This window comes from Apium graveolens, chromosome 6, assembly GCF_009905375.1.
Source record: "Apium graveolens cultivar Ventura chromosome 6, ASM990537v1, whole genome shotgun sequence".
NCBI classification, from domain to species: Eukaryota; Viridiplantae; Streptophyta; class Magnoliopsida; order Apiales; family Apiaceae; genus Apium; species Apium graveolens.
Window position 1 is genome coordinate 270,418,936 of NC_133652.1, and position 144,179 is coordinate 270,563,114.

At 36.4% G+C, this 144,179-nt stretch overlaps 7 protein-coding genes and 2 non-coding genes across 12 annotated transcripts; 4 read left to right on the forward strand and 5 right to left on the reverse strand.

Moving 5' to 3' along the window:
* Window positions 1-2,266: 2,266 nt before the first annotated feature.
* Window positions 2,267-2,995, forward strand: LOC141666032 (protein FAR1-RELATED SEQUENCE 5-like). The gene has a single exon (XM_074472017.1). The coding sequence runs from the start codon at window positions 2,267-2,269 to the stop codon at window positions 2,993-2,995; it is 729 nt and encodes a 242-aa protein (XP_074328118.1).
* Window positions 2,996-13,785: 10,790 nt separating this feature from the next.
* LOC141666033 (uncharacterized) lies at window positions 13,786-16,716 on the reverse strand. The gene is made up of 5 exons (XM_074472018.1): window positions 15,685-16,716; window positions 15,387-15,580; window positions 14,762-14,957; window positions 14,528-14,712; window positions 13,786-14,134 (listed from the first exon to the last, which is right to left on the reverse strand). The coding sequence occupies exons 1-5, from the start codon at window positions 16,714-16,716 to the stop codon at window positions 13,786-13,788; spliced, it is 1,956 nt and encodes a 651-aa protein (XP_074328119.1).
* Window positions 16,717-33,065: 16,349 nt separating this feature from the next.
* On the forward strand, window positions 33,066-44,045 carry LOC141667500 (phosphatidylinositol 3,4,5-trisphosphate 3-phosphatase and protein-tyrosine-phosphatase PTEN2A-like). Of its 2 annotated transcripts, none has more exons than XM_074474021.1 (13): window positions 33,066-33,236; window positions 33,962-34,390; window positions 34,842-34,943; window positions 35,014-35,082; window positions 35,759-35,824; window positions 36,411-36,587; window positions 37,130-37,216; window positions 37,306-37,370; window positions 37,535-37,611; window positions 41,899-41,945; window positions 42,569-42,699; window positions 42,804-42,873; window positions 43,243-44,045. In XM_074474021.1, the coding sequence occupies exons 2-13, from the start codon at window positions 33,965-33,967 to the stop codon at window positions 43,798-43,800; spliced, it is 1,875 nt and encodes a 624-aa protein (XP_074330122.1). In that variant the 5' UTR covers window positions 33,066-33,236; window positions 33,962-33,964; the 3' UTR covers window positions 43,801-44,045. The 2 variants fall into 2 exon arrangements, with proteins under 2 accessions (XP_074330122.1, XP_074330123.1); XM_074474022.1 differs by having other exon boundaries at window positions 35,026-35,082.
* Window positions 44,046-44,444: 399 nt separating this feature from the next.
* LOC141667502 (uncharacterized) lies at window positions 44,445-47,545 on the forward strand. Its single transcript, XM_074474024.1, has 7 exons — window positions 44,445-44,643; window positions 44,959-45,063; window positions 45,226-45,352; window positions 45,478-45,549; window positions 46,557-46,602; window positions 46,718-47,132; window positions 47,222-47,545. Exons 1-7 carry the CDS (start codon window positions 44,592-44,594, stop codon window positions 47,257-47,259), a joined length of 855 nt encoding a protein of 284 aa, XP_074330125.1. The 5' UTR covers window positions 44,445-44,591; the 3' UTR covers window positions 47,260-47,545.
* A 348-nt stretch (window positions 47,546-47,893) lies between these two features.
* Window positions 47,894-49,656, reverse strand: LOC141667501 (cyclin-D3-2-like). Its single transcript, XM_074474023.1, has 4 exons — window positions 48,993-49,656; window positions 48,675-48,876; window positions 48,446-48,576; window positions 47,894-48,359 (listed from the first exon to the last, which is right to left on the reverse strand). Exons 1-4 carry the CDS (start codon window positions 49,512-49,514, stop codon window positions 48,063-48,065), a joined length of 1,152 nt encoding a protein of 383 aa, XP_074330124.1. The 5' UTR covers window positions 49,515-49,656; the 3' UTR covers window positions 47,894-48,062.
* Window positions 49,657-65,756: 16,100 nt separating this feature from the next.
* LOC141667174 (peptidyl-tRNA hydrolase, mitochondrial) lies at window positions 65,757-67,136 on the reverse strand. The gene has a single exon (XM_074473567.1). It carries the CDS (start codon window positions 66,851-66,853, stop codon window positions 66,200-66,202), a length of 654 nt encoding a protein of 217 aa, XP_074329668.1. The 5' UTR covers window positions 66,854-67,136; the 3' UTR covers window positions 65,757-66,199.
* A 6,982-nt stretch (window positions 67,137-74,118) lies between these two features.
* LOC141670137 (small nucleolar RNA R71) lies at window positions 74,119-74,225 on the reverse strand. The gene has a single exon (XR_012554381.1). It is a non-coding gene; the product is annotated as a small nucleolar RNA R71 (small nucleolar RNA).
* Window positions 74,226-81,267: 7,042 nt separating this feature from the next.
* LOC141670273 (small nucleolar RNA R71) lies at window positions 81,268-81,374 on the reverse strand. Its single transcript, XR_012554511.1, has one exon. It is a non-coding gene; the product is annotated as a small nucleolar RNA R71 (small nucleolar RNA).
* A 51,661-nt stretch (window positions 81,375-133,035) lies between these two features.
* Window positions 133,036-139,247, forward strand: LOC141667632 (uncharacterized). 3 transcript variants are annotated; one of them, XM_074474190.1, is made up of 15 exons: window positions 133,036-133,191; window positions 135,681-135,734; window positions 135,841-135,952; window positions 136,028-136,138; window positions 136,516-136,620; window positions 136,914-136,997; window positions 137,076-137,191; window positions 137,317-137,418; window positions 137,502-137,615; window positions 137,721-137,777; window positions 137,924-137,990; window positions 138,131-138,184; window positions 138,374-138,448; window positions 138,670-138,708; window positions 138,834-139,247. In XM_074474190.1, the coding sequence occupies exons 2-15, from the start codon at window positions 135,700-135,702 to the stop codon at window positions 138,924-138,926; spliced, it is 1,164 nt and encodes a 387-aa protein (XP_074330291.1). In that variant the 5' UTR covers window positions 133,036-133,191; window positions 135,681-135,699; the 3' UTR covers window positions 138,927-139,247. The 3 variants fall into 3 exon arrangements, with proteins under 3 accessions (XP_074330291.1, XP_074330293.1, XP_074330292.1); XM_074474192.1 differs by lacking the exon at window positions 133,036-133,191 and adding an exon at window positions 133,548-133,692; XM_074474191.1 differs by lacking the exon at window positions 133,036-133,191 and adding an exon at window positions 133,882-133,987.
* The last annotated feature ends 4,932 nt before the right edge of the window (window positions 139,248-144,179 follow it).

Consider the following 144,179-nt stretch of genomic DNA (forward strand, 5'->3'; position numbering starts at 1 on the left):
AACGGACGTGGCCAAAACATATAAAGATCGGATCGGTGTAGTCGCTCATAGGGACATATCTATCCGGATAGAGGATAGTCTAGATCGATTCATAGATAGATCTCTCTCCACATATCCATATAGATAGGTATCTCCGTGGATAGAGATAGCCCTCAGTGCTAGAAGGTGGTGGAAACGCTTTCCGTTCCCCAAGATTTAAAAACAATCGCCCTTCCTACTTCGATTCCAGCGAAAGTGGTTGGTCAATAGCTTCAAAGTGAGTTAGCAGAAGAGATTGATCCCAACATGTCAAGGAAGGGCAACACTAAAGCATGGGTGTTTTGTATCTGTATCCATTGAGCAAAGACAGGTTGTAATTGGATAGCGGTATCCGAAAACATATCTTGAGGACGCCCCCAAGCGCTCATGGCATATAAGGCTTTCTTCAATCGGCAAACAAGGGGAAGCCTGATAGGGCTTTAAGAGACAGGGACAGGGGCATGCCTGACTCTTTAGAAAGTATACAAGTGTTGAAAGAGTGAAGTCTGGGGACAACGGTAAACGTGAGGAATGGGGCCTCCAAACCGCCTTACTAAAGAAGTTTGCAAGCAAGGGACATGCCCTACCTTTCCAACTAAGTCCAAGTAGGGGTTGTGTTTGTTCGCGAGAATGGGTTCCTCGTTAAGTAAGTTTGGGGAGCGAAGAAAAAGGGGATGTTTTGTTAATAGGAACTTCCTCCAGCCGAGCCACTACTTGCGTGTGTGTAATTAATGGCAGTTTTTTTATTACGGAGCTGTTAGCTCCTTTAAGTAAGGTAAAATCCGGACAGATCTCTCAATCGTCGAGGGCTTAGTCCCATCCACCTATCGAATCAGGCCGCCCCTTGCCTTGAAAGAATTCACACGCGGCCACCAGCTTTCCAAAAAGAGGGGGAGATCTGCTGCTTACTGCTCACGCGGCTTGACCGAGAACGGGGCGTTCAGGGCCTCCTCTCCAAGCTCTGCTCCGATCCGATCTACCACGGCTCCTTTTATACTAGGGCTTAACGGCGATGTAGGTGCATCTTCACCTTTCAGTGGTGATAATTGTCTTTGTCCAGAAATGGAATCTTCACTGCAACATCCTTCTTATTCATCTTGCTATTTTGTTGTGATCTTTAAACTCTTTGTACTTCAAGAGCTTGCTCTGATTCCAATTGTTCTTCCCTAACAATATAACAAGAATTACAGAAGGGGGGTTGAATGTAATTTTGGCTCCTTTTTGAGATTTATGAAAAATGGTTTTAACTCAATTTATATCTAACTGTTTGATTTGCAAAGTGCGGAATAAAGAGTTAAGTAAATCAAACACAAAGTAATAAAACTCAGGTCTTTAAAACTTTCTGGTGGATTTGAATATATCCACCAGATATATATATATATATGTATATATATATATATCGAGTGAGAACCCTGTAAAGCTTGAATAGCTCATAGCTGCTTACAAATATGAACAACTAAACTTACAGATAAATGCTACAGGATTCAGCTTACAAATGTGTCTCTGAGAATGTATTTTCTTAGTCTAGTTAGTTGTTGTTCTACTTGCTACACTTGGTTTATATATATCACCAAGTTTACATGGTAATAAGACAAGATAATAAAACAAAACCTATCAAGTCTAACTCAATGCTGCTTCACTACTCTATTCCAGCATCTTTGAATATCTTCAAAATAGCATGGAAATGGTAATGTTTCTTTGTTCTCAAAACCGTGCTAAACAGGCTGCCACATTCCTTTTACAAACACTTGACGCATGTGACTGTGTTATCACTGTCAACAGATATTTGAATTGATCATCCGTCGGGTATATGCTTGTTATCCATCGGGTAGCCTTGTTGATCATCCGTCGGGTAGCTTTGTTGATCATCCGTCGGGTACCCATTTATCACTTGATTCCATTTCATTTGTGCAGAATTATAAGACATCTTATATTTACATTTAATCAACCTATTCTGCACATCTACTAGCAGTCTACATGATTCATAAGCTACTACAGAATTTATACAAAGTTGTTTGCAGAAATGTGCTACAGTACTTATTGTTACATAAGCTACTCACCTGGTGGATATCAATTAGTCATCCATCGGGACTATATTGAATCATCCGTCGGGACTATAATTGATCATCCATCGGGTGCTACGAAATTCACTAAGTTAAAACTACTAAGGTGTTTTGTTTAGCTTATCATCAAGTACACAACATATTCCTAACAGGTACACAACCACGGTCTTGTTTCCCCTAGTAAGATGAATTTGGTACAACGCGAAAGTCATGTCAACACCACGCCCCGTAGTTTGATTAAAACGCTTTATGGTTCGGGGGTTCGTAATTGTCAAGTGATGAATATGATTGGTAACATTTATGGAGGTAATGATAAAGTTGGTTTCAATGTTCAACATGTTAGGAATGTGTTAAGATACGAGAGGAAGAAAAGGTTTGAGATTAGTGACGCCCAAGCGGGGTTGGACTTGTTGCATAGGTTGAATGAAGAAAATGCTTCTAAATATTTTATTAGGACCGAAGTTGATGAAGAGAATCGTTTGAAGTGTCTAGTATGGATTGATCCGAGATGTATAATGGCCTACCAAAATTTTGGCGATGTTGTGGCTTTTAATACCACTTATCGGACAAAGAGATATGCAATGCCATTTGTCCCATTTACCGGAGTCAATCATCATTATCAATCGGTTATTTTCGAGTTTGCATTGATGCGGGATGAACACGCGTCGACTTTTGAGTGGATTCTTCGTACTTGGCTTGAAAGTGAGGGGAATAAGTCTCCATTGACTATAATCACGGATCAAGATCAAGCCATGGCAAGCGCTATTGTGGTTGTACTCCCGAATACTACCCATTTATTGTGTTCTTGGTATATTAGTCAAAAATTCCCCGAGAAATTAGCTCATTATTATTCGGCTTTTCCGGAATTCAAGACGGACTTCAACCATTGTATTTACAAATCTCTCACCGAATGATTTTTTGAGGCTAGATGGGCGTCGTTTGTGGAAAAGTATCACTTGTAAGAGCATAAATGGTTAAATGGGTTATATGAGTTGAAGCGCAAGTGGATTCTTGCATATACTAGAAACACATTTTCGGCGTTTCAAAATAGTACATCGAGGAGTGAGGGGATGAATTCTTTCTTTGATAAGTATATGAGTTCGGCAACGGGTTTGAGGAATTCATTGAAAATACTCAAAAAGCATTGGCACTGCAATTCATGAGGGAGAAGGAAGAAGATTATTCACCATTAATCTAAAATGTCCCATGAAATTGCATACCACATTGGAGTATCATGCTTCTTGTATCTACACTAAAAAAATGTTTAGAAGATTTCAAGATGAATTGGTTGAGTCTTCAAAATACTTTGTTGAAAAAGACTAACGAGCTAGTGAAGAAGGGGAGAGAATGGGGGATGTTTATACGTATTATAGTTGTTATAGGCCCATGTCCGAGCCTATGAGAAGAAATGTTTATTTTGTGGCATTCGAGAAAGCAAGCTTTTTGGGAATGTGTACGTGTAGAATGCTTGAACATTCGGGGCTACCTTGTAGACACCTATTGGCGGTCTTCACTAAGAAACGGGTTTCGGAAATTCCCCCGTATTACATAAACCCGAGGTAGACAATGCATGCCAATAGAGTTGATGGTGTGTTGCCTTACGATTTGGATGTTGGACAAAGTCATGAGATGACCTCAACCGATCGATTTAATAGCATGACAATGTTAACCATGAGTTTTTGTCAAAGTAGCATTGCATCCAAGGAACGGTATGATTATGTCGTTAGAGTGATGAATCGAGAAATACCAATTCTTGAAAGAATGAGCGTTGATGGAATTAAATCTTACGAAAGCAATTATCATGCTCCAAATGCAAGTGCTCATGAAGAACCAATTCTTGACCCTCTTATATCCCAAACTAAAGGGAGAAAAAAGGGCGTTCATTTAAAAAGTCCTATAGAATCGATTGGTAAAAAGGAGAAGCCGCCAATAAAGTGCACCTATTGTCAAATGGAAGGCCATGATAAAAGAAAGTGTGTTAGTAGACTAGAAGATCTTAAAAATGCTCAAGAATTGCAATATAATTAGTAGTGTAGCATTTGTAACCGAATGTTGTAATCTTTTAATGGATTTGAATTTTTAGTGTTTAACATTGCTTTCTTTTTTGTTATGTTTTATTGTCATATAATTTCCAATTATTGTCATATAATTGTGTTTTATTGTGATTGGTAACATGACTAGCGAGTATAGTGGTGACAACAACTCCGATCATAGTTGTGATTCGGTTTCCCACGTTAGCAACACATTCTTGGACTCCCTACCAAGCGACTCGTGGTATGAGGACAATGACAAGGAAAATGTGGTCTCACCAACCTTTAGTGAGCTGGAAGATGCATATGCCGAGTTGAAGCCCCTTGTGGACAATGACGAGCCGCCCCATGTGGAGGAAGAGGAAACAGACTTGTACCCACCCGATGAGGAGGCTTATAGGGCCAAAAATTGGATCGAGGCATGCAATTGGATGGAGGGTACTGAACTGTGGAGATTGGTGAACTCTCATCCGGATCTGTACTTCCTTCTGATCTTGAATTTGGGCAACAACACGCCCGATGGAAAATGAAAAAAATTCGGATGGAATGGCGGTAAGCTTGTTAAATGTGATCGGATTGCCGATATTGTAAACTTGAGGCCTCGTAAGGGTTGTAATATGGACCAAATGCGCATTGAATATGTGAAGGGTTGGGTTTCACACCTAACGGGAGGGACAGAGAGGGAACGTGACACATGTTTTGCAAGATTTCGTTTCTACGATGGCTCGAGTACCATTCCCGTTACCATTTGGAACGACTCCAACCCTTACCCGTGGAAATTTACGGAAGGGCATATCCGTGATGGTTGTGTACTTGTTCTCTACCATATTGCATGCTTCGTGGATACTACGCAAGGTTGCTCAACACCAGTTATCCGGTGGTCTTTCTAATATACTAGGTATTTTTTGTTAGGATCAATATATTTCATAAAATTTAGTGGATTGTGATCGTGTAATTTTCATTCGAACCTATGTATTTTAAAATTTAATGGATTGTGATCGTGTAATTTTCATTCTTCTTTCTCATGCTGAGACTCTTAGTGATACTCCACTTCTTTTCTTTCATCCCGTGGGATGCAAGCTTCACGGGCCTACTAGATGAGGCAATAGTCTGGGATGGCTGAGACACATGCTGGGATGGTTGTGTCATGTCAACGACATCCTGGGCAGGAATGGCTGGAATGTCAAAGTCGTTAGCCGAAGGTGCAATGAAATCTGGTTTTATGTTCTGAAATGTGGGAGGTCTATAGGCGGGTCCTTTGATCTTCTTCATCAACCAAGAGAATGGTGTGAGGAAGGTACCAGAAATCCTCCCAAACTCCTCCACAAACTCAGGAGCAACCCTAGCATCCAGCTGCTTCAATATATTAAGCCCGACAACCATCTACAAACAAAAACAAACAAACATTTTTTCATTAAATCCTCAAGGATATCATAGGTGCAAGATGAAATGCGTGTGAATGCAAATTTGGTAGTGTGTGGTGTAATGTGAAATATGCATATTTGTAAAACACTTACAACTTTATATCCCTCGAGGCTATCATACAACTCCCTCATCTTGTACTGCTGCTAAGGATGTGGATCTGGCTTCCCTATTCGTATACGAGATATATCAACATACCACGCCATGTAATCAGCCTCTGAAGCAATGTCAACCGAGTCATCAACAAGTCCATCCAAATCTAAACAAAACCTGGCCCATTTTCCAATATCAATGAACCACCATACAAGCCAATCCTCCCCTGCAAATGTGGCCTCCTTAGCCCCTATAACCAACCATGTTCACTGGCGCCCGTGGAATCTGGAGACTAGTACCAAACTGTCTGCTCACCCTATCTGGATGCTGCCACTCGACCACATCATAACATACAAGGGGAACTCAACCGCACCCAGCTAACTGTGCCTGTATCATCTCATTTTCCATAATATCGTCGAATCTAGCATACGGTCTCCAAACCACCTCATCACCACCAACACCATTAAACTCACCCCTATAGAATGGTAAGCTGTGGTGAGGACCTATCTTCCTGTGCTTCTTTGAAACCCCCACATGAGTATCACTAGAATAGGCCCATCCCTCAGCAACCGGATAATCCTCCTGACCAAGACACCATAAAGCCACGCCAATACGAGGAAATCTCTCGTAAGACCAAACCTGTAACACCCAGACACAACAAGCAATACTCTTACTGCCCTTCTTTACAGCAATCTCCAAACCCCGGTATATATGAGCTAACACAGCTACACCCCAAGCATAATAAGGAATCTCCCGCATATTAATCAATGGGTGCATATACCGAACATGAACAAAAGACCGGTTGATGCTAGGGAAAAGGATACAACCCATCAAGAATGGCAGATACGCCTTAGTATGTACAACCGTAGCCCTCATATTATTCTTCTCAGACTTCTGTGCACCATATCTCTCAAACAACCGCCCTAGCTTGATGTTATTCCGATACAAAGCCTCCTTCACCTCCTCCTCGGTCAAAGGCTCAAACCAGTTATTAACAAAATACGCAGCCTTGTTCTCTATCACCCCACAAGTCAGCGCATCCCCCTGAACTGGCAACCCTAGAATAAACCCTACATCTAGTGTAACAGTCATCTCCCCCTGCCTCGTGAAGAAAGTGTTGGTCTCCGGTCTCCAACGCTCTACCAAAGCAGATATCAACCGAGTGTTAGTAGCCAAGACAACAACATGGTCTGTAAAAATCACAAACCCAAGCATGTATAACAATTCCCGATGTGGTCTCCTTAACTTCCGATCATGCAATGACTTGTTCCCAGAATAGCTCTACAACTCCTCTCTCCCTGCACCATCCGAAACATCCTCACTAACGTGATACTGATTATCCCAAATAACATTATGCGCGTTCGGACCCGGCAACATATTCCCGAAATCACCAAAATTATCCATTCCTGAAAATATTGTCAACATAATTCATCAATCACCACAATAAAAACACCAACACGTACACAATAAAAAAAATTACCACATATATAATCACCAAGTACACAATACATTAACCCTTATATTCGTAATTCGTAATTATACACCCATTTGTTCGAATTATTGTAAAATTCATCCCAAAATTCATATGTTAATTACATCCCAAAAATTAAGCAGCGAAATTTAACCCCTAAATTAACCCTAAATTCATAATTATAAATTCTTAATTTAATTTGAATTTCACACTAATTTTTTCATTAATTTCGATTTATACACTAAATTAATTCAAAATTAACACTAATTTAATTCGAATTTCAAACTAATTTAATTCAAATTTCACACTAATTTTTTCATTAAATTCAATTTATACACTAAATTAATTCGCAATTAACACTAATTTAATTCGCATTTAACACTAATATTATCATTAAATTCAATTTTACACTAAATTAATTCGAAATTAACACTAGCACTAATATAATTCGAATTTAACACTAATATTATCATTAAATTCGATTTTACACTAAATTAATTCGAAATTAACACTAATACTAATTTAATTCAAATTTAACATTAATATTATCATTAAATTTGATTTTACACTAAATTAATTCGAAATTATACTAACACTAATTTAATTCGAATTTAACACTAATATTATCATTAAATTCGATTTTACACTAAATTAATTCTAAATTAACACTAACACTAATTTAGTTCGAATTTAACACTAATATTATCATTAAATTCGATTTTACACTAAATTAATTCTAAATTAACACTAATTTATCCTAAAAATCGAATTAAATCAATTCTAAATTATGAACCTTAGAAATTTTAAAAATTCGAATTTAATCATACTACGATTCATATGTTAATTCATTACAAGGATTCATACATTAATTAACCCTAAAAATTTAAATTACATACACAAAATCAGATCTACACCAAGAAAAAAGCATATATTTATATCAATAAAACTGTAAATAATAAAAAAGAATCGAATATATACCTTAATGACGAAAAAAGAGAATGATTTAAGCTTTCAGGGATCTTGGATTGCTGGTTTTTGCTTCTGCTGGGATTTTCTGCGGCTGCTGCTGTTTATATGCGGCTGTGTTTATGTTTGTATATAGTTGAGAGTTTGTGTTTGCTAGGGATTAGGAAAACAAAAAACGACACCAACCGCGGAAATTTTCTGTGGCCCGTGGGTTAGGGGTATTTTAGTAATTTCTCCGGATCGCTGAAATTTTCCGCAGTCCGTCTGTGATCTCAGCCTTTCATCCCCCAACCAACGGCTAGAAATGTGTTTATTGTGAAACGGTTTATAATTATACAATTCTTTGTTGCACATACACTTATCAATTATTTAGACCTTGACATAGAAACACACAACTTTTGATTGAATCCAGCCTTTATTTTGACATTAGATTTCCAATTTATTCAATGACACATGAAATTATTAAGGACTGATAAATCTTTTTAGTTTATCAGGTTTCCCATATGTTATCAGGTACGTTCATTTTTTATAAACCAAAAAAATCTTATAAATTTTATGTTTACGTAAGAATCTACTTTTTAGAAATATTATATAAGCACTTTTGGTATATTTTTACAAAACTCAACTATTTCTTTCAATTTCTTGATGTTGCATTGAAGCTTCGTAAGTGGCTCGATCTCAGGTACAAGTCTCGGTCCTAATGAATATATACACTGGTTTTCTAATGCTCTAGACGTGCTTAGCATATTAGTAGAGACTACATTTTATCATGCAAATTTGAATATATTCAGTTGAGATCATTTGTGTAAAACTAAAATTCCCATTGACAAATAAATAAAATCTACCTCGTGCAGTGGAATTTAAATTCGGTCGCTTTTAATCGGTGGAATTTATAGTCGGTCGCTTTTAATCGGTGGAATTTAAACTTAGTTGTCCTTTTATTTTTATTAAATTCAATAATAATAGGCGGGAAATTTCCCTCCAAAAATTATAAATATTGGAAACAACAAAACAACTGAATTCAGTGGCTTTTATGTTAACAATAAATTTAAAATATTTAATTTACCCATATTTAAATATTTTAAAAAATTAAAAAGTTAAATATGAGAGTAACAAGAATTACATGTTTAAAATTATAAAGAAATGTCTCATACTAATTTTTTTAACAATATTTCTTTAACAATATTTGAAAAAACAAAAAAAATATTTTTTTTACTTTGAAACCTCCCACCTCGTCCCACCCTCCCCTCCCCTCCCCTCATCTCACTGATCCCTCCCCCCTTCTCTCTCTTCTCTCTCCCCCTCCGTATTAGTTTAATTTGATACAATTGATCACGAATCTAGCTTGGTATGATTTATATATAAGTGTTTCAATCTATCTCTATTATTGTTTGAAGTGATCAGTCAACTTGTTTACACAAATCAAAACTTACTGATGCTTAATTTTGTTGAGTTATCTATCATGTATCTGTTTACTTCCTTGTATATTCATCCGTACCTTCGAGTCTAATTTGATCAAGAGCAAGGAAGGGAGTTAACAGAAGAATATTTAAGTTAGGTCGAAATATTTAAATTAGCTCTTTAATATTTGATTAACTGTGAGGTCTGAATATTTAAGTTTCTTTGACGACCAAATATTTTTAAGTCCTTTATGCTATGCTTATGATTGTGCTCCATTACACTTGCCCTTCATACCGAAGTCGAAGAAGCAGGACTCGAAGTCTCAGAGTAAGCCCAATCCGCTACCACAACCGATGTCGTAGTTACAGCTGATCTCCCATCAAGACAACAAGGTACCGTACATCACCTCAGAACGGAGGATGAAATGGCGAGAGATGGTGTCGTCAGAATTTTTTCCGGGAGGTGGCTGGCGGTTGCACAGTTGATGGGTGGGGTGGTTCTTTTTTTTTGAAACATTTTATATTAAAATCGACCGATTTTGATGTAATTTATTCAGGTTCGGGAGTGTCACACCCCCTTCTTAAAAATAGAAGGAAATATTACCTATAATCCATAAACCTGCAAACAGAGCACTAATATATTTCTAAACAAAATTAAACAATCTAAAATCTTTAAAATAATATTAAATCTCCCAAACTGTCTAAACCAATAATATAAATTTAGAATTCTCTAAATAAATATTTAAGTTTAATTAATGATATATTTCTGAAATCCTAATCAACGAATTGGGGTAGCTCTCCATCACACAATCCCGAATTCCCCTAAGCATCTGCCAGAAAAAGAATACGGCATGAGCCAAACGCCAGTACGAATTTGGAATACAGTTTATAAAATAAGAGATCAGAAATATAAAATCAGCAATTTATAATAAATAACAATTTTAAAAATAAGTAAGGCTGAAGCAACGAGGGGTTATGATATTTCATACCGAGATCTGAACAAATACAAATACACACATCATAGGGTACCTAATGCGTGCAACAGAATGGATAATGTGTACGGCATATACGACGTCACCATAAATCAAATCACAAATCAAACTATGGGTGCACCCACATATCCTGAACAAATATCAAATGGCCAAAAGCTCCTCCCAAGAGCTAACAAAAGGATACGCCGTGACCAATCACACTGTCACGGAAGTGTCATGTCACTGGTGCCGCAATGACATGGCTGTAGTACCCCTACAGCTGGTGAACTCGATATATCCTATATCTCTAAGGGTCCAAATAAAATAGTTTCACAAAATTTAAAATCACCTGATGCAGATATATCAAATGTTCTAAACAGTTTGTAACAGAAATAATTTCTAAAATCACAGAAACAGTATGCAAATATTTTGAAATGGAAATTAGACAAGTATTTGAACATTTCAGAACAAAACTAAACAAATACTTTAATATTTGAAATAAATCTGAGACATAAAATTTTGAAAAAGAATGGAAAGATATATTCAAATATTTTAAAAAGATTATTTGAGATTTGTAATTTTGAAAACGATAGATGAAGTAGATTTTTAGATATTTCAAAACAGATTTTAAAATAATTTTAAGAAGTGAAAATATTTGAGACGAATAATAACGCAACGAATAGAGGGACGAACATATTTATCATAATAAGAGTAACACTAAATAAAAAGAGATAGAATCTGTACCTCAAATATCGCAACTAAAATACTAATTAAATCTGTAAATGAGTCGCTAAATTCCCGGCCCGCGATCTAAATATAAAATTATAATTTATAATTAATAGAATTGATTCTTAAATTTATTAGCAGTTAACCGAACAATAAAGCTTATAATAATAGAACTGCGCGGCTCCTGGCTATATACACATATTCCAATTTAACACTGACACCCAAGACCAAACTATATTATAATATACTCATTCGATTAAAAACAACAAATATGTGTACTAGTGTTGCACTACGCTAGCTACACGATTGTATACCCTGGCTTCTAATCAACTAGCATGGCTCACTTTAAATTAAAAACAAATATACATGTAAATAATAATAATAAAACTAGTACAATTATAATTATCACTAAATCAATAACTTATTCCTACTATTATTTAACAAATGTTATCGTTATGCTACAACACAACGTACTAACTTTAATTATTATAATCTTAACAATCCAAATAAATTATTGCTCTGTATTAAGAAGAACCATAGATTTCATCAATTATTAATATATATTTAAAAACACCCTGATAAAATTACATGACCGTGTACACATGCTATACATAATAATAAATAAATATTATTATAATACTAATACAAATGCTATTAATTTAATAATTCAATATTTGAATATTAGTAATTACCAACACATATCATGTCCAAAAACATGTATATGAACAAAGTAAGTAGACAAATTATAAATACTATTAAAACTCAACGTGTAAGTTAATTATATTTTGATTATTACAAATATACGTAATAACAAATTAAAATTTAGTATAAATTTAAAATTATTACTCGGACTCAATGGTACAACATGAATACATAGCTTAACTTGAACATGAAAATACTATATCAAAATAAGTAAAACACACCATGTCCTGTACATATGAATCATGATAATAAGCTAAAAGAAACTTGAATTATTTATTCAGAGGACAAAAGCATGTTAAGAAAAATACTCAACCAACTCATGCTCCCACATGCCATAAATCCAAATATATATGCATTAAATTGAATAACTATACTCAAGATGCAAGACACAAGATACCTAATATTTTAGTTTAAGAAAGATATAATCTCTTTATCCTGTAACTCTCCCACATGCACACCTCTTCTTTCTTTCCTCTGTTTTGCTCTGCTCTCTCCCAAGTCTCACCAATTGACTTTTAATATTAGGGTTATGTGTTATGTGAATGTAAAGTAGAACGTAAAAGAAGTTTATGTACTGCAAGTCCAAATCTCCCATTACGAATAGAATTCTCGGCCCGGTTTTATTTTTCTAATTCTTCTTTTTTTGTATTAGATATTTTAAATATTAAATTCTTATTCTATTATTATTATTATTATTATTATTACTTTTATCTAATATATATAAAAGTCACGTATATTACATATATACCCCCTTAAAAAGGATTCCGTCCCCGGAATCAAACAAAACTGAAAACTCGTATCTGAATCAAATAAATATGGATATTTCTCACGAATAGATTCTTCTAATTCCCAAGTAGCCTCTTTCTCCGAATGATTTTTCCACAAAACTTTCACAAACGGAATGGTATTCTTCCTCAAAACTTGCTCCTCTCGAGCTATGATAGTCTCAGCTTCCTCCTCACACGAAAGATCCTCTCTAATCTTATGCAATGGATACTGAACTACGTGCAATGGATGATATTTGTAGCCCCTCAAAACAGACACGTAAAACACATTATGCACATGAGATAGTTGTGGTGGCAACGCAACTCTATAAGATACTTCCCCTACTTTCTTCAAAATATCAAAAGGTCCAACATATCTCGGACTAAGCTTCCCCTTCATACCAAAATGCTTCACAACCTTACAAGGTGACACCTTTAAGAACACATGATCACCTGGCTCAAATCCACCAAACTTCCGGTGTTGATCCGCATAACTCTTTTGACGCGATCGAGCTTCCTTCAAACTATCTTTAACTTTCTCTAACTTCTCATTAGTGATTCTAACCAGCTCTGGTCCTTAAATGACTCTCTCGCCAACCTCATCCCAACAAGATGGTGCCCTACACCTTCTACCATACAAAGCCTCAAATGGTGGGATACCAATACTCGCGTGCCAACTGTTATTATACGCAAACTCTACCAGATACAAATATTTATCCCAATCACATGTCCACTCCAAAGCACATGCCCTTAACATATCCTCTAACATCTGAATTGTCCTTTCTGATTGTACATCGGTCTGTGGATGATAAGCTGTACTAAAATTAAGCCTCATACCTCAAGCTTGTTGGAAACCCTTCCGAAAATGCGATGTAAATCTCGTATCCCTGTCAGAAACTATCAACACAGGCACACCATGAAGTCTAACAATATTTCGCTAAAAAATCTCTGCCAACTCATTAACAGGAGTAGTCTCTCTAATAGGCAAGAAGTGAGCGGACTTAGTGAGTCTATCAACCACCACCCATATAACATCATTCTTCTTGAAAGTCCTCGGCAAATGAGTAACAAAATCCATAGTAATGTTTTCCCACTTCCAAACTGAAATACCTAGCTGCTGCAATAGTCCACTAGGTCTTTGATGATCTATCTTCACATGTTAACATGTAAGACAGTTCCCCACAAATTCTGCTATATCTTCTTTCATTCCACTCCACCAAAAGTGCTTCTTCAAATCCCTATACATCTTAGTGGAACCTGGGTGAATAGAGAATGAAGAACAATGAGCCTCCTTCAAAATTTTCTCACGAATCGTCGGGTCTGAGGGAACACACAATTTACTACCCAACCATATCACACCCTCATCATCAACACGAAAATGTTTTTCCTTGCCCCTTGCCACCTCAGATCTAATAGCTTTCAAACCTGTATCACTCTTTTGAGCTTCCTTAACCATTGAAACAAGATTTGGTTCCACTTTGAAACTTGCAATACTACCATTTGATCCTCTAACATACAACTCAACACCCAAGCACTCCAAATCTGAAATAAGGTGCGGCTGAGTAATGAGAGATGCAACACTCCCCAAGTTCTTCCTACTAAGAGCGTCTGCCACTACATTCGCCTTCACTGGATGGTATTGAATATTTGTATCATAATCCTTAAGAAGTTCAAGCCACCTCCGCTGCCTCATATTAAGCTCTTTCTGAGTAAAGATGTATTTGAGACTCTTGTGATCAGTAAAGATGTCAGAAGTCTCTCCATAAAGATAGTGTCTCCAGATCTTCAAAGCAAATACCACAACCGCTAACTCCAAGTCATGGGTAGGATAATTCACCTCATAAGGTTTAAGTTTCCTGGAGGCGTAAGAAATTACTTTTCCATGCTGCATAAGGACACACCCCAATCCTCTCTTTGAAGCGTCACTATAAACCTGAAAACCTCCACTCCCTGATGGCAACACAAGTATTGGAGCTGACACCAATCTCTTCTTTAACTTTTGAAAGCTCCTCTCACGATCACCATTCCACTTGAACTTAATTCCCTTCCTCATTAGCTGAGTCAATGGCAAAGCTATGGAAGAGACCTTCCACAAAATACCTGTAATAACCTGTCAAACCCAAGAAACTCCTCACCTCCGTCTCATTGCTAGGTCTGGGCCAATTAGTAATAGCCTCGACTTTCGCAGGATCCAATTCAATGCCCCTACTAGACACAATATGCCCCAAAAATGCCACTTCCTCCAACCAGAATTCACACTTGGAAAATTTCGCAAACAACTTCTTCTCCCTTAAAATTTCAAGTACAGTATATAAATGATCCTCTCTGCTCCTAGAGTATATCAAGATATCATCGATGAAGACCACCATGAATTTATCCAGATAATCATGAAAGACCCGATTCATCAAATCCATAAATACTGCTAGTGCATTCGTCAACCCAAAAGACATCACGAGAAACTCATAATGACCATAACGAGTGCGAAATGCAGTCTTTAGAATGTCTTCCTCCCTAACTCGTAACTGATGGTAACCAGATCTCAAATCTATCTTCGAAAAGTACTTCGCCCCTTGCAACTGATCAAACAGGTCATCAATGCGTGGCAGATGATACCTGTTTCTGACAGTCACCTTATTCAACTCCCTATAGTCAATACACAATCTCATGGAACCATCATTCTTCTTCATAAACAATACAGGAGCGCCCCACGGAGACACACTTGACCGGATAAATCCCCTATCCAACAACTCTTGCAACTACTCCTTCACTTCCTGCAACTCAAGGGGTGCCATCCGGTAAGGCGCCTTAGAAATAGGCTCAGCACCTGGAACTAATTCAATAGTAAACTTCACATCTCTATGTGGTGGCAAACCTGGTAGCTCATCGGGGAACACATCTTCATACTCCCTCACAACTGGATAATCCTCAATGTGAGGTTCATCCTTCGATGTATCCTTCACGAAAGCAAGATAGCCATCATAACCCTTAGACAATAATTTACTCGCCTTTAGAGCAGAAATTAACTTAACATCCCCTTCGGCTGAGACCCTTGGTATACAAATTCTGGTTTATCTGTATCCCCAAAGATCACCCTTTTTCCTTGATAATCAATTATGGCACGATGTTCACTTAACCAATCCATGCCCAAGATAATATCAAAGTCATGCATCTCCATCGGAAGCAAGTTAACCTTATAATTTATATCTTCAACAACTATCGGACACTCTGGATATATATCAGATATAATAACAGAATTCCCCATTGGGGTAGCAATAGGCATATTAGGATATAATAATGAAGGTGCAACGCCAAAATGACGAACAAATGAATAAGACACAACAGAATGGGTCAAACCAGTATCAAATAACACATAAGCATCATGTCTACCAACAAGAAGTGTTCCTGAAACAGTACCTGAATTAGCTACTGCCTGATTTGCAGTCAATGCAAACACTCTGGCTGTAGGATTCTGCTGACTGCCACTACCACCGCCAGCTCCTCCTCCACCAGTGTTGCGCGACACTATACAATCCTTTGCCCTATGGGACATGCTACCACATAAGAAACAAGACCCAGTCTGTCTGTAACAAGCTCTATCTGGATGATGTCCACCACATGTAGCACAAGGAGCCACTGGAATCATATTGGGGTTTCCCCCGTACACTGAGTAACGGCTCTGCTCCTGCAGACGATTCCGCCACTGCCTAGGCTTCTTCTGTCGCTGAAACTGCTGATTCTGACCAACATACTGATTCCGACCGTGGAATGACTGACCACACCTATTCTGATTTTGTCCACGCCACTGTCCCTGCTGACCACTCTGACCTCCATACCACTGTCTACCCTGTGCAAAACCCTGATCATCCCTAGTCCTCTTACTACCACTGTTAGACCTGGAAGTCCTGAAATCTATGCGCTCCTTCTCAACATCCTTTGTTGCATCAGCCACCTCTGCCATATTATCAAATTTAAAAGAAATTATGGAACCTTTCAGATAAGACTTCAACCCCCATTTAAATTTATCAGCCTGCTGTGCAGCAGTCCCTGCAACTGTCCCCGCAAATCCAGCCAACCTTATAAACCTCGCCATATAATCAGTAATACTCTCATCATGGTGTTATACAATAGAATAAAACTCCCTCAAATAAGCCTCCATATCAGCATTAGAGAAGTACTGCTCATAGAATACTTCCTTGAATCCCTGCCATTCCAAAGCCTCTACATACTGCTGTTAGTGTATACTGAAAATATTTATTTGAACTATATACATTTATTTCTGGCCAGTTTAATTGAGAATAATTTGAATGTTTACATGTTGTCTAATATTATATATTATGAACAATCTAGTATCAAATGGGATACAAAATATTAGATTGTTAAATACGGTTATATAATATAATAAGGTTCACAGCACAGGTGGTGTTGGACAACCCACTGGTATGGCCGTAGTATTATTTAGATTAGTTTATATTGACTAATAAATAATACTAGTATACTTTGTGTATATTGAACAAGATCAAATTTAGAATTGTTCCCTTAATACTGATTAAGAAGGAGAACTAAGATTCTATGTTATTATTAATGCTTAGGTTCTTAATCCGGAAATAATAATTGACACGTGTATATTATTTGCATGCTTTGATTTATAAAGAAGTAATTCTTTTGAATTATATCATTATAATTTGGGTGATGGAATTATATATATGGTGGATATTATTTATTGAAAGAATCCATGTCATGATAATATTCGGGTTAATGATGTCCCCTTGAAAGCTCAAAAAGATTTAATTATATGAAACCCTGCAGGTGGAATTTATTCTGGCATAATTAAATAAAGGTTGAGTGGATGATCAAGGATAAAAGATATTAATTAAATAAATTATCAGTAATTTATTTAATTAATGGACATGTGATATTTTAAACATGGGGAATTTAATAAGCAAATAATATTGGAACCGAATTAATTAAATTGCGGTATTAGGAAAGGTAGTGCAAATATTAATTCTTTAGTGGATTGAATTAATATTTAATTATATTGGGCTAGGCTCAAGATGTAATTAAAAGACCCAACCTAATTATCCATGGTCCCTATTGTAGCCTATATATATTCTTATTCTCTTCTTGCTTGGTAGGGTGTGAAAATATATTGTAGCCACCAAGGAGCAAGAAGAGAGGATAACTTGAGAAGACGGAGGCCACACTTCACTCAAGGGAATTTGGGAATACAATAGAAGAGCGTGGAATCAACCATTAACAAGGTGATTTTCTTTTCGTAATCTTTATCGTAAAACGTAGTAACACCCCAAGTCCGTGGTTCCCAATAATTGGTATTAAGAGCCTGGTAATGGGTTCTACATTTTATGATATAATGTCCATGTCGTAATTATATATGCGTGTATATAGTGTTTTGCTTGTATTGGTTTTGATGCAGGTTATTAATCCACTATTATGGCCATGTATATTTTAATTATGTGTTTAGATCCCACGTGGTTTAATCGTGGTTAATTTTTTGTTTTGGTTTCCACGTGGTTTAATCGTGGTTGTAATTTACACGAGGGTTGATCGTGTTAGAATAGATTTTACAAAATTAGTTTTGTATTAGATCTATTTTTTTGTAATTGTTCCGGGTATTTTGTAATAATTATGTGCGATCGGAAATCAATTCCGGTGGTTTTTTGTTCCGCTGTGCAATTACAAGGGGCTGCTGTTGGTGTTCAGATCGAACAAACCAAAACAAAACTCAACAGAAAGGGAACTGGCGGCTGGCGCGTGCAAAATCTGGAGAAACAGGGGTAACGCAGGCCGGACCTGAGCAACAGGTGAAGTTATGGTGGTAACGCAGGCCGAACCTGCGCAACATGCCTATTTTGGCTGTAACACAGGTCGTACCTGCGCAACACACCCAGATTGGCTGTAACGCAGGTCTGGCAGGCGCAACAGGTGCTGGCGGCAGAAATCTTTTTCTCGAGAGCTGGATTTTTTTCAAAGGGCTATAATAGTGGAAAATTTATTTTAATTTTTTCCATTAATTTTTTATTTATTGCTTTAAATTTATTGATTATGTGTGTCATTAATTATGTGTGTAATTCCTTTAAAATTGCATGTTTAACATAATTAAGATGACATGGACATAAATTTTATTTATTGCTTTAATTAAATGTTATATGTTGCTAAAATTATGTGTGTATTTTGAATGCATGTTAGACATAATTGTAACGACATAGGGCCCCATTTAATTTTAAAATTCCTCAATTTTAATAAAAATTCTAAGTGGGAGAGGGAATTAATATGAAATTACATCTCATGGTCTCCATTATTGTTTGTATGTAATTTAACATAAAGACGAATATAAATTATATATACGTCACCCATCGTGGCATGTAATTTATGGTGTCTAGAATGTTATAGAAATTACTAGAACAAACTTCTTAAATTAATAAATTTTAAAAAGGAATAAATACGAATTTTCTTTATTTCTGATATGGGGCGATTTTGTCAAAAACGGGTTCATCGAACTTGTAAGGCTGTGGGTATTAAGCGAGACCGATGTGACTCCTCCACTACCTGGAAATCAAACCATTGATAAATATTGAATTGAAGCATTCTATTCAAGGTAAAATTACGAATATTGGAAGGTATACACGCCGCCCATCGTGGCGTACCAAGTTCCATAGATTTCGAATAATTTAAGATTTGATGATGGTATACACTTAGCTATGAAAAATAATATAGTCCACCCAAACGTGGCATATTGTTTAGTAATAGGACCGAAGTAACATTTAAACAAAATTAGGTGGTATACATGTCACACATCGTGGCGTACCAGAAACTTATGGTGTTTAGATGTTAGTGCATTTAATTTTAATAATTGTTAGAGGAATCAATAGCTCTTAATAATTAATGCACCCTTATGTTATGTTTTTATGCATGATTCTCAGGATAAAATGGGCTTTAATCCACTATTCACCATACTTAAGGATAACAAACTTACCGGACCTAACTATATTGAATGGAAACGAAATTTGGACATTGTGTTGACTGCTGAGGAGTACAAGTTTTGCACTTCTGAACCCAAGCCCGATCAGCCTGCTGTTGATGCTCCTGAAGATGAGAAAGAGTATTATAAACGGTGGATTAAGGCTGATGAGATGTCACGATGTTACATTCTGGCAGCAATGTCGGGTGTTTTGCAGCATCAGCATCAGTCTATGGCCACTGCTTCGGATATGCTCTTTAATCTCAAGGAACTTTTTGGAGATTAGAATAGGGCTGCTAGGCAAGTAGCCATGAAGGCTTTAATGAACACTCAGATGGCTGAAGGCACACCTGTAAGGGATCATGTTCTCAAGATGATGTCACATCTGAATAAGATAGAGATCCTTGGTGCTGAACTTGACGGGGAAACCCAGATTGACATTATCCTTATGAGCTTGTCCAAGAATTTTGAGCAGTTCCGCTTGAATTACAACATGAACAAGAGGCAGTATAGTCTCGCGGAACTACTGACAGAACTTCAGGCAGCTGAAGGATTATTTCGGCAGAGTGTTCAAGTGAATGTGGCTGAGAAAGGTTCTTCCTCCAAACCGAAAGGTATTAAGAAGAAGAAAAAGGCTCAGACACAGAAAGCTGTGAAGGCAGTGGGAGTTCAGGGTGGTGTGAAAAAACCTAAGGGAAAGTGCTTCAGATGCAAACAGTCAGGTCACTGGAAACAGGATTGTCCTCTTCCTAAGAAGACAAACAATACTGGTATATCTCTTTCTCTAGTTACAGAAACATTTATAGCGGCTATATCTACGAACACTTGGTGTGTAGATACAGGAGCCACTGATCATGTTTGTAATTCTATGCAGGGGTTCCGGCTATCCAGAATGCTTAGAGATGGTGAGATATACGTGTTCATGGGAGATGCTACGAAAGTAGCAGTAGTTGCAGTAGGAGTTATTCATTTATCTTTTGGTTCTGATAGGATTTTGGTTTTGAACAATTGTCTTTATGTACCTTCTTTTAGAAGGAATTTAATTTCGGTTTCTAAACTTGCTTTGGATGGTTATAATGTTTGTTTGGATCGTAATGTTTCTATTATGATGAATAAACGAATTATATGTTCTGGTACATTGCAAGACAATTTGTATATAATTAATCCTAGTCAACCTGCACTGCAACTGCAATCTAGGGAATTGAACAACACATCTACTAACTCTAATAAAAGAAATGAACCTTCTAGTATGAACCAAACCTATCTTTGGCACTTGAGATTAGGTCATATTAACTTGAGGAGGATTCAAAGACTGGTAGTAGACGGGCCTTTAAGCTCATTGGCAGTGGAGCCATTTCCAGTTTGTGAATCCTGCTTAGAAGGTAAAATGACTAATAGGCCTTTCAAGGCAAAGGGGAATAGAGCCAAACAACTGTTAGAATTGGTTCACTCTGATTTATGTGGACCTATGAATATCCAAACAAGAGGTGGTTATGAATATTTCATCACTTTTATTGATGATTATTCTAGATATGGGTACGTTTATTTATTGCGCCGTAAGTCTGAGTGCTTTGATAAGTTCAAAGAGTACAAAGCTAAAACGGAGAAGCGACTTAATAAAAGTATCAAGTCACTACGATCAGATCGTGGTGGCGAATACTTGCTTGGAGGATTTAGGGAATATTTATCAGAAAATGGGATAGAATCCCAGTTAACTGCACCAGGCACACCCCAGCAGAACGGTGTAGCAGAGAGAAGGAACCGGACTCTTTTAGAGAGTGTTAGATCGATGATGAGTTATTCGGATTTACCCAAGTCATTTTGGGGACATGCCTTAGAGACAGCAGCTTATCTTCTGAACTTAGTACCTTCTACGTCAGTTCCTAAAACCCCCCCTTAGAATTGTGGACCGGGGATAAACCGAGTCTAAGACATATTCGAATATGGGGTTGTCCAGCACATGTGCTGAACAAGAACGCGACTAAGTTAGAATCTCGTACAGAAGTAAAGTTGTTTGTAGGCTACCCCATGGGAACGAAAGGATATTTATTTTATAGTCTGAAGAATCGGGATGTCATTGTTAGCACCAATGCAAGATTCTTAGAGGAGGAATATATAATGAATCACAAACCCATGAGTAGTGTCATTTTAGAGGAACTAGTGGGAGGGACAGGTAATACCCATGAAGCTGTAGTACAAGTAGAACAACCACAACAAAATGTACAACCTGTCACTAATACCGCACCAGTGCCTCGTCGTAGTAGGAGGGTTGTTCAACAGCCTGATAGAATTAATGTTTTTGGGAGAGTCTTCAGACTTGGTCTCTGGTGAACATGATGATGATCCCCGTACATACGAAGAGGCAGTACAAGACAAAGATGCAGATCTTTGGCAAAAGGCGATGGAATCTGAGATAGAATCAATGTATTCTAATCAGGTCTGGGAGCTCGTGGAACCACCCAAAGGTATAAAACCTATTGGATGTAAGTGGATCTACAAGAAAAAGAGGGGATTAGATAAAAAGGTGAAAGCTTGGAAAGCAAGACTTGTTGCGAAAGGGTATACTCAGAAAGAAGGTATCGATTATGAGGAAACCTTTTCACCGGTAGTCATGCTTAAGTCAATCCGTATTCTTTTATCTATAGCAGCTCATCTCGATTATGAGATTTGGCAAATGGATGTCAAGACAGCTTTTCTTAATGGAAGTCTTGAAGAAACCATCTATATGCAGCAACCAAAAGGATTCATTAAGGAAGGCCAAGAGCATCTGGTATGTAAGCTTAAGAGGTCTATTTATGGACTTAAACAAGCTTCTAGAGACTGGAATATTCGTTTTGATGAGGCAGTCCAGTCATATGGATTTGATCAAAGTCCAAGCGAATCGTGCGTGTATAAGAGAAGTGAAGGTAATGCAGTGGTTTTTCTAGTACTATATGTAGATGACATTTTACTCATTGGAAACAATGTTGAGATGTTGTCATCAGTAAATGCATGGTTGTTCAAACAATTTGACATGAAGGACTTAGGTGAAGCGACATACATCCTTGGGATCAAAGTTATATGGGATCGCAAGAAAAGGATGTTGGCTTTATCTCAAGAGCCCTACATTGATGAAGTATTAGCTCGTTTTAACATGCAGAACTCCAAGAAAGGTTTTCTACCTTTTAAGCATGGTGTTACTCTGTCTAAGAAGCAGTGTCCTTCGACACCTAAGGATATAGAGAGCATGAAAGCAGTTCCTTATGCTTCAGCATGTGGAAGCTTAATGTATGCTATGTTATGTACGAGGCCTGACATCTGCTTTGCTGTAGGCATGGTTAGTAGATATCAGTCGAACCCAGGTCAGGAACATTGGAGTGCAGTAAAAACTATACTCAAGTACCTGAGAAGGACTAAGGAGTATATGTTAATTTACAAGGCCTCAGATCTATTTCCTTTGGGATATACTGATTCAGATTTCCAATCAGATAGGGATAAGAGGAAATCAACCTCGGGATATGTTTTTACTTTGGGAGGTGGAGCCGTTATATGGAGGAGTGTAAAGCAGAAATGCATTGCAGACTCCACCATGAAGGCCGAGTACGTGGCAGCCTCTGAGGCTGCCAAGGAGGCTGTATGGTTCAGGAACTTCCTTTTGGACTTAGATGTGGTACCTAATTTTCCTAGGAGCTTGACAGTGTATTGTGATAACACTGGTGCTGTGGAAAATTCAAAGGAACCGCGAGACCACAAAGCAGCTAAACATATTAAACATAAGTATCATCTCATACGAGGAATCGTAAAGCGAGGGGATATAGTTGTGGCTCACATATCATCAGAAGACAACCGGGCAGATCCTTTCACAAAGAGCTTGTCAGCCAAGATTTTTGACAAGCATGTGGAAGCGATAGGAGTCAGATGGATGGACACATAGATTTTTATGTAATAGTGGATTAAATAAACACTGATGTACACATAGAATATTTTGAGTATAAGTGGGAGATTGTTAGTGTATACTGAAAATATTTATTTGAAGTATATACATTTATTTCTGGCCAGTTTAATTGAGAATCATTTGAATGTTTACATGTTGTCTAATATTATATATTGTGAACAATCTAGTATCAAATGGGATACATAATATTAGATTGTTAAATACGGTTATATAATATAATAAGGTTCACAACACAGGTGGTGTTGGACAATCCACTGGTATGGCTGTAGTATTATTTAGATTAGTTTATATTGACTAATAAATAATACTAGTATACTTTGTGTATATTGAACAAGATCCAATTTAGAATTGTTCCCTTAATACTGATTAAGAAGGAGAACTAAGATTCTATGTTATTATTAATGCTTAGGTTCTTAATCCAGAAATAATAATTGACACGTGTATATTATTTGCATGCTTTGATTTATAAATGAAGTAATTCTTTTGAATTATATCATTATAATTTGGGTGATGGAATTATATATATGGTGGATATTATTTATTGAAGGAATCCATGTCCTGATAATATTCGGGTTAATGATGTCCCCTTGAAAGCTCAAAAAGATTTAATTATGTTTAGAATTGTTCCCTTAATACTGATTAAGAAGGAGAACTAAGATTCTATGTTATTATTAATGCTTAGGTTCTTAATCCAGAAATAATAATTGACACGTGTATATTATTTGCATGCTTTGATTTATAAATGAAGTAATTCTTTTGAATTATATCATTATAATTTGGGTGATGGAATTATATATATGGTGGATATTATTTATTGAAGGAATCCATGTCCTGATAATATTCGGGTTAATGATGTCCCCTTGAAAGCTCAAAAAGATTTAATTATGTGAAACCCTGCAGGTGGAATTTATTCTGGCATAATTAAATAAAGGTTGAGTGGATGATCAAGGATAAAAGATATTAATTAAATAAATTATCAGTAATTTATTTAATTAATGGTCATCAATGCGTGGCAGATGATACCTGTTTCTGACAGTCACCTTATTCAACTCCCTATAGTCAATACACAACAACTCTTGCAAGAACTCTTGCAACTGCTCCTTCACTTCCTGCAACTCAAGGGGTGCCATCCGGTAAGGCGCCTTAGAAATAGGCTCAGCACCTGGAACTAATTCAATAGTAAACTTCACATCTCTATGTGGTGGCAAACCCGGTAGCTCATCGGGGAACACATCTTCATACTCCCTCACAACTGGATAATCCTCAATGCGAGGTTCATCCTTCGATGTATCCTTCACGAAAGCAAGGTAGCCATCATAACCCTTAGACAATAATTTACTCGCCTTTAGAGCAAAAATTAACTTAAAATCCCCTTCGGCTGAGACCCTTGGTATACAAATTCTGGTTTATCTGTATCCCCAAAGATCACCCTTTTTCCTTGATAATCAATTATGGCACGATGTTCACTTAACCAATCCATGCCCAAGATAATATCAAAGTCATGCATCTCCATCGGAAGCAAGTTAACCTTATAATTTATATCTTCAACAACTATCGGACACTCTGGATATATATCAGATATAATAACAGAATTCCCCATTGGGGTAGCAATAGGCATATGAGGATATAATAATGAAGGTGCAACGCCAAGATGACGAACAAACGAATAAGACACAACAGAATGGGTCGAACCAGTATCAAATAACACATAAGCATCATGTCTACCAACAAGAAGTGTTCCTGAAACAGTACATGAATTAGCTATTGCCTGATTTGCAGTCAATGCAAACACTCTGGCTGTAGGATTCTGCTGACTGCCACTACCACCGCCAGCTCCTCCTCCACCAGTGTTGCGCGATACTATACAATCATTTGCCCTATGGGACATGCTACCACATAAGAAACAAGACCCAGTCTGTCTGTAACAAGCTCTATCTGGATGATGTCCACCACATGTAGCACAAGGAGCCACTGGAATCATATTGGGGTTTCCCCCGTACACTGAGTAACGGCTCTGCTCCTGCTGACGATTCTGCCACTGCCTAGGCTTCTTCTGTCGCTGAAACTGCTGATTCTGACCAACATACTGATTCCGACCGTGGAATGACTGACCACACCTATTCTGATTTTGTCCACGCCACTGTCCCTGCTGACCACTCTGACCTCCATACCACTGTCTACCCTGTGCAAAACCCTGATCATCCCTAGTCCTCTTACTACCACTGTTAGACCTGGAAGTCCTGAAATCTATGCGCTCCTTCTCAACATCCTTTGTTGCATCAGCCACCTCTGCCACATTATCAAATTTAAAAGAAATTATGGAACCTCTCAGATAAGACTTCAACCCCCATTTAAATTTATCAGCCTGCTGTGCAGCAGTCCCTGCAACTGTCCCCGCAAATCCATCCAACCTTATAAACCTCGCCATATAATCAGTAATACTCTCATCATGGTGTTATACAATAGAATAAAACTCCCTCAAATAAGCCTCTATATCAGCATTAGAGAAGTACTGCTCATAGAATACTTCCTTGAATCCCTACCATTCCAAAGCCTCTACATACTGCTGTTAGTGTATACTGAAAATATTTATTTGAAGTATATACATTTATTTCTGGCCAGTTTAATTGAGAATCATTTGAATGTTTACATGTTGTCTAATATTATATATTGTGAACAATCTAGTATCAAATGGGACACAAAATATTAGATTGTTAAATACGGTTATATAATATAATAAGGTTCACAGCACAGGTGGTGTTGGACAATCCACTGGTATGGCTGTAGTATTATTTAGATTAGTTTATATTGACTAATAAATAATACTAGTATACTTTGTGTATATTGAACAAGATCAAATTTAGAATTGTTCCCTTAATACTGATTAAGAAGGAGAACTAAGATTCTATGTTATTATTAATGCTTAGGTTCTTAATCCGGAAATAATAATTGACACGTGTATATTATTTGCATGCTTTGATTTATAAATGAAGTAATTCTTTTGAATTATATCATTATAATTTGGGTGATGGAATTATATATATGGTGGATATTATTTATTGAAGGAATCCATGTCCTGATAATATTCGGGTTAATGATGTCCCCTTGAAAGCTCAAAAAGATTTAATTATGTGAAACCCTGCAGGTGGAATTTATTCTGGCATAATTAAATAAAGGTTGAGTGGATGATCAAGGATAAAAGATATTAATTAAATAAATTATCAGTAATTTATTTAATTAATGGACATGTGATATTTTAAACATGGGGAATTTAATAAGCAAATAATATTGGAACCGAATTAATTAAATTGCGGTATTAGGAAAGGTAGTGCAAATATTAATTCTTTAGTGGATTGAATTAATATTTAATTACATTGGGCTAGGCTCAAGATGTAATTAGAAGACCCAACCTAATTATCCATGGTCCCTATTGTAGCCTATATATATTCTTATTCTCTTCTTGCTTGGTAGGGTGTGAAAACATATTGTAGCCACCAAGGAGCAAGAAGAGAGGATAACTTGAGAAGACGGAGGCCACACTTCGCTCAAGGGAATTTGGGAATACAATAGAAGAGCGTGGAATCAACCATTAACAAGGTGATTTTCTTTTTGTAATCTTTATCGTAAAACGTAGTGTCACCTCAAGTCCGTGGTTCCCAACAACTGCACCCCTCTAGTAGCTTTCACTCCTCTCCACCACCTCTGAGCATCCCCCTCCAACTTATACACAGCTAACCTGACCTTCTGAATCTCATCACAACCCAGTGCATAAAAAATCTTCTCGAGATGAACAATACAATTTTCAGCATCAATGGGAGTCGGTGCTGCACTAGAAGAGTCTGGTTTCTACTTCACAAACCTCTCCAACCATACAAATGGCTCCAACTGATGGCCCTGACCGTTCTGATTCTGATTCCCATTGCCATTCTGATTTCCATGTCCATTCTGATTACCCTTGCCATTCTGATTTCCTTCTCCATTATGATTTCCCTCGCCATTCTGATTTCCTTGGTTTGCCAAAGCCTGCTGTACATCCTGAGCCACTGCTTGCCCTATCATCTTAGTAAGCTGAGCGGGGTCAATATGAAAAGGATCACGTCTAGGAGGCATCTACAATATAAGATAGGGAATAAAAGAAGATTACGAGAATAAATATGACGAAGTAGTTACAAACTTATTTCAAAATGATGAATCAGAATGAAATGATAAAGAGCAGAATCAAACGAAATTAAATAGAACACCCATCCTATCGTCTACCCAAACTCACAGGTCAACCTAAGTAGGTTTTCTACAAGAAAGAACCTAAGTTTTGATGTCATCTATGTCACACCCCCTTTCTTAAAAATAGAAGGAGATATTACCTATAATCCATAAACCTGCAAACAGAGCACTGATATTTCTAAACAAAATTAAACAGTGTAAAATCTTCAAAATAATATTAAATCTCCCAAACTATCTGAACCAATAATATAAATTCCGAATTCTCTAAATAAATAATTAAGTTTAATTAATGATAAAATTTTGATATCCTAATCAACGAATTGGGGTAGCTCTCCATCACACAATCCCAAATTCCCCTAAGCACCTGCCAGAAAAAGAATACGGCATGAGCCAAACGCCCAGTACGGATTTAGAATACAGTTTATAAAACAAGAGATCATAAATATATAATTAGCAATTTATAATAAATAAAAATTTTAAAAATAAGTAAGGCTGAAGCAACGAGGGGTTATGATATTTCATACCGAGATCAGAACAAATACAATTACACACATCATAGGGTACCTAATGCGTGCAACATAATGGATAACGTGTACGGCATATACGACGTCACCATAAATCAAATCACAAATCAAACTCTGGGTGCACCCACGTATCCTGAACAAATATCAAATGGCGAAAAGCTCCTCCCCAGAGCTAACAGAAGGATACGCCGTGACCAATCACACTATCACGGAAGCGTCATGTCACTGGTGCCGCAATGACATGGCTGTAGTACCCCTACAGCTGGTGAACTCGGTATATTCTATATCTCTAAGGGTCCAAATAAAATAGTTCCACAAAATTTAAAATCGCCTGATGCAGATATATCAAATGTTCTAAACAGTTTGTAACAGAAATAATTTCTAAAATCACAGAAACAGTATGAAAATATTTTGAAATGGAAATTAGACAAGTATTTAAACATTTCAGAACAAAACTAAACAGATACTTTAATATTTGAAACAAATCTGAGACATATAATTTTGAAAAAGAACGGAAAGATATATTCAAATATTTTAAAAAGATTATTTGAGATTTGTAATTTTGAAAACCATAGATGAAGTAGATTTTTAGATATTTCAAAACAGATTTTAAAATAATTTTAAGAAGTGAAAATATTTGAGACGAATAATAACGGAGCGAGTAGAGGGACGAACATATTTATCATAATAAGAGTAACACTAAATAAAAAGAGATAGAATCCGTACCTCAAATATCGCAACTAAAATACTAACTAAATCTGCAAATGAGTCGCTAAATTCCCGGCACGCGATCTAAATACAAAATTATAATTTATAATTAATATAATTGATTCTTAAATTTATTAGCAGTTAACCGAACAATAAAGCTTATAATAATAGAACTGCGCGGCTCCTGGCTATATACACATATTCCAATTTAACACTGACACCCGAGACCAAACTATATTATAATATACTCATTCGATTAAAAACAACAAATATGTGTACTAGTATTGCACTACGCAAGCTGCACGATTGCATACCCTGGCTTCTAATCAACTAGCATGGCTCGCTTTAAGTTAAAAACAAATATACATGTAAATAATAATAATAAAACTAATACAATTATAATTATCACTAAATCAATAACTTATTCCTACTATTATTTAACAAATGTTATCGCCATGCTGCAACACAACGTACTAACTTTAATTATTATAATCTTAACAATCCAAATAAATTATTGCTCTGTATTAACAAGAACCATAGATTTCATCAATTATTAATATATATTTAAAAACACCCTGACAAAATTACATGACCGTGTACACATGCTATACATAATAATAAATAAATATTATTATAATACGAATACAAATGCTATTAATTTAATAATTCAATATTTGAATATTATTAATTACCAACACAGATCATGTCCAAAAACATGTATATGAACAAAGTAAGTAGCCAAATTATAAATACTATTAAAACTCAACGTGTAAGTTAATTATATTTTGATTATTACAAATATACGTAATTACAAATTAAAATTTAGTATAAATTTAAAATTATTACTCGGACTCAATGGGACAACATGAATACATAGCTTAACTTGAACATGAAAACACTATATCAAAATAAGTAAAACCCACCATGTCCTGTACATATGAATCATGATAATAAGTTAAAAGAAACTTGAATTATTTATTCAGAGGACAGAAGCATGTTAAGAAAAATACTCAACCAACTCATGCTCCCACATGCCACAAATCCAAATATATATGCATTACATTGAATAACTATACTTAAGATGCAAGACAAAAGATACCTAATATTTTAGTATAAGAAAGATACAATCTTTTTATCCTGTAACTCTCCCACATGCACACCTCTTCTTTCTTTCCTCTGTTTTGCTCTGCTCTCTCTCAAGTCTCACCAATTGACTTTTAATATTAGGGTTATGTGTTATGTGAATGTAAAGTAGAACGTAAAAGAAGTTTATGTATTGCAAGTAGAGGTGGCCAGACAATCGTGCCGGCCGGGCCGTGTCGAATTTCCGGCGAGCCAATTCAATTACCAAGTAACCCGTGAACGGCACGTATAAGAGAACGAGCCGAGCCGTGCCGGTTTGATTAAACGATAACCCGTGATCGGCTCGCGAGTTAGGCGAGTTACCCGAATTAGGCGAATTCAGCGAATACGAGCCGATTAACCGTTTGTTTGGCGAATTGAGACGAGTTAGCCGGTTAATTATGAATGCTTTCTAGTTACTATTACTACAGGCTGGACATGACAGATGATATGAATGCAATTATAATTTATAACCAAATTTTGACTTTGCAAGTGGCAACTGGCAAGCAACTCCCACTCGGTTTTTTTTATTATTATGAATGTACCAACTGTAAATTGTCAAGTCTGTTGTGATTCAGAACTTGTGAATTGTGATTCAATTTCTATATTTATGTAAACTTGTACAGCTAGAATCAAAATTAAATATTTAGATTATATTTAAATGGCTATGAATTATGATGAATATTTTTTTAGTTATAATAAAATTCTGATTCATAATAAAATAACATTTTTATTATGTTCGATTAATAACATTTTCAACTTTTAACATATTTTAACATTTCAACATTTTTATTTGATCAAAGTTTGTTATTTTTTCGAATTTGATCAAAATTTGATCAAAGTTTGTATCTTCAATATATAATTTGATCATAAATGGACATAATAAAATAGAATAACAATTTTTAGCATACATAATTATAAAAATTCGAACATAATTCAATAGCATTTTTGCAATAATAAACTCCTGCATTTAAAAAATAGTATTGATTTTGTATCCAAAAGTTACTTAACTTTAGATAATTATCCAAAATTAACTTTAGTAATCTTACACCCATACAAAAGCCCATACAAATATACAAAAATATAATTCTTGTAGTTGTCTCTTTTTTTTCTGCGTTTAACTTTCCTGATCAAAAGAAAAAAAAATACTATTTTACAAAAAGGGAGGGACAAAAATCCATTATAACAAATATATATTCTTGTTGAAAACAACACCAAAGGGAGTCATCAAAAATTCTATATCTTCTTACATTACTGAGCACAGCAAACATAACACCTTTTTATTACTACAGTGAACATATAACATACAAACTGCTCAAACAGAAGAAATGGAGGTTAAGAACAAGAAAAATGAGCAGCCTGAAAACAGAAGATATGGAGGTTGGAAAGGAGCCGTTGCAAATGTGTGGTGACTGGTGACGGGAGTGGTGGTGGCAGCCGCAGGTGACCGTTCTGGCAGGTGTGGCAGGTGCAGTGCAGCAGCATCAGGTGAACGTTGGAACGTTGGAAGAACAGGCGCATGGCAGGGACTCGCGGGCCGAGCCGGTAAACCGCGGTCCGAGCCGTGCCGGTTCGTGCCTGTGAGTTCGGGATGAATTCAGGCGTGCCGGGCCGGTCCGTTTCCAGGCCAGTTACGGTTTTCAGCTTTTCTATTCGTGTTCGGTTCGCTATATTTACCGGTTCGAGCCGAATATTGATTCGGCACGTGGCGGGGCGACTTTTACGATTTTCTGGCGAGCCGAATAGCAAACGGGCCGAGCCAAACCGTTCGTTTGGCCAGCTCTAACTGCAAGTCCAAATCTCCCATTACGAATAGAATTCTAGGCCCGGTTTTATTTTTCTAATTCTTCTCTTTTTGTATTAGATATTTTAAATATTAAATTCTTATTCTATTATTATTATTATTATTATTACTTTTATCTAATATATATAAAATTCACGTATATTACAAGGAGATTCAAATTTTTACAAAATTTTGAATTTCAAATTTCAAATTTTATAAAAGCGACCAAAGCTTCGGTCGATTTTATATAAATTTCACCGCAAAACTTAAAATTCACCCTCTTAAAAGCCACCAACATGCGTCGGTCGATTTTATACTAAAATCCACCAAATATGGTCAATTATAGCTAAATTTCACCGATATTTGATGGTGAATTTTAGTAATTTTTGTTATAGTAATACTTTGTTCAACTTGAATATGGAATGTTTAAATTACTATTGCAGAATTTAACTCAACCAGGAGTCATTAATCTTCTACAGGTTGACATCAATTCTATTTTATCTATTAATTTTTTTTATTTCCCTGAGATTTGTAAACCTTGAATATAAGAATAAATAAAGTTTTATCATTATCGGAATATAAACTTGTAACTAAGTTATCAAACTAAAATTATTTCAAAAAAAGTAATCAAACTAAAAAAAACTTTCATTTAGATCGATAAACAAAGAAATATATTCATTCTAATCATTAAACATATAAAAAATTTAATGGTCGTTAAGTGCTAATTAACTCTAGACAGAACTTGGTTTCAAAAAAAAAAAAACTCTAGAACTTAGTTTAATGGTGCCATTTCACGAAAAAATCAGCTATCATCTCACTTTATTATCCTGCTCAAAAGGACTACAAACTTACGATTCGATCATTAAATTAAACTTGGAAATAGGCTATTACGTATACCCATAGGATTTACTGGTACGCACCGAAAGGGTAGCGGCCGCGGGTTAACTACGATAAAAAAAATATTATATTTGTTCTTTAGTGATAAATTCATTGTTACATTATCCATTCTGTTTTTTTAATCTCAATATTCAAAATTCTGCATATTTGATATTTGTAAGTAAAGAATCTATATAAGTAGAGCTACCAAAATTATGATTAATTTAAAATATTTTTTTCTAATATTTAATTTCTACTGCATTTTGAAATATAAATTAAATCTCGATCCAGCTTGGAATCAGTTGGTTTGGAGGGGCTCCTGGATAAAAATAATATGACCCGGGTCTTGTTAGTTACCAACTCTGTCGTTATCAAGACTGATTTACTCTGATTCTGATCCCTCCACGGTGACCGTTAAATTTTTCTCAATCAACCGGCGATTTTCTGACGTCATATTCCGGCAAAGGTAATTTGTAATTTCAGTGGTTCTCGCTTGTATTTCTTAACATCTAATGACAGTGATTTGCATTTTAGAGATCTCAATTGTAAAGCTGTTTGAATTTGATCGTATATTCGTTCAGTATACATTTTTCGAGTATCATCTAGCTAACGTTAGTGAATTCTAATGATACTTTGGACATTCTTATGCGTAAAAAACTAAATACTATTATATTATCCTTCGGGAAGTAGATTTAAGATTTGTTAGAAAGGTTTTGATGAATGCTGCTTGGAAAGTTAATAGGCTCAATGTAGGATATGCTGTTGGAACGGTTAAATATGACGATTTATATTATGAGTATCCGGGATTGAAATGGAATAGATCGATGTACATTTATTTAGAAGTATGGAGTATGGCTTGGAAGTGGTAGTGCTTCTAAGATTTAATTGGATGCAAGTGAAATGAAAATAATTAGCAACGAATGTAGGCAAATAGCGTAACAACTTTACTATTTTATTGTAATTATACTGATTAAGAGGGGATTCAAGTAATATGGTTGTCAATATCTAATTAGACAGAAGTATGTAGTCGTGACACACCACTACCTACTAGCAACTTTGTCACCTTGTTTGCTACTTGCCCCCTCTTCCTCCCTTTTCTATAGTTAGTATTATTTTAATTAGTGTATTATGGCAAGGAAGTGATAATGAAACTTCTATGCTAAGATAAGTACTTGTGTCGTTGTCTACTAGTAAATGGACTCTGGACCAAGTGATGCATCAGCTACTCATCCTTCTATAACTCCAGAAGTACGGACTCACTCTGGGGTCGAATCAGATAATCCTGCAGTGAAGTCACCGTCAAAGGTCTCGGTTTCTGGTTTATCCACATGGGCCAAAAGTTTGAAAATTCCTGAATCCTTGGCTAGCAAGCAAGAAAATTCCCCATCTGAAAAGTCCCCACTTGCTCGCTTCACCAGTGGAATCGGATTGCGTATGTCTCCAAAAGCTTCTCAGCCAAATGATAGAGCTGAAGGAACTTCATCATCTGCTCAATCAAATTTTTTTGGAACAATCACAAAAGGATTAGTTAACGGATTAGTCGATTCATCTAAGGGTGCAGTCAAGGCTGTGCAGGTCAAGGCTCGCCATGCTGTATCTCAAAATAAACGAAGATACCAGGTGCATTGTTTATATAAATATTCCAGTTTGAAATCATTTTTTTGATATATTTACGTACTAATTATTCATTTACGTTGTCACCATAATGTTTTTGAAATGATAGATTTCCTTATTTTTATATATATATTTTTAAAAATAATCATCAATGTCATGCAGTTTTACCTGCTGTCTTTTCTTCTTTTCCTTTTATATGCTGCCTTAATATCCTTGGCTGTCAGGAAGCAAATACTTACTTTTTATATTGAAGTACAAAATGCATGGTTTGCATTGATCTTTTAAATTACTAGGCAATGAACTGACATATGGATCCCCTGTTCTAGTTCTTTTCTTTGTCATGCTTGTATTACTTTAGTTTTTGGTTGCATTCTTTCCCCAAATTTTACAGGATACATGTTAAATATATGATTTATCAATTCATGGGCTGGCCTGTAAACATGTTCTTGGTCTTCAGGATGGGGGATTCGATTTGGATTTGACATATATCACAGAAAATATTATTGCTATGGGCTTTCCTGCTGGGGATATGAGCTCTGGTTTTTTTGGCTTTGTTGAGGTAAGCAAAGCGATGCTCTCTGGTTCCTCGTTAAATTTTGCACAAATATTTAATAACTCAGTCATAAAAGCATGTGGTGCAGGGATTTTACAGAAATCATATGGAAGAGGTGATCAAGTTCTTGGAAACCTATCACAAGGTATATGTTCCCATAATTAATTGATATGTGTGGTTTAAGTAAATTCATTATTTGCATAATAGCTTAGCAGCTATCTAAAAATACAACAATAAAAAAAGGGAATAGATAATACAACAGTATCATGGCTGTGAAGACCTTAGTAAATCAAATATATTGTTATGTGTAGTAGTAGTCTTCAGCCCAATGCAGAATCCATTGTAGCCTTTTCAAGTTTGTTATTTTTAAATTTTAATTGTTGGAAATATAGATTTTGTTAAACTTCATCCAATTTTTGGTGCTCAGTTAGGCTGCAGCAAACATTTGTCATGTTTTTATACAAAGTTAAATAATTAAGTTAATTTTCAGACTGAATATTATGGACATTGTTTGATCACTTCATGGACGTGCTGCCCCCAAAATATTAAAGTTTATCCACTTGAGAAGTAGTCATACGCCTTACTGATTTGAAGCTTTGTCCTTGATTTGTATGCAGATATTCATCACCTCATGTATTTTTGTCTTCTAACCAGTTAATAATATAGGCACACTGCTCGATCTTTATCTATATTTTAGGTGGCTAAGATCAAGTTGCAAACCTAGTCTGTACAAAGTTTCTAAGTAGAAAATGATTGGCTTGTTTTTAATGCAAATTATCAGTATACTTAACTCCAGTCAACTTTATTCTTTATTTATGTAGGATAGGTACAAAGTATACAATCTTTGTTCTGAGAGGCTGTATGATGCATCCCTTTTTGAAGGAAAGGTAAGCTACATGCTTACTATAAGTTGGATACATATCTTGTTTTCAGTTACATATCATTATGCATATGAAAGAGAATTCTTGCAAAAGATTGTCAAGTGTCTTCTATTATCATGCTAAAAAACATGGTGGTCTGTATCTGAGCTGGATTTGGTTTATATTCTTCGTTCTTAGTGAGCTCTGAATATAAAAGAAATTGTCGTAGAAGTCAAGACACATGCTGTTTGATGAATTATATAAATGCATTATATTTATTAGTCCCAATAAACATCTGTGCTCTCTACTTTTTCTGTGGTGCACAACAAATGTAAATGAAGATCATTTCTTAAATTGTAAATAACACGTCACGAATTGCTAATGTTTACTTGTCTAAAGATTAAATTATGCGTGCTTATTGTAATTTCCAATATATGTCTTACTTGGGTGGTGTTAACATCAATATCCATCTTACCATATAGTAATTATTTAGTTATAATTTGAGGTTGACCATCAGTACTGTAGACTGCCAGGTCTGGTGCACTGATGATTGTTTTTCCTGTTTATACGTTTGTGGGGCAGTTTCTTATATCTGGTGTCTCGCTCTTTGCAGGTTGCTAGCTTCCCATTTGATGATCATAATTGCCCTCCTATTCAACTTATAATATTATTTTGTAGAAGTGCGTACTCATGGTTGAAGCTTGATATCGAAAATGTTGTGGTAGTGCACTGCAAGGCTGGAATGGCAAGAACTGGTTTAATGATTTCAAGTCTGCTTTTGTTTCTGAAGGTCGGAATTATATTAAAGTAGACAAGATCTTGTGAAAAATGAATTTTGTAGTCACCATGATCATTTGGAGTCAGTATTCGATGTATACAACAATTAGGGTCAATTATCACTTCATCCGCTGGGAACCCAAAATATCAAGTAGGTCACAAGTTATAAAATGATCTCAAATGGGGCATTTAAATTACTGAAAATAATTATCCATTAATAAAATATCATTGGGTTGGCTAACGGATGTGTATTCGACATACTTAGGAAATTATAACTTATAAAATGCCAAAAACAACACATATATGCATACATCTATACTTATAACTTATGTACAGGCCAGTGAGTCAAATCACACTGGACCATTTAATATATCTTTTCCAGCGGATTTTATTTGCATTTTTATTTACTTAATGAAGTGAGACCAATTAGTGACCCTTTTGGCACCAATTTGCAATCTGTGACCTACTTGCTATATAGGATTCTAACAAATAACTTAATTGATAATGAACCCCTATACTTATATTCATTTTCTGATATTACTTTCTTCTCTGCAGTTTTTTCCTACAGCCGAGGAATCTATTGACTGTTTTAACCAGAAAAGATGTCTCGACGCGAAAGGCCTTGTTCTTCCCAGTCAGATTGTCAGTATGCATTTAGTAGCTAGTGTTTTAATGTTTCTTTGCAGCATTTTTAACATCTTATCTTACAAACTTGATTTTCCTAATCATAGAGGTATGTGAAATATTTCGAACGTGTCTTAACGTTCTCCAGTGGAGAGTATCTACCTGGTCATAGGTAGACTTCTTTCGCATCTCGTGTTGACACAATTTTACCTAATCTTGTTTAGTTATAAGAAATAACTAAGTAGATCACAGTTTTTGATATTGAGCTAAACTGCCACTATCTTATCCAGTTTGGACCAATCATGTGTTTAGTTTTTAAAATCCTTTTATATACAGGTGTATGCTTAGGGGCCTTCGCCTTCATAGGTGCCCTTATTGGATTAGGCCCTCCATCTCTATCTCAGATCATAATGGTATGTTGTTATACTTTCTCTGTTATATCTCTCTTTTATGATGATATTACTTAGTATATGTGCCCTTCTTCAAAAGTAATAAATAATTTTCCTATTTATATACTAACTTACCTATGCAATAAAGAATGATTTCTAGAATAGTAGATATATTTCGTCAGTTACAAATTTAGAAGTATGAATAAAGACAAAAAAAACTAATAGAATTTTATGGCATAATCATTTACAAATATTAGCTTATTAGTTATAAAATGTTAAACCTGAAGGCAAAGAAAATATTTGAAAGAAATTATGAAGACGGCCACATTATTAATGAAAGTAGAAAAACGATACTGTTTGATAGAAAAGCAGGAAGTTGAACTGCCAAGTGGCTGAAAAGTAGGAATGAAACATACTCCCTCCGTCCCGTTGAATTGTACTCCCTCCGTTTCAATATAATTTTCCAATTTTAAAAAGATTACGCATATTAAGAAACTCTAACATTGTTAAAAAAGTTAAATTAGTTATAATATTTATTATATTGACTACATTAACTACACCATTGCTTATGGTAGAGAGTTAGTCTTGGAAATAGAAATTAGTTGGAAATAGAAATTAGTTGGAAATAGAAATTAGTGATACAATAGTTGTGTGTGGTGTAGAATTCATCTTGAATATATAAACTAAACTTTATAATTTGAATAGTGACAGTAAAAGTGTAAGTGAATGACTGTTTTGAAACAATTTTTTTTCAAAAGTGGACAGTTATTTCGAAATGGAGGGAGTATATGTTTGATTTGGGCTCGGAGGTTAAAAAAATGTGTAATTTTGTGAGGAAAAGTAGGAAAAGAGGGTAAAGTGGTGGGACCGATCTATATTTATATGTATAAAGTAGGTGTAGTGGAAGAAATAGTAGTTATAAGTGGGTGTAGTAACTTTTTATAATTATAAAACTTTACCATTTTTGGTAAGTTTTGAAATGTATAGAAATGAATGTGATATCCAAAAAAGGAAAGTGTAAAGATATGAATGGGACATTCAAAAAAGGAAATATGGACGTGCCACGTGCCCGTTTTTGTCCTCTGTTTTCAACTTTTTATTATAGATATAGATTGTTAATGATACTAGTGTGCATGGGTAATTTTGTGTTTACAAAAGAAGTTAGTTACCACAATCTATATATATCTGGAGAATGTAATTTTTACTAAGCATTTGTTAAATATATTAAAAGGGAACTGGTTTCCACCTCTCTCTCTAGTTTCTTTGTTGTCTTTTTGTTTCTGGAACTATCTTCTCTCACAAGTTATCTCTATTCTATCTCTGCTAATCTCTCATTTCTATCTTTAGTCTCATCTATATTATCTATATTTCTAGCTTAATTCAACTGCATTTACAGTTGTAAATGTTATGAACCTAGTTCATATAAGTAAAATATCGAACAAATAGAGATATTATAGTAGTAAACTGAAAGAATTATGGTGCTACACCAGAAGTACAATAGGACAAAGCTTCTCTGCTAAGAAAACACTTATAAAACTCCATGCCTAAACTATACCTCCGTGCCATATTAAATACTATATCACTCTTCAATTAGATCCCCCAAGTCATGCAGAGAATCCCTTCCTTAAATGTATATAATCTGTCATTTATTCTCTCAATTAAGTCTACTGATTCTTCTCCACCAATCATGATGTATAGATGACCAACTGATTATGCTTCCACCCTATTTCCTTTATTTTCATGCCTTTGATACGTTTTTAGTTCTTTGACTTTCCTTGATCTTCTATGGTATCTGGCTATAATTGGGGGTCTAACAATACATTCCTCCTCAAGACCAGCCTTGTCCCCAAGGCGAAATGAAGGAAATTGTTCAGTAATTGTGCCAACGTCTTCCCATGTAGTATCATCCTTAGACTGCCATTTCCACCGAATTAGTACTTGTGGAGTAGGCTGTTCACAATGGACTAAGTCACGATATGCCAGAAAAAATTTAGGCTCAGCTGTTGCAGGCAGTTCTACTTCCAGGCCTGCAGGTAGATGACCAGCCTAATGTTGATGTCCTAATAGCCCTTTTCAGTAGCGAGATCTGAAAGACCAGATGAACGCGAGAACGTTCCGGAAGTTGTAAGCGATATGCCACCGTGCTAATTTCCGCAGTAATTTCAAATGGGCCATAATAACGGGCAGATAACTTAGGATGGACACGTATGGCAATTGTTTGTTGGCGATAAGGGCGAAGCTTCTAATACACCCAGTCTCCAGCCTCAAAAGAATAGGCTCTACGGTTTAAATCAGTTTGCTTTTTCATCCGATGTGGGGCCCTTTCCAAATTGTATTTAAGTTGACGAAGAATCTCGTCACGTTTCTCCAATTCTTGTGCCACCGCTTCTACAACTGTTTCACCAGCCAAAAATTTCATGATCGTTGGTGGAGAACGATTATAAACAACCTGAAATGGAGTCATCTTAGTGGCTGATTGGAAAGAGGCTAGGAAGCACCGACACTCCAAAAAGCATGCCGTATGCGTGTCGGACACGGCGACACGGCACCGACCTGGCTAAGTACGTGTCCGACACGCCACATGGCGTGTCGACAAAAAAAGGCAACCGACACGCGACCGACACGGCCCACCGACTCAGCCCATATAAAAAAGCCCAAAATCATCTTAAAAAAGCCCAAAATCTTTTTTTAAAAGCCCAAACCATCTTATATTAACCCTAATTTTGTGTATCTGTCTTTTATAACCTCCCCATTTCATTTTTTATAACCCTATATATATACAATCAAATATATACATACATCTATATATATATAAAACACATATAAAAATATTTTTTTATATTTTTATAACTTTTTTTTGCCGTGTCCCGTATCCAGGACACTTTGATAATTGATGAATCCCCGTGTCCCGTGTCGCCGTATCAGTGTCGGTGCTTCCTAGGAAAGAGGTGTTGTACCAATATTCTGCCCGGTGTACCCAACGACTTCACTGTTTAGGTTGATGTGAAGCAAAATTGCCAGATAAGTCTTGATACAACGATTTAATACCTCGGTCTGTCCATCTGTCTCTGGATGGTAGGACGAACTGATTCTCAACATCGTACCCTGTAATTTAAAGAATTCAGTACAAAATTGACTCAGAAAAGTAGGATCACGGTCACTCACAATCGATCGACGCATGCCATGCAAGCGAGCAATTTCTCTAGCATACAATTCAACAACCTTTTTAGCAGTATATGGGTGCTTCAAGAGTAAAAATTCACCATATTTTGAGAAACAATCGATTACCACGAACAATGTGTCATAGCCTTGCGACCGGGCAACCCTGAAACAAAATCCAACGATACATCTTCCCAACCAGCCGTAGGTAATGCCAGGGGCTGAAGTAGACATGTTGGAGAAGTGGTCTGATATTTGTGTTGCTGACAAATAGTACATTTTGCCACATATTTTATAATATCAGCTACTCTATAAAGGACGTTTGGTAATCCCATCTACTTCTCGTACCAATTGTTATGAACCTTGTTCATACAAGTAAAATATGAAACAAATAGAGATATTATAGTAGTAAACTAAAAGAATCCTGGTGCTACACCAGAATTACGATAGATGGTGCTTCACCATCAGGGCATAGCTTCTCTGCTAAAAAACACTTATAGAACTCCAGGCCTAAACTATACCTACGTGCCAGAGTCTCTTTAGTTAGATCCCCCAAATCATGCAGAGAAACCCTTCCTTAAATGTATATAATCTGTCATTTATTTCTCTTAATTAAGTCTACTGATTCTTCTCCACCAATCATGATGTATGGCTAACCAACTGATGATGCATCCACCCTATTTCCTTTCTTTTCACACCTTTGATACGTTTTTAGTTCTTGACTTTCCTTGGTCTTCTATGTATGTCGCTATAATTGGGGGTCTAACAGTAAACGCAGAAAAAACTAAACAACAAATTTTATAAATCAGATAATATGGTGAATAGTGAGTCATCCAGTATTAATAAGAGGCGGAAAGACGGTGAATAATGAGTCATCGAGTATTACAATCTCAGAAGTCCTATAAGCCAAAGCTTTCATCAGTTCAAGGGGAGGCACTCGTAACTGTGATTATATTATGCAATAATTATTCTCCGCTGCACTTGAGGGCCTGAGGCACCTGATATTCACTCTTCAGTTGTTTTTTGCCAGAAGTACATTTTTTAGCAGAGTTTAAAAAACCTGAAATTGCAGTACATGTGCCTTGTAGCGGTGATATTTTTTGCTACTTGTGAGTGTAGACAAATTTCTGAATATATATGATTATTTTTCAGGTGTTCTATTTTCTACCAAAAGTCATCCAAAAACCAAAAATCTATCGGTAGGTTCTCGTAACTCCTGAAACGCCTATATGTTTTTACTTGACTCCTCTTGGCTACTTACTTTCCAGTAATGAAATCTGGTTTCTACTATAACTGTGCTGCATTTAAACACTTTCACTATTATTCTTAGGTAGCATTAAGTAATTATGATGATTGGTAATTTCTTATTGTATCTTGAGAGAAATTGTGTATTAATTTCTCAGACTTTCCTGATACTGTTAACAAACATATCCAACGTCAACCCAGTTCGCTAGGGCTACCTTTCCGGTCAAAACATTATATTAATGGCTTTTGCATTTTCCTTAGATTTATTACTAATTCATATATTGCAGATTATGAACGGTGAACGCATATAACCTACTGTTTAATAATTTTGATCAATAATTTGCACTTTGGCACTATCTTCTTACTTATTGCTGACTTTGGCACTGGATACCCAGATACATCTACATTTAATGAGTATCATCACATGTCTATTCTTATCATAATAAAAGTTATGCTGCTCCAACTAAGATTGAATAATCTATTTGAGTGGCTAATTTAATTTTTTCTATTTACCAATTTGTAGTATTGCATTATATTATCTCCTTTTTTGAAATTTAACAATTTATTAATTGCTCAGCCTGAAGATTTTTGGCATACTACCCCAAGAAAAGGTGTTATGGTCTTTGCTTTGCCAGGGGAGCCAGGGCTAACAGAGTTGGTCGGGGATTTTAAAATTCATTTTCATGACAGTCAAGGAGACTTCTATTGGTAAAGACACTATCCTAAAACGTTACAAAAAAACAATATACCGACACCTATTCTGGATTATCTGCTCAGTAGTTAAAATTAAATTTTCTTTCTTTCATTTTCAGTTGGTTAAACACAACAATGATCGAGACCAGAATGTTTCTCACCACAAATGATCTTGATGGGTTTGACAAGGTAAGTTGCGTGTATATTGATGATTTTCTTGCAACATCTGTCTTGGTTAACAGTTTGTTCCAACACTTTTCCTAATTTTGAGTTTCTTGATAATGAATGAACAATTCCCAAGCACTTTAGTGTTTAATTCTACCCTTTTCATATTTCTCCCACTTGTAGAAGCTAGAAATGAACATTTTATCCCAAGATTTGCGAACTTGAACTTTACTATATAAAAATGAATGGAGGAAGGGATGAAAATTATTAGTAATTCCCTCCCTCAAGAGTAAAAGTTTTAGCCTATTTCTAGGACTTTTTCCTTCTGCAACCAAACAACGCTTACGTATCTAAAGTGCACCTGCTGCTTATGTTTATGATTGTGGTGTACAGAGGAAACTGCCTTCACCAGGTTTCCGATTAGAGGTCGTACTGGTGCAGTACAGTGGTACTTTTTCAAATGCTCAAACGGGGACACAGGCAGAAACTTCCACCAATGGGCTTGTTGAAAGGCCAGGTTCAGATCATGCATCAACAGGGGAAGCTATTGGTGCTACTGCACAACCACAGCCAGTCAAAGACTCTGGAAGCATTGAAAAGAATGATGACCTGTTCTCCGACACTGAGGCAGCAAAAGCTAATTCTTCAAAACCTAGTCCACCTAGTGAAAAGAATGATGACCTGTTCTCTGACACTGAGGTGTCTAGTGTCAGCACCAACTTTGGTACTGTAGTACATAGCACATTAGATCAGATCTCGAATTTGTCACAAGATATTAGACAACTCGCACTGGGAAAGACAACTTCTAATGAACCCAAGGAGGGTGCTGGTGCAGTTGTGTCAGGCCACAAGGCGTCCAAACCAGTTGGAGAGGTAAGCGAATTTAAGGCAATGGCAGCTGATGCGTCCGTTTTCACATTTGGCGATGAAGAGGATTTTGAAAGTGATTAAAGTTAGGTGAACAAAGCATGAACTTCAGTACAAAACTGTGTACATGATCAGTTTGCACACACAAATTAAGGTATCTAATTCATTTGATTCATTTCTTTCAGTGGATTCCAGGCCTTGGATCTGTTTCTTTGGTGTTTTATAACCAAATGGCACCTAGAACTAGAAGTTGTGGAGGCTATTTTGTTGTGATGACAGATTCTTACAAAGAATTTTGGATGATTCAATTTAGGTCCCACATTAATTTTTATGACTTGTTAATAGGTTAGATAAATTGGGCTATGCGTAGCTTGTGGCAGTTAATTAAAATGACTAATATTTAATTCATTTTATTTTTTATGATTGACTTAAATTATATCAATTTATTTTAATATATTCACGTTCATTTGAATAGGTACAAAACATTTTCAGAAAGGATAAAGAAAAGGTACACACACGTTTTCCAACATATATATTAAAAATAAATAAATTTAAGAGAAAAAAAGTTACAATAAAAATTAATAAAAATCATAAACTAAAGTTGTTTTTGTTGTTGGATTGGATAATATCCAGCGAAATATCACTACAGCTTCCTCCTCTACGCGCTACCTCCTCCGCGTTCCTAACCGCCTTCCACCTGAACGTATATATATGCACCTACATAACATAACCACATATAATTATTTACAGATATCGACAAGACAAGTTTTCTTTGATTTTGCGTTGACCCAAGTTTTATTTCAAGGGGTTTAAGGTATTACAAAAAAGATCGAGCTTATAAAAAATTTCATCTTCTTTCATTAAATAATTGGTCTATGGCGACAAACTCGGTTTCTGGGATTCATGGCCATCTTCTTGAAGTTACTGGTACTCGTCTCTCTCTCTCTCTCTCCCCCTCTTGATACTCCTCTTTCATTAAATATATTTGTATTCTCTCTCTCTCCTTATCTCCCTACCTCCCTCTCCTTACCCTCCCTCTCTTCCAATATATATTTATGCTCTCTCTCTCCCCCCCCCTCTCTGCCAATATATTTGTATGTTCTCTCGCCCCCCCTCTCTCCCTCCCTCTCTTCCAATATATTTGTATTCTCTCTCTCTCTCCCTTTCTGTCCATCTCTCTGTTTTCCCTATGTATGTGATACTAATTTCGTTCTTCGTTTGTTGAATTTTCGATGATGTCAGTGATTGGCTGTTCAAGGTTAAAAGATACAGAATGGATTTCAAGGCAAGACCCTTATGTTTGTCTTGAATATGGTAGCTCTAAATTTCGCACCCGCACTCATACAGGTTCGATCAATTTCACATCTTTATCGATTTCTTTTCTGTTTTTATGCATGTTTTTTTTATTATCAGTATTCTTAACCATGTTTGTGTAATTCCCGTGAGAATTGGTTTCGTCATATTCGATTATGGTTGAGAGACTAAATTGCAGTTTGTTGATTTTTTTAGATGGAGGAAAAAACCCAACTTTTCAAGAGAAATTTGTGTTTACTCTGATTGAAGGGTTGAGAGAGCTGAATGTTGTTGTTTGGAATAGTAATTCCGTTACGTATGATGATTTCATTGGCAGCGGAAAGTAAGTTCTATTTTGATTTTTTTTTTAATTTGCAATCATACATTGTTTGCTTTATGGTCAACTTTGGTGAAACTGTTTATTCTGGGTTTTAATTTGTTTGAATTGGATTCGGTTTTGGCTTTTAGGGTTCAGTTGCAGAAGGTTCTGTCTCAAGGATATGACGACAGCCCTTGGACAATTTATACAAAAACTAATAGGTAAGTTCCGTGTTCATGTCATATTGGAAGTCTTCCAATTATTTTCCTTTTTTTGGTAAAACATCTAGTTCCAGTCTTTGTGGAGATAAATTTTAATATCTTGCAGAAAACCCCTATAGCACCAGTTCCAACTTAACAATAATATGTGTGTGCTCAATTTTTTGGCCCAAAGTCGTGTGGACAACATAGATTTAAAGCCTAGATGAAAATAATTTGGTGTTCTTTAGAATGAATTTTGTAGCTTGAAATTTTTTCATGATTAGGTTTCGCTGAACACACTTTTTAATTCGACCTAATAGTTGTGCTACTTGTTTAGAATTTTCTTGTTCAGGATTTTGCTAATTATCCTAAGGTATTTATTGTTTATACAATATAGAATGCCATCCTCTTAGTTTAACAAGCAGAATCAGTTACCTGCATTCAGATTTTAAATATAGTTCTTATGGGTTATGATAATAAGACTAGGTGCTGTATTCTTGTCTCTGTACATATAGCATGGGTCGTGAGAAGAGAGTGCTCCTAGGGCATGTGTAGCATTGAGATGCCAAAATCATCTCAAAATTGCAACCTGAAAATTGTCCTGATCAATTTCCTTGCATAAGTTATAAAAATTACTGAAGTTGGGATGCTAATATGTTTTGCTATGTGATATTTTTGATATCTATTAAATTCGTAATAGTTAATTATATAAATTGAAGTTTTCTTGAAATGAAACTGGTGCATATTACATATTTTCCGATCTGTAATGAAAACCCTACCCTGGTAGAACAAAGTTTGCTTGAACAACCCACTTTTAGCGTCTTAGTTCTTTAGCATGCATTTGTCACTGATATAAGAATTAGAAAAAACTTTTGGACATGGCTACAATAGGCCCAAGTATATTGAATATAAACATTTGGTTTTAGAATGCTGATTGTAACTTTTGTTTGTGAACATGTTACTAATTTTAATATGATGCTTTTCAATGTGAAGGTATCTAAAATGTAGTTCTTTTTTGTCAATCCTAGGTATGCAGGAGAGGTTCGACTCATAATGCACTATGCGAATGCAAATGTAAGTTATATACACTTAATTCTGCTCAAATTTTCAGTTATTGTATTTGACATGTAAGCCTTTAGTTTGTGGATTGATATATAACTAAAGCCATATAATTTGGATTTTTGTGCAGTCACAAAAGCCACCAAATAACTTTGCTCCATCAGCTCCACCATATGCCACATCTCCTGCCCAGGGGCCATCAGCATACTCTTTCTTGCAACCGTCCTCTTACCCGTCGAGCTCACCTTACCTTCTACCTTCATCCAGTTTTGCATACCCTCCACCATCCCCAGCTTCTGCATATCCTCAACCATCCTCTGCATCCCCATACCCTCTACCATCCTCAGCATCCCTGTACCCGCCACCATCCTCGACCTACAATCAATCTTATTATTCATATCAACCTGATTCTGCTTCATATCCAGGCAGTACATATCCACCCCCTCATTTAAGCGCCTATCCTCCTCAAACGTATCCCCCACCTTCTGCATATCCTCCTGTGCCATATCCGCCACCTGCACAGTTCTCACACCATTATCCCCCAGGTAATTAACTATTTATGTTGGGTCCTACAAATTACTTCCACTATGTTGTCATGATTTCTAAATCTGTAATGTTTTTAATGTTCAAGCAGGTCCTTCGTACCCGGGAACGTATCCTCCACCCTACTAAGATCAAGAAATTCCCTCAGGAGATATGTAGGAAAGCAATATCATTCACAAACTTAACGTCCTATTGTCCAGTACAATCGAAAACTAGAAGCAACATCAGAAAAGGGTTAACGTACATGCAACTGCTGCAATATTAGGTTATATTGTCCGACATTTAATAGCACTTCACCTCTGTAGATAGTTTGTAAATGTTGGGGTTTTGCTAGAATTTGTTTATATTCAATTTTTGTTTCATTAAATTTATTTTTTGATTGTTATGGTCATATATTAACTAGGTTTTGACTTTCCTTGTCGATTCAGTAGCAATTTAAAATATAGTTCATGCGTTCTACGGATAAAAATAGTTTAATTAGCTGAAACATACCGCTAGCTTGTTCTAGTTTTTAAGGTTAAGATTTACTTGTTCTCATTAAATTTTGGTCTCTTATTCATGATATTTCTTTTACTTGTTCTCATTAAATTTTGGTCTCTTATTCATGATATTTCTTTCTATATATGATTGTTGGCCTTCAATTTGATCTGTACACAGTCTGGTGCGAAACCTTGTTCCACAAGCGCAAAAATCGACAGTTCTTTGAAGCCGGTTTCATATTATATGATTGTTGGATCACAATATATATGAAATAACAAAAAAGTAGAGAAATGTTCGTCTCAAATTTATACTTGCAATTTTTAGAGTAAGAAATGTATATGAACTATGAGACTCTTAACATTACTCGTTTTAAACTAGCTACTTGTACTTGCTTCCACTCCTTCCACAGTTCCACTATATGTACAGAACTAAACTTCAGTCATTAAAAAAAATCAAAAAATATCCATTGACAAAGTTTTGAGTGATGGCATGTGAAACCCCTGCTTTTCAATCATTCTGTTTTTCACAACTGACTCTGGTGAAGATGAAACTGACCATGCACTGGAAACATCATTGTCTGCAGAATTAGCAGTGCTGAAATATGCATCAGTAACCCCACTGAGGCTCCCTGGCATTTCAAAATTCTCTTCTTTTTCTTCTTCATACTTTCTCTTGTGAGAATTATTACCATTAATGGAACAACTGTTTGATATGTTTCCAAGAAGTTCCCAGCATTCCTTTATTTCCTCCTGTTAGAACCAATATTGTTGTTTGTCAGAAGGGACCGCGATCAAATTAAAAGTTAATGTGATAATTAAAGAGCAGACTAACTAACCTTGGTGGTTCTGAGAATAGCCAGAAGCTGGTTTTGATATTCAATGGAATTGGTGGGCTCAACTTGATTCATAACATGAAGCATTGTTGCAGTGGCCAATACAGATGGTAAATAGCTTGTGAATCTCCAATCTATAATTGTGATCATTAAGAATTATAGTGATCAATTGTTTGTACTTCTTGCGAAACCAAAAAAAATGAAATTATGGTGGTGAAAGAAATGGATTTACCTGCTACCAGAGACAGGAGCAAAGTTTCAGATTTTTCAAAAAAATCCCAGTGGAGATCACTCTTCAATCCAAGCCTCCTTGTGATGTGATCAAGAAATGAAAGTGGAGTCACTGGACTCATTTTCCATTGGAGAGTTGACATTACCAAAAGCTCCATATTTTGAACAGTTTTAGCCTCAAACACATATTCTGAATCTCCAACCTAATGAATCAAGAAACATAACAAAACAATCAGAAAACCTGCACTTATATATACATTGTTCCCCAACAAACACCAATTTTACCAAAATTTTAACTTTCCAAAATAATGATACATACTTGAATGTCGAGAAGAAGTGGGACTTGGGTTTCTTCAACTTTTGCAGCCAGTGTAAGACAAGTTACAGCAGAAAGCTGAACCATCCATGGCTCATCTTCTTGAAACTTAACACTAGAAACAAATCTGTCAAAGTAATTAGTCGCCAAAACTACCGTAAGAGCTGAAAATTCATAATGAGCTTTCGCTTTTAGCATCCAATCCACAGCATTTCCTCTATCCACCACATTCAAAGAAGAAGATCCCAGTGATTCACCATTACAAAGAAAAGAGAAATGTGCTTGTTTTTCTTTACAAAACAGAGAATCTAGCTCTTCATCTTCCCAAAACAGATCATTTTTCGACAAAACAAGACAAGGGCTTGTTTTATTTCTTGAATTCACATCAAAGTTGTAATCTTTATCACTAACCTCTTGTTCTAAAAAGCTCTCAACTTCAACTTCTTCATCACAAAACAAAGATTCTATCAAGAAAGACAATGTGCCTTGTTGAAGTTGATGATCACTTGGTTCTAAAACTGCCATTTTCTTGGTTTCTGTTGATTCTACAAAATCTACTATTTATACCAAAACATGACAGTGTCTGAAGTACTAATGCAACAATCTTAAGCTGACATGTGAATTAACAAAAACATAAAAAAATTAGGCTAAATTGTGGGAGATAATAGTGCCTTTACATGAAGGTAGTCATGCAATGTTCACATTTAAATGGTCTAGGATCTAAAGTTACAAAGTATTTTTGATGAAAAACACGTGAAAAAAGTTAAAAATAAAGGATTCAGATAAATGTCAAAAGAAGGTTAAGGCATGATTTCCTCAAGGCTCCACTAGTATAATTGGTGAATTAATGAACTTTATGGGCTTTGAATATATTCAAATAAAAAAGCGTAGTAGATGCGAGGATAAAAGTAAAATATTAAAGTTAAATGTGAAGATACTATAAGTGATGAAGGATATGTTGGAAAATATGGGTATAAGTCCCATATTGGTAAGTCATATTTTTAAGCATTATGACTAAAAGATGTGTGAGATATGATGATATTCTCTTAATAATGGAAATTATTATTTTCCATTAGAATTTGGCTCAAATATTATGGCATAAATTAATTTGATTTTGTTTCAGATTAATTGATATGGTGTATGTCTTGATATATTCAATCTGATTCTGTTTCAGATTATTTATGGAATAGAGTAGCTTGCAAGTATTACACCGATTCCATAATTAATGATATTTAATTATGGAAAAGAGTAGCGCACAAGTCTATCTACACCTATATAAACACCTCTAAGGCGTTAGGGTTAGACACACCAAAAACATATTCGTCTCTAAACACAAATCTCTCTCTCTCGGTGATAGTTTCGTGCCCGTTCAAGCTCGCTGAAGGTGCTCGTTATCCGTAACGCCGCCGCTACCTCGTTTTATCCTGGGAGGCTATCGACTCGCACATACGGTGAGAGGCGAAATAGCTTTAAGGAGACAGTTTCAACTGGACTCGAGGATCTCTCTTCTGTTTATATCTTTTCTTCCTCCGTTTGATTTCGTTTACTCACGCACACACTTGTTTGATTATTTGTATTAATCGCAGATTGTTTTCACAATCTTAAAGCTATTTATTTTATATACATCTGTGACTGATACATCTGTATCTGCTTGTTTTGTTGAGTAACAGATCGATGGAGAACCAAACTGTGAACGATTCGATGAACATGACGGCTGATCCCAACGCACAGATCACTGGATCTGATGGGGTTCACCAGCAGCCGATTAACCCTAACGCACGGATCGTACGATCTGATGGGGGTCAAACGCCTGTTGGACATGTGCCTTCGGGACATGTGCCTTCGGGACATGTGCCTGTGGGACACACTGTCATTGGACAGTTTAGTGTTCCTCTTGGACAGATATCGGCAGGATTCACTCCTCCGATCATACCTGCGGTGCCTACTGGTGTGCATACACCTGTAGTACAGACGCACGTACCATCTGTTCCACCCGTGGTGCCTGCTGCACCTGTTATGCCAACTGTGCCTGCTGCACATGCTGAAAAACCTGAGAAGTTCAACGGAACGAACTTCAAACGTTGGCAACAAAAGATGCACTTTTATCTGACCACGTTGCATATGGATCGCTTCCTTAAGGAAGAACCACCGTTGCTCACTGCTGAGAGTAACATGCAGACTGTGTATGCTGCTGATGCTTGGAAGCACTCCGACTACATCTGTCGGAACTATGTGTTAAATTGTTTGTCTGACTCGTTGTATAACGTATACAGCGCAAAGCCAACAGCTAAGGTTTTATGGGAGTCACTTGACCATAAGTATAAAATCGAGGACGCTGGGGCAAAGAAGTGGATTGTTGGCCGCTTTCTTGATTATAAGATGGCAGACTCTAAGACTGTGGTCAGTCAGGTGCAGGAACTGCAGGTGATCATTCATGACATTCATGCTGAGGGAATGGTCATAAGTGAGTCTTTCCAAGTTGCTGCTGTTATTGAAAAGCTTCCACCTGGATGGAAAGATTTCAAGAACTACCTTAAGCACAAGCGAAAGGAGATGTCTATGGAGGATCTTATTGTTAGACTTCGTATTGAAGAAGACAACAGAGGATCCGAGAAGAAAGTTAACGTTGCCACTGAGAAGGCAAACATGGTGGAGCATGTTCAAAGCTCCAAGCCCAAGAAGGCTAATTCTGGTAAAGGGGCAAAGCTGGCACCCAAGGGAGGGATTTCGAAGTCGAAATTTCAAGGGAAGTGCTACAACTGTGATAAAGTTGGTCATAGGTCTTCTGACTGCAAGAAGCCCAAGAAGCCCAACAAGAAGAAAGAAGCAAACATGGTAGAGAATATCTCCAAGGAGATGGGTGACATAGACCTCTGTGCTACGGTCTCTGAAGTGAACCTGGTCGGTTCTAATCCACGTGAATGGTGGATTGATACTGGTGCTACTAGGCATGTTTGCTCAGACAAGGCGGTTTTCTCTAGCCTCAAAGCTTCCGATGCTGGTGAGAAACTCTACATGGGGAATTCAGCAACTTCTACCATTGAGGGTGAAGGCATGGTGATCCTGAAGATGACCTCTGGGAAGAATCTGACTTTGAAGAATGTACTTTATGTGCCTGATATTCGCAAGAACCTTGTGTCTGGTTCTCTGTTGAATAAGCATGGCTTTCGCATTGTAATAGAGTCAGATAAAGTTATTTTGTCTAAGAGTGGTATGTTTGTAGGCAAGGGTTATTTAACTGATGGGCTTTTTAAGCTCAATGTAATGTCCGTTAAGGACGATAATGAAACGAAGAATTCTTCTGCTTACTTGCTTGAGTCTCCTAATTTATGGCATGCTAGATTAGGACATGTAAATTATGACACTTTACGACGTTTAAGTGCAAAAGAATACATACCTAAACTTACTATCGATCCAAAACATAAGTGTGAGACTTGTGTTGAGGCAAAATTAACGAGATCATCATTTAAACGTGTGGAAAGGAACACCAAAGTGCTAGACCTAATACATAGCGACATATGTGATTTAAAATTCGCTCCAACAAGAGGAGGAAACAAGTATTTTATTACATTCATTGATGATTGTACAAAATACTGCTATGTATATTTGTTGAAAAGCAAAGACGAAGCTATAGATAAATTTAAAATCTATAAGGAAGAAGTTGAGACACAACAAACTGAGAAAATCAAAACGATACGAAGTGATCGTGGAGGTGAATATGTTGAACCGTTTGGGGAATTCTGTTCACAACATGGTATAATCCATGAGGTCACTGCACCATACTCCCCTCAGTCAAATGGTGTGGCTGAAAGGAAGAATCGCACTCTGAAAGAGATGATGAATGCGATGTTGTTAAGCTCTGGGCTCCCACAATCGATGTGGGGAGAAGCCATCTTAAGCGCAAATAATATTTTAAATATTACGATGCGCAAGAATAAGGATGTAAGTCCTTATGAAATGTGGAAGAAAAAGAAACCAAGTTACCAACACCTGAAAGTGTGGGGGTGCCTTGCAAAGGTACTGATCCCTACACCGAAGAAGGTTAAGATAGGTCCGAAGACTGTGAATTGTGTCTTCATCGGATATCCTCCACACAGCACTGCATATCGGTTTCTTGTTCATGAATCCAAGATTCCTGATATTCAAAAGAATACCATTATGGAATCAAGAAATGCCTCATTTTTTGAGACGATGTTTCCCTGTAATCCAGGAAACCAACAACCTACGACGTCTAAACGATCTCATGAGTCTGTAGATGACGATAATGAGAGTGACGAAAGTGAAGACGAAAATGTGGGGGTAGTGAGAAGGAGCAAAAGACAACGAACGGAGAAATCCTATGGGTCTGATTTTATGACCTATTTGCTCGAAGAAGGTGACCCAAAAACTTATAAGGAGGCGGTTACCTCACCTGATGGACCTATGTGGAAAGAGGCCATCAAGAATGAAGTTGATTCAATTATGCAAAATCATACTTGGGAATTAGTGGACTTGCCAACTGGTTGCAAACCATTAGGTAGCAAGTGGGTTTTCAAGAAGAAGTTGAAAACTGATGGCACTATTGATAAGTATAAGGCCAGACTTGTAATTAAAGGATACAAGCAACAAAAAGGCCTTGATTACTTTGATACATATTCTCCTGTAACGAGAATAACGTCCATAAGGATGATGTTTGCTATTGCTGCAATGCGTAATCTAACTGTACATCAAATGGATGTGAAAACAGCTTTCCTAAATGGAGACATAGATGAAGAAATCTATATGGAACAACCTGAAGGGTTTGTTGTCCCAGGACAAGAAAGGAAAGTGTGTAGATTGGTGAAATCATTGTATGGTTTGAAACAAGCGCCTATGAAATGGCATGAAAAATTTGATGAGGTCGTGCTGGCCAATGGTTTCAAAATCAATGAATGTGATAGCTGTGCCTATTACAAGGATAACGAGAACAGCTATGTCAAGGAGAATGACAATGGCTATGTCATGATGACACTATATGTAGATGATCTACTTATTGCTGGAAGCAATGATAAAGTTATCAAATCTACAAAGGACATGTTGAAATCAAGGTTCGACATGAAAGATATGGGACTAGCAAATGTAATTCTGGGAATTCAAATTTCTAGAACATCAGAGGGTCTCGCATTAAGTCAACCACATTATGTTGACAAGATCCTTGAGAAGTTTCTTAAGGATGACTTTGAGAAAGCTAGGACACCTGTAGATATGACTTTGCACCTATCCAAGAACAAAGGTGTAGCTGTTTCCCAATTGGAATACTCGAGGATAATTGGTAGTCTGATGTACCTCATGAGTTGTACAAGACCAGACATTGCATACTCAATTAGCAAGTTGAGTAGGTTTACGAGTAATCCGGGAGCTGATCACTGGAAAGCGATTATAAGGGTACTAAGGTACTTGAGGGGAACTCGAGACTATGGACTGCACTATGGCAGATACCCAGCAGTATTAGAAGGATATACTGACGCAAATTGGATATCTAGCAAGAAAGCACTTAAGTCTACGAGTGGCTATGTGTTTACATTAGCTGGAGCGGCAATATCATGGAAATCCTCAAAACAAACGGTGATAACTCATTCCACGATGGAAGCTGAGTTTCTGGCACTAGATAAATGCGCCGAAGAGGCTGAATATCTACGTCAGTTTCTGGAGGATATTCCAAGATGGCCAAAGCCTGTAACTGCAATAGGGATTCACTGTGATAGTCAATCCGCTATTGGCAGAGCACAGAGCACGATGTATAATGGAAAGTCTCGTCATATACGACGACGACACAGTTCCATTAGACAATTGATCTCAACCGGAATTATCACTATTGACTATATACCGTCAAAGGATAATATCGCGGATCCACTAACCAAAGGGTTATCAAGAGAAGTGGTTGAGAAATCATCGAGAGGGATGGGCCTTAAGCCTATTGCTTAACGGCATCATGGTGGACACCCAACCATTGCTGACTGGAGATCCCAAGAACTTGGTTCAATGGGACAACTAAATCATGATGACCAAATCACTGTGGGGGTAACCCCTGGCCTGTTCCTATGATGAGGAAACAGTGAGACCCGTAAGGTACGAGGTTAAGCTTTGAGCCTTTAATGATCTTTGATGAATACGTGGAGCTCAGGAGTGAACGCATGGAATTCAGTTGAGTAAATGCGGGTTACTCTATAAGATAAAGATCACCTATGTGGGAGAGAAGTGGGGCCGCTTCAAAGGAGAATTGCGAGGCACAATTCTTTAGAAACTTCTGCAGAACCAGGACGATGTTCCATGGCCAAAATGGACATACTCATGAGAGCTGAACGAGTCAGAAACGATATAGTGATATGTATATCATCGTTTACATAAACGGTCGAACAGTTCAAGGACAAGCACGTCTACTGTCTACCAGTAAAGTCGGTATGCTTACTCGAGCGAAAGTTCAAGGAGCATTCTCTACCTATCGTATGCTATATCTGATCGAAGAAACTATCACCAAGTCAAACTCCGTGTCTGTCTGTCTGTCTGGTGTGTGCTACTAAGATTACCAATCTCACCCATGTGGGGGATTGTTGGAAAATATGGGTATAAGTCCCATATTGGTAAGTCATATTTTTGAGCATTATGACTAAAAGATGTGTGAGATATGATGATATTCTCTTAATAATGGAAATTATTATTTTCCATTAGAATTTGGCTCAAATATTATGGCATAAATTAATTTGATTTTGTTTCAGATTAATTGATATGGTGTATGTCTTGATATATTCAATCTGATTCTGTTTCAGATTATTTATGGAATAGAGTAGCTTGCAAGTATTACACCGATTCCATAATTAATGATATTTAATTATGGAAAAGAGTAGCGCACAAGTCTATCTACACCTATATAAACACCTCTAAGGCGTTAGGGTTAGACACACCAAAAACATATTCGTCTCTAAACACAAATCTCTCTCTCTCGGTGATAGTTTCGTGCCCGTTCAAGCTCGCTGAAGGTGCTCGTTATCCGTAACGCCGCCGCTACCTCGTTTTATCCTGGGAGGCTATCGACTCGCACATACGGTGAGAGGCGAAATAGCTTTAAGGAGACAGTTTCAACTGGACTCGAGGATCTCTCTTCTGTTTATATCTTTTCTTCCTCCGTTTGATTTCGTTTACTCACGCACACACTTGTTTGATTATTTGTATTAATCGCAGATTGTTTTCACAGGATATTGAGGAAAATCCATTTGCATTCACGGGATGTTTTGTGTTCATGCCTTCATGGTGGGGGATGTTGATGATGAATTAATGAAATATTATATACAGTACATTTAAATAATGGTGAGCAAATAAAACATTTGGATAGACAAGTAACTGGTAGTTGAAAGTTAGTACTATAGATTTTAGATGGTCTAATGATAATTTGAAGGATTACATTGAAAAGCAAGTCTAACTTCGCTCAAATACCACATGCAAAGATTAAATATAATTAGAGTTGTCAACAAAATTTAAAAAATTTGAAATTATCTGAAAAATTGGTATTTATATCCAAAATAAAGTAAATATTATCCGTATTCGAAATAAAACGGATATTATCTGTATTCGAATTCGACGATTGTAGATACGGATACCGATATATATATATATATATATATATATATATATATATATATATATATATATATATTGCGTAAGCATAGCAGCATTGCTTCGGGTTACACATTGTTACATTGCGGGAGCTCACCAGCTTTGACTCAATGCGGCTTGCGCAATGCTTCATTGCTGAAAACAATTTAGTTTTATTTTTAAATAATTATAAAATAATAGATAATAAATATATAAATAATTTTAATTGATGTTTAAAATGCTAATTTATTTATTATTTGGTTTTTATATTTTTATTTTGTATTTATATATTTCTGTTAATAAATTCTTTATTTTAACAAACTATTACTTAAAATTCGAGAAATTACAGAACAGCCCCCGTTGCCGCAATGAGACATTGCGGCTGCCGCAATGAGCCATTGCTGCAGACGAGACCCGGTTTTAACCCGTTTCTTCCTGAAATCCCTAATTTCATAATATTAAAAACCTAATTCCAAAAGCAGCGGGCGATTTCAGGTGAATTCGAGCGATTTCAACATCTACTCCGGCGATTCAGCTACTTAGGTATGATTCTCATCATCTACACACACGTATACATACACGTATACATACACATAGTTATATACTGCCGCAATGACCCATTGCTGCCTCTGATGGTGAGATTGTTATAACAATTGCATGATTCAGACTGTTTGGAGTTATATTTATGTGTTTTTCTAGTGATATGTTATAATTCAATTTACTCGAAGAAGTTTTGAGATTAGGATGTGTTATAATTCAATTGCGTGATTAAGAATGCCAAGTATAAAAGATGCAGAATACAAAATTGTAACCTAGCTGATATAATTCGAATTATTTGGATTGCGTTGTTGTGAATTTGGTTAGTAAATTTGACTCGTTTGTGCACTTTAATGGTTCGAAATGTACTAGTAATTGTTTGGCATAGTAAGTTGAGATATGTTATTGTGATTAGATAGTGGATGGAATGCTTGTTGATTGATTGATTGGTTGTGGCTAGCTTATAAACGAATGAGTCATGCCGATTTTTCGGTAGGACTTAAAATAGAAAATAACGGTTCTATAAATGTTTCGTGTTTAAGTTGGGATTATATAGTATTTTTTATTGTGCACTTTGCAGTTACTATGGAGAATGAGTGCGGGCCTATTGTTGGATCACTCATGACGATGCAGGATGATCATATTAGTACTGTCATATGGGCGGGAGGTGTGCGGGATAAGCTGGATGTACGGCAGTACATGGCTAATCATCAACAGTGGATACTTTCGGATCCCCAGCGTGAGTTGCTGAGCCAATGGGGTTTCTCGGCTTTCACGAACAATCGTTCAGTTCCTCAAAACGATATTCGTTTGATAACGGCCTTAGTGGAAAGGTACTAATTTGTAATCAATTTTCTCATTTATTTGAATCGTCACTGGCAATGTTTGTGTTGTTTGTGTATGAATGCAATTGCAGGTGGAGGCCAGAGACTAACACCTTTCACTTTCCATTTGGTGAGTTGACCGTCACCCTCGAGGATGTATACATGATTATGGGCCTCCCTGTTAAGGGTCGTCCAGTTACTCATAGGGAGCTTGACGCTCCGAAGGCGTATTGGATGAGGGAATGGCAGGATGCAAGATTGGATGAGGTGGGGCGTAAAGATATGTATAGGGACGGGGTCAAGCTTTACAAATTAAGGGAACGATATGCGGAGCTACCAGAGGGGGGGCTAGAAGAAGATCTTGTGGTTAACACACGAGCTTATCTTTTATACATCATTGGGGGCATATTGTTTCCTTCATCGAGTCGATATACCGTGCATCCGAGGTATTTACTTGTATTTGTTGCATTTCAGTTTTTAAATTTTAGTTTATAGCATCTTAGTCCTTCACTTGTCCTTTTTTGTTGATTTTGCATATGAAGCCCTGTATTCTCATTTATTTTCAATTTGACACTATAATTCTTGTATTCTCATTTATTATCATGCCCTTATTTTGCCCTGTATTCTTACTTACTCTGTATTTCCTTTGTCGCAGGTACTTACAGCTCATCCAGGATTCACCTCGGATTAAATCGTATGCATGGGGAGCTGCTGTATTGAGCTATTTGTTTAGAGGTTTGACAAAGGCTGCTCATAAGAGTGCAACAACACTTAATGGATGCACAATGCTACTGATATTGTGGGCACACGAGATGTTGTTACCTGGTGCTCCTAAGATTGCACCTGGGGTGGAGCTTGTTTGGCCGGGGGCTTTGGCATGGGCTGAGCCGAACCCTGATCGGAGGGAGAACCCTCACCACCATACATGTACAGTTTTTTTTTGCATATTTACTATTTGAACTCTCCTTCGAATAAACATTTGCATGCTTTTGAACTATCCAATTTCATATGTTCCCTTATTATTTTGCTTATAGGTCAGTACCGAGGGGATTTTGACCGATTTGAGATAAGTTGGCTGACATGGGAGTCTTATCGGTTATTCTTTGATGCGGTGGACTATTCTGAGGAGCAATATGATGTCGAGCTGATGGATGCTTCGTATATGAGTCTCGGCCGTATTCCACTTATTTGCTTCGAGATTGTCGAGTATGTCATGCCGGACAGAGTCTTGAGACAGTTCAATATGCTGCAGCATATTCTAGATGATCTTATTGATATGTCTGCTCTGCGGAGGGACAGGTTATCTCGTTGGCAGAGGGACCAGCATATGACTACTCTGAGACAGTATCGAGATGAGTGGTATGCTTATCTTGATGGCCAGATAGAGCCCGTTGGAGAGGGGCAGTACGTGAGCATTGACCAGTATATGTACTGGTATAGGACCCATAGTAAGCTGAGGATTGCTCGTTTTGTGGGTGTTGATTCACGCAAGATAGTGCCGCATGACTGGTACTCTCAGCAGGACATGGTTGATGCGGTATGTTTTAGAGTTTAGTTTAATATTTGAATCATGTATTCATTTATTTCATTATTGTATTTTTATAGGGTGTTTAGGTAGATGATTAATAGTTAATGATTTGTATAGCTTGACTGTGGGATGAGGACATTGCATGCTATTCACAGCCATGATCCCCCAGACTGGTTCTATGAGTGCATTCCTGAGTTTCTGATTCTTAATGATCGAGTCAACACTGAGTGGAGGGGTCCTGCATTCAGCAGACCCAGTTTTGATAGACCCTCACGTGCACTGGATATGCATATTGATCCAAGTGCTCCTCCTTCACCGCATAAACGTACACGTGAGGTGCGTTTCATTTATGTCATTCCAAAATCCAGTCTACTATATTGAATGTGAATGTGTGTATGATCGTTATCTTATCGTGTTATTGCAGGAGTTTGCTTCTGATTCTCATGATTCACCTACACAGGCAGCCAGTAAACGTCCTCGTCAGGTACTTACTCGAGTAAGTTATTCGAGTAGTCTACTACACCGAATTATATGTAGTTTGATCGAGTTATTGACATCTAATGTAGGATGAGACTGTAGTCCCTAACGCTGCGGCGGCTATCCCTGTACATGTCTCTCATCCTGTTCAGATTGAGGTACTTATTCATATTCGAGCATGTTATTCGCGTAGTCTAACTCTTTAGTTTTAAGATGTATATAATGTTTGATACTCAATGCATTTGTAGGTTGCTGCTACTGCTCCCCCTGCTTCACAGTCGACCCCCCTATCCGCCCCCCTGTTGTTCAGTCGGATTTTGTTCAGTCTGAGGTACTACTCTTTAGTTTTAGAACTTTACTTTTTTTTACTATTGTGTGTCTTATACATATTCGAGTATGTTATTCGAGTAGTCTAATTCTTTAGTTTTAGAGGTGTATATAAAGTTTGATACTCAATGCATTTGTAGGTTGTTGCTACTGCTACCCCTGCTTCACAGTCGACCCCCCTATCTGTCCCCCTGTTGTTCAGTCTGATGTTGTTCAGTCTGAGGTACTACTCTTTAGTTTTAGAGTTTTACTTTTTTTTACTATTGTGTGTCTTATACATATTCGAGTATGTTATTCGAGTAGTCTAACTCTTTAGTTTTAGAGGTGTATATAATGTTTGATACTCAATGCATTTGTAGGTTGCTGCTACTGCTCCCCCTGCTTCACAGTCGACCCCCCTATCCGCCCCCCTGTTGTTCAGTCTGATGTTGTTCAGTCTGAGGTACTACTCTTTAGCTTTAGAGCTTTATTTTTTTTTTACTATTGTGTGTCTTATACATATTCGAGTATGTTATTCGAGTAGTCTAACTCTTTAGATTTAGAGGTGTATATATTGTTTGATACTCAATGCATTTGTAGGTTGCTGCTACTGCTACCCCTGTTACTCCTACTACCGAGTGCACTTTTGGGAGTTCTGAGTTGACTCCTGCTACTGAGTTGACTCCACTTGCAGGTGGCATGGTGAAATTCGGTAGTCGTAGTGGTGTTATTCCTGATAGTTTGAGGATGATTCTTGATGTACGTATGTTGAATCATTCCATTTTTATGTTTGATTCTTGCAGTACGTATTTTGAATATGTGTTTGATTTGATACTTTTGAAATGTATTTGCAGATGGACACTGATGAAGACAAGTTGAAGGATAAACTGAGGCGGGGTGGTCCTGGGCGGTGTGCTGATATAACGAGGCCATTGAAAAACAGGAAGATTTTTTGGCTATACAAGCACTGGTGGGGTAATAAGAATGATTTTATTTGGAGAGATCATAGAGGCACTGCTGAGCTTACTTAGGATTATGTCCAGACCTTAAAGCCCGAATGTGATTTAGACAGCAATGTCGTGGATGCCTACATAGAGTTGTTGAAGGTTAGGGAGTCCATCTCGGGTCTGGAGCCCACGGCTAAGAAGTTCTTCTTTAACTTCAGCTTTTTCGTGCAACTGCTGTTAAAAGATTATTTCAAGAACTTGAAGGTAAAACAAAAAGTTCTTTTTAGTTCATGTGTTACTAAGTTAATGATAATTGATAACTCTTTGATTTTGCATTTGATCTTTTATAATTGTTTCAATGCTGCAGGCCCATCCCGAAGCTGAACTTTCTGATGTGCAGTTGGCCGATCTGCATAGTTTATATAATTCATATGCAGTCCAGCGGATTGGGCCATCATTATTGGATTGTGACTTTGCTTTCTACCCTTACTGCAATGATGCTCACTGGTTTTTGTTCATCCTGGACATTAAACAACAGAAGCTCATTTCAATTGATCCTCTAGCTGAATGGGGGGATAGTCTTAAGAGTATTTACTCTCGATATATATATGTCATGGTATTCTATGTTCTTCGTAATTACTAGTCAATTTACATACACTTGTCATTGTTGGTTACTAATTATATGAAACCAAACCTTTCTAGGAGTACATAGTGCCAGCTATGTTGCATTACTTGGATCCTTCCAGATTTGATGGACATAAGTTGAAGGTTCATTTCGTACAGGAACGACCGATGCAGTCCAATACCCATGATTGTGGCGTGTACGTGTGCAAGTACATGGATGCTATACTTAATAGCATATCGTTGAGAGATGTTGTTTGGGAGCCTGTATTGGGTATTTGGACATTCTGGTATCGCATAGCTTGGGAGCTTTCAAAAGGGCTCGCTAGACGGATAAGTGACTATGGGATCCAGCAGAGGAACAGGGGACTATAGTTTATATTTTGGATTTGTTTCGGTGTTTTCTTTGTTATTGATTATGATTATTTTTATTGGATTGATGTTGCGTTTAGATTTGATGTTGATTGGTTGGTTGATTTAGATTTAGTTGAAACAAGTTGGTAAGTTATAAAAATAAACGGAACCATGCCGTTTTTTTTCTTAAACTATGTAAATCACCCGCAATGTTGATTGGTTGTTGGTTGGTTGATTTAGATTTAGTTGAAACAGGTTGGTAAGTTATAAAAATAAACGCAACCATGCCGTTTTTTTTCTTAAACTATGTAAATCACCCGCAATGTTGATTGGTTGTCGGTTGGTTGATTTAGATTTAGTTGAAACATGTTGGTAAGTTATAAAAATAAACGCAACCATGCCGTTTTTTTTCTTAAACTATGTAAATCACCCGCAATGTTGATGTTAGCAGTATAAAGGTCTGTGACCAGTTTTCTGCAGAAAACTGGCAAACACTAGTTTGCTTGTCAGTTTTCTGCAGAAAACTGGTCACAGACCTCAGCATTGAATCATTGCGGGAGATATCATATTTTACACATTTTACAGTTTAGTCACCCCGCAATGAATCATTGATGCAGTGATCATACCCCGCAATGAGGCATTGCACCTTTCGATACATAAACAATCATAACATTGATACATTTCAGTTATCATCTGCGTTTTTTTATTTTTTTCATTAAAACTAATATTTTAATTATTTTTCCGATTATATATCTAATTAAATTTTAAATTCTTAACTCATTATACAATTGATAATATAAATGGGAAGTAGTAATAAAATTAGTAAATATAGAAACAAGTTGTTGTTGAAATTAGTTATATACTTTTTAACTCCGTTATTATCGGAAACAAATTAAATCATTAAAAATAATTTTTTGTTATTTAAGAAGTTAAATAACTGCTTCATTGTTTCATTGCGCTGTTGCAATGAAATAATGCGGGGGTATTGTTGCATTAAAACAATGCGGCAGTATCTGCAGCAATGTTTCATTGCACCCTTTGCAATGAAACAATGCGGCAGTATCTGCAGCAATGTTTCATTGCACCCTTTGCAATGAAACAATGCTACAGTATATGCCGCAATGTTTCAATGCGGAAGGTGGTTACTACAACCACCCGGGGTTGTGGACCAAACCCCTATATATATATATTAAAAGGTGGACTCCATAGAACTTTACTTCTATGGAGTCCCGTGTTTCATTGGAGTCCTTGGAGTCCACATATGTTCTGCAAGTAAAATATAGATTAAATTGCTGCAAAACGTATTATTTTTCGAATGATATTCTACAAATATCACAATTTTATTGAAAATTTTGCAGATGACATAGATTTTACAAGTAGAACGTTTCAAAATATATTATTCTACAAAACATGCTTAGTTTGCAAAACATACATATTGTACTTGTAAATATATGAGATTTGCATAATTTTATAGAAATAATGATATTTGTGAAACATGTTTTGTAAGATAACACGTTTTAGAAGATATTTTATTTGCAGAACAAAGATGGACTCCGAGGACTCTAATTAAAAGGTGGACTCCATAGAACTTTACTATATATATATATATATAGTGTTTATACAAATTTTAGAGACATATGCTAAAAAATATCGAAATTTAAAAATAACAATTATATTGAAAAGAGAAATAAGATTAATTTTTTGAAAAATTAAAATATGGTTAAATCACTTTAACTCTTATTTTTATATTAACAAATGAATTTTAATTTTTACTAAATTTTTTCAAATGTTAAAATAAAAATAAAAATTTGATTGAAAATCAGATTCGGATCCAGATATTATCTATATCCGGATAGGATCTGTCGGATCTGGATTAAGATATTATTCTTTAAATATTTCCGGATTCGAATATGGATACAGATTTTCGGATTCGGATACGGATCTGACAGTCCATATCTAAATTATCTGTTTGACAGCCCTAATATAATCATCAAATTAGGATAACTCACGTGATTAAATTTTTTTATCATTTGTCATCTCATATTATGTGTTCGATCTGATTTTTCTGAGTACTTTTTTAAGGCGGTTAAAATAATTGTAACGATATAAATCATATTAGTGAATTATATTTTATCCCATTTTGTAAACCATCAAATCAAGACATTATTGTGGATGACTTTGAGAACCATTCATACACAATTGACAAGCCTTTTTTTTTTATCATAAACTATCCTAATTAACTCAAAATTTTAAGTTCCCTGGAAAAATTCTTATAAGATCGCTTATAAATATATTTTCCTTATAAGATATTTTATTTTTAATATATGATTATGCTAGGATTTCAAAGATATCTTAAATATTAATTATTAAGACATTATTAGGCCTTTTTTGTGTCCAATTGATCTTATAATAAAAGTCTCAATAAAATACTTAACTGATGTGGATACGAAAAAAAATAAAAAATAAAGTGATTTTAGTGGGAATCCTAAAAGTTACACGTGAATAAATACTTGCTGTTTTTGCTTGTGTGATTAAATTTTTTAAGTAGACACATACTACTAGTATCCTGTAATTTGAGTTTCACGTGTTTATTGTTATTCACAGCAATACTTCTCTCTAATAATGTACAAACATCCAAAATGCCTGTAGCAAAATTAAAAATACATCAAAAATGAAGTATTTTACCGACTACCACTTAGTTAAGAGTAGACAGCAGACACTATAAATATTGTCCAAGTGATCTATTTAACAAAACAAGTTTATATACTTAAAGCTGTTCTTCTCACTCGGCACATAGAAATTTGCCATGTCAACCACTTGTTTTGACATTTAGTTTCTACATATTTTTCAATTACTTCTTTTAGTTTGAATTTTTAATCCGGCTATATCTGATTTATATAGAAAGATCAATGTTATATGAAAATGTCATTAACAGCACATAGGATTTTTACTGTCCGCCTTCCGCGGATAGTAAAAAATCATCAATCGAATCACTGTTTGCGACCCAAGATTCTAAATCCTAGAACCGCAAAATAAATGACCCCAAAATAAAGCGTAGATAGAATGAATGACCCCTACATTCACGTCAATTTTCCGTGTGAAACTTATCCACGAAAATTTTCAGCGAGTGGATGGTTGCATCTATTGATTATCAGGACCACCAGGACCCTTTGTTCAAACCCACCAAGCTTTCTTGCTGCAAGTGGAACATACTCGTTAGTCGTTTCCATATAGAAGTATACGACGTGGGACTGTACAGAACCCTTTCCCGACTCCTCATCCAACCTTAAAAACACCTCTATCGAGGAAATGGTTCTGTAATTCTACAAAATAAATTTTAAACCTCCAAACCCTGGCCTTTACAACAGTTTGAATCTATAATGTCGAGGAAATGGTCCTGTAATTGTACCAAAAAAATTATACCTCTGCACAATACTCCTTTTTCTGGTGAAGTGCTCAATAGTATGCTCTTTTATGTTTCAAGGACAGTACGCACTTACATCTGCAGAATATATATATATGAAGTAAAGAAGAAAAATAAAGGATTGTTAGGCTTAAGGATGACAACTTAATGACTGTTCAAATCTTCTCTATTTTTCCTTAATGATGAACCCTTCTTCTCCCCACTACTTCTAGAATATGAAATTAAAGTAAAATTAAAGGCAATGAAGCATTACAGATAGAATTACAGAAATTATATCAAGACAATATAAAAACGCACTTCAACTAAAATCATACTGAATTAAAGAATAATTGAGACGCAGCTATAAAAATTTGTGAATAGCAGGGAGAACAAAAATAGACAGTATATAGTAGCATTTTCGAAGTAAAAATCTTAAGTAGCATATTCGAAGGAGAAAATTACACCTCAAACTGGAAGCTAAGCTTTGGAACTTCATATACCGGCATTGCTGATCCATCTTGAATTCAATACAAGAACACATATTCATTACTGCCAGGCAGAAACCGGAAGCAAGCTTATACTGGCTGTTATGTAAGCTCCGAATGTCATACAGGCATTGTCTGCAACCTTATATGCTTGTACTTCTGCCGGTTATTAAAACATCTTGCAGCGTCTGTCAAACCTTTACACACAACTTCTTTTAAAGCAACTACCCCTTCTTGCAGTGCCGCATCAATCCGTCCTTGAGCTGTAGCATTAAAATTTTGGAGCATAAATGCTTTAGGATCCATCTGACCAGGTGGCCTTCCGATGCCAATTCTTAACCTAGCAAACTCTGCGTTCCCGCGAAAATGTTGAATCACACTCTTTAGCCCATTATGTCTTCCATGACCGCCCTTGGGATGAAGACGGAGAACCCCACAAGGCAAATCCATGTCATCATGAAACACGACGACACGATTAAGAGGCATCTTATAGTAAGCAGCCAGAGGCCCAATAGATTCACCGCTTAAATTCATATAAGTTTGGGGTTTGGCAACCAAAACAGGAACACCCTCGACAAAACCTTTCCCAAACAAAGCTTTGAAATGGAGTGTATCCATCGAAATCCCTTGCGAGTCCGCAAATGCATCCATCATTTTAAACCCGACATTGTGTCTAGTTGTCTTATATTTATCACCCGGGTTTCCGAGACCCACAAAGAGCCATGGCTGAGGAGTAACAGTGCAAAAACAGCGCCTTGCAATTCTACTTACCATATTTACTTGACAAGCCAGAGCTAAATAATTAGTAATGTATTTGATTTTTTCTCGACTTCTCTCACAGACATTTAATCAAACAGGTGGTGGCCATTTAAATAATGTAACTACAATAAACCCAGACAAGTGATACCCAACATTTGACATAAATTACCTCGAATTATGCCACTTTTTGCACTTCTAAGCAAATGGAGATAGTTTTTATTACAGCACAAATCAGCTAATGGTCCCAAAGAACGATTTTTTGTATATATTGCTTACACAAGTGATACTCCCTCCGTTTCAAAATAACTGTCCATTTTTCAAAAAAAAAAATTGTTTCAAAATATTTGTCCACTTACACTTTCAATGTCACTCTTAAAATTATAAAATTTAATTTATATTTTCAAGATAATTCTACACCACACACAATTATTATATCTCTAGTTTATATTTCCCAGACTAACTCTCTACCATAAATAATAGTGTAGTTAATGTAGTCAACACAATAAATATGATAACTAATATAGTTTTTTCAAGAATGTTAAAATTTCTAATTTTTTTAAAAGTGGACAGTTATATTGAAACGGAGGGAGTAATATTTTATGTGAACAAACAAAATTAACAAATAAGGAGGTCAGATTGAGTGGTTAACTATTTTATTAAAATAACTAAGTAACTATTTATCATAGATCCACATATATAACAAGTTCATCAACTTTAACACGTTTATATTTTACAGTTTATTATTCTTAACTAATTTATGTTCTACAATTTATTTTTCTTAACTACTTTTATCTTCTGCAGTTTTTCTGAATTCTTTAACACGGTGTTTTTTTAAATATTTTAGATCGTAGTGTTCTTTATTTTTTTATCTAATAATTATGTATTCTATAATTATTTTTATGTTTTTTTTAATTATTTTTTATAGGATTTGTTCTTTACTAGTGTTCTTTATTTTTAACTAATGTTATGTAATTTATGTGTGTTCTGTATTTTTAAATAATATTATGTAATTTTTGTATTTTCTCTTTTTTAGTTAATGTTATTTTTAACTAATGTCAGTGAAAATTTAACATGTCCTGTAATTATTTTGTGTACTGGATATTTTTTTTTAGTGTTCTGTATTTTTTAACATTGTTGTGTTTTATAATAATTATTTGTTCTTTAAAATTTTGATCTTGAATATTGTTTTTTAAAGTTTTATTTGTTTGTTTTATGTTATTTTTAGCTTTTCTAATTTTAAAATACTATTTGTTAGGAAACAAGGGATAGAATAATGTAAAAAGGGATTATTGACAAAATTAAAAAATTTAAATGCCACGTACATGCCTTTTTTATTTTTCATCTTAAAGTGAAATTTGTTGTGTTGCAATTAAAAACACATGTAACATATTAATTTTAAATAAATTAAGTTTAACATTTTTTATAAAATTAAACAAATTAAGGTGTTTAAAAGTGCAAGTTAATTAGGTTTTTAAACATCTGTTAACGTGTAGTTAGTTAATTTTTATGTAGACCGTTTATACAAAATCCATCTAATAACTCAAATTGAGTTACTAAGTTACCTAATCAAATTGAGTTACGTTTAATTCTCCCCGATGGTAACTTATTGTAAGAGTATTTAGGTGACTGTATTTAGCTAGAAATACATGATAAATTCTTACCTAGAAATTTAGAAGATATACTAAAAATTAAATTTATGAAGAATATGTAACAAATTCATTATTGTAACAGGACAAAATTCGTAACCATAACTTTATTCAATGTCTTAATGTCGATTATAGTTATCGAAAATCTACAAAATTGTCGTGAAATTTCACATCATTTATTAATATATATATAAAAATAGTTGATTTTTCAAAAAATATTTAAATTACAGAAAATATTTACAAAAATACGTTGCAATCTTATATGCAAAGTTTGCAACTTTATATGCAACATCTACAATTTTGTATGTAATTTGGAGTAACCTTCTTAACGTCATCATATGCAACTTTAACTGTGTTTTTCAAAATACGTTAAAAAATATTAATATTTGATAAATTTTCTACATTTTATTTACAACAAATTGAAATAATAATAATAATAATAATAATAATAACATACTGTTTTTAAAATATTACCAATTATAATAAATAACTTCACCGGATAAAATCAACCTACACGTTCGATAAATTTTACATCAGAATTATTTTATACTATTTTAAAAATCTATTATTTAACTTAACATCATTGGAGATACTATGATGAATTGATAATAATTTATAAATTAGATAAATTGTTATTTATTTTAATTTTACGCGAATTATCGCAGTGTAAATGTAAAATCTAAAGGATTTAGGAATGACGATGAACATATTTGACAAATTCGTTAGACTAGTTATTTTAGCCCAATTTTAAAAGAAAAATACCAAAGTCTTTGAAACTGTTCTCAAAATCATAAATGTTGATGTGCAAACATATGCGTTCATAAATTTAAACATTAGAAATATCATGTAACGTCATTCAGGAAATATTTTGGAGAACGGATTTGAGTTACGTAAAACTACCCGTTTCAAAACTTCGAAAATATATACGGTAGTATTTATGTTAGGACATTAAGTGAATAGTCATTTTCGAATATAACTTCATAAAATTCTCAGCATTTAGTTAAATATTTGAATAAATAGTTGTATTTCTCAACATAACTTAGAGATCAGCCGATCTAAGCGAGTCTAATTACTTAGGGGCCGTTTGGGATTTTATAAAAAATTTAACTTATAACTTAAATTTGAAAAATATCAGATATAAATATCGTAATTTATAAGTTATTTAGGTGTTTGGATAATTTTACATATAACTTAATTATAAGTTGTTGAAGTATTTGGTAAATCATAACTTATATCTCAACTTATAAGTTACAAATATTCTAAAAAAATAAAATTTTAATATGATAGTTGAATACAAGAATTGAAAACTCAAAACAACAAAATTTAAACCATAAATATTAAAATACAAATTACTAAAAATAAAAAGTTAAAGAAATACAAAATTTGCGTAATGGGTAACTATCTCATCATGTTTTGCAATTCAAATAATAATAATAATAATAATAATGATAATAATAATAATAATCTTTCCATTAAATTCTTTAATTTTATTGTATATAAGTAAATAAAAAATAAAAAATAAAAAATATTATAATGTTATTACTAACTATATTTAATTAATATTTAATTTTATAATTTTAATTAGAAATAAATAAATACTAGATAATGAGTTTGATCCATAATTTGTTTGATCTATAATTTGAGGGGATTACTATTAGGTTCAATTTTAAGTGGACTCTTGACTTTAAATAAGAGGTCATGGCGGTGTAACGATGTGCTAACCCCCTCTCGTGCATTAGCTGAGTTGCGCGTAAAGTGGCACATAAATCTGATTATCAACAACAAAAATTAAATAAGTATGTTTGTTCACCTTGAATAAAGGGTGTAAAAAATTCAAATAATTAGATATTTGTATCCAAAATAATTCGGATATTATCCATATTCCAGTTCGACAATTTTGGATGCGGATACGGATATAGGCATATCTGTTTCCGAAAATATATGAATCCGAAATTAAATATATAAATTTTTTAATATTATATTTATATATATATAATTTAAAATTTATTCTATTGAATTTATAGTGTGCATGTGTGTGTGTATATATATATATTCAATAAATAATATATTTATAAAAATTAAATATAATTATAAAAATACTATAGACATATATAAAACATCATTTGAGTTAAATATTTCAAAAATAATAAAATTACATTAAAATATAATAAAAATTAATTTATGAAAAACTTATAATTGACTTAAATCAATTTAACTCTTAACTCAATTTTTAAAAATTAGTTTTAGTTCTTTTTTTTGTAATTTTTTTTTAAATTTTTAATATAAAAATAAAAAATCAAATTAAAAATAGGATATAGATCCGGATATTATCCGTAATCGAGTATTATCCGTATCCGGATAGTATCCGTCGGATCTGAATGAATTCAGATATTGGTTATAGAAACGCGATTTTCCTTCAAACAGATGTTTGATTGTTTGCTTTGCAGAATGATATCAACATGTGCAATATTTTTTTATTTATAAATATGGGCGGATCTTGGGATGGGTTATGTTTAGTTTGCCCAACCTATCTTTTCAAATTGTAATTGATTTATCCGGAGTTTTTCTTCTTTTTTTTTACAAAGAGAAATACAAAGCCTTTATTAGAAATACAAAGCCTTTATTGGGTAATTCTGGATGACCGACCGCACATGGGTTCCTAAACCCCGAATTTTTAAATATATAAATATATAAATATAATTAGCTATTTGATTATAAATTGGTCAAGTTTTACATAAAAAAATATAAAATATTTGGGGAAAATTTGAGAACTAAATTTATTAAAGTTAATAAAATATTTCAAATGATTTCACAATATAATGATTATATATAAAATATTACTAAGTATTCCAGCTTCTTTATAATATAACTATTTTAAATGTTGAAATTCTCATTATTGAGAAAAAATGACAAAAATAGCTAATTTTTGAAAAAATTTAACAAAAATAGCCATTCTGAAAAAAGTGGCTAATTTTGGCCGATTGAATACTCCACTGTCAGTTGGGTATCCCAATTTGTATAAGATACTCCACTGGTAGTTGGGTATTTCATATATGGGATACTACACTGCCAGTTGGGTATCTTATATAAAGTGGATACTCCACTGACAGTTGGGTATCCCATCGGCCAAAGTTGGCCAACTTTTCAGAAATTGGTTATTTTTGTCAATTTTGTGTAAAAATAGGCTAAATTTGTCCTTCACCCCATTATTGACTGATTTTAAGTTCAACACATCCCTTTTCATCTCCGGCTTTTCTACCTTATTGTGTTTTAATTAACCATCAAATGTGCTTGGCTTCTCAACCCTCACATGAAGTTCCCAAACCTTTGTTCCTCCCCCATTTGTTGTCCTCACCACAGCTTATTTCAATTTTTCTTATTCATGTTAGCTCTTAAACTATTTTCATCGGTCGTTGTGTTCTTCCTATTAGTTTTTCCAATCTCAACCTTTCTCCTAATTTTCTTGTCTTTTGCCATTCTTAAATTCAGCTTTACACCTTGGAATAAACGATTCTTCATGTTATCTATAATCTTTAAGAATTCATCTTTTCACTTGATAAACCCAATCCGTTACCCTTTTTTGCAAGATTAAATCAAAAATATCGCTAGAAGCTCTCTTTTGAGTGGCATTTATGTCATCTTATAACGCTCCGTAAAACTTTGAATTGTTGTTTTGTACTCAAGTTGTTGGTGTTTTTAACGTGTTTTTGTAGTGTTTTGCATTTCAGGCATTTAAAAGGAATTCAGGTGATCTAGCATTGTTTTGATGCTAATATGGTGTTAGGATGGTGTCAAGAAGATTGCTCGTGAAAAGACCAACTCAAACTGACAAGAAAAGAAGAATTCAGGATTTTCTCAGAGTCAGCACACTCGCGCTGTAGTAGCGCGCGGCGGCGCCAGGAGTACAGAGATGCAGCGCGCCCGCGCGCTTCACCAGCGCGGGCGGCCGCGTCAGGTCGAATTCCAGGAATCCTGTTTCTACTCTAATTTTGATCCGAAAGACTCCTAATCTGCATGGGCTGCTATATAAACATAACTTATGTTCGTTTTTCATAACAAGACGTACCAGAGCTTAAGGAGAAGGTGTAAGAAGACCGTAGAGCACAATTCAACCAAGGTGAAGATGATCTAGTTTATTCTTGTGATTCTTAGTTTTAAGTTGTAACTTTGGATGCTAGTTTTCTTACTTGTGAACCTATACTCTTGTTTCATTCTTGGTTTATTATTTATTCATTATAAAGACTACTTTTATTATGCCATGCTTTCATCGGAACTCACGTTGATGATGAGTCCGATTATGGGCTAAACGTTATCGTGGGGTTCTAGCGAATTTATTTATGGATTTCTTTAGTTAATTCGTTTCGATGCCTTAGTGTGTGGTGATTGTATGATATCCTAGTATTGGTTGTACTTATTCGTTTTATGAGCGTCGCAAACTTATAAGATAACATGTTAATCTCTAATGAAGCGAAAATGAATTTAGGGGTTTAGAACTTGTCATGCTAGCATAGGTTCATGTATTTGATATGCATGATTCGTAGATAATTTTAACCATCTTACTTGCCCTATGTAATCACGATATATAACTTGTGCATTAAACCGTTATGTTGTCAAATTCCATGGACATATAGTGTCATCAGATTAGTGTCATCACCATTACATGCTAAGGTTATGAACGAAAAGGCTATTGAATGAAGTATTTAATGAAGTTAGAATCCCTTGTTTGTGTCATATAGTATTCAGCTCTCTTTATTCTCTAAGTTAATATTCTCTAGTATAATCTCTTAGTTAAGCGTAGTTTAAACAACCTCAATTTGTTATTCGTCTTAGCATTGGATAATAACCATAACATTGTTGCATAAGTACATTGATTAAATTAACCTAAACCAGTTCATGTGGGAACGAACTAGAATTAATTCTATATTACTTGCGATCACGTATACTTGCGTGAATATTAGCGCGTGCTCTAGCCCTAACAAGTTTTGGCGCCGCTGCCGGGGGCTTCAGTGTTAATTTTTAGTTTATGTGTTTGTCATCATTGGTCTTTAAAGTTCAGTGACTCGGACATTATTACTAACTAATTTACTTATCGTGTTTCAGGTACTCTAGCGAGCGTGTATGCATACGCGTTCTCGGTCTCGTAGGAGAACACTGGATCAAGCTGAGGAAGAAGTTGTAGTAGCTAAGGAAGTTTTCGAGGAAGTTCTTATCGAGGATAAAGTTGAAGAAGAGGCATTTATTGCAATAGGAGAACCAGAAGGGAATCCAAAGGCTTTGATGGATTACTCTCAACCGAAGATTATTGATATTGAGTCTAGCATTGCCCGGCCAGCCATCTCGACTAACACCTTTGAGATCAAGTCGAGCACGATTCAGATAATACAAAACTCAGTTCAGTTTGGGGGTTCTCCAACAGAATACCCCAAAATGCACATTAGAGATTTCATCGAGATCTGCGACACTTTCAAGTTCAATGGAGTTTCTGAAGATGCTATTAAGTTAAGGCTTTTCCCATTCTCTCTAGGGGATAAAGCGAAGTGCTGGTTACATTTTCTACCACCGGGGTCTATCACCAAATGGGAGGATCTTGCTCAAAAATTCTTAACTAAATTCTTTCCTATGGCGAAGACTACTACAATCAGAAACGCACTTACTTAATTCGCTCAGCAATCTGGAGAATCATTATGTGAGGCTTGAGATTGCTACAAAGAGATGCTTAGAAAGTGTCCTCACCATGGGATGCCTGACTGGATGATCATTAACCGCTTCTATAATGGTTTGGGTGCTACTTCTAGACCCATGCTTGATGCAACATCAGGAGGAGCATTGTGGGCTAAAAGCTATGATGAAGCTTATGAATTGATTGAACTGATGACTGGTAATGAATACCAAAATCCTACTCAGAGACTATCTCAGGGCAAGGTAGCAGGAATTCTGGAGTTAGATACAGCTACTGCTATAGCTGCTCAGCTTAAGGCTTTGACGATGAAGGTGGATTCTTTGGCTAATTATGGAGTTAATCAGATCACTAGTGTCTGTGAGCTTTGTGTTGGTGCCCATGAGACAGAGCAGTGTGCTATTTTTAGTGAATCGGCTCAGTTCGTGAGCAACTTTCAGAGGTCACAACAACCTGTGCCAGCCACCTATCATCCCAATAACCGAAATCATCCTAACTTTAGATGGAGCAACCCTCAGAATATGGTTCAACAACTTTATCAGCAGTATTTAGCAAAGTAGTACAACCCCCTGATTTTCAGCAACCGTAATATGCACCAAGAAAACAACTCTAGCTGCAACAGTCTAATGAAAAATACGAATTGGAGGAGTTGAGGCTCATGTGCAAGAGCTAAGCGGCGTCTATAAAGACCTTGGAAAATTAAATTGGACAGATTGCCAATGCCTTGCTAAATCGTCAACCTGGTACACTCCCTAGTGACACTGAAGTGCCAGGAAAGAGGGAAGCTAAGGAGTAGGTAAAGGCAATTACATTGAGGTCTGGGAAGGTTGTGAATCCCGAACACTCTCAAGTTTCGGATGAAGAAGTTGTGGCTGAAGAAGAAGTATAGAAGGAAGCTGAAGTGGAACCAAGGAAGACTACTGTTGAACACACTCCTCCTGAGGGTAATACAGGGGAGAAGCAGATATATCCTCCACCTCCCTTTCCTAAGAGGCTGCAGAAGAAAAAGCTGGATAAGCAGTTTGAGAAGTTTCTGGAGGTGTTCAAGAAACTTCATATTAACAGACCTATCGCTGAAGCTCTTGAACAGATTCCTAGTTATGCGATGTTTATGAAAGGTATACCTTCTCGGAAAGTGAAGCTTGATGTATTAGAGACCGTTGCTTTCACGGAGGAATGCAGTGATGTGTTGTAACATAAGTTGCCTCTGAAGCTTAAAGATCCTGGAAGCTTCACTATTCCTTGCACAATTGGAAAAGTTTCATTTGAAGAATGCTTATGTAACTTGGGAGCTATCATCAATCAAGTGTCTTTGTTAATCTTCAAGAAGTTGGACTTACCTGATCCAAAGCCGACTTATATGACCTTGTAGTTAGCCGATCGTTCTATTACATATCCACGAGGCATTGTGGAGGATGTCTTGGTCAAGGTGGACAAACTCATTTTTCCTGCTGATTTTGTAATTCTTGATTTCGAGGAGGGTAAGAAGATTCCCATAATCTTGGGAAGACCATTCTTGGCTACGGGCCGAACCTTGATCGATGTGCAGAAGGGTGAGCTCACCATGCGAGTGCTGGATCCGGATGTGACTTTCAATGTGTTCAATACCATGAAATTCCCTATGGAAAATGAGGAGTGCTTAAAGGTGGAGTTGGTCGATTCTGTGGTTACTTTAGAACTTGGTCAATTGCTAAGGTCTGATGCCTTAGAAAAGGCCTTGTTGGGGAATTCAGATAGTGAAGATGATGAAGGTGATGAGCAGTTGCAATATCTGAATGCTTCTCCCTGGAAGCGGAAGATGAATATGCCTTTTGAATATCTTGGAATGGAGGAGCTAAATAAATCTCCAAAGCGCCTCAAGCCATCTATTGAGGAAGCTCCTACACTTGAGCTTAAACCATTGCCTGAACACTTAAGGTAAGCTTTTCTAGGTGATGCATCTACTTTGCCTGTGATTATTGCATCTGACCTTTCAGGTAGTGATGGGGAAAAACTCTTAAGGATTTTGAGAGAGTTCAAATTGGAAATTGGATGGACTATTACAGATATTAAGGGAATCAGCCCTTGTTATTACATGCATAAAATTCTGCTAGAGGAAGGTAGCAAGCCTACTGTTGAGCAACAGAGAAGGCTTAATCCAATCATGAAAGAAGTTGTGAAGAAGGAAATTCTCAAGTGGCTAGATGCATGGATCATCTATCCCATTTATGACAGTTCTTGGGTGAGTCCATTTCAGTGTGTGCCGAAGAAAAGGAGGTATCACGGTTGCAGCTAATGAGAAGAATGAGCTCATTCCTACTCGAACAATCACAGGGTGGAGAGTTTGCATAAACTAAAGGAAGCTGAACAAGGCCACAAGCAAGGATCACTTCCCTCTTCCTTTTATTGATCAAATGTTTGACAGATTGGCTGGGCACGAGTACTACTGTCTTTTGGATGGCTATTCGGGCTATAATCAGATTTGTATTGCTCCGAAAGATCAGGAAAATACTACTTTCACTTGTCCATTTGGTACTTTCGCCTTTAGAAGAGTTTCTTTTGATTTGTGTGGAGCATCTACCACATTTCAGAGATGCATGATGGCTATCTTCTCTAACATGATTGGTCAGAATTTGGAGGTGTTCATAGACGACTTCTCTGTGTTTGGCGATTCTTTTGATGAGTGTCAAAATCTTGGCGCAGTTCTTAAAAGGTGTGTTGAGACCAATCTGGTTCTCAACTGGGAAAAATATCACTTTATGGTACAACAGGGCATTATTCTTGGGCATAAGGTCTCTAGTAAAGGTCTTGAGATGGATAAAGCCAAGGTGGGGGTCATTGAAAACTTTCCTCCACCAATTTCTGTGAAGGGAGTTCGCAGCTTTCTTGGTCATGCGGGTTTCTATAGGCCGTTCATCAAGGACTTCTCTAAAATCTCTAAACCCTTGTGCAATCTTTTAGAGAAGGATGTCCCGTTCAAGTTTGATGACGAGTTCCTAGCTGCTTTTGAGTTCTTGAATAAGAGTTTGATCATGACACATGTCATAACTGCACCTGATTGGAATGAACCTTTTGAGATGATATGCGTTACAAGTGACTATGCAGTTGGAGCAGTTCTTGGGCAGAGAAAGAACAACATATATCTTGTGGTCTACTATGATAGTAAGACCTTTAATGGTGCTCAACTGAATTTTACTACTACTGAGAAAGAACTGTTGGCCATTGTCTACGGTTTTGAGAAGTTTCGATCTTATTTTCTTGGGACGAAGGTGGCAGCTTTCACTGATCACGCTGTGATTCGATATCTCGTCTCGAAGGACTCGAAGCCTAGATTGATTAGACGGGTTCTTTTGCTTCAGGAATTTGAATTAGTGATCAAGGACAAAAAAGGTACTGAGAATCAAGTCGCTGATCATCTCTCTCGTTTGGAAGACCCATGTGCAACTTCACAAGATAAGACATTGATAAATGAGTCTTTTCCTGATGAGCAGCTGTTTGGGGTACAAGAAGAAGAACCGTGATTTACGGACATTGTGAACTACCTTGTGAGTAATATCATGCCTCCAGACTTGTCTTATGCTCAAAGGAAGAAGTTTCTTCATGAGGTGAAGTGGTACATGTGTGATGAACCATATCTGTTTAAGCAAGGAGCTGACCAAATCATCAGGAGATGTATTCCGTATAGCGAAACGGGAGGGGGGGGGATCTTGCGAGACTGTCATTCGACTGTTTATGGAGGCCACTATGGTGGATAGAAGACAACAGCTCGTGTCCTTTAAGCAGGATTCTTCTGGCCTACATTATTTAAGGATGCACATCACTTTTTTTTGAAGTGTGATCGATGCCAGCGTGTGGGTAATATGTCTAAGAGGGATAAGATGCCTCTTAATGTGCTTCTCGAGGTTGAGGTCTTTGATGTTTGGGGAATCGACTTCATGGGGCAGTTTATCACATCTTGCAATAATCAGTTTATCTTGTTGGCAGTCGATTATGTGTCGAAATGGGTTGATGTTAAGGTTTTTCCGACAAAGGATGTGAATGTAGTGCTTAATTTTCTTCATAAGCAGATATTCACACGATTTGGGACTCCAAGAGTCATAATCAGTAATGAGGGATCGCATTTTTGCAATCACAAGTTCACTGCAATGATGTAAAGGTATAATGTGAATCATCGCATTCTACAGCCTACCATCCTCAGACTAATGGTCAAGATGAGGTGTCTAACAGAGAGATCAAGCGTATTCTAGAGAAAGTAGTGTGTCCATCAAGGAAGGATTGGTCTTTGAAGCTTGATGAAGCTATTTTGGTGTATAGAACAACATACAAGACTCCGTTAGGAATGTCGCCATTTTAGTTGGTTTATGGTAAGGGGTATCATTTGCCTGAGGAGCTCGAACATAAAACATATTGGGCTTTGAAGAAGTTAAACCTTGATTTGGATGCAGCTGGTAAGAAAAGAATGCTTCAATTGAATGAACTCGATGAATTTCGGCTTCAAGCGTATGAAAACAACAAAATATATAAGGAGAAAGTCAATAGATGGCACGATAGGGGTCTGGTGCTTAAATCATTTGTGTCGGGGCAGCAAGTTCTTTTGTTCAACTCTCGTCTCCATTTTTTTCCTGGAAAATTGAAGTCGAGATGGTCCCGGCCTTTCATAATCAAAACTGTATTTTCGCATGGAGCTGTGGATAATTTTGACAATGATCCAGACCAAGCATTCAAAGTGAATGGACAGAGGTTGAAGCACTACTATGGGGATACGACAAACCGTGAAGTGGTTAGTGTCGTTCTATGTCTACTTGATCTCGATATTCTACATCAAGCTAACGACGTAAACCAAGCGCTTCTTGGGAGGCAATCCAAGTTTGTTGTACATTAATAGATAGAGGAAGAAGGAAAAAAAAGAGAAAAATATAAAAAAAATCAGAAAAACAGAAAAATTCAGTGCCAACTACAGTAGCACGGCGCGCCCGCACTGAGAAGCGGAGTGGCCACGCTGAAAAGAGTTGAGTGGCATTTATGACACTTTATTACGCTCCGTAAACCTTTGAATTGGTGCAGCTGTACTCAAGTTGTTGGTGTTTTAATGTGTTTTCTATTGTTTTTACATTTTCAGGCATTCTCCAGGTGATCAGGTTAATTAGCATTGTTTTGGTGCTAATTTGGTGTTATGAAGGTGTTGGAATAAAAGCTCTTGGAAAACCGGCTCAAATCAGCAAGGAAAATGAAGAAGTCAGATTTTTATACAGGAGGTCAACGCGCCTGCGCTGTGATAGCGCGCGGCCGCGCCCGAAGTCCAGAAACTCAGCGTGCCCGCGCTGGTCAAGCGCGCGGCCGTGCCAAGTCAAGAACAGAAATCCTGATTCTATTGGGCTTTTGATCCAGAAGACTTCTACTCTACATGGTGCTGATATATATATATATATAAATAAACTCGTTTTTCATAGAGAGACATATGAGAGCACAAGGAGAAGGAGAAAAGAAGACCGTTTTAGCACAATTCAACCAAGGCGAAGAAGACCTAGTTTAACTTGTGATTCTTTGTTTAAGTTGTAACGTTGGATGCTAGTTTTCTTATTCTTGAACCTATACTCTTATTTTGTACTTTATTTATTATTCGTTTATAAAGACTACGTTTATTATACCATGCTTTCATCAGAACCCACGTTGATGATGAGTCCGATTATGGGCTAATCGTTATCGTGGGGTTCTAACATATTTATTTATGGATTTCTTTAGTTGATTTATTTTGATGCCTTAGTATGTGGTGATTGTATGATAGCCTAGTATTGGTTGTACGTATTCGTCTTATGAGCGTCGTGAACTTATAAGATAGTGTGTTAATTCTTAATGAAGCGAAAGTAAATTTAAGGATTTAGAACTTGCCATGCTAGCATAGGTTCATATATTATTGTTATGCATGATTTGTAGGTAATTTTAACCATCTTACTTGCCCTATATAATCATGATATATAACTTGTGTATTAAACCGTTATGTTGTCAAATTCTATAGACATATAGGGTCTCAATATAATTGGTATCTATTCAGCTTCTATCTCTTTTGTGGATGTCTGGTAGTATGATATTCGTGCAACAAAAGTTGGAGTTTATCAATTTCGTGTTATCTGATTAGTGTCATCACCATTACATGCTAAGGTTAAGAACGAAAAAGCTAATGAACAAAGTATCTAATGAAGTTAGAATCCCATGTTTGTCATATATATTAATTCAACCATTCTTATTCTCTTAGTTATAATTGTTAGCTTATTTTAGTTAAAAACAATCTCCATTTGTTGATCGTCTTAGCGTTGAATAATAACCATATCATTGTTGCATAGGTGCATAAATTGAACTTAACCTAAACCAGTCTCTGTGGGAACGAATCTGATTTATATCTTATATTACTTGCGAACGCGTATACTTGCGTGTATTCTAGCTCGTGTTTAGCGACTAACAAGTTTTTGGTGCCGCTACCGGGGACTCGGTGTTAATTTTTAGTTTATGTGTTTGTCATCAGTGGTCGTTAAAGTTCATTGACTCGGACATTGTTACTTATCTATTTCCTTGTCTTATTTCAGGTACTCTAGCGAGCGTGTATGCATACACATTCGCGGTCTCGTAAGAGAACTCTGAATAAAGCCGAGGAAGAAGTTGTAGTGGTTCGAAGGGAAATTGTTGAGGACGAAGAGAAGGTAGAAGAAGAAGAGAAAATTGAGGAACCAGTTTTAGTAGTGATGGGAGATCAAGCAGAAATTTCTAAGACCTTGATGGACTATTATCAGCCTAAGATCAATGATATTCAGTCAAGCATCATCAGGCCAACCATCTCGGCTAACACTTTTGAGATCAAATTAAGCACGATTCTGATGATACAAAACTCAGTTCAGTTTGGGGGTTCCCCTATAGAAGACCCCAACATGCACATTAGGGATTTCATCGAGATATGCGACACCTTCAAGTTCAATGGTGTGACTGAAGATGCTATCAAGCTGCGACTCTTCCCATTCTCTTTGAGGGATAAAGCTAAGTGATGGTTATATTCTCTACCACCAGGGTCTATCACTATTTGGGAAGATCTTGCTAAAAAATTTCTCACTAAATTCTTCCCTATGGCGAAGACTGCTGCAATCAGGAATGCTCTTACTCAGTTTTCTCAGCAAACTGGAGAATCTCTCTGTGAGGCTTGGGATCGATATAAGGAGATGCTAAGGAAGTGCCCACACCATAGCATGCCTGATTGGATGATTATAAACTGTTTCTACAATGGATTGGGGGCTACTTCTAGACCCATGCTCGATGCAGCATCAGGAGGAGCCTTGTGGGCTAAGAGCTACAATGAAGCTTATGAATTAATTGAACTGATGGCTGCTAATGAATACCAGAGTCCTTCCCAGAGACTGACTCAGGGGAAGTAGCAGGAATTCTGGAGTTGGATGCAGCAACAGCTATAGTTGCCTAACTTAAGGCTTTTACGATGAAGGTGGACACTTTGGCTAATTATGGAGTTAATCAAATCACTAGTGTCTATGAGCTTTGTGCTGGTGCCCATGAGACTGATCAGTGTGCTATTTCTAGTGAATCAGCTCAGTTCGTAAGCAACTTTCAGCGATCGCAACAACCTGTGCCAACCACCTATCATCCTAACAACCGCAATCATCCTAATTTCAGCTGGAGCAATGCTCAAAATGCGGTTCAACAGCCTTATCAGCAGTACCCAGCTAAGCAGCACAACCCCCCTGGTTTTCAGCAACCGCAATATGTACCAAGACAGCAACTCCAGCTGTAACAAGCTAATGAAAAATCTGAATTAGAGGAGTTGAAGTTTATGTGTAAAAGCCAAGTTGTTTCTATCAAGACCTTGGAAAATCAAATTGGAAAAATTGTCAATGCCTTGGTAAATCGTCAACTTGGTACACTACCTAGTGACACTGAAGTGTCAGGAAAGAGGGAAGCTAAGGAGCAGGTGAAAGTAATCACTTTGAGGTCTGGGAAGGTTGTGAACCCCGAATAAACTCAAGTTTCAAATGAAGAAGCTAGGGCTAAAGAAGAAGTAGAGCAGCAGGAAGCAGAAGTGGAACCAAGGAAGACTACTATTGAGCACACTCCTCCTGAGGGTAATACAGGGGAAAAACAGATCTATCCTCCACCGCCTTTTCCTAAGCGGCTGCAGAAGAAAAATCTGGATAAGCAATTTGAGAAGTTTATGAAACTTCATATCAACATACCTTTTGCTGAGGCTCTTGAGCATATGCCTAGTTACGCAAAGTTTATGAAAGTTATTCTCTCCCAGAAAGTGAAGCTAGATGATTTAGAGATTGTTTCTCTCACGGAGGAATGCAGTGCTGTGCTGCAACAAAAGTTGCCTCCAAATCTAAAAGATCCTGAAAGCTTCACTATTCCGTGTACTATTAGAAAAGTGTCTTTTGACAGATGCTTATGTGACTTGGGAGCTAGCATCAATCTGATGCCTTTGTCAATCTTCAAGAAGTTAAACTTACCTGATCCAAAACTGACTTATATGACTTTGTAGTTGGCCGATCATTCTATTACATATCCTCGAGGTATTATGGAGGATGTCTTGGTCAAGGTTGATAAACTCATATTCCCTGCTAATTTTGTACTTCATGATTTCGAGGAGGATAAGAAGATTCCCATAATTTTGGGAAGACCTTTCTTGGCGATTGGCCGAACCTTGATAGATGTGTAGAAGGGTGAGCTTATAATGCGAGTATTGGATAAGGATGTAACTTTTAATGTGTTTAATGCTGTAACACCCCCAAATCCGGGGTCGGGGATTCGGGTTGTCACGAGTTCCATTTCCCTTAATAACACCCAATCTAAATAAACAATCAACTACTCTGTACTGTGACCCCACAATATACACACACACCACAAGTTATAGTCTCAGAGATGAATACAAAAAAAAATAACACAAGTCATTTTATTCCACATAATAAGCCATTACACCTCAAGAAGGTTCTGAATAAATTTACATTTTTTTGCCATTATTACAATTCATATTATACATAAGTCTGGTTCATCAATAGTTGAAAACCTAGCCTATTGGTAGCTCCTACCTCAGCTACGGTGACATCAATGCTTCCAGAAAACTGCGGAACGTTTTCTAATCGCTTGCGAATTGGAAGCTTGGTCTTGTTCATCTTGTCTATATGATGTTGTGTGATGAAAGAAGAAAGCAAGGGTGAGCAACAAGCCCACCGAAATAATATGTATAATAATTAACAATATATGAGCATCCTCATAGTACTCATGAAAGTCTTGGTCAAGAAGAAATGAACCAAGTTGATATCTTAACGCGACCAAGTCGCAAAATATTCAATATATATATGTACATATATACTTTTCACAATCTTTGAAATCCTCTGACATGTATAATATACACAGAGTTCCAGTTTATAACTGTATAGAAATATCGTTGCAAGGTGATCTCATATATCTAACCTTGTCTCAACGTTTTTCTGAAACCTTTGTCATTCATAAGACAATCATTAACTAGATATAAGTTTAAAAGATGAAGTTACAAGATACTTCAATATACATATATCTTTTCCGAAAACTACTTGAACTACCACCGTTCAATGTATAAATAGTTCATCCCATAGATTAAGCTACAAGACAAAACTTGTATAAAATCAATATTTAAAATATCATCAAAATAAAATGAAGTTACGAGATACTTCATTTGATGCAAACATCATTTTGAAAACTCGACCCTGCCAACACTCAACAATCGCCCAACCGTAGCCTTTCTATCGAAGTGCTCTGGGTAGTGTTGCAGAAATATCCAATTGGATGATGAACTCATTACGGGAGTTTGCCGCGCCAGGAAGACCACTTACGATGATCAGTCATAGTAGTGCAACCCCACCATTTTCTACATGTAGAGGAGAACCTGTCAGATTTACTTGTCAACCGAACACTGGACTCCTAAGAAATGGACCGTCTTAGCGGAACTTCCAGGCCATTTGGGCCAATATAATAAGGCTGGGCCGGCGCCACTCGACCACTTACGCCACGCCTAGTTCAGATGAAATCCATGACTCTGAAACGTAAAGCTCGTCCCCACTTTCCCCAAGTAGAAACTTGTTGATACGGCTCCACCAAGAAGTCGTATCTAGTTGGAAAGGAAAACTCACCGATATTTCCCAGGCGATGCCTGTTAATGGATTAACTTGTTCCAAGAATTTTACTTCCCGAGTGTTGGGTAAGTAATCAAAAACTCTTTTATCAAAATAGCAAACTTGTTGCGAATATAAAATACACCACAGAGCCGGATCCCTCAGGTTTTGAGCGAGTATTTAAATCCCCTTCGAAAGGAGGTTCTTAAATATAAAAATGAGTTTTGGGATCCGCCCTAACCTTTAAAATCATTTTGAAGACTCGAAAACATTTTTAAGAATGTTTGGAGTGATGCTGATTTAATAAAATAAATCAGTCCCAATATATTAGAAAATATCTGAATATTATTATTTAAATAATATTCCCATAAAGAATAATATTTATAAAAATATTTGAAGTAGAAGTTTTAAAACTTATACTTGAAATGAATATTAAATAACCAAAGATATACTTATACGAAAGTACTATCTTTATTTGAATAATCAAAAGTGAGTTCGATTATCGACACATTATTCTTTAATAAAATAAAGAATAATAATTAGTTAATAATCGGAGTCATAAGTCCTCGAATGAATATTCAAATAATAATATTCATTAAATAAAATAAACGGAGTCATATGTCCTCGAATGAATATTCAAATAATATTCATTAATAAAATAAACGGAGTCATATGTCCTCGAATGAATATTCAAAATAATATTCATTAATAAAATAAACGGAGTCATATGTTCTCGAATGAATATTCATTAATAAAATAAAGTTATCGAATAAACCTTATTCGATTCATATTTTTGAAAACTATATCTATATATATCTATAAATATATATAATATACTCGGGAACATCGACTCCCCGTTTTAGAAAATGTTCACCTTTGGGTCCCCTATACTAAGGGTATACGCAACTACTGCTTATCTCTAGCATAGGTATTATGTAACTTATAAGCATTTGAATCAACAATATATATCAAGATTACGAAACAAACATGCATATATACCATATCACATGCTCCAATATATCGCAAGATTTGCTAATAACATCATACACTTATCACAAGATAATGCATATACATATATTTACATCACAACAATAGTATAACGGGTAGAAAACTTGCCTGAGCGACTGGGGGTTACAAATGACTTGGGACGAGTCTGGTAACCTATAAACAACATATAAGTTGGAATTAAACCAAAGTCACTTATAAATCTATACTTTAACCAGTTTAGACTATAACGCTCGCTTTGCGCTTACTGATTCTCTTAAGTCGCTCGAGTACCCTCGTCTCCACCATTTTTAATAAATTAACCATTACGAGTTTTAAGGCGATTCTTTCGCGAGTGTCTTACCAACTGCCTAATACACTTTATATAATTGTTTCATACTCCAATTAGTCCTTTTAGGTCTTTAACCTATGTTTCAAAGTAAAGCGAGGGGTAATGATTCGTTCGCGAAACGTCGTTACTTAAAACGGTCGTTTCTCCTAAACAGTACATCGGAATCAAACGAACTACATATCAAAACGAAGCTCATAACATGAACTATCTAATAATGGAAATGGTAAAAACCTAGCAGTGAGTTCAGGGGCCCTAAGGTTAAGAACAAAAACAGCATAAAGTAAATCGGATATTACGGCGGCTACGTTTACGCGATTACCCAAATTTAAACCACTCCAAATCATCTCACAATCAACTCACAATCAACATCCCAACCAAACTCCATCCATACTTCATCATAACAGCCCCAAAAACTCCACATTATCAATTTATACTATTCTTAAACAGGAATTTAAACTACACTTAAGTACATTAATCAACAATCCAAGAATTACCATTCCAAAAACTTCACAAAACCAACTAATCTCTACATTCACAACAAACAAGCATCTCATGAATTATAACAACAAAACTAAACCTAATTACTCAAATAAAGTTAGGGTTTGGAGGGGTTATACCTTCCTTGGAGAGTGGAGAATCAAGTAATTAGCTTGGAATCACCCTTAAAAGTCCTTATCCAAGCTTAATCTAAACAAAAACTCAAGAACAAAAATTTTAGTTCTTGAAAAATACTATTCACCATCTTCTTCCATGATTTTTAGGAAGAGATTGTGAATGATTTAGGAGCTCAAACTTGTAGGATAGCTATATCTATGCATAAGGAGTCTTGGATAATTACCTTGCTAATTAACAAAGCTTGGAACTGGGATTTTAATTTTCTTTCTTTGGAAAAGAAGAAAAGCCGAGAGCTTTGATGAAGAAGATGAAATAATTTTGTGTTTTTGGTGAAAATGAAATGTTTTGGCTTGGTTGGTTGACATTTTGATTTATTTTGTTTTGTTTTATTACCTTTTACCATGGTAACTTTTGTGTGGTTCTAATTCAACCAACAACACACTTTGCTTGGTCATGCTTATGTCACCATGTGATGTCACCCTCCCACCTTTGTCCTCTTCTTATTGGTTTGATGACATCATCCCCACTAACCTCTTTGATTAGCTTTTAATTATTTGGCTAATGACCGCTGATCTGTTATACGGTTCGCTTAACTTTCATTTTCGTTTATCGTTTGAGGGATCATACCCGAGATCTTATTACTTAGGTTCCCTTAACCTTTCTCAATACATTATATTCCTTTTATGATCCTCTCTTAAAATCCTTGAATTTAAATCCTTTATATCCTGTTACCTTATACTCAATTCTTTCGATATCTGGTAGATTTTCGGGAAAAATCAAAAGGTTCAAATTTGGATTCTGACGATCTTTACATACACTTATATATCATATAGAGTACCAATAAAATCTCAGAATATCCATAAAAGAACCCCTATATAGTGTGGCATGAAAAGTATTCTTATTCAGCAATATCAGTAAAAACACTATTCATAAGGGTTACAAAAAGTTCAAAATTTTGGGGTTATTACACTCTCCCCTCCTTAAAAGGATTCCGTCCCGGAATAAGATAGAAAATGAATAGGGATACTCTCTTAGCATTGCACTTTCTAACTCTCGAGTAAATTTTCCCACATTGTAGTCCTACCACCAAACTCTGCCTAGTTTGATAACCCTTCTCCTAAGCACTTGTTCCTTTTCAATCTATAACCCTTCCTGGTTGCTCCATATTGGTTACATCGGGTTGCATGTCTATGCGCTCATATGCCTCTATTTATCTGGCATCCGAATTACACTTCCTTAACATTGATACGTGGAACACGTTATGACTTGCTACATGTTCGGGGGTAGAGCTAGCTCATATGCTAACTTCCCAATACGTCTTGATATATCCAAGGGTCCAACAATTTCTGGACTTAGCTTTCCTTTCTTTCCGAACCTCATCAATCCTTTCCAAGGGATACCTATAACATTACTAGGTCCCCTATTTCATACTCTTTGTCCTTTCGAGTCAATTCATCATACCTCTTATGTCCATCTTGGGTTACTACCAGCCGTCCTCTGATTAGATCTATTACATCCCTGGTCCTTTGGACTACTGCGGGTTCGAGCATCTTGCGCTCTACAACTTCATCCTAACATAAGGGAGATCGACATTGTCTTCCCTCAAGGATCTCATAAGGCGACATCTCGATAATGACATAAGATCTATTGTCATGAGAAAACTCAATCCGCGTTAAGTGATCATTCCAAATCCTTTCAAGTCTATTGCACAGACTCTCATTATAGCTTTTAGCATTAGAGCTTTTGCTTCTCAATACCCATTCTTTTCCAGTTCGTAATCGCTACTACCTTCCGTTCCTAATATTATACTGGTTATACTTTTGCTCGTTAGCGTTCTATAACCTTTTAATAACCAACCTTAGTATCACGAATGTGTTTCCATTCCGAATACCACCATTACTTTACTACTCCTTTTTCAGCTGTTTCTATTTTCCAAAATTTGATCAATCATATAGAAGTAAAGGAATGTGTTGAGAGATCACTATGATCATGAACACTTGTTCTATTGCATAGTTAGTACAGAAGGTGGCCAGCCTTTAGTACTTGACAAGCAATTAAACAACATGTGGTATCCTACTAGGCTTCTATCATACAGATAGATAGTCATTCGACAATACCTCCCCTTCTGGAAGGGTTGTTCTTCTCAGCTTATATGAATTGAAAAGGAGAGAAAAGAGCGAATTGAAGAGAATTGTATATATGAAAAAAAAATATACTGCCACAAAATATCTGGCTTGGAACATACCTCTGAACTATAGAGGTTTGTCATAGGAGAACAAAACATATGTGTATATATATCAACATCAATTATTATCGCATCGCATTTCGCATGCTTAAATATTTTTGCTATTCCGTCCATCATTCTATGGACCCATGCTCTTCCTCGAGCTTATACTCAATCACCTTTGAAACTCCCTCGACATCGAAAATCGAATCTGGAATCTCATTTTATACATCATCGTTACTAGAATTCTATGCTTGCACCGCAACCTTCCTCGTATAGTAATACGACTCTCTATTGATAAGAAGGAATAAATATTCAATAGGTAGATAATCTACTTAATTAGTCTATCAATGATAACTTATACACCACCACGACCCGATTAGTGGTACTCAATCTCAACATCCATTCCAATACAACTCTCACGGTTGTAATCGACTCATTACACGCAGAATCATTGCTGCATTACTGTGGTCCACCACTGACCTACTGTCGTCATTCACTTTCCATGAAATCTTAATATCTAACCATACGGAGTCCGTACATGTCGTATAGAATTCTTCTAAGGAGTTAACATAATCACCATTCATAATTCATGAAGAACACTCCAAATTCTGACGTACTTACATGACATAAAGCAGATAAAATTGCAGAAGAGTTTCAATCAAAACAACGACAGCAGGTTAATACCATTCTTAATCATATACCTTCAATAGAAGACTTAACTCAAAGGTTCGTTTAGTCCTTTTTGAAACATGGTCCTGGATTATTCTCAGGATAGTTCCTTCCAAGATAGATAGCCCACTCATGGCGATTATACGAATTAAACCTTTACCAAACTACTATTACGGTTGGGTATTGCACAGTCATCAGAAGGAATGTCAATCTTCCAAACCATAATACAACCTTCACAGCTTTAACCATCATCACTGTATTCCTTTGGCACAAGCGCTTATAATTATCCTCTTACCTTTAAAGTGTCGGCCACCTCTTTGGCCTTTCCTAATAGTAAAATTTCCTTACAGTCAATGTCATTTTAACCACCTCCAAATAAATTTCCTACCTCATTTCAATCACTGCTTATGTGAAGATGTTTTCCTTAAAATCTGATGAGTAAAAAAATATCACCATTTTTCCATAAGTTATTGCCTTAGTCTTTAGATGTGAACATTGCCACGACTGACTCTCGATCATTCTTAGGACGTCTTTTATCTTGGGTCCTTCTTACTTTGACAGTTCTGACCTCCGTTGGTTCAATCTATACTTTCTCATGGTTTAACATGTGCCCCACTTGGCATTATTATAATTACGTCACAATTCCTCTATCAAAATTTCTATTCTTAAGAACTTTGAATATTACCATTCTCCTTGTAAAACTTCTAAGGTTATCCTTGAATCATTCCTCCTGTATTCCCTAGATATAGGGCATATCAAAATATCATTTACTAATACTAGAACCATTATCTATGTACCTCTGAAAAATTTCTCTACTGATCTTTAAAGGTTATTATTACCTTAATCCTTTCCAATTCGTACTGTCAAAACTCATACCATCCCTATTAAGGGTGGAATGCCAGCCTTTATGCATTCCCCTAGGATTCATCTCAAGTTATCGAAGTTATATCCTTAATTCTACCTTTAAAAAGGTACTTGCATCCTTCCATGGATAAATCAAGTCATATATCCTTGATAGATTATCTTATCCAATCATTCCCACCCAGATAGTCTATACCAATTTCACAATAGCATCCTTATTCAAACTGAGGTCAACACTTATGGCCTTCAAAAGATAACAATGGTTTCCCGCTTTTCTTTCCTAATTTGGTAATGATAACATGGATGTTCTGGAAGATATTGGTCGTGTTCAACGTGAACATCTTCTTAATAAATCCTCATTTTCTTTTGTTGTTTATCTCAACAGTCATCTCAATGTTGGGATGTCTTTCATACCTGGCGTCTCCCTTTCTGGGTATCATGCCACCGGTCTTACACTTCACATTCTTGAAGGTCACCTCCTTCATCCAATTTTCCTAATTTCCTACTTTCTTGTCTCCTCAGTCTATCCGCGTCTCATTATTTATCCTTCAAACTATCTCAAGGTTTCCTCGAATTCTCCCAACTTAAAGGGGGTACGATATGTACATCTCTTATGCCTTTAACCATCAACTTTAGCTCATAGTGAATCATCCTCATTCTGACGATCATATACTTTTCTATTTCTATTACTATGATTCTTTAGGGTTTCCTCATACCCAACTCCCTTATCATTCCTCAAACTCTATTGCCTTTATATTCCTTTCCACTTCAGTTTCTTTTTATTTTTCTTTCTCTTACAATCATTTCATGAACCCACTAATTATTTACTTCAAACATCACGTCATTCTGGGAGTCTTGTCCTCCGAATGAATCTTTACAACTTTTACAATCTTAGATTTATAATTCATTATATTCGTCCGCCTTTGTTCTGGCTCTTAAAGATTTTACACTATCTCCCTAACTTTGGGATTTACTTTCTCGAAAACAATTGACTGAACTTTAATCAGTTTATCATAACCTCTTGTTCCGTGCCTTTCTTGGTCTTTCACCAGTGGGTGGTCTCTCTCTTAGGAGGGTAAGTGACAAAAATAGTCTTTTGTGATTCGTCAATCATTTAGAATCTCAAATGATTCCTGTATTTCCTTTAGCCAGGCTCTTGCCTCGACTGGGTCAGCTTGTTCCTTGGAACTCTAAGAGCTTAGCGACTTAAAGAACCTGAAAGAATTTCTCACCGCATTGTTTCCTCAGGGTGGTGGTTGGGGATAATAGTCTAAGTTCTGTCTAAAAAGGTCCATAAATTGTCGTATAGGAGTACCGTCTCGGGTCCCCTTTCCTTACTCGACTCCCGTTTCCTTAGTCTGAACGTTCCCTCATTCTCCCCATAATCGGGGTCATCCTACATGTTTTAAATCCTCATTTTCCACTCCATTATGTTATGGGTTCCTTCTATCTTGATGGCGACCTCCCTGACTATCACGTTCAGGGTTTGCTTAAAATCTTATTCCTCAAACTAGCTTTCATCTAAGATTCAGTCCTTAAGCTTTTGAACATTTGGAACCCAAATTCTGTAGGGATACCTCATTATTCCTTTATCATATTTCTCGGTATTAATCTCTTCTCCAGTCATTGGCTCTCTGCCTTCATTCGTCAATTTTTTTTCTTGGCACGATATGATATTTTCCCATAATTCAGGTTGCATTACAACCTCAAATAGCCTTTCAGTACCGGCTCTGGTTACCTTCACTTCTATTTCTATTTTCTCAAAATCTTTTATCTACTCTCCCGAAGACATTATCATCTTGAGTCTCTCCTTTCTACTAAGGGCGTCAGCCACCACATTGGCTTTACCTGGCTGATAAATAATCTCATAATCATAATCCTTGATTAGCTCTAACCACCTCCTCTGGTGCATGTTGAGCTCTTTCTGCGTGAAAATGTACAAGAGAACTTATGGTTTATGTAAATCTCACACTTTTCTCCATACAAGTAGTGCCTCCAATCTTTAGGGCAAAACTATTGCCACGAGCCCAAGCTCATGGGTGGGGATATCGAATTTTATATTCCCTTAATTGTCTTAACGCGTACGCGATTACCTTGTTGTGTTGTATAAGAAGCACCCCAATTCCTTATGCGAAGCGTCACTACACATCACAAAATCTCCTTTTCCATCCAGCAACACCATCATAGGGGCCGTCACCAACCTTTGCTTCAGTTCTTAAAAGCTGCTTTCGCATTTCTCTGTCCATTCGAACTTCTCAGTCTTACGAGTAAGCCGCGTTAAAGGAGCTACTACCTTTACAAACTTGAACGAACCTCCGGTAGTGACCGGCCAATCCTACCTCTGGTAGTCGCCCTAACCATGGTCATCAATTCCTCAGTGGTCCTTTATTCATTCTTGTCAGAATCCTCCACGGTAACAATCTTTTCTGGGACAACCTCCTCAATGGCTACATCCTCAATATGAGCATTATCCGGTCCCTCGTTAGGACGCTCTATTGGATCCACAATCTGATCTCCAAATAAGTAATAAAACATCATCGCGCTGTTGCTCCTCAACCTCAGGTTTCGGAATCCCGCTACCATATACGATAACGAACTACGCTTCTATCACGATATTTATAAGGGTTCTCATTAGGGTTTTAACTGTCAGTACTACGTTAGGTAGTCCGACTATGAACTTGTCAAGAGTTCTTATTTATATTAGTGAAATTATTATTTTAACGTCACTTCATCTCTGGGGTTTATAACGCTTAGCTCTGATACCATTTCTGTAACACCCCCAAATCCGGGGTCGGGGATTCGGGTTGTCACGAGTTCCATTTCCCTTAATAATATCCAATCTAAATAAACAATCAACTACTCCGTACTGTGACCTCACAATATACACACACGCCACAAGTTATAGTCTCAGAGATGAATACCAAAAAAAATAACACAAGTCATTTTATTCCACATAATAAGCCATTACACCTCAAGAAGGTTCTGAATAAATTTACATTTCTTTGCCATTATTACACTTCATATTATACATAAGTCTGGTTCATCAATAGTTGAAAACCTAGCCTATTGGTAGCTCCTACCTCAGCTACGGCGGTATCAATGCTTCCAGAAAACTGCGGAACATTTTCTAACCGCTTGCGAATTGGAAGCTTGGTCTTGTTCATCTTGTCGATCTGATGTTGTGTGATGAAAGAAGAAAGCAAGGGTGAGCAACAAGCCCACCGAAATAATATGTATAATAATTAACAATATATGAGCATCCTCATAGTACTCATGAAAGTCTTGGTCAAGAAGAAATGAACCAAGTTGATATCTTAACGCGACCAAGTCGCAAAATATTCAATATATATATGTACATATATACTTTTCACAATCTTTGAAATCCTCTGACATGTATAATATACACAGAGTTCCAGTTTATAACAGTATAAAAATATCGTTGCAACGTGATCTCATATATCTAACCTTGTCTCAACGTTTTTCTGAAACCTTTGTCATTCATAAGACAATCATTAACTAGATATAAGTTTAAAAGATGAAGTTACAAGATACTTCAATATACTTATATCTTTTCCGAATACTACTTGAACTACCACCGTTCAATGTATAAATAGTTCATCCCATAGATTAAGCTACAAGACAAAACTTGTATAGAATCAATCTTTAAAATATCATCAAAATAAAATGAAGTTACGAGATACTTCTTTTGATGCAAACATCATTTTGAAAACTCGACCCTGCCAACACTCAACAATCGCCCAACCGTAGCCTTTCTATCGAAGTGCTCTGGGTAGTGTTGCAGAAATATCCAATTGGATGATGAACTCATTACGGGAGTTTGCCGTGCCAGGAAGACCACTTACGATGATCAGTCATAGTAGTGTAACCCCACCATTTTCTACATGTAGAGGAGAACCTGTCGGATTTACTTGTCAACCGAACACTGGACTCCTAAGGAATGGACCGTCTTAGGGGAACTTCCAGGCCATTTGGGCCAATATAATAAGGCTGGGCCGGCGCCACTCGACCACTTACGCCACTCCTAGTTCAGATGAAATCCATGACTCTGAAACGTAAAGCTCGTCCCCACTTTCCCCAAGTAGAAACTTGTTGATACGGCTCCACCAAGAAGTCGTATCTAGTTGGAAAGGAAAACTCACCGATATTTCCCAGGCGATGCCTGTTAATGGATTAACTTGTTCCAAGAATTTTACTTCCCGAGTGTTGGGTAAGTAATCAAAAACTCTTTTATCAAAATAGCAACCTTGTTGCGAATATAAAATACACCACAGAGCCGGATCCCTCAGGTTTTGAGCGAGTATTTAAATCCCCTTCGAAAGGAGGTTCTTAAATATAAAAATGAGTTTTGGGATCCGTCCTAACCTTTAAAATCATTTTGAAGACTCGAAAACATTTTTAAGAATGTTTGGAGTGATGCTGATTTAATAAAATAAATCAGTCCCAATATATTAGAAAATATCTGAATATTATTATTTAAATAATATTCCCATAAAGAATAATATTTATAAAAATAATTGAAGTAGAAGTTTTAAAACTTATACTTGAAATTAATATTAAATAACCAAAGATATACTTATACGAAAGTACTATCTTTATTTGAATAATCAAAAGTGGGTTTGATTATCGACACATTATTCTTTAATAAAATAAAGAATAATAATTAGTAAATAATCGGAGTCATAAGTCCTCGAATGAATATTCAAATAATAATATTCATTAAATAAAATAAACGGAGTCATATGTCCTCGAATGAATATTCAAATAATATTAATTAATAAAATAAACGGAGTCATATGTCCTCGAATGAATATTCAAAATAATATTCATTAATAAAATAAACGGAGTCATATGTCCTCGAATGAATATTCATTAATAAAATAAAGTTATCGAATAAACCTTATTCGATTCATAGTTTTGAAAACTATATCTATATATATCTATAAATATATGTAATATACTCGGGAAAATCGACTCCCGGTTTTAGAAAATGTTCACCTTTATACTAAGGGTATACGCAACTACTGCTTATCTCTAGCATAGGTATTATGCAACTTATAAGCATTTGAATCAACAATATATATCAAGATTACGAAACAAACATGCATATATACCATATCACATGCTCCAATATATCGCAAGATTTGCTAATAACATCATACACTTATCACAAGATAATGCATATACATATATTTACATCACAACAACAGTATAACGGGTAGAAAACTTGCCTGAGCGACTGGGGGTTACAAATGGCTTGGGACGAGTCTGGTAACCTATAAACAACATATAAGTTGGAATTAAACCAAAGTCACTTATAAATCTATACTTTAACCAGTTTAGACTATAACGCTCGCTTTGCGCTTACTGATTCTCTTAAGTCGCTCGAGTACCCTCGGCTCCACCATTTTTAATAAATTAACCATTACGAGTTTTAAGGCGAGTGTCTTACCAACTGCCTAATACACTTTATATAATTGTTTCATACTCCAATTAGTCCTTTTAGGTCTTTAACCTATGTTTCAAAGTAAGGCGAGGGGTAATGATTCGTTTGCGAAATGTCGTTACTTAAAACGGTCGTTTCTCCTAAACCGTACATCGGAATCAAACGAACAACATATCAAAACGAAGCTCGTAACATGAACTATCTAATCATGGAAATGGTCAAAACCTAGCAGTGAGTTCACGGGTCCTAATGTTAATAACAAAAATAGCCTAAAGTAAATCGGACATTACGACGGCTATATTTACGCGATTACCCAAATTTAAACCACTCCAAATCATCTCACAATCAACTCACAATCAACATTCCAACCAAACTCCATCCATACTTCATCATAACAGCCCCAACAACTCCACATTATCAATTTATACTATTCTTAAATAGGAATTTAAACTACACTTAAGTTCATTAATCAACAATCCAAGAATTACCACTCCAAAAACTTCACAAAACAAACTAATCTCTACATTCACAACAAACAAGCCTCTCATGAATTATAACAACAAAACTAAACCTAATTACTCAAATAAAGTTAGGGTTTGGAGGGGTTATACTTCCTTGGAGAGTGGAGAATCATGTAATTAGCTTGGAATCACCCTTAAAAGTCCTTATCCAAGCTTAATCTAAACAAAAACTCAAGAACAAAAATTATAGTTCTTGAAAAACACTATTCACCATCTTCTTCCATGATTTTTAGGAAGATATTGTGAATGATTTAGGAGCTCAAACTTGTAGGATAGCTCAAACTTTGGAAAAGAAGAAAAGCCGAGAGCTTTGATGAAGATGATGAAATAATTTTGTGTTTTTGGTGAAAATGAAATGTTTTGGCTTGGTTGGTTGGCATTTTGATTTGTTTTATTTTGTTTTATTACCTTTTACCATGGTAACTTTTGTGTGGTTCTAATTCAACCAACAACACACTTTGCTTGGTCATGCTTATGTCACCATGTGATGTCACCCTCCCACCTTTGTCCTCTTCTTATTGGTTTGATGACATCATCCCCACTAACCTCTTTGATTAGCTTTTAATTATTTGGCTAATGACCGCTGATCTGTTATACGGTTCGCTTAACTTTCGTTTTTGTTTATCGTTTGAGGGATCATACCCGGGATCTTATTACTTAGGTTCCCTTAACCTTTCTCAATACATTATATTCCTTTTATGATCCTCTCTTAAAATTCTTGAATTTAAATCCTTTTTATCCTGTTACCTTATACTCAATTCTTTCAATATCTGGTGGATTTTCAGGAAAAATCAAAAGGTTCAAATTTAGATTCTGACGATCTTTACATACACTTATATATCATATAGAGTACCAATAAAATCTCAGAATATCCATAAAAGAACCCCTATATAGTGTGGCATGAAAAGTTTTCTTATTCAGCAATATCAGCAAAAACACTATTCATAAGGGTTACAAAAAGTTCAAAATTTTGGGGTTATTACAAATGCTATGAAATTTCCTACAGAAAATGAGGAGTGGTTAAAAGTGGAGTTGGTTGATTCTGTGGTTACTTCTGAACTTGTTTAACTGCTAAGGTCTGATGCATTAGAGAAGGCCTTGTTGGGGAATTCAGATAGTGAAGATGACGAAGGTGAAGAATAATTGCAATATCTGAATGTTTCTCCCTGGAAGAGGAAGATTGATATGCCTTTTGAATCTTTTGGAATGGAGGAATTGAACAAAGCTCCTAAACGCCTCAATCCATCTATTGAGGAAGCTCTTACTCTTGAGCTTAAACCTCTACCTGAACATTTGAGGTATGCCTTTTTAGGTGATGCATCTACTCTGCCTGTGATTATTGCATCTAACCTTTCAGGTAGCGATGAGGAGAAGCTCTTGAGGATTCTAAGAGAATTAAAACCGATAATCGGGTGGACCATAGCAGATATTAAGGAAATGAGTTTTTCTTATTGCATGCATAAAATTCTGCTAGAGGAAGGTAGCAAGCCTACGGTTGAGCAACAAAGAAGACTTAATCCAATCATTAAGGAAGTAGTGAAGAAGTAAATTCTTAAGTGGTTGGATGCAGGGATTATCTATCCCATTTCTTACAGTTCTTGGGTGAGTCCATTTCAGTGTGTACCGAAGAAAGGAGGTATCACAGTTGTTGCTAATGAGAAGAATGAGCTCATCCGTACTCGAACAGTCACGGGATAAAGAGTTTGCATGGACTACAGGAAGCTGAACAAGGCCACTAGAAATGATCACTTCCCTCTACCTTTCATTGACCAGATGCTTGATAGATTGGCTGGTCACGAGTACTACTGTCTTCTGGATGGCTATTCGGGTTATAATCAGATTTGTATCACTCTAGAAGATCAAGAGAAGACTACCCTCACTTGTCCATTTGGTACTTTCGCCTTCAGACGAATTTCTTTTGGTCTGTGTGGTGCACCAGCCACATTTCAGAGATGTATGATGGCCATCTTCTATGAAGATCAAGATGTCCCTTTCAAGTTTGATGACGAGTGCCTTGCCGCTTTTGAGACATTGAAGAAAAGTTTAATCACGACACCTTTTATAACTGAACCTGACTGGAATGAACCTTTTGAGATGATGTGCGATGTAAGTGACTTTGCAGTTGGAGCAGTTCTTGGGAAGAGAAAGAACAACATATTTCATGTGGTCTACTACGCTAGTGAGACCTTGAATGGTGCTCAACCGAATTATAATACTACAGAGAAAGAACACTTGGCTATTGTCTATGGTTTTGAGAAATTTCAATCTTATCTACTTGGGAATAAAGTGATAGTTTTAATTGATCACACTGCAATTTGTTATCTCATTTCGAAGAAGGATTCGAAGCCTAGATTGATCAGATGGGTTCTTTTGCTTCAAGAATTTGAATTAGAGATCAAGGACAGAAAGGGGACTGAAAATCATGTCGCTGATCATCTATCTCATTTAGAGAATCCTAATGCTACTTCAATGGACAAGACATTGATAAATGAGTCTTTTCTCGACGAGCAGCTGTTTGGAGTTCAAGAGGAAGAACCATGGTTTAAAGACATTGTGAATTACCTTGTGAGTAATATCATGCCTCCCGACTTATCATATGCTCAAAGGAAGAAGTTTCTACATGAAGTGAAGTGGTATATGTGGGATAAGCCATTTCTTTTTCGACAAGGAGCTGACCAAATCATCAGGAGATGTATTCCGTCTAGTGAAACAGGGGGGGGGATCTTGGGAGATTGCCACTCAATGGCTTATGGAGGACACTATGGTGGAGAAAAGACAACTCGTATTCTTCAAGCAGGTTTCTTTTGGCCAACCTTGTTTAAAGATGCTCATCAGTTCATTTTGAAATGTGATCGTTGCAAACGTGTGGGTAATATGTCTAAGAGGGATGAGATGTCTCTTAATGTGCTTCTCGAGGTTGAAGTCTTTGATTTTTGGGGTATTGACTTCATGGGGCCATTGTATCATCTTGTAACAATCAGTACATCTTGTTGGCGGTCGATTATGTATCGAAATGGGTTGAAGTAAAGGCGTTGCCGACGAACGATGTAAATGTGGTGCTTAATTTTCTTCACAAGCAGATATTCAGAAGGTTTGGAACTCCAAGAGTCATAATCAGTGATGAGGGGTCGCATTTTTGCAATCGCAAGTTCACTGCTATGATGCAAAGGTATAATGTGAATCATCGCATTGCTACAACTTATCATCCTCAGAAAAATGGTCAAGTTAAGGTGTCTAACAGAGAGATCAAGCGCATTTTAGAGAAAGTTGTATGTCTATCGAGGAAAGATTGGTCTTTGAAGCTTGATGAAGCTATTTGGGCGTATAGAACAACATACAAGACTCCATTGGGAATGTTTCTGTTTCAGTTGGTTTATGGTAAGGGGTGTCATTTGCCTGTGGAGCTCGAACATAAGGCGTATTGGGCTTTGAAAATACTGAATCTGGACTTGGATGCAGCTGGAAAGAAGAGGATGCTTCAATTGTATGAACTCGACGAGTTTCGACTTCAAGCTTATGAGAACAACAAAATGTATAAGGAGAAAGTCAAGAGGTGGCACGATAGGGGTCTAGTGCTCAAATCATTTGTGTCGGAACAACAAGTTCTTTTGTTTAACTCTCATCTCCGTCTTTATCTGGGAAAGTTGAAGTCAAGGTGATCAGGGCCCTTCATAATCAAAACTGTGTTTCCACATGGAGCGGTGGAAATTTTTGAAAATGATCCGAGCTAAGCATTCAAGGTAAATGTCAGAGGTTGAAGCATTACTATGGTGACACGGCAACCCGCGAGGTGGTTAGTGCCCTTTTATGTCCCTTTGATCTCAAGATTCTATGTCGAGCTAACGACGTAAAACAAACGCTTCTTGGGAGGCAACCCAAATTTGTTTTACATTAGTAGGTACAGGAAGCAAGAAGAAAAGAGAAAAATACAAAAAAAATTAGAAAAAGAAAAAAATTCAGGGCCAACTTCAGAAACTGAGCGCGCCTGCGCTAATCTATCGCGCGGTCGCGCTGTTTTTTTTCCAGAAGGTAAGCGCATCCGCGCTGATCTAGCGCGCGGCCGCGCCAATTTGGCAGAAGGTGAGCGTGCCCGCGCTAGTCTAGCGCGCGGCCGCGCCGGGGTCCCGACTAAAAAAAACAGCAGTTGTGAAGAGAAAATCGGGATTTTTACTACAAAATCAATATCTATCCAAATTTTACTCTTCCACATCCCAAAATTCCCTCTCCAAATCAAACCCATTATTCCCACAATTATTATAATCAATTCCCACTTCTATTCCATATTTATTTCTCTTTTCACCACCTATATATACACACAATTATACACAAACTTCTCCACCACATCACAAATTCTTAAACACAAATCTCTCTCAAGCACTTATCTTTTATTCTCTCTTATTCAATCCTAATGGCACCTAAGAGACAAAAAACTCAAGTAAGCAGCAACACCACCGATTCTTCATCTGCGGGTGGTGTGAGGCCGAGTTTTTCAACTCTCGAGGCTGAAGAGGAGTACACTAGGCTTCTCTTAAAGCCTATAGCAAAGCAGCGAGGTTTTCTGCCATCAGGGAAGGATGGTAAGTTATTGGAGATGATTCTGGAGATGGGCTGGGTTCTTTTTTGTGAGGATCCCACTGATGTGCCCATGAGTATTGTGCGAGAGTTCTATGCTAATGCAAAGGTGGAGAAGAATGGCTTCACGGTGGTTAGGGGGATGACTGTGGAGTATAGTGCTAATGCGATAAGGAGGGGTGATTGAGCAGCTCGCGAGGAAGCCCGGTCAGGACACTTGGAACAATAAGACTCCGGAGGACTTCAACTTGGATCTGATCGTTGTTACTCTGTGTGTGCCTGAGACACACTGGAAGTTCAAGTGGGGCACAACTGATTACTCCACGTTCCTGCGTCGTGCATAAACAGGTTTGCACGGGCTTGGAATTCTTTTATCTGTGCTAACATCATGCCATCTTCTCATGTGCATGAGATTACGGTGGAGCGTGCACGTCTGTTGTGGGGTATTCTTCAGGGTGATTATATTGATTTGGGGATGATTATATATCAGGGGATTTTGAGGTTCTTGAGAGGAGGTACTACGAGTTCTATACCCTATGCGTCCGTTGTGACGAAGCTGTGCATGGCCGTTGGTGTTCATTGGCCCGCGCATAAGCAGCTACAGCTTCCCAGTGCTCCTATCGACACTTCTACGCTGTTGAACATGATTGAGTGGTATGGTGGCAAGCCCGATCCTAAGGGGCTTGGTTATTTATATGATCATCTGCCAGGTGGTAGACCAGCGGATCATACTTTTGCTGGTGGGACGCAGCAGACAAGGAAGGCAGCATGGAGAGCTCAGTTGGGAGAGGAGGCTGGTCCTTCGCAGCAGGAGCAGGAGGAGGCAGGAGCTGATGTTGGAGTTGGTTTAAGTTCGTCACAGTATAGGCGTCTAACGAGGAGGATGGATGCAATGCACGACATCCATAGCAGGTTTACACGTGATCTCACCCAGGCACTAGGGACTGCATTCAGAGCCACCGGTGTTGACATCCAGTGGCCAGTATTTGGTGAGGACTCCGTGTATCCACCTCCAAACATGCCTGGCACTCCACCTATTGAGGGTGATGATCCTGATTCGGAGTAGGTATGCCTGATTCCTTACTATTACCTTTACTGAGGACAGTGAATATTTTAAGTTTGGGGGTAGTAGTTGAAGGAATATATTTTGTGTGAGTCGCATATAGTTTGCATATTCATGATAGTTTAGTGCATATAGTTATTTTGCCATGTAGTAGTTTTTTTTGGTAGTTTTAATGATAGTTGTTCATGTAGTTTCATGCATTTGCATAATAACATGACTCCTAAGATGATTTTTCCGATTGATTTGTGATATTCATGCTAGTGCAACGATGTCGTATTTAGTGATGTTAGGTCTTATCGAATTGATTTGCATGCTAGAGACAATTATATTTCACTAAGTCTTACAGGTTGCTAAAGTGCTAGATCATTGTCATGGTTTGTTTGTTTATCGAGGTTTAATCATTTGTTTATATTTAGAATTTAGGATATTCTCTTAATAATAAATTAGAATGGATATTTTAAAAAATTGGAGAAAATTGGATTTCGTTGCTAGTTGTGTGGCTATGTGTCAAATGGCTAGTAGCTGGCTCATATCTATATGAGTAGTCTAGGGTTGAGCGAGATGGAGCGAAACACACTTGTTCAGAAATTTAGAAAAAAAAGAAAGAAAAAAGAAAAAAAAGTATTTTAGTGTTATGTATAATTGATCACGAGTGAGCTCTTTAGTACTCGAGTTATTAAGTTCTTAGGGGACTTTGTGCCTAGTAACCTAAGACTTTTATAGTCTGGGATCCACTAACCTAACGCTCGCTACATGGGTACTATTGTATAAGTCTTTTGTGGACCTCACTCATTGCACGGTCAAGTAAACATATTTGTGTTGTTTTGTTGTGAATAAAAGCGTGAATCCATGAAAACTCCGATATAAGAATTGAAATGTTATAAGTTAATTTGAGTCTAGCTTTTATTCTATTTATAACCTTGCGATTGCCTTGATGAATAGTGAGTCATGATTAATGATCTAGTTGCGATAGTATGTCTGTAAGCAGTTGCACACACGCACATCTCTGGTTTGTAGATTGATTTGTGAGGTTTGATTGATCTTTATGCGAATGACTGCATTTTTTAAGATGTTGCTTGTTGATTGGTTTAGTTATTCTATGGGGATCATTACATTTATTTAGTTGCATTCATACATTTTTATTTCTTGTTCTGTGAGTCTGTTTAAGCTTGAGGACAAGCATCGATTCAAGTTTGGGGGTATGTTGAGTGGCATTTATGACACTTTATTACGCTCCGTAAAGTTTTGAATTGGTGCAGTTGTACTCAAGTTGTTGGTGTTTTAATGTATTTTCTAGTATTTTTGCATTTTCAGGCATTCTCCGGGTGATTAGGTGAATTAGCATTATATTGGTGCTAATTTGGTGTTAGGAAGGTGTTGGAATAAAAGCTCTTGGAAAATCGGCTCAAATCGGTAAGAAAAATGAAGAAGTCAGATTTTTATACAGGAGGTCAGCGCGCCCGCGCCCGAAGTCCAAAAACTCAGCGCGCCTGCGCTGGTCAAGCGCGCGGCCGCGCCAGGTGGAGAACATAAATCCTGATTCTATTGGGCTTTTCATCCAGAAGACTTCTACTCTGCATGGGGCTGCTATATATACATAAATAAGCTCATTTTTCATAGAGAGACATATGAGAGCACAAGGAGAAGGAGAAAAGAAGACCGTTTTAGCACAATTCAACCAAAGCGAAGAAGACCTAGTTTAACTTGTGATTCTTTATTTAATCTGCAACGTTGGATTCTAGTTTTCTTATTCTTGAATCTATACTCTTGTTTTGTACTTTGTTTATTATTCGTTTATAAAGACTACATTTATTATACCATGCTTTCATCGGAACTCACGTTGATGATGAGTCCGATTATGGGCTAATCATTATCGCGGGGTTCTAACGGATTTATTTATGGATTTATTTAGTTGATTTGTTTCGATACCTTAGTGTGTGGTGATTTTATGATAGCCTAGTATTGGTTGTGTGTATTCGTCTTATGAGCGTCGCGAAGTGAATTTAAGGATTTAGAACTTGCCATGCTAGCATAGGTTCATGTTTTATTGTTATGATGATTCGTAGGTAATTTCAACCATCTTACTTGCCCTATGTAATCATGATAGATAACTTGTGCATTAAATTGTTATGTTGTCAAATTATATAGATATATAGGGTCTTAATATAATTGGTGTCTCTTCAGCTTTTATCTCTTTTATGGATGTCTGATAGTATGATATTCGTGCAATGAAAGTTGGCGTTTATCAATTTCGTGTCATCTGATTAGTGTCATCACCATTACATGCTAAGGTTAAGAATGAAAAGGCTAATGAATGAAGTAGCAAATGAAGTTAGAATCCCATGTTTGTCATATATATTAATTCAACCATTCTTATTCTCTTAGTTATAATTGTTAGCTTAATTTTAGTTAAAAACATTCTCAATTTGTTGATCATCTTAGCATTGAATAATAACCATATCATTGTTGCATAGGTACATAAATTGAACTTAACCTAAACTAGTCTCTGTGGGAACGAATCTGATTTATATCTTATACTACTTGTGAATGCGTATACTTGTGTGTATTCTAGCGCGTGTTTAGAGACTAACAAAAAGTCAGAAGCACGGCGCGCTGCCAGGCGGGGCGGCCGCGCTGGGTCACTAAAGTCAAAAAAAATATAAAGCATAAAAATAACATAAAATTGGGGACTTTAATATAAATTCAATTTGTACCCGAATTTAACTCCCCCACATCCCATATTTCCCTCTTCAAATCAAGCCCATTATTCCCATTATTCCCATAATCAATTCCCACTCCTTTTCCATAACTAACTCTCTTCCAATCTCCTATATGTACATACACTTTTACACAACTCCTCCATCACTTCTCAAACTCTCAAACACACAAATCTCTCTTACAAACATCGATTCTCTCAAGCTTATTCAATCTCAATGACACCAAAAGACAGCGAACCCAAGTTAGCAGCAGCACCACTGATTCTTCGAGTGTGGGTGGTGTGAGGTCTAGGCTTTCAACTCCCGAGGCTGAGGCGGAGTATGCGAGGCTGCTTTCGAAGCCTATAGCCAAGGAGCGTGGTTTTCCGCCATCGGGGAAAGATGGTAAGTTGTTGGATATGATCTTGGAGATGGGCTGGGTTGCTTTTTGTGATAACCACTGCTGTGCCCATGAGTGTGGTGCGTGAGTTCTACGCGAATGCTAAGGTAGAGAAGAACGATTTCATGGTGGTTAGGGGGATGACGGTGGAGTATAGTGTTGAGGCTATTCTTAGGGCGATTGAGCAGCCCGAGAGAAGGCCAGAACAGGAGAATTGGAATGAGAAGACGCTGAAGGAGTTTAACTCGGATTTAATTGTTGCTACCCTGTGTGTGCCTGAGAATCATTGGAAGTTCAAGAAGGGCACGAATGAGTATGCTACTTTCCCTGCATCGTGCATGAACATGTTTGCACGTGCATGGAATTCTTTTATTTATGTTAACATCATGTCATCTTCTCACGCGCATGATGTTACCATGGAGCGTGCACATTTATTGTGGAGCATTCTTCAGGGAGAGTATGTGGATCTTGGGATGGTGATTCATCAGGGTATTATGAGGTTCTTGCGAGGGAGTACTGCAGTTTCTATACCCTATGCATCCATTGTGACGAAGCTGTGTGTGGCGGTTGGAGTTCTTTGGCCCGCACATGAGTAGCTGCAGCTTCCGGGTGCCCCGATTAATAGTTCGATGCAGAGTGGTATTGTGGGAAGCCCGATCCTAAGGGGCTTGGATACTCTTATGAGCACCTTCTAGGTGGAAGGCCAACTCCTTAGGCATATGCTAGTGGCACGATGCAGGCGAGCAGGGCAGATTGGAGAGCTCAGTTGGCAGAAACCGGTCCTTCGGGATCGCAGCAGCAGCAGGAGGAGGAGGAAGCACAAGGCAGTGTTGGGATGAGTTTAGCGCAATATAGGCGCTTGTTGAGGAGGATGAATCTGATGCATGACATTTATAGTCGCTTTGCACAGGACCTTACCTAGGCGTTGGGGATTGCATTTAGAGCCACATGAGTTGACATCCAGTAGCCAGTATCGGTGAGGATTTTGTATATCCGCCTTTAGACACTCCTGATACACCACCCCTTGAGGGTGATGACCCTGATTCTGAGTATGTATGCCTGAATCCTTGATATTACCTTCATTGAGGACAGTGAATATTTTAAGTTTGGGGGTAGTAGTTAAGGATTATGTGTTTTGTGTGAGTCGCATAAGTTGCATATTCATGCTAGTTTAGTTCATATAGTTGCCTATTTTCCATGTGGTAGTTTTTTATTTTATTTTTATAGTTTTCTTTATTTTTGTGTGATAGTTTGTTCATATAGTTTCATGCATTTGCATTATAACATGATCTCTTAGATAATTTTTCCGATTAATTTGTAATATCGATGCTTGTGTAGTGATGTCGTGCTTAGTGATGTTAAGTCTTATCAAGTTGATTTGCATGCTAGAGACAATTATATTTCACTAAGTCTTATAGGTTTCTTGAGGGCTAGATCATGGTCATGGTTTATTTGTTTGTCAAGTTTTAATTGCTTGTTTATATTTAGAATTTAAGATATTCTCTTAATGATAAAATAACATGGATATTTAAAAATTGGAGAAAATTGGATTTCATTGCTAGTTATTTTGGCTAGGTATCAAATGGCTAGTAGCCGGCTCATTTTATATGAGTAGTTTAGGGTTGAACGAGATAGAGCGAAACACACTCATTCAACAAAGAAAAAAAAAGAAAAGAAAAAAAAGAAAAAAAATATGTGTTTATGCATAATTGATCACGAGTGGGTTCTTTAATACTCGAGTTATTAAGTTTTTAGGGGACTTTGTGCCTAGTGACCTAAGGCTTTTTATAGTGTGGGATCCACTAACCTAACGCTCGCTACATGAGTATTATTGTATAAGTCTTTTATGGACCTCACTCATTGCACGGTCAAATTAGCATATTTGTGTTATTTTTATGTTGTGAATATAAGCATGAATCAATGTAAAACTTTGATATAAGATTTGAAGTGTTATAAGTTATTTTGAGTTTAGCTTTTATCCTATTTATAACCTTGTGATTGCCTTTATGAGTAGTGAGTCATGATTATTGATCTAATAGCGATAGTATATCTGTAAGCATTTGCACACACACACGTTTCTGGCTTGTAAGTTGATTTGTGGGATATGATTAATCTTTGTGCGAATAACTGCATTTGTTGAGATGTTGCTTGTTGATTGGTTAAGTTATTCTATGGGGATCGTTGTATTCATATAGTTTGCATTCATGCATTTTTATTTCTTGTTCTTTGAGTCTGTTTATCCTTGAGGACAAACATCGATTCAAGTTTGGGGGTATGTTGAGTGGTATTTATGTCATCTTATAACGCTCCGTAAAGCTTTGAATTGGTGTTTTGTACTCAATTTTTTGGTGTTTTTAACGTGTTTTTGTAGTGTTTTGTATTTCAGGCATTTAAAAGGAATTCAGGTGATCAAGCATTGTTTTGATTCTAATATGGTGTTAGGATGGTGTCAAGAAGATTGCTCGTCAAAAGACTAACTTAAACCGACAAGAAAAGAAGAATTTAGGATTTTCTCCAGAGAGTCAGCGCGCCCGCACTGTAGTAGCGTGCGGCCACGCCAGGAGTACAGAGATGCAGCGCGCTCGCGCGCTTCACCAGCGCGGGCGGCCGCGCCGGGTCGAATTCCAGGAATCCTGTTTCTACTCTGATTTTGATCCGAAAGACTTCTAATCGGCATGGGCTGCTATATAAACATAACTTATATTTGTTTTTCATAACAAGACGTACCAGAGCTTAAGGAGAAGGTGTAAAAAGACCGTAGAGCACAATTCAACCAAGGCGAAGAGGATCTAGTTTATTCTTGTGATTCTTTATTTTAAGTTGTAACTTTGGATGCTAGTTTTCTTACTTATGAACCTATACTCTTGTTTCGTACTTGGTTTATTATTTATTTAGTATAAAGACTACGTTTATTATACCATGTTTTCATCGGAACCCACATTTATGATGAGTTCGGTTATGGGCTAATCGTTATCGTGGGGTTCTAGCGGATTTATTTATAAATTTATTTAGTTAATTCATTTCGATGCCTTAGTGTGTGGTGATTGTATAATATTCTAGTATTGGTTGTGCTTATTCGTCTTATGAGCGCCGAGTACTTATAAGATAGCATGTTAATCTCTAATAAAGTGAAAGTGAATTTAGGGATTTAGAACTTGTCATGCTAGCATAGGTTCATGTATTTGATATGCATGTTTCATAGATAATTTTAACCATCTTACTTTTCCTATATAATCACGATAGATAACTTGTGCATTAAACCGTTATATTGTCAAATTCTATAGATATATAGGGTCTCAATATAATTGGTGTCTATTTAGATCCTATCTCTTTTGTGGATGTCTGGTAGCATGGTACAACAAAAGTTGGCAATTATCAGTTTCGTGTTATCTGATTAGTGTCATCACCATTGCATGCTAAGGTTAAGAATGAAAAGGCTATTAAATGAAGTATTTAATGAAGTTAAAAATTCATGTTTGTGTCATATAGTATTCAACTCTCTTTATTCTCTTAGTTAATGTTCTCTAGTATAATCTCTTAGTTAAGCGTAGTTTAAACAACGTCAATTTGTTATTCGTCTTAGCATTGGATAATAACCATATCGTTGTTGCATAAGTACATTCATTAAAATGAATCTAAACCAGTCCCTATTGGAATGAACTAGAATTAATTTTATATTACTTACGATCACGTATACTTGCGTGAATATTAGCGCGTGCTCAAGCCCTAACAAGTTTTTGGTGCCGCTGCCTTGGACTTCGGTGTTAATATTTAGTTTATGTGTTTGTCATCATTGGTCGTTAAAGTTCAATAACTCAGACATTGTTACTTAATAATTTCCTTGTCATGTTTCAGGTACTCTAGCGAGCGTGTATGCATACGCGTTCTCGGTCTCGTAAGAGAACACTGGATCAAGCTGAGGAAGAAGTTGTATTAGTTTTTCCACTCTCAACCTTTCTCCTAATTTTCTTGTCTTTTGCAATTCTTAAATTCAGCTTTACACCTTGGAATAAACAATTCTTTAAGTTATCTATAATCTTTAAGAATTCATCTTTTCGCTTTGATAAACCAAATTCTATTATTGTCCGTTACCCTTTTTTTGCAAGATTAAATGAAAAATATCGCTAGCAGCTCCCTGTTGAGTGTCATGTATGTCATCTTATAACGCTCTGTAAAACTTTGAATTGGTGTTTTGTACTCAAGTTGTTGGTGTTTTTAACGTGTTTTTGTAGTGTTTTGCATTTCAGGAATTTAAAAGGAATTCAGATGATCTAGCATTGTTTTGATGCTAATATGGTGTTAGGATGGTGTCAAGAAGATTGCTCGTGAAAAGACCAACTCAAACCGACAAGAAAAGAAGAATTCAGGATTTTCTCCAGAGAGTCAGTGCGCCCGCGCTATAGTAGCGCGCGGCGGCGCCGGGAGTACAGAGATGTAGCGCGCCCGCGTGCTTCACCAGCGCGGGCGACCGCGCCGGGTCGAATTCCAGGAATCCTGTTTCTACTCTAATTTTGATCCGAAAGACTTCTAATCTGCATGGGCTGCTATATAAATATAACTTATGTTCGTTTTTCATAACAAGACGTAGCAGAGCTTAAGGAGAAGGTGTAAGAAGACCGTAAAGCACATATCAACCAAGGCAAAGATGATCTAGTTTATTCTTGTGATTCTTAGTTTTAAGTTGTAACTTTGGATGCTAGTTTTCTTACTTGTGAACTTATACTCTTGTTTCATACTTGGTTTATTATTTATTCAGTATAAAGACTACGTTTATCATACCATGCTTTCATCGGAACCCACGTTAATGATGAGTCCGATTATGGGCTAAACGTTATCGTAGGATTCTAGCGGATTTGTTTATGGATTTCTTTAGTTAATTCATTTCGATGCCTTTGTGTGTGGTGATTGTATGATATCCTAGTATTGGTTGTGCTTATTCGTCTTATGAGCGTCGTGAACTTATAAGATAGTATGTTAATCTCCAATGAAGTGAAAGTGAATTTAGGGGTTTAGAACTTGCCATGCTAGCATAGGTTCATGTATTTGATATGCATGCTTCGTAGATAATTTTAACCATCTTACTTGCCCTATGTAATCACGATAGATAACTTGTGCATTAAATCGTTATGTTGTCAAATTCTACAGACATATAGGGTCTCAATTAATTGGTGTCTATTCAACTTCTATCTCTTTTGTGGATGTCTGGTAGTATGGTATTCGTACAACGAAAGTTGGCGTTTATCAGTTTTGTATTATCTGATTAGTGTCATCACCATTACATGCTAATGTTTAGAATGAAAAGGCTATTGAATGAAGTATTTAATGAATTTAGAATCCATGTTTGTGTCATATAGTATTCAACTCTCTTTATTCTCTAAGTTAATGTTCTCTAGTATAATCTCTTAGTTAAGCGTAGTTTAAACAACCTCAATTTGTTATTCGTCTTAGCATTGGATAATAACCATACCATTGTTGCATAAGTACATTGATTAAAATTAACCTAAACCAGTACCTGTGGGAATGAACTAGAATTAATTCTATATTACTTGTGATCACGTATACTTGTGTGAATATTAGCGCGTGTTCTAGCCCTAACACTCCCAACCATTTTCAAATTTCTCCAGCTTTGGTCTCTAGAGGGATTCATTGGTATTGCATTGTGTTTGTACGCATTATTTTTTATTTTCTTCCTAGACACCACTTTCCAACTTCATCGTCAATATTCTTTCTACTATCTGAATCATTCCTCCGATATAAGCCCAATAATGCTTCAGTACAGGACTTGACTCTTAACACATCTTGATATTCTTCCCTGACTTACTCTTTAATCGATTTGTAGTGGGTTTGATTTACTTCCATATTCAAACCTCCAACACCACCTTACCAATAATACTTGCGTATTCGGATCTACCCAATTTCTATTATTAATTACCCAATTTTTGTTTGGTAATAAACTAACACTACGCGCAACAATGAGGCAGTTATATATATCAAAAATTAACAAGAACAGGAAAATAACCAAGTAACGAAACAAAATATGAAGGTAAATAACAAGATAAATCAGTAACTGAATTGACAAATAGAGGATTGAATACTTAGCTCTAACAGAAGCTTTAACAAATCTGAAAGAACTATGAACAATCGAGGTGCCTTGCCTTTGAGAAGTCTAGACTGTTCTTAAAGAGATTATTTCCCCACTTACGTTGTGTTGAGTTGCAGCAATATCACTTCCAAATAAAATGACACAAAGCAATTCGTCCACAGTTACGCAAAGCTCAACAACGACCTGGCCTCAGTTTTCCCAGAAAATCTATGTTATAATCTGTATGTTATGGAGGATAGAAAGAAAGAGAGATAGCATCTAGGGTTTCACAAGTCTGTGATTGCATTATGTATCTTCAAACATTTTAGTCTGTATGTAATACAAAATAAGAACGTTACTAAAGATATTCATTAATTAAAATATATATTCTGACTTAATATGCATTTAATAGAATATATCTCAGAATCGTAACAGTTAGCCCATCAGTATTTACCACAGCAAATCCTGATACAACCCATTAGTATTTACCACAGTAAATCCTGATTCAGCCCATCAGGATTTATCAGCTACAGGTAAATCCTGACCAGCACAACAAATCCTGATCCAGGGGCGTCAGGATTAGTCCCAGCAAATCCTGACCGGTGTCAGGATTTGTAAATCCTGATCAGGTATCAGGATTTGTCAGCCAGCTCAGCAAATCCTGATCAGTATTTATTCTAGCAAATCAGAGTCTGTAATTTCTGATCAACAAATACTTATATTCCCTGTTACACAGATTCAATATTTATATTAAAACAATATAATAAGTTAGTAAATATTTTAATTAAAAAAAAGTAAAATTCCTCGCCCAGGTCGCCTCGCGTACACGAGACGCCGAGACATTCACCCAAATTGCCCTTCAACCCGAGACGAGTCGAGTCGTGTCATGGAGTGGCGTAGCGAGGCTGCGGCGGTGCGCGCGTATGCGCGTGCGAGGCACACAATAACACCATGCATACTCACATGCCTTAGTAGTTGGTATACTACTCTTATACACGGTACTATATAAAGCACTACACCCCTCTTTACTTAATCAATATGGGACAAAACCCACAAACCCATTTCAAACTACTAATTTCATCTCAATTTTTATATGGATTACACTAAGAAAATGACTTAGATCTAAACATGAAAGTTTAAGTCCTCATTACAAGAAACAACCTCCAATAATTAGTTTTAGGAAATTATATCAAGAACATGTCTAAAACATGCCTCAAATTTTCATTTTCTAACAATCCCCCACAAGTCCATACAGAAATGCATATAAGATTTTATCATGACTTGTTTTTCAGAGTCGGTACCTTTCCAGGTTTGAACCCTCCTCAGTCCCCTACTTCGATGGCTATCAGATATATATGAAATGTTTCACCTTGAATCTCTATCTGTTTAGTGTAACCACACTCCATAGAAAATGACAAGTCAAAAGGCTATGGTGCAGATCTACGGCTTTGAGATGTTATAGTCGTGTCTCGATCCTGTTCGTCGAATACTTCAAGGAATAACCCTTTCCTCTAATTGCGACCTCACAATTTCATTCGCTTAGCCGGGCATCTCCAAAGATGTACTGTCAACATCTCATCTTACGACTTGACCTCATTCAGAGTTTATAAATCCTGACACAGTATTTGGTCCATCAGTATTTATCAAATCTTGATGTAAAAATGTTTCCATTAGAGTTTATTAAAACTCTTGCTAACTAGCAATTCAATTACCTCTTAAGGTTTATATGGGATAGACTCAGATACATAAGTATCTAAATGTATATGGTAGAGGTACTACCAATTCATCCTTACAACTTGTTATTACTACATTGAATACACTCCGACGGATCTCCTTTCAGGTGTATTGGGTTCCCGCTGTTGATGAATCATGATGGGTTACCAGTCCTATCCCCAACCTTGACTTAAGGACTACAACATGCTCAAGCCCCTTAGTCAGCGGAAAAGCTATATTATCTTGAGTTCCTATGAACTCTATAACAATAATCCTATCAGACATAAGACCCCTTATAGACTTTAGTCTAACTTGGATGTGCCTCTTTGTCTAAGCATTATACTTCACACTTTTGATCTTGTCGATAGTTGTACGACTATCACAATGAACAGAAATGGCAGGAAATGGTTTGCTTACTTCAGGTAACACTGACATGAGTCCATGTAACCATTCAGCCTCCGTCCCCATGACATCTAGTGCACACAACTCAAGCCCAAAAGTAAATCGAGTAATTAAAGTCTGTCTAGAAGACTTCCAGGACACTGTTCCACCCGCAAGGGTAAACACATATCCAGTCACTCTATTGGAACAAGATTTCTTAGCTATCTAACTTGCATCATTGTACCCCTCGAGTACCCCCAAAAATATCCGATAATGGAAGCCAAGGGAAATAGTTCCCTTGAGATATCTAATAACTCTATCCAGTACCTCCCAATGAGTCTTGTTTGGACAACTTTTATATCTAGCTAACTTAAATATAGAATAAGAAATATCTGGTCTAGTCACATTAGCAAGATATTGCAAACTCCCAATAATCTGAGAATACCTTAACTGAGACACAGGAACTCCTGAACTATTCTTGACTATGGCAACTTTTGAATCATATGGTGTACTAGAAATTTTACAATTTGAATAACCGTACTTCTCAAGTATAATTTTCTCTATATAATGAGACTGCGACAATGTTATTCCATCAGTTGACTGAGTCAACTTGATCCCAAGAATCACACTAGCCTCACCCATATCCTTCATTTTAAAGTGCCTTTTCAAGAAACTATTTGCCTCATTAATAATCTCAATATTGGTTCCAAACAACAAAATATCATCCACATACAAGCACACAATCACACAATTTATTACCTCTAACCCTATAGTAGACACACTTGTCACTTTCATTAACTAAAAACTTAAAGTGTAAAACAGTTTCATCAAACTTTTTATGCCAGTCTATAGGTGCTTCTTGAAAGGAATATGTCCTAAGTCCAATCATGTATTAGGATTTAGGAATAACTCTTTATGTAATCTGTTTTGATTTCATTGATTTTAATAAAAGACTTGTTTTGTTTTTATTACAGGCTCTATCTATTTAAGTGTTTAAATAAGATATACCATAGTTTAGAGTAAAGCTTTTTATGGATTATGATGAGATCATAATAGTGAGGCCTAAAAGATGATAACTCTAAACTTTAATAGTTCCTGGTCGTAGGATTACTAACTGATAATTAATAATCCGCAGAGATCGGTACATACTATGCTTGCTTCATTATGAAGGATGTCTGTTCTCATAGACATTTGTGTGGTGACACTATAGCTAGTATGTAGGTGCTTATTATAGAATAAGTTCACAAACATTACTCGCCCAGCTGAACAACTGATGGAGTTCACTCACGTGTCAGCAGTTGTTCACATAGTGATAGTTGTACAAGTATCCTTAGACTTGAGGTCATCATAGTCATCTTGTGTACACTGAACTATGCTTTGGTTTAGTTCTTAGTCTCCAGGGATAATTATTAGGGCTCTACTGGGTATAGGAATTTGTACACGAAGATAGTGTATGATCAATAAAGGATCTACCCCTTCCAGTGAAGGAAGCGAATGTTCAAGGCTGATCCACTTAGCTAGTTCAGGAATCTCTGGCCAGAATGAATGAAATTAGAAAGGAGTTTCTGATTTACATAGAACTAAGCATAGTAAATGGTAAGCAAGTGATTAAATTAGATAGGCTTGACACGAGATCCATGCCTTGTATTTAATCGGGACATTGTAGGGTAGAAGGAGATTATTGTACGGTAACTATTCACTGAATAGGTTCTTGGTATTCTAAGCAGTGAATTCATATTATCCGGATAGTCGCGATATGCTGAGAAGTATCTCTCACGATGTAGAATAAATGTGATTAATTAATTAATCATATTTAATAAATTAGAGAATTTATATAAATAATGATAAAATAGTTTTATTATTATTTATTTCTACTACCGGCTTAATATTGAACCTACAGGGTCACACCATAAAAAGAGAATGATTTAATGGTGGAGTAAATAATTAATAATGGCTAATAATTATTTATTTATGAAATAAATAATTAATTGGCAAATTTAATAATTGATTAAATGAGATTTAATTGATTATAAATTAATTAAGAAAAGTTCTTAATATTATTAATTAAGGATTTAATTTTTGGAAATTAAATCAAGAGAGAGAATTATTTCTAAAGTGTTTAGAAAAAGGATTAATAATTAAAAGGTGTTTTAATTATTAATGAGAATAATAAATGGGATAATAATAATAATATTTATGGGAAAATTTCAGCTGAAAATTTTGCCTATAAATATACTATTATAAACCCTATTTTAATACGAACCCGAAAACCCAAAAGTTTAAGAAAACCAAATTCTCTCCACCTCCTCCTCCTCCTTAACGTCGTTTTCTTGGTGGATACCGGTGGAGTGCTTCACGTTTGAGGAGCAGCTGCTAAGGATCTCTGAACGTTGCTTTTGGATCGCATATTAAAGGTTAGTAATCGATCCCTAGGTTTTTACCACGATTTATGTGCTTTTATTTGGATTTTGTATGTGTAAAAGTGTTTTATCATGCCTCCACTGCGATTAAAATCCAACAATGGTATCAGAGCATAGGTTGTATGTATATAGATCTGTGGTAAAAATTTCAGAATTTTATGTGCTTGTATGAATTAATTATGATTTTTACAAGTTATATCATGGATTAATTTTGTCTGATGAGAAATCATTTCTCAGAATAATTTTGAATGTTGATCTGGGTTCTACAAGTGTTGTAGATCGTCTGGATATTTTTTTCATAATTTTATGATGTATAGATTTTTTATTAAGAATTTTTGAAGTTCTTACAATTAAATTCATAATTTAATAAGTATAAATATATGTATATATAGTATATATATATATTGCATCTGCTGTACTGCTGTTGCTTGTCTGTCTGCGGCACGGAAAAAGTAGAAGACACAGATGTCTGTCATGCACGCTGTTCGAGAAGAAGCTGTTGACGGCTGCTGAAAAAAAGAAAAAGAAAAGGGTGTCGTGCATTCCGGGAATGCGTTACATATCTGTGGCGCATTCACGGAATGCGTTACACCTTTTAATTGGTTAAAAGGGTTGTAACGCATCACCGGAATACGTTACAGGGCTTGTAACGCGTTCCTGTAATGCGTTACAGCCCGACTGTTTACATTAAAATTGATTTTCTGGGAGTTTCGTAACTCCGTTTTAGGCGTGCAATATACCGTTGGATTCGTTTTTCTGAGACGGATCTAACAGAGTGATCAATTTTAGTTTATATAAAAGTTTTAAACTGTTTATATTTCCGAAAGTGTTTTAAAGCTGTTTTTAACTGTTTTAACTGCTTTTAAATGCTTCATGTGATACATAGAGATGTATAATGCTTAGACCAATATGCTAGATGATGTAACATGCCTACCTTGATGTTTATTCATGTTTATATATGTGATATATGCTTAGTTTATCATACGATAATATATTTAGGTGAACTTAAATGAACATAAGGCGTTTGTTAGACAACCTAGTATAGTGAAATTGTTTCATAACCTTAATAACAATATTATGAATACAATCATGAGATTCTTGTGTTTGTGAAACACGTAATTGAATATGAATTTTCAATATGAGAGAAATGATGATTCTGTCAACAACAGATTTCTATCTGTAAGAAAGGGTTATTAAGTGACGCCTCTTGACAATGCTCCACCCGATCTGGGAATCATCTGATTATTGATTATTGATTTGAAATATTTAATTTAAAAGGAATAATCTCTTTATAATATGATTATGATTGTAACGTAATATAATCCCTCTAAAATTAAATAATATCAAGTAGTAATTGGCCAATGATACAACGGGCTTGTATCGGTCATAGCCTTCTAACATGATAGAAAGTAGTTCTTATTTTTGAATCATTGTCGGTTCGTGCTACAGCCGAGGGCTTTGATTTCGAAATAAGAAATACTTGTCTATTACATAGAGATGTGTACATTGAATAAGAATCTAAAGGTCGGTACGTGCCACAGCCGTGGGCCTTTGGGGACTGATTCAACTGTACAGAATGTTGGGTTAGACTTGACTTAGAATATTGAGTTTGTCGTGCCACAACCGAGACTCAATTATTCAAGAGGCTAAAGTTTGATTAGGGAATAACATAAGATGTAACTGACAAGAGTTGTCTGCCTATTGAACATTACATGGCGATTCGTGCCACAGCCGGGGTTGTGTAATGGAATGTAGGATCCCTATTCCCACTAGCATTATGAATGCTTAATTTTTCACGTAGGGGGTTGAATAAATTAGATAAACTAGTGGGGGCCACTTATGAATAAAGACCCGATTTATATAGTGTTTTAAAATGAAATTGATTATTTGCTAAGTGTTGTTACGTGTTTATCATTTACAGATTTACTTTGTACGTTATGTCTTCTGCACTATCACTCAGGAGCATACTAGATGCTCACAAATTGACTAGTCCTAATTATGCTGCCTGGCTTCGAAACTTGAGAATTGTTCTCAGGATTGAGAAGCTGGAATACGTGATTGACTCACCTAAGCCTACTGAACCTGCTAGTGATGCACATAATGGTGAACATGTTGTATATCGTAAGTGGATAGATGATGCAAATGTTGCTCAATGCATCATGCTAGCTTCCATGAACATTGAGCTACAGAAGCAACATGAGCATATGGATTCTCACACTATCCTAATGCATCTACAAGAGTTGTATGATGTGGCGGGGAGGACAGCTCGATATGAGATATCGAAGGAGCTGTTCGGTTGTAGGATGTCTGAGGGATCATCTGTGAATGACCATGTACTTAAGATGATCAATTTGATTGAACGTCTTGGACAACTTGGTTTTGCCATGGATGGGAAGCTGAGCCAAGACTTGGTCTTGCAATTGCTTCCGAGTTCGTTCTCGTAGTTTGTTGTGAACTTTCACATGAATAAGTTGGATGTCAGCCTGCCTGAACTTCACAACATGTTGAAGACTGCAGAATCGAATTTTCCCCCTAAGAAGAGTTCTGTTCTTCTAATTGGTGAAGGTTCCAATCCTAAGAAAAGGAAGAGGAATTCTTCCAAGAAGAAGAAAGTAGGTGAAGAAAAGCCGGTTCCACCAAAAGCTGAAGACCCCAAGAGCAAAGTTGTTTGCTTTCACTGTAACAAGGTGGGGCACTAGAAGAGGAACTGCAAGGTTTACCTTGCAGAATTGAAGAAGAAGAAGGGTAGTGAGACTACCGCTTCTGATTCAGGTATGTTCATGATAGAAGTGAATATGTCATTAAATCAAATTTCTACTTGGGTATTAGATACCGCCTGTGGTTCTCATATCTGCAATTTGTTGCAGGGACCAAGGAGAAGTAGGACTCTTGAGGAAGAGGAGGTGATTCTACTGATGGGAAATGGAGCAAGAGTTGCTGCTGAAGATGTAGAATCATTTCATTTACATATTCCTACGGGCAAGACTATTGTTTTAAATAATTGTTATTTTGTTCCCTCGATTGTGAGGAATATTATTCACATGTTAGACTTGGCTGGATTTTCATTTATTACTGAGAATAATGAATGTTCTATTCTTAGAGATAATATTCTTTATGGACGTGGTACTTTAAATAATGGTCTGTATAAATGTGATATAATTTACTTCAGATTGAACAAACTAATAAAAGAAAAGGGATCATGAAAATCTCACTTCATAGTGGCACTACAGTCTCCATTTAGTAGACATGGAGAGAGGACTGCAAATTTGCTAGGAATGGTACACACAGATGTAAGTGGACTAATGTCTAAGCAAGCCATGGGTGGATTTTCATACTTCATTACTTTCATAGATGATAGATCTAGATTCGGATATGTGTTTGATGAAACACAAGTCTGAAGCCTTTGAAAAGTTCAAAGAGTATAAGTATGAAGTGGAGAAACAACCAAACATAGTATTATAACTCTTCGATCAGATCGAGGTGGTGAATACTTTAATGGAGTGTTTCTAGATTATCTCAAAGTAAATGGTATAGTCTCCCAGTGGACTCCTCCAGATTGGTATCTGAAAGGAAAAATCAAACTTTGTTAGACATAGTTCGGTCCATGATGAGCTATGCAAATCTTCCAATATTCCTATGGGGTTATGCATTGGAAACCTCAGCATATTTACTGAATAAGGTGCCTTCCAAATCTGTTCCTCAAACTCCGTATGAGGTATGGAAAGAAAGGAAACCGAGTCTTAAACACGTTAAGATTTGGGGATGTCCAGCTTATGTCAAGTAAGTTGACCCAGATAAGATGGAATATCGATCCGTAAAATGTAGTTTTGTGGGATATCCTAAAGAGACTTTAGAGTATTACTTTTACACCGATCATCGGGTGTTTGTCTCCAGACATGCTACCTTCTTGGAAAAGGAGTTTATCCTTGAAGGAAACAGTGGGAGAAAAATTGAACTTGATGAAGTTCAAGAAGCACAAACTACTACGGATCAAGTGGAAACACCTGTTCTGACTGAACAACCTTTTGTGGAACAGCCCATTCATAGGTCAGGGAGAGTGTCTCGCCAACCTGAGAGGTATTATGGCCTTGTCATTGAGAATGACAATGAGTTGTCGATCATTGATTATGACGACCCTGTGACCTATAATGAGGCTATGAGTAGTGTTGACTCAGAAAAATGACATAGTGCCATGAAATCCAGAATGGAATCTATGTATACGGTATACAAAAGATAGATTATAGCAGATGGCCAGGTGAAGACCTATAAGGCCAGGCCTGTGGCAAAAGGATTCAAACAAAGGCAATGGATTGACTTTGATGAAACTTTTTACCTATAGCCCTGTTAAAATCAGTTCAGATTTTGCTTGTGATTGCTGCTTACTACAACTATGAGATCTGGAAAATGGCCAGATGATAACTATAAACTTAAATAGTTCCTAGTCATAGGATTACTAACTGGTAATTAATAATCCGCAGAGATCGGTACATACTATATTTGCTTCATTATGAAGGATGTCTGTTCTCATAGACATTTGTGTGATGACACTATAGCTAGTATGTAGGTGCTTATTATAGAATAAGTTCACTGAACATGACTCGCCCAACTGAACAACTGATGGAGTTCACTCACGTGTCAGCAGTTGTTCACATAGTGATAGTTGTACAAGTATCCTTAGACTTGAGGTCATCATAGTCATCTTGTGTACACTGAACTATGCTTTGGTTTAGTTCTTAGTCTCCAGGGATAATTATTAGGGCTCTACTGGGTATAGGAATTTGTACACGAAGATAGTGTATGATCAATAAAGGATCTACCCCTTCCAGTGAAGGAAGCGAATGTTCAAGGCTGATCCACTTATGCTAGTTCAGAAATCTCTGACCAGAGTGAATGAAATTAGAAAGGAGTTTCTGATTTGCATAGAACTAAGCATAGTAAATGGTAAGCAAGTGATTAAATTAGATAGGCTTGACATGAGATCCATGCCTTGTATTTAATCGGGGCATTGTAGGGTAGAAGGAGTTTATTGTACGGTAACTATTCACTGAATAGGTTCTTGGTATTCTAAGCAGTGAATTCATATTATCCGGATAGTCGCGATATGGTAAAAAGTATCCCTCACGATGTAGAATAAATGTGATTAATTAATTAATCATATTTAATAAATTAGAGAATTTATATAAATAATGATAAAATAGTTTTGTTATTATTTATTTATACTACCGGCTTAATATTGAACCTACAGGGTCACACCATAAAAAGAGAATGATTTAATGGTGGAGGAAATAATTAATAATGGCTAATAATTATTTATTTATGAAATAAATAATTAATTTGCAAATTTAATAATTGATTAAATGAGATTTAATTGATTATAAATTAATTAAGAAAAGTTCTTAATATTATTAATTAAGGATTTAATTTTTGGAAATTAAATCAAGAGAGAGAATTATTTCTAAAGTGTTTAGAAAAAGGATTAATAATTAAAAGGTGTTTTAATTATTAATGAGAATAATAAATGGGATAATAATAATAATATTTATGGGAAAATTTCAGCTGAAAATTTTGCCTATAAATATACTATTATAAACCCTATTTTAATACGAACCCGAAAACCCAAAAGTTTAAGAAAACCAAATTCTCTCCACCTCCTCCTCCTCCTTAACGTCGTTTTCTTGGTGGATACCGGTGGAGTGCTTCACGTTTGAGGAGCAGCTGTTAAGGATCTCCGAACGTTGCTTTTGGATCGTATATTAAAGGTTAGTTTTCGATCCCTAGGTTTTTACCACAATTTATGTGCTTTCATTTGGATTTTGTATGTGTAAAAGTGTTTTACCATGCCTCCGCTGCGATTAAAATCCAACACTTCTTTAAGTCTATAGATGGACTCTACTAGTCTACATACCTTTCTCTCATTACCAGAAGAAAAAAAATCTCTCAAGATGATCCATATAAATCTCTTCTTCAAGGTCATCACGAAGAAAAACTATCTTTAAATCCATTTGATGGATGATAAGACCATGTACGAAAGCCAATGCAATAAGCATTATGATTGTTGTCATTCGGGCAACAGGAGAGTATGTATCAAAATAGTCAATGCCTTCCCTTTACCTAAAGCCTTTAACAACTAGCCTAACCATCAAGGTTTAGCTTCCTCTTGAAGATCCATTTACATCCAATAGTAGAATACCCAGGAGGGAGATTAACTAACTCCCATATTTCGTTAGAAACAATTGAGTCAATTCCACTCTTCACAGCGCCTTTCCAATTCCTTGACTCTGAAGAATTCATGGCTTGATGGAAAGTTAAAGTCTCATCCTCGACATTGTAAGTGATAAAGTAACTTCCAAAGTCCTTGACTACCTTTGCACGCTTACTCCTTCTAGGTTCCTCTACTTCATTAGGAGTAGAGCTACTACCGGGATCCGCCCCCACAATTGTCATCGTTTCCACATGATCAGGAATAGAACTCAATGTGTGAGTAGGATTATCCTCAGAATTACCCAAAGATATACCAGTGCTCATAGGGAACACTTCCTCAAAGAAAGTTGCATCACGAAACTCAACTATCATATTCACCACAATCCCATCTATGTCAGATTTTAAAACCAAAAATATCATAACAGTTGTGGTTTCAAGATAGCCCATAAAGATACAAATTAACAGTTTTTGGACCTAATTTCTTTCTCTTGTGTTCAAGGACGAGCACCTTAACAAGGCACCCCCCACACATGAAGATAACTCAAACTTGTCTTACGCTTTCTCCATAATTCATAAGGTGTCTTGTCCATATGTTTCAGAGGGACTCTATTGAGAATATGGCAAGCCGTATTCAGAGCCACTCCCCATATGTACTTAGAAAACCCAGAATTAATCAACATATTGTTAATATGGTAGAGTAACCTCATGAACTATACCATTGCTTGCACAAAATTCATTAAACAAGGTACTCGTATACTCACCACCTCTATCAGACCTCAAACATTTAAGTACTTTGACTGCTTATGTTTCAGCTTTATTTTTATACATAATGAATTTATATAGTGCTTCAGCCTTATGTTTAAGCAAATAAACATAACAATATCTACTACAATAATATATAAAGGTAATGAAATATCTACAGTGATCCTTAGTCAACACACCACCAAATTTACATATGTCCGAGTGTACTAAATCTAACAAGTCTGAATCCCTAACAATATTATGAAAATATTTCCTTGTTTGTTTAGCAGTTACACACTTGACACTTAGATTTCTTATCAATAGCATGCTTTGGAATCAACGCTAAATTCATCATATTTGTTTAGAGCACCAAAATTTAAATGGCCAAGTCGTAAGTGCCACAAATCAGATGATTCAACACAATTAACAGAAGGTGCAATACTATCATTAATAAAATCACCCAAAACGGGTTCAGCATTATCAAAAACAAACCATCAGACAAGTAACCCTTGCCAAACAATGTACCAGTATGAGTAATAACTACTTTATTACATTTCAAAGAAAGTTCTTAACTAAACAAATTCCACTTATTAAATTTCTACGAATAGAGGGAACATGATTCACTCAATTGAGAGATAGAATCCACCCAGAAGCAAACTTCAGGTCCACGTTTCCTATTCCAAGCACTTATGCAACACTAGCATTCCCCATCATCATTGTCACTCCATGACTCTGTTGATAAGATACAAACAAACTAATATCAGCACAAATATGCATATTAGCTCCAGTATCAATCAACCACTCATGTGACAGATAAGTGGAATGTAGTACAGGGTTGTAAGTAACATACCCGTCATTGGTTTCAGAGGAAACAACCTCACCAACGACCATGTTATCTATAAGCCCACTCGTGGTTCCAAGTCCAAGCACAATATTTGCTTGATCTACCACTCCAGCTTTCTTAACTTTTTTACTCGGACAGTCCATGCTCCAATGACCAACCTGTCTACAAGACCAACATGGTTTCTTAGCCTTGTTCTTGTCAGATTTAGTGTTAGCCTTCTTAGTGACTACCTTTCCTTTATGTCCTACAATCACTACATTCACCTTCGAGCTCCCATGTTCAGCAGGCATCACATGTCCTTGTTTGGACTTGTGTTGCTCTTGCACAGAGATGTCCAACATCAAGTTAGTCTAAGTGATCTATCCTTTCTGTCTTTTCAGGGAGAGAGCAAACTCTTCCCAGGACTTAGGGAGATTTTCAGTCACTGACATAACCCAAAACTTCTCAGGAAAGACCATACCGGACTCACCCAAAGCATGAACCAACATATCAAACTCATGAACCTGTTCAGTCATGGATTTTCCATCCACCAGTTTGAAGTCAAGAAACCTAGCCATAGAATACTTCTCAAGTCCTTGAGAATAAGTATTGTGGGTTTGGTCCAACTTATCCCATAAGACCTTAGCAATATAGGCATCTGATGAATAAATATCGAATAATGTGTTCGGCAAGGCTGCCAAAATGGCTGCCCTTGTCACCCTATCCTTCTCAGCCCATAAAGCACAAGCCTTAACAAATTCAGCTTTCTCTTGATCCAACACAGGAGGATCATACTGTACCACTGACCATAGACCCTTAACCGTTAACCAGAGTTTCATCTTTTTATGCCAACGAGAAAAAGAAGCTCCACCACTGAATTTATTAGGCATACCCGATAAATTATTTGGCTGGGGAAAACGATACGTGGTCCAATCAATGGTAGTAGTACCACCAGAACCAGAACCAATCTCAACTGTTTCAGGAACATCAGCAATTTCATTAACCATTTTGCTAATAACAATATAACATATATAATATCTTCAAAATTGTTGGCTAATAAACTAACACTGCGCGCAACAATGAGACAGTTATATATATCACAAATTAAAAAGAACATGCAAATAATCAAGTAATGAAACAAAACACGAAGGTAAACAAGAAGATAAATCAGTAACTGAATTGATAAAGAGAGGATAGAATACTTAGTTCTAGCATAAGCTTTAACAAATCTGAAAGAACTATGAACAGCTGAGGCGCTTAGCCTTCGAGAAGTCTAGACTGTTCTGGAAGAGATTATTGACCCACTTACCTAGTGTTATGCCCGCTTTCGGTCATGGGCCCTAAACAGGTCCCTGTGGGTGTACTAAATAGCTGGACTCTCGTGTGTGGGCTAGAACCATAGATTTATATGACTTGGGCCAGCACATGCGGGCTGGGCTTGTAACATGCGAGCTGGGTTCACATGCGGGCTGGGCTCGTAAGATGCGAGCTGGGTTCACATGCGAGCTGGGCTCATGACATGAGAGCTGGGCTCAAACATGCGAGCTGGGCTCAAGTGAGGACATGCGAGCTGGGCTCACACATGTAAGGTGAGCTCATATTTGTCATTTGGGCTCTCATATGCGAGCCGAGCTCGGTTGTGCCTACGCGAGGTGGGCTCAGGTGCCTTCATGCGAGGTGGGCTTAGCTGCTCATACGCGGGCTGAGCTCATGAGCCCACATCTTATAGAAACAGAGGTAACATTATATTTATTATTTGAAGGCGGTGCGGGCCGAGGTGACCAGGCCGGGTCGCATCGAAAGACTTTGTGTGCAACATGGAAAGTGACTCATAGATGACTGAGTTGCTCGTAGATTTCGGGGTCGACACGGGTTGTTCCTACGATCACGGGAAGGATTGCGGAGATGCCGCGAGATTGTAGGAAGCGTGTGGAGCCGATCGAGATTTACGTGACTAATTGGCTGAAGGCCTGACTTTATCGTGGGCTTGGGCTGCACGGGCTGAAGAGTCCTAACCCTAGCCTACGTGACTTGTTCCCCAAGAACTACGTAAGGCTTGATCCCTATAAATAGGGTACGTAGGCACTTGTATGGGACATGAGTCGACACTTGACAAAGAATAACAAACCCTATTCTTTCTTAAGGAGTCCACATACAAGCTCAGCCACCACCAAACAACCTTCCTCCGCCCTCAAACACCGTCCTTGATCTTTGTTCCGCCCATTAACCTCCACAACATTGTTATACGAAATTCTCCCTATAACATTTGGCGCTAGAAGGAGGGGGACGTTCATCTTAGGGAGAAAGATGACCAAAGAAAGCAAGCAAGCAACGACACCAGGGAGCGGAGGCAAGAATGACCCTACTTTCGAACACACGCCCCCAGAGAATCAGGCGCCACCTCCACCAATTGCAACCGTGGACGGGCAGGCTGTGATGACGTATCTCGAAGGGCTGGCCGATCAGATGAATCAGATCAACGCCCGAATGTCAAAGGTAGAAAGAAGCTCGGTCCGGAACGCCAAGCGTAAGGCACGCCGCCTCAAGGTCTCACAGCGTAGCTGGAAGGGCAAAGGCCCTCAGAAGAAGCTGATCCACGATTTTGATGACGTGGCAACCGAGACCAAACAGAAGAAAGAAACATCACGCGAAAAGGAAGATATACCCCGAGGCCATGATGAGCGGGGCAGCCAGATCTCTACGAGATCGGGGCCGAAGCCAGCTTCATCTGAGGCAAGGTCAACTAGCGTGCTAGACCGAGTGGGTAGAAAACTAAGCGAACATGACCTCAGGCTCAAATTGGAGAATAGTAAGAAGGAGAGAGAAGAGAAAGAGCCCGTGGATAAAAGAGGCTCGAAAAGGGAACGGGCAACGACCCCTCCGGAAAGATGTCAACGCACCTCACCCAGAAGGGAGGAGCGACATAGACGCAGATACAATCGTGAAGAGGAGTCGCAGGACCGAGCTGGAGGAGGGGAATGCCGCGAACGACCTCAGAGCTCACATCATTCGAGTAATGCGGGAGGTGGCAGAAGAAGAAGAAGGAAGAGGAGCATCAGAGGGAGCAGCTTTCTTTGGCTCAGGCTCGCCAGTTTTTCCTTCTTTACCTCTGTGCCTCTTTAGTCGAGGAGAGGGCCCTGAATCCTTGAGGTGCTCAGAGAGAGTAGTCATGCGGGCCGGAGGATTGGCCTGAGAGCGAGCCCTTATGCTCGCAGCTGCGGGCTGAGCTGGGCCCGAGGCCGCAGCCTGCTCAGCCTCTTCCATGAAGGGGATAGGAGAGATGGCCATTTCTGAAAAAGAAAACAACAAAGCAATAGATTAGTCACAGCAAGATACAAAGGAAAGAAGTAATGCGAGCAGGTGAAAATACAGAGAATTAAAGTGCGATGTGAAACGAGATGCATGCAGGAAAATAAACGCGAGCACACAAGCTCGCGCATGCGAGCAGCCAGGCCCGGACGTGCGGGCCCGATATTCTTACCCTTTCTGGATCTCTTCCTAGATTTCTTCTGAGGAGTCAGCCTCACTCCTTCCTTCAAAAACCCACATGCGACCAGATTGGTGGTCGTTATGAGTTTTCGGATGTCCCGGTCCGCCTTAGGAAGGTTTAGAAGACTGTCCGCGTTTATCTTTTCCTGTCCCACAAGGACAGTGCGAGGCGGGGTGGCTGGAGATAAAAGAAATTTTTGTTAAAAGGAAAGAGCTATGGTAGAAGAGACGAGAGCGGGCAGGAGAAAACTTACATGGATTATAATAAAAATGAGTCTGGACTCGAGGCACCTCGTGGATATAGAAGTAAGGGCTCTTCCACTTCCCTGAGTTGCTCGGCCCGTTGTGGATGAGGTTCTTCTTGTTGAAGCACGGCCAGACAGAGAAGTAGAAATACCCAAAGTCGTTAGGAGAATGCTTCAAATGGAGGAAGTAACCCAGCTGCCTCGCGGTTAGAGAAGGGTACCCGCATTTGTGGTACATGATGTACAATGCGAGGGCGGCCCGGTATCCGTTTGGATTGATCTGAAGGGGTGCGAGCTGGAAGTACTCGCAAACATCTTTGATGAAGGGATGAAGAGGAGAGGAGATTCCCAGCCTTAATAGGAAGGTGGACAAGACCATGCGAGGCACCCTGCCTCCATTCTCCGAGTGATTGAATCTATAGCATCTCATATGAGGTAGGGGCAAGACAATATGGCCCTCGAGCTGAAACTACTCAATGTGCTCGGCCAGATGTTTCTGAGTTAGCGAGGTAGGCAGGTCGCGGCAAGCGAGCACCTTAACCTCCTCGTTTGCAGTTGAGCTCTCCTCCCCATCAGGAATGATCTGCCTTCTGAAAACAATCTCACCCTCGAGCTCAGGCTGGGCAGGAGGCACATAAGGCTCGGGAGAGGCTGCGGGGGCATAATTATAGTTACAAATCTTGTACTGACTTGTAACGTCTGCCACCTCCTCGCTCTGAGGAGAGTCATAGGACCAATGCGAGCCGTCCTCTTCACCCTCGAGTCCCAGGATGGGATATTCAGCAGCTACAGGCTCTTTTCCTTTCTTCCTGGTGTCATAGTATGCACTCCCCAGGTCGCTGTCAGTTGATTCTGAGTCAAGGTGAATGGGGTCGAGGTGGTTAGCTGCTGCTTGCCTCAGACGGGCTGCCCTCTCTTCAGCCATTTCTCTTAAAATCTCCTCGGCTCGGTCTTTATCCAAGGGAGCAGGCTCGCGGTTTAGCAGCTCTTCTACCCCAAGGGAGGCTGGAATATGAGAGAGGTCCACGGGCCTATTTCTCCAATTATATATATTCTTCTCCCTGGTAAAATCCTCAGGGTTCGGGTCGAGGTGAATATCAAGCGAGCCGGATCCAGCTGCTCGCATCGAGTTCTCAACTCTGGCAATGTTCAAAGCCCCTTGAGGGGTGATAGCTGAGCCGGGAGAGATAGGTTGGCTAAGACGACCAGAAAGAGAGGTCAGCTCGCGTTGGAAGTCCTTGGAGCCTCGCTGCTCAGGAGGGTATTGGTTTAATGGAGATGGAGTAGCTGAAGAGCAAGCCGGGCTAGCAGAGGTGCGAGCCGGGCTCGAGGAAGAGCGAGATGATCCATAGGAGCGGGCTGAAGACGCACTCGACATCTGTAAAAGATGGTGAAAATTAGTGTGTGGCCCTAAAAAAGAAAAAAAAAACAAGTATGGGATCGCACCTAAGTGTCCTCACATCTCACACGGGATCGCACCTAAGTATCTAAACGAGCGAAAGAACTCGCATCGAACAGGTGGTGTGTGCTCGCATGGTGTGCGTGAATAAAGCATGAATAAAAAACGGGCTCGAATCGAAGAGTACCTGTGGGAGAGGTGTATGAAGATCCTGATGAATCTGGTCCCGGAGAATATCGCCGCCGGTAGACGGTTCTTGTTGAAATGATAATCTTCGCCGTGGTAGATCCTTGAGCAAATTGAGCAGCAATTCAGGAAGTGTTTTTGGAAATATGAGAAATGAATTGAAATCTCACATATTTATAGGAGATAGGAGAGAGAAAGGAGGAGGCAACACGTGTCGTCATCTCATAAGATGACACGAATCCCCACGCCAGCTGTCCAACGGCTGTCAAAATGAATGCAAAGATGAAGGGCATGCGAGGCGAGACACGCGAGGCGGCTTGGTGCGGCCTGGTGGGCTCACACTTGCGAGGCCATAAAAAGATTAGAAAATACCTAGCCTCAAGATGCGACCAGGAATTTTGGGGGGTAGTTGTTATGCCCGCTTTCGGTCATGGGCCCTAAACAGGTCCCTGTGGGTGTACTAAATAGCTGGACTCTCGTGTGTGGGCTAGAACCATGGATTTATATGACTTGGGCCAGCACATGCGGGCTGGGCTTGTAACATGCGAGCTGGGTTCACATGCGGGCTGGGCTCGTAAGATGCGAGCTGGGTTCACATGCGAGCTGGGCTCATGACATGAGAGCTGGGCTCAAACATGCGAGCTGGGCTCAAGTGAGGACATGCGAGTTGGGCTCACACATGTAAGTTGAGCTCATATTTGTCATTTGGGCTCTCATATGCGAGCCGAGCTCGGTTGTGCCCACGCGAGGTGGGCTCAGGTGCCTTCATGCGAGGTGGGCTTAGCTGCCCATACGCGGGCTGAGCTCATGAGCCCACATCTTATAGAAACAGAGGTAACATTATATTTATTATTTGAAGGCGGTGCGGGCCGAGGTGACCAGGCCGGGTCGCATCGAAAGACTTTGTGTGCAACATGGAAAGTGACTCATAGATGACTGAGTTGCTCGTAGATTTCGGGGTCGACACGGGTTGTTCCTACGATCACGGGAAGGATTGCGGAGATGCCGCGAGATTGTAGGAAGCGTGTGGAGCCGTTCGAGATTTACGTGACTAATTGGCTGAAGGCCTGACTTTATCGTGGGCTTGGGCTGCACGGGCTGAAGAGTCCTAACCCTAGCCTACGTGACTTGTTCTCCAAGAACTACGTAAGGCTTGATCCCTATAAATAGGGTACGTAGGCACTTGTATGGGACATGAGTCGACACTTGACAGAGAATAACAAACCCTATTCTTTCTTAAGGAGTCCACATACAAGCTCAGCCACCACCAAACAACCTTCCTCCGCCCTCAAACACCGTCCTTGATCTTTGTTCCGCCCATTAACCTCCACAACATTGTTATACGAAATTCTCCCTATAACACCTAGTATTGAGTTGCAGCAATATTACTTACAGGATACAACAGCATAGAGCAATTCGTCCACAATTACGTAAAGCTGAACAACGACCTGACCTCAGTTTGCCCAGAAAACCTATGCTATAATCTGTATGTTATGGAGGACAGAAAGAGAGAGATAGTAGTTAGGGTTTCACAAGTCTGTGATTGCAGTATGTATCTTCAAACCTTTTAGTTAGTATGTAATACAAAATAAAAATGTAACTGAAGATATTCAATAATTAAAATAAATATTCTGACTTATTATGCATTTAATAGAATATATCTCAGAATCGTAACAGTCACCCCATCAGTATTTAGCACAGCAAATCCTGATGCAACCCATCAATATTACAACAACAAATCCTGATTCAGCCTATCAAGATTTATTAGCTATAGCAAATCCTGACTAGCGCCAGGATTTACTAGCCATTTATTCCAGCAAATACTTATATTCTTTGTTACACAGATTCAATATTCATATTAAAATAATATAATAAGTCAGTAAATATTTTAATTAAATAAGTAGTAAAATTTCTCGCCCAGGTCGCCTCGCGTACGCAAGACGTCAAGACATTCGCCCAAATCCCCCTTGTCCCAAGTCGTGTCATGACGTAGCGACGCGGTGGCGGCTCGTGTGCGCGCGCGAGCCACACAATAATACCATGCCCACATGGTTTAGCAGTTCTTATACTACTCTTGCACATGATATGATACTATATAAAGTATTACATCCTCTTTACTTAATCAATGTGAAACAAAGTTCACAAACTTTTTTTAAACTACTAACTTTACCTTAATTTCTTCTATATGAATTATACTAAAAAACGACTTAGATTCAAATATAAAAGTTTAAATTCTCATTAAAAAGAACAACATCCAACAATTAATTTTAAAAAATTAAATAAAAAACATATGTAAAACATGTCTCAAAATTTTTATTTTTTAACAATTTTTCTATTACTACCTAATCTACTTTAACAACCTTTTGCAATAGATAAGAGTCTACACACTTTCTTATCCTCCTTAATCGATTAATGGCATATTCTAAAATAGATTTATTACCTTTTTCCAGCTCACTTATGATCTACTTATCCACTATAAGTAGAAGTCGAAAAGCTTCCATTTTATTTCTTCGAACATACTTTCTGAGAGATGACTTACTCCCACCTAGTAAGTGTCATTTTTTTTTATCATTGTTTCCCTTGTTCTCGCTGAGCTGTCCTTCTCTTCATATTTTTTTTAGAAATATGCTAGTAAGGGGTATTGTATAATCTGAATTCTTATTACCATCTCAAGAAATGGTTCCCGCGTGTGTTGAATGATTAATACTTTTGAATAATTAATTATCTAATACAAAATGATTAAAATCATTTAGCAAATTTTTTTTGAACTCTCTCAACAATTATACCAACTTCCATTTGTACATCTTAACAAGATACAATAATGGTTAAATTACTGTATGGATTATTTTAAAAGAATTTTTGAAAGAAAAAAACTTTTTTTTTTGTAGTTTTTTATGATTTTTAGATTTTCTTAAATTATTTAAAACATATATTTTGCAATCAAAAATAACAAGATTTAACTTATTTTAACCTTTTTTTAAAATAAATGATGTTGCTTTGGGTAGAAATATAGATTGCATTTACTTGTATAGTGTTGCACTTGACTCTGAATTCATATTTTTGTAAAAAAAGTAAATAAATTGAACATCATATTTTTGTAGAATGAAAAATAGAACTTTAAAAATTCCCTATTTTAAACACATGAAGCACAAAGAAAAGCTTAATAATTTATAGTAATAATACTAATGTGATAAAATAATCTAATAAATATTATATTAAATATATAATTTTAATAAGCCTACATAAGCATAAAAAGACAAAAAGTAATAGAAAAGTGTTCAAACATATGACAGTGACGTGACTGGAGCAATGTACTGGCGCTATTAGCCCTTCATAGTTTTTACATTATTGATCGGCTAAAGTGGAACTGTAAGATATTATATAAAATTTGTTGAATGTTTAAAATATTTTGTTTCAATGATATTGATTATATTAATTAGTCATAATTTGAAAATAGTATGTATTAATATTTTAGATTAGTATAAATAAAATATATCACTTTAATATGGTAATAACTGACGGTAATAACTGATGCTTCCTACAAATTTTTTACAGGGAAATATAGCCATCTAAGGGGTGAGTATGGTTGAAGTGTGAATTTTGAAGAAATTGTTATATTTTATTTTATATTTTTTATATGACAATTTAATTTTTAGCTAAGGGTTCTTCATGATTGGAGATGTTCTAAACATATTATTAAAATTATTTTTTTTTATTTACAACTGAGCATTTATTCTCAAAATCTAGAGAAGTTATAATGATGAAGAGCCTGGATCAGCTAATTCAGATATTAAGTTAAAATTTTAAAAAACTTTGCTAAATAAACTTTTACTAGCATTTCACTTTTGTGAAGATAAATTATTAGCTAGATCCCCTATGTGAAACTAGACCTGCAAATTTTACATTAATATTAGGATGTAGCTGAAATTTCAAGAATGGTTAAATTACCACATATATTATTTTAAGAGAAATTTTTAAATAAAGCTATTTTTTTGTTTTTTTTTATAATTTTAGAATCTTCTTAAATTATTTAAAAAAAAATCATTTTCAACAAAAAATAACAAGATGTAACTTATTTATATTTTTATTTTTTTAATAATGGAAGTTGTTTTGGGTAGTAATTTAGATTGCATATGCTTGCACCTTGTTGTACTTGGTTGTAAATTACTATTCTTGTAAAATAAAGTTAATAAATTGAAAATCATATTTTTATAAAATCAATAATAACACTTTTTAAAAAACCTCTTATTTTAAACACATGAAGTACAATGAAAATATAATAATAGTGTATTGTTGGAACTGGGTTGGAACGCCAGGGTAATAATAGAAAAAGATATTATTAAGATTTTTTGATATACTATAGAAAACAAATCTTAGTTATTTTAGTATTAGTGTACAACCTAGTCTCCACTAGCTGTCTGAATATACTTGACAAGGTTTCTGTAACAATAACGGGAATGTTGTATTCTTCTCTCACAGAAACTGCATACTTTTCCTTATATATCTTGTTGGAAAATTTTAATTTTGTTGGACTGTTGTGTATGACATTTAATTAAGTGGGGAAGGCCAAAATTGTTCAAAAGCCGCCCTACCAATGACGTTTGTGTGGACGTGAAGAATTTGGCAAGGCAGTCCACAGAATGTTTACAAGCATTGCCCCAAATATAAGTGTTGTTTTATACTTCATATTTTCATATATGCTTTATATAGCACTTGGTTGACTTCAAGTGAGGGAGCACCTCCGGTCTTTCAGTTTCTTCCATGGCTGCTCCTATCTCTCATGTTGGAGCTGTCAACCATAACTGGTAACTCTTTCGTTTGCCTTTTTTTTTAATCTTAGCTTCTTAAACAATGAAATGATGTTAAATAAGTTTTATCCAACACAGTGTTTCATAATTATATTATTATTTCAAGGGTTTTGATCCATTTTTTTTCCATTCCCTGGATAGAACTTTTTGCTTTTTGCGAATATAGATAGGACGACTTAGCAGGAACCCAATTGTACGGAACATGACCCTTACATTTAATATCATCTTATAATAATGCCCATTTTTTTAAAAGCACCTAAAGTCCTATACATAAAGTCATATCACATTTCATATCACATTTGACATCTTGCATTCTCTTTTGGTGCATCATCCACGGGGAAGGAAGGAATAGTCCATGCATAAACATAGGAGAATATTACATGTATTATCTATACATATAACATATATACTTACAGTACATATTCATTCATTCTTGCCGATCTCCTCTTCTCAGTAACAGACACACACATATATCCACAACCCACTTGTAGAATTTGTGTATGTTCATTACCTTACACATAAAGTCATAATTTGATTTGTGTTGGTGGGTTGTTTTTGCTTTAGTTGATTCTTGTGTTAAATCAAGTTTATGTGATAAAAATCTGTGCTTTGCCTTTAGTATTGTTTAAGCAATTTGATGAGTATGTAAGGACTTTGTGTAATCTTTGGATTTACTGAACTAGTAGAAGTGTTTCGGGTTAGATACAGCGCATGGTGCGAAGAGGGTGGATATATGTGGCCCTCTAGATTTACTGTTATTTTAAAGACACTGACTTTGCACTGTACCACACATGTAGGTGGTAGCCTAGAGCTATGCAAATTTTAAATGGTTTGGTTTGAATTTCACTACTATTTTAGTTGTATTTTGTTGTTTTCTTATATATTGGATATCCTAAAAAATTAAACATATATAGATAAATGAATAAATAAAAATTAAATTTAACTCATTAGATTAATTTAATTTAATGCTCCCTAAAAATACTACATTCAACTAATTTAAAAAAATTAATTTTTATTATGGTAGTCCTGTGTATATATATATGGACTCAAAGCTCATTTGGTAAGAAAAAGTATATTTAGCCCATAAAAGTTGATACTTTGATTTATCTTTTAGTAATTTTTTTTTTTGACATATGATCCTAATAAATTTTAATTTCAGTTAATTATATAATAATTGAAATTTGTAATATCTTCTGTTGTTTTTAAATGATATTTATCTTTATATATTATTTAAATCATTTTATTGGTTGTTGTTTTATTGTTTATCCATTAAATTTCTAAAGATATAATTCAAAATTTTTAGTAAGACATATTGTTGTAGTATTATCGGATTTTTGTTGATAATTTTTTTTGAAAAACAAAATTATATTTAAAAAAAATTCAAAAATGTAAAAATGTATTTGATGCTTAAGATCTTTTTTATCTCCCTTCTCCGTAATATATTATTATTATTATTATTAATTTTTTTATTGTTATAGATTTATATTAATTAAGTTTAACCACATATTTATTATTTGTACAATACAGTGGATCAATATTGCTCCTATTTTAGTTTTCAATTTTTAATGTGTTTTTTTTTATTTTTGCACGGCATGCTAAGTTCTCTTTTTCTGCCCAGTTGTTCATGATAATAGCTTTTTCAGCTTTTTCTTTCCTGCCCGTATAGCATTTACAAAAACTTCATTGTCTCAATTACTTATAGGAGTTAGAATATAATTAGAATGGTCGAACCTAACAGCTAAACATTATTTATCATATTTAAATTTTATTGTTTTATTTTAAATTCATGTTTTGAAATTATCATATTAAAATTCTAATTTTTTCAAGATATATTTTGCTTATAAGTTGATTTTATCAAAACATATCACCAACTTACAAGTAAATTATATGTTATACTCCCTCTGTCGTCCCATTAAATTATATAAGTTATTTTTTTGACAGTTTTTCAATCCTTCTTTAAAATATAACTCCATAATATTTTTTTAATTTTTTTTTTCTAATTAAAAATTTAATATTTAAACTTTTATTCAAAATGTTAAAAAAAAATATTATGAAACTATACTTAGAAATACGTGCAAACATTATATATATTTATCGGCTTTAGTTTTTCAAGAGATAGCAAACAACCCCTATATATAGGATTATATATTTTTAGGGTTATGTTACAAGATTAAGTAATGGACTTCCTGTGTGTGATTTTGATTGCCCATTTTCTGCTTCTAACAAAATGAGAATAGATTATTGAACTTTATTTGCATTCCGTTAGTAGGACCTAGGAAAGATGATTCTTTTTGGATAAATATGAGGCTCTTGTTTGTTGCTTTATGTGCAAGAACCTTTTGCAGATTGCCATTCAAAAGTCTGCATGCATAAGTTAAAGAATTCGCTGGCCCCTTGAGAGATTTTATGCAAGAACTTCATATGCTTTATTCTACACTGAGTCTGTGCTTTTATTAAAGATTCTGAAGGAATTGGTTTTTGTTTAGGACCTAGCCGTTTGAAGTCATGAACAACTGTACCAGAAATGGGAACTACCGCAGGTGTGATGAGTTATAAATTTTTATTGATACCAATGGCAACTTTAAGTTTTGTAACTTGGGTTCTAGTTATGTTGACATGCTTGATTTTTATTTTTCTTCTTTCCAGCCTTGGTTTAAAAATATCGAATGATAGTGTCAGACTAATTATAACAGCGACAATGGGAGTGGTGTTTGGTTATTTTATTGGCATTACATTTCCCTCTGATTCTCTTTCCAAGGTAAGTTTTCTCAGCTGTGGGCATTATTTCCATTTTATACCCGTCATTATTCATTATACTATCATATCTTTTCAGATTAATTTAGCTTCACGCCATGTGTCAACTCACAATGATGATCTGAAACCTACTGATCGCAGTTTTCCTAAAAATCTTGGGTCTGCAGGCAACACATCTACGATACACCAGGTATACTTTATCAGTATTTTATCGCAGCGAATAGTCGAACAGTTTTGAGTGTTATAAATGGATATGGAGAACCCTACCCACTAGGTTACGCATGGTTGATGTATTGGTATATCGTTTTTATTAATCAAGTACTTGAATATGATGTACTGTTAGTCCGTCACCTTTGTCTTGTTATTACGCCCGACACAAAAAACTATCAAATAGGGGAAAGTAAGATCCGTGTTACCCCGAGATCGCAGATCCAAGAGTCTGATTGTTAGTAAGGCTCAAAATTTTCATTGATGAATCATGGGATCTGCAGATGTCAAATATACGAGCACAAGCATTTACGATCTTCTGTTACATTTATACTTGATGTTTTATCCCGGTGCTTCCAGATATTTGTTTCATCCAATCCCCGCGGTGCTGAGATGTTACCTCCGGGAATCGTAGTGCCCGAGACAGATTACATGTTGAGAAGATTATGGGGTGATCCAAGTGAGGTGTGTCTTTGTAGTTATTTTCATGGAATGTAGTATATCCATGTAATTTTGAACTGTTGCACATTATTTTGATTTACTTCTTTGTGGTTATATGCTTAAAATTTGAAGTTAATAAGGAGACCAAATACTGATAAGTGATATCCAACAGTGCTGGATTTGCTTATTATTGTCCATGCCTTTTGCCTGTCTTTCATTTTTTGCTGTTTACAGAATTACATGACTACTGTCTTAATTGTTTTCTGGACGAACTTTTCACAGATTTTGCAATTACATGACAGAAAATTTTGTTTCAGGATATAAAAAAGAAGCCAAAGTACCTAGTAACATTTACAGTAGGATTTGATCAGAGAAAAAACATTGACGCAGCAGTCAAAAAGGTAAAATATCCTACTAATTCGTTGCATTATATAAAAATTACATTGGTATTGGTTCATTGTGTCATGTGCTTTCTGTAGTTCTCGGAGGATTTTCAGATTTTGCTTTTCCACTATGATGGCCGAACTAGTGAATGGGATCAGTTTGAATGGTCAAAGCTCGCTGTTCATGTCAGCGCTAAGAAACAAACAAAATGGTAAGGTTTTTTGTAGCTTCAAATCTGTTTCATAGTTCTTATAGATGATTTACTTAAAGGCAAGGTAAATGTGTTGAAGAATAAAACTAAATTTGAGTCTCTCATGCCTTTAAACTTTAATGAAGGTGGTATGCAAAGAGATTTCTACATCCTGATGTTGTAGCAGCCTATGATTACATTTTTGTATGGGATGAAGATCTTGGTGTCGAGCATTTCAATGGAGACAAGTATTTTCTTCTCCTTTGATGTGTGATTTTCAGTCATTATTTCTGCTAGAATCTAGAAAATCTATAAAGCCGACAATCTGTAGATTTATCGAACTGGTGAAGAAACATGGCCTGGAGATATCTCAACCAGGTCTTGAACCCAAAAATGGAATAACATGGCAAATGACAAAGAGGAGAGACGACCGAGAAGTTCACAAGTTCGTTTAAACTCACCCTATCTCTCATGTGCTATTATATTGTTATTATTCTTGTGTTGGATATGGTAGTATATGCACACAGTTTTATTATTCTTGTATTATCAGGAATACAGAAGAAAGACCGGGCAGGTGTAGTGATCCACAATCGCCACCATGTGCTGCGTAAGCCCCTGTCCCTCCCTCCCTACAGATATGGATTCAGATGTGTTATTACCTTTTGAAAGAATTAACAAATGTTCACAATGTAAATACTAAGGATTTACTCTGGCTTGCAACTAATTTATATGTGTATTTATATTTTTATACAGATTTGTGGAGATCATGGCACCGGTATTCTCTCAACAAGCTTGGCGGTGTGTATGGCATATGATGCAGGTATGCTATTTTCATCCATGTATATATTTATGTTTCTTTTTCAATATATAGTTCATCCATGGGTGTTGATTATGCATAGATTTATTTGTATATTAATGTACCTTCTTATTCATTTAAGTTCGGTCAATGTATCTTTGTAGAATGATTTGGTACATGGTTGGGGTTTAGATTTCGCCCTCAGAAGATGCGTGGAGGTTAGTGTATATTACTTGAGCTTGCATGTACTTGGCAGTTCTTGAAAATTTTCATTATCATTCTTCAGTTGTCAAATGATGTTGATATCATTTGACAGTGATATGTTAAAAAGTTTGGTCTTGCAAGATGATTAATCACTTTTTTATAATCGCACCTCTTTTACTTCCGTCTGTATAATATTTCTACAGCCTGCACATGAAAAGATTGGTGTTGTTGATTCACAGTGGATTATTCATCAATCAATCCCTTCTCTTGGGAAACAGGTATACCTGAGACATAATTTTGAGACTATTGTCTATTGTATGCTTTTCCACAAAGCCTTCCTGTCCCCTATTCACATAGCGGTGTCTAGTTTTATGTTAGTTTTATCCACAAAGCCTTCCTGTTAGTTTTATGTCTACATCCCAAAATTTGTTTGAATATTTCATATGATCTGTTAATATATGTATGCTTCTCACTGTACCTTTTATTATTATGTTATCAGGGCGTGATGTCCTGGCTTAGTAGAATTCAAGGGAAAGGGGTACTTACTCATCTGTTTCTTCTATTAAAATCTTTGGCTCAGATTATGCAGTCATGTATAGTATTTTTAACTTTCTATAATATTTACCTTTTGGTAGCTTGAAACGGCTTGTATTATCTTCACAGGTGAAAACGAGATGCAGAAGGGAGTGGGCTCTATTTGAAGATCGCCTTGCAAATGCAGACCAGGCATATATTATGCAAAATAAGACGGATTAATGCATGAATGTACATATCCCGCAACTTCACATTGTACATTTTCGTTGCATGCTTGCAGCTAGCTGTGCCACATCTTCATTGTTGTTCTGCAAAATGTTTGGTGGTTGTATTCTGGACAAATATCAGTTAATGCTCCAGCATAGACTTATGACGACTGGCAAATAGTTGAAGCAAGATTTAAGTATTTAGGGTTCCCCAGTTTTTGTATTTTCTTTTCTTAATATTTAATTTTACAGATGTCCTCTTTTCTTTTCCTTCCTAATGTAATAGATCTTTCATCTCTTTTTTTTTCAAAAATATCAATTATTAATACTTACTAGATATGTGTGTAATATTGGGCTCAGTATTTTCAAGATAATTTATAATTATTTTAGGAAATATATATCTAAAAATATATATATTTAGAATAGTTATCAATATGTCTAAATATAGAGATCCTAAACTTTAGTTGTAGTGATGCATGTAATCTCTTTTAGGGGTGAGCAAAACCAAACCGAAACCGAAAAACCGAACTGAACCGGTAAAATTCGGTTTAGTTCGGTTTGAGTTTTTTTAAATATTTCAATTTTTCAGTTTAAACCGAAATAAAATCGTTTCGGTTCGGTTGTCAAAATTATTAATTCGGTTTAAACGAATTAACCGAAATTATATATATATTTTTTAATTATATTTTATATATAATATAATATAGTAAAAATTACACAAAATTGAAAATAGAGTTGATTTAGTAGTTATTAATACTTAGTACAATACAAATGCTGAGAATGAAAATTATATTTTAATTTGTAAGCTTAATGGATGGTGATATTTTAATTTATATTGATAGTGACTCTAATTTGCATCTTTTTATTTGAACTTCCCATAATATTTTTTGCTATTTTGTGATTGTTTTCTTTTTATTTGCAAATTGTAATTGCAAAAATAGATTTTTTTTAAATAATTTCAATTTTCAAAAAACCGAACCGAATAAACTGAAATAATTCAGTTTGTTTTACGGTTCGGTTCATATATTAAATCGGTTCAGTTCGGTTTCGGATAAACATAGTAATTCGGTTTTCGGTTAATTCGGTTCGGATTCTGACCGAACCGACCGAATGTAGAGACCGAACTGACCGAATGTTTAGCCCTATCTCCATTGCCGGTAAACTTATTGATAAGCTATTAAAGAGAACAATAGTCTTATTAAGCAAAAACAAATAACCGGAACTATAGATATAGCCTTACAAAGCAAAAACACAAATATCTAAAATAAAACCAGCGTCAGACCCGCAAGGGTTGGCTCAGTTGTTTAAAGAGGGGATAACTATTATTTTGGTCACAGGTTTGAATCCCACGGGAGGGGAATTTATGATTATGCCTCTTGAGGCAGAGCCTGTCACTTAAATGCGGTTTACCTTGGTTCACGTGGTTTGCAGGCTATTGCGTGAGCCCGTAAGGTCTACCCAGTGCACACCCGAAGGGTAGCGGCTGCGGATTACCTACAATAAAAAAAACTAGCGTCAGAAAACATGGTTTAACCTAATTTAACCTAATTTAACAACTCCTAATTTCTAGAAACTTACAACTAATGGAATACTTCAAACCTAACAAATTCTCCTCTAAACTAAAACTAAATATGTATTAGACATGTTAGTTTATCTCAGATTTGCTTCTAACACCAAGTGCATTTCTCAGTTTCTCAAATTGATCCAGCTTTAGTGGCTTGGTCATAATGTCAGCTACTTGTTTACTCGTGTCACAATATTGTTTACTCGTGTCACAAGATTATGAGCTAACTGCTACAACACTTATAAGATTTTTCAAGAAGTGGAATCTTACATTAATCTGTTTATAACGCCCATTGAAAACTGGATTATTAGCCAACTTGATTGTGGATGAATTATCGTAAAATATTTTGACAGAGTCACTTGGTGTACCTTTGATTTGCTTTAGGACCGGATGCATCCAAACCCTTTGTTAGGTAATGAATACAACACAGAGGGGGGTGAATGTGTTTTTGGATATTTTAAGCTTTTTGAACTGTTATGGATGTGGTGAACAAAGTAATCTAATTTGTAGAGATAAAGTGTTTTAACAGAAATGATAAAACATGCACATAAACACACTATCTTCAAAACTCACTTAATTTTATATTAAAATCAAGTATGTCTTTCTACAAATTTTTGGGTTCTTTGTTGATAAAGAACTCAGCTTCTTCCTTGAGAGAGTTACAAGAAATTCTAGATCTATTTGTTACCCTTACAAACAAAGGACCAGTGTTTACTTTATAGATCAGTATACACAGGTTTTACATAACATGCAATATCATGTACTAAACCCTACTTTAAGTTATCTAAAGCTTTCCATTTCTGGCTTAGTATATCTTTGCAAATCGTGCATGTCTGTGACTTTTCTTTGTTAGTTAATCTTGGCTTTTGATCTTGTACTCTTCAAGCTGCTTTTTGTAGTCTTTTCAAACCAGTGATTGATTTGTTTGTTGATTGACAATCTTGGATCTTTAATTGGTCTACATTCTGTACTTGAGGTTTATATCGAGATCTCCAGTTTGAATAATAGAGAAATTGACATCTCGATAAGTATAATGGCTTATCGAGATCTCTTATTTCTCTATAATTGTTTTGACTTATCGAAGTCTCTGAGTTCTCTATAAGAGAATTTGTCTTGTCGAGATCTCTGAATTTCTGCATGTAGAAAAGACTTGTCGATATCTCTGAAATCTTTATTGAGAGTTTGACTTGTCGACATCTCCAATCTTCACATCTTCAATTTAATTTATAGATATCTCCAATCTTCACATCTTCAATTTGACTTGTCGATATCTCTGAATTCTCTATTGCAGAAATGACTTGTTGATATCTCCAATCTTCACATCTTCAATTTGACTTGTCGATATCTCCAATCTTCACATCTTCAATTTGAGTTGTCGATATCTCTAAGACTTCACTATAAGCTATTTTTGACTTGTCGACAAATCATTATGGAGTTCTTGAATGACTTCTCTATATGACTTGATCCGTGACCTGTAGATTTCTTGACTTAGAATGTTTTTCTCAAAACAGATTTATTCAACTCCAAGCTTCTTCACACTTTCTCTGAGGCATGATCTTCATAATCTTCTTCCAGAGTTTATTCTTAGGCTTGACACTATTTACAGAAAAATACTTCAGTCTAACCTATTGACACTTTTACAGATTCGAGTAATACAGCACAAAATGCAAACTTATATTATCATACAACTTACTTAGGGCTGTCAATTTGACTTAGTCCTGTTATTGTACAAGCATGTCTTGTACAACACACTTTGACATACATATGAGGCAACAACTACATACTCGGCATCTATAGTAGATAGAATTACTGTACGTTACTTTTTGGATGCCCATGCTACTGCCCCTCCACTTAGCAAGAACACATAACACGAAGTACTCTTTGGATGGTTTATGTTCCCGGCATTAATCACTATCAATGTTGTTATTTTCCAACAATATAACAATAAAATTACAGAAAAGGGGTTGAATAAAATTCTGGTTTCTTTTTATTTTCTGAAAAAAACTTTTTATAAAAAATACAACTGTATTTTTGAATAAGTAAGAATGCGGATAAAGTTTTTGAAGTATTCTACTAACACAAAGTAAATAAACACAATGTTTAAAAACTTTCTGGTGGATTTATCTTTCCACCAGAGATGTATATTTGAAGAAATCTTTGTGATTCAAATTGCACACAGTTGCTTACAAGTATTTTTCTACAGTTTAGAGCTTGAGAGAGTTTTCTAAAGATATAGCTTGCTAAACTCTTAAGTTCTTACTTGATGTCTAAAATACTTCCTACAATTGATTTATATTGAATCAAGTTTACATGTGCAATAAGAGAAGAAGAATATCCTATCAGTTAGGTCCAAGCACATGCTTCTTCATTTCTCTGTCCAATGCAATCCAAGTATGATATAGCATCTTTGAACGTCTTTGTTTTGCATGAAAATGGAAATGCTTCATTTTCTTCTAAAACCTATAAGTAGGATGCCACATTCCTTTTATGCACTATCAACTCATGTGACTCTGTCAGCCTCTGTCAAGTCACTATCAACTGTTATCTTATTGATCATCCGTTGAAGCTTCATTGTATTCATCCGTTGACACTATACTAGTGTCATCCGTTGAAATTTTCTTGATAGAAATCGTTGAAGCTTTATCTGTTATCTGTTGAAGACCTCTTGATTGGCTTATCCGTTGAGGGCATATTGAGTCATCCGTTAAAGCGTGTAGTTTAGCAGTTGAAGGTGTTTCCTTAGCAGTTAATACTGTTTCACTTATACAACATTACAAGGCATTTTATATTTACACTTAGCCCACCTAGTTTGTATATCTTTCTAATAGTCAACATGACATAGAAATCACTAAAACTCCCAAATCCCCCAGCTATTATAGTGTACAGAATGTGCTACATACTTATTAATATAAGCTACTCCTTCAACAGATAGAAAAATCATGGTTATCCGTTGAAGGCTTCTAATTGACACTTAATAAATCTACTTAAGGTATTTTGATGAATTATCGTCAAGACTACAACATATTCTTAGCAATCTCCCATAATTTATGTCTAACGAAATTATAGGTATAAATTCAGGTTGACTTGATGATAACAAAACACCCTATACAGATAATACAATAAAAATTAGATAATTTGCAAAGTGATGCATTACAATAAAATGAACAAAGATGGTTAAAAGAAGTTCACATGCTATTGTCAAGGTGTTCCTCTAGTCTGAGCAAGTTATTTTCTTTTCCTTGATTCCCTTGTTTTTCTTCCCAACTTTTCATTGTGTTCCTCAATCTGGAGTTGAAGTTGTCTGTAAAACTCAGCTTCATTTTCTTCATTTATATCCAGCATCTCCTGCATCTCTTTGAGAGTTTCATTACTTGAGATTTTGAGATGGTCTTCAATTCTGAAAAATCTTCTGGTATACTTCTCATCTCTAAACTCCACGATCCCGTAAGGTTTCATGTGCACTCTATCTCCATTCTTTAGAATAGTTAAAACCCTTGGTAGTGCATTAGGATCTCTCCAGCTTTGTCTGATTTGATTTATCATTTTCGATATTTCTGATTTAGCAAACTTTGTGAATCCAAAGTCTTTCTTCATTGCAGTAAATACCTTGGTTAAAACATTGTAGCTTTCCTCAAGAATCCTATATAATGGTCATATTATCTCATGACCACCCTTGTATCTGAAAAACAATTTTTCTAGAAGTCT

Coding starts and splice junctions, on each gene's coding strand:
- LOC141667502 (XM_074474024.1), top strand. CDS start 44,592: ATGGCGACAAACTCGGTTTCTGGGATTCATGGCCATCTTCTTGAAGTT. Junction 45,064..45,225: donor TCGCACCCGCACTCATACAG/GTTCGATCAATT, acceptor TGATTTTTTTAG/ATGGAGGAAAAAACCCAACT. Junction 46,603..46,717: donor TGCACTATGCGAATGCAAAT/GTAAGTTATATA, acceptor ATTTTTGTGCAG/TCACAAAAGCCACCAAATAA.
- LOC141666032 (XM_074472017.1), top strand. CDS start 2,267: ATGAATTTGGTACAACGCGAAAGTCATGTCAACACCACGCCCCGTAGT.
- LOC141667632 (XM_074474190.1), top strand. CDS start 135,700: ATGAACAACTGTACCAGAAATGGGAACTACCGCAG. Junction 137,192..137,316: donor GCTAAGAAACAAACAAAATG/GTAAGGTTTTTT, acceptor ACTTTAATGAAG/GTGGTATGCAAAGAGATTTC. Junction 138,709..138,833: donor GTAGAATTCAAGGGAAAGGG/GTACTTACTCAT, acceptor TTATCTTCACAG/GTGAAAACGAGATGCAGAAG.
- LOC141667500 (XM_074474021.1), top strand. CDS start 33,965: ATGGACTCTGGACCAAGTGATGCATCAGCTACTCATCCTTCTATAACT. Junction 37,217..37,305: donor TTGTTCTTCCCAGTCAGATT/GTCAGTATGCAT, acceptor TCCTAATCATAG/AGGTATGTGAAATATTTCGA. Junction 41,946..42,568: donor CAAAAACCAAAAATCTATCG/GTAGGTTCTCGT, acceptor TTAATTGCTCAG/CCTGAAGATTTTTGGCATAC.
- LOC141667501 (XM_074474023.1), bottom strand. CDS start 49,514: ATGGCAGTTTTAGAACCAAGTGATCATCAACTTCAACAAGGCACATTG. Junction 48,877..48,992: donor CACTTCTTCTCGACATTCAA/GTATGTATCATT, acceptor TTGATTCATTAG/GTTGGAGATTCAGAATATGT. Junction 48,360..48,445: donor CTATTCTCAGAACCACCAAG/GTTAGTTAGTCT, acceptor TGGTTCTAACAG/GAGGAAATAAAGGAATGCTG.
- LOC141667174 (XM_074473567.1), bottom strand. CDS start 66,853: ATGGTAAGTAGAATTGCAAGGCGCTGTTTTTGCACTGTTACTCCTCAG.
- LOC141666033 (XM_074472018.1), bottom strand. CDS start 16,716: ATGGCGAGGTTTATAAGGTTGGCTGGATTTGCGGGGACAGTTGCAGGG. Junction 14,958..15,386: donor GAGTTGCAGGAAGTGAAGGA/GTAGTTGCAAGA, acceptor GATATACTCTAG/GAGCAGAGAGGATCATTTAT. Junction 14,135..14,527: donor GCTTCAAAGAGAGGATTGGG/GTGTGTCCTTAT, acceptor GTTGTATGTTAG/AGGATCAAATGGTAGTATTG.